The 144,179-nt window shown below is 40.5% G+C and overlaps 2 protein-coding genes and 2 pseudogenes across 2 annotated transcripts; 3 read left to right on the plus strand and 1 right to left on the minus strand.

Moving 5' to 3' along the window:
• Positions 1 to 22,591: 22,591 nt before the first annotated feature.
• Positions 22,592 to 79,174, plus strand: KDM3A (lysine demethylase 3A). Its single transcript, XM_004612035.2, has 26 exons — positions 22,592 to 22,718; positions 23,205 to 23,420; positions 31,526 to 31,681; positions 33,452 to 33,562; positions 34,179 to 34,281; positions 35,511 to 35,635; positions 35,847 to 35,919; positions 36,054 to 36,142; positions 44,330 to 44,493; positions 49,337 to 49,851; positions 51,788 to 51,992; positions 55,143 to 55,357; positions 58,504 to 58,656; positions 58,794 to 58,889; positions 59,245 to 59,372; positions 61,015 to 61,210; positions 62,128 to 62,297; positions 62,664 to 62,900; positions 64,531 to 64,702; positions 68,191 to 68,278; positions 70,334 to 70,464; positions 72,784 to 72,903; positions 72,982 to 73,121; positions 74,690 to 74,866; positions 74,944 to 75,078; positions 76,692 to 79,174. Exons 2-26 carry the CDS (start codon positions 23,235 to 23,237, stop codon positions 76,770 to 76,772), a joined length of 3,966 nt encoding a protein of 1,321 aa, XP_004612092.2. The 5' UTR covers positions 22,592 to 22,718; positions 23,205 to 23,234; the 3' UTR covers positions 76,773 to 79,174.
• On the plus strand, positions 34,490 to 34,629 carry LOC129400169 (small nucleolar RNA SNORA48; annotated as a pseudogene).
• A 1,565-nt stretch (positions 79,175 to 80,739) lies between the features above and the next one.
• CHMP3 (charged multivesicular body protein 3) lies at positions 80,740 to 119,142 on the minus strand. Its single transcript, XM_055122756.1, has 6 exons — positions 118,961 to 119,142; positions 107,780 to 107,840; positions 101,055 to 101,234; positions 87,847 to 87,968; positions 84,249 to 84,363; positions 80,740 to 81,241 (listed from the first exon to the last, which is right to left on the minus strand). Exons 1-6 carry the CDS (start codon positions 119,003 to 119,005, stop codon positions 81,099 to 81,101), a joined length of 666 nt encoding a protein of 221 aa, XP_054978731.1. The 5' UTR covers positions 119,006 to 119,142; the 3' UTR covers positions 80,740 to 81,098.
• A 5,294-nt stretch (positions 119,143 to 124,436) lies between these two features.
• Positions 124,437 to 127,535, plus strand: LOC105943132 (lithostathine-like; annotated as a pseudogene).
• Positions 127,536 to 144,179: the final 16,644 nt, after the last annotated feature.

Genomic DNA, 144,179 nt, shown 5'->3' on the forward strand with positions numbered 1-144,179 from the left:
AGCATCCAGTGATAAATGGAACTTCCTGCAGAAGAAGTTATAGAGTAGACCCCATGGAGTATAGGTACTCCATGGCAAAAGAGGACACTGTACTTGAGTCTACTACTCTGTTTTCCATCTGCCAGGAAGTCATGGGGAAGCTACAACAGCAAGAAGAGCCCATTGTAAAGAGGAGGAAAAACTCAACCAACTTCCCACAATTTCTTGACTTCATTTACTGCGCTCTCGCACTCTCTCTCCTCTCTCTCTCTCTCTCTCTCTCTCTCTCTCTCTCTCTCTCTCTCTCTCTCTCTCTGTGTGTGTGTGTGTGTGTGTGTGTGTGTTAAAATTCACATCATGGGCCAGATAGATAGCGCAGGTCTTAAAGTTCTTGCCTTGCATGAGGCTGACCCTAATTTTATCCCCAGCACCACATATGGTTCTTGATCACTGTCAGGCATGATCACTGAGCACAGAGCCAGGAGGAAGGCCTGTAAACTTCCAGGTGGGGCACCCAAACCAAGACAAACAAATTTGCATCCGCAAAAGCATCACCACTGGCTCTGAATAAATGAGCATCTTCGTGATCACAAATAGAAGCCCTGGACCCATGAAGCAGTCACTCCTAGTTTCTACTTCTGTCATTTCTGGCCACCCAGAGACATCCTGTGTCTCTAAGGAACATCATGAATTGATCATGGATTGGAGAGATGGTACAGAGGTTAAGGTGGCCAATTCTGATTCGAATCTCTGCATATGGTTCCCCAGTGATTACCACTGGGAGTAATCCCTGAGCACAGAGCCAGGATGAAGCCCTGAGCACACTGGGTGTGGCTTTCAAACAAAAATAAGAAAGAAGGCAATAATGTGATATATATTCTAGAGATTTCATGTGAAGGACAAATCTAGCTTAACTATCTATACAGAGTTTTAAAACTTTACTTAAATTAATGAACAGTAAATAAAATTTAAGAATTTACCCTTTTTACATTAATATCATTGTAATTTTATCTAGTCTTGGCCTCATAGATGGCCTTCAATTTTCAATTTCCTGTAGATTTATCTTTACACTTGTTTTCATACTGAGCTTAGACTTTGCTTACCCACAGATTTGCTAGCAGGTTTTCATCTCTATGTTCATAGAGCATTCTATCCTATTGCAAAAAGCATTTTATTCATGTGTAAAATTATCCTCTTTGCATCACTAAGTAACTAGGAATACAACCCTCCCTCTAATAGGAATAAATAAAAAATATAGCGAATCATCTTTTGGCATCCAGAAAGATAATTTAAAATATATTTCAAATTCCTACTAGGTTGTTGATCTTTAAAATTTACTTTTTATTATAAAGAAGGACTGGAACAATAACACAGCAGGTAGGGCATTTCCTTGCATGCAACTGACCTGGGTTTCATTCCTCTGTTCCTCTCAAAGAGCCCGGCAAGCTACCAAGAGTATCCTGCCTGCATAGCCGAGCCTGGCAAGCTACCCGTGGCGTATTTGATATGCCAAAAAGAAAAAACAACCAGTAACAACAAGTCTCACAATAGAGATGTTACTGGTGCCTGCTCGAGAAAATCAATGAACAACGGTATGACAGTGACAGTGATTATAAAGAGGGAACACCTTCTTTATAATAAAAAGTAAGATAAGCACTCATTTCCCAACTGAACATCGGAACAAAGGCTATGAATAAATGATTTTTAGGAAATATGTAAGAGAGGTTGAAAGAAAATCAGATATTTTAACAACCTGATTTAAATTTTGTCATGTAATTGCCCCCTCCCAAAATATAAATCTTGGGGCTGGAGCGATAGCACAGTGGGTAGGGTGTTTGCCTTCCATGTGGCCGACCCGGGTTCAATTCCCAGCATCCTATATGGTCCCCTGAGCACCGCCAGGGGTAATTCCTGAGTGCAGAGCCAGGAGTAACCCCTGTGCATTGCTGGGTGTGACCCAAAAAGCAAATATATACATATATATATGTCTTAATAGTTTCGAGGTAAAATAAATGTTGCTTATTTTTTGTTGTTATTTGTTTTTGGGTCATACCTGCAGCTGATCAGGGCTTCCTCCTGGATCTCTAGAGGCTCAGGGATAACCCTTGGCCATGTTCAGGGGAATATCTGAGGCATTTGGGATCAAACTGTGGTAGGTCAAGTGCAGGGTCAGAGCTATACCCTTGGACTGTCTCTTTTACCTCAAATTTTTAAAAAAGCATTTTGATAATATGTAACAAGACTTATACAAGTGTTTATATATGTGCATGTATGTACATATATATGACAGCCTCTTATAGTCTAGTCCACTTTCAGTGGGCTGCCTTAAGCAGCACACGTGTTTTATTTTAACATACTTGCTTGTATTATCTGGTACACATTCTCTATCCCTCTTGGACAGCCTGGCAAGCTGCCGAGAGTATCCTGCCCACACAGGAAGAGCCTGGCAGACTCACTGTGGTATATTTGATATGCCAAATATAGTAACAATAACAGGTCTCATTCCCCAGACCCTGAAAGAGTCTCCAATCATTGGGAAATACTAGTAAGGAGAGGCTGCTAAAATCTCAGGCCAGGACTAATGGAGACGTTACTGGTGCCTGCTCAAGCAAATAGATGAACAATGGAATGACAGCTACAGTGATAGTGATATATGACAGAGAATATGACTCCGTGATTTTATGCCATGCTCTAGGTTTGATCCTGTAACTTCCAAAAAAATGTCAATGTTGCACAATTGAGCATTTAGCAAGTGTTAGACCCAGTTTGGGAAGAATTTTCACCAGGTTTTCTGAAGTTAACAGAACACATACAAGTTTTCTCTCAGATGTATGTAGAAGATAGTGGAGATGGATAATAAACAGGCAAACAGGTGTATAAATCAACAGAATGATTTCAGTTGATAAGTGCCAGGATGAAAGTAAGTGTAATATTGCAGCACTGTTCACAATAGCCAAAATCTGGAGACAACTCAAGTGCCCTAAAACAGATGACTGGTTCAAGAAACTTTGGTATATCTACACAATGGAATACTATGCAGCTGATAGGAGAGGTGAAGTTATAAATGGGTAGACATGGAGAGTATCATGCTAATTGAAATGAGTCAGAAAGAGAGGGACAGACATAGAAGGACTGCACTCATTTGTGGAGTATAGAATAACATCACATGAGGCTGACACCCAAGAACAGTAGAGACAAGGGCCCGGAGGATTGCCCCATAGCTAGAAACCTGCTTCATGAGCGGAGGGGAGAAGGCAGATGGAATAGAGAATGGATTACTAAGAAAATGATGGCTGGAGGAATCAGTCAGGATGGGAGATGTGTGCCGAAAGTAGATAATGGACCAAACACAATGACCTCTCAGTGTCTGTGTTGCAAGCCATAATGCCCAAAAGTAGAGAGAGAGTATGGGGAATATTGTCCGCTATGGAGGCAGGGGGAGGGTGGGAAAGGGGGGTTTTACCAGGGATATTGGTGGTGGGAAATGTGCACTGGTGGAGGGATGGGTGTTTGATCATTGTGTGACTGTAACCCAAGCATGAAAGCTTGTAACTATCTCAAGGTGATTCAATAAAATTTAAAAAAAGAAGAAAGTAAGTGTAATAGTTGAGATAGGGATGTGGAGAGGAGCAGAAAGGGGCTTGATAGGAAAAATCCCTTTAAAGAAATAAAATATGAGTTGAGATTTGCATGAGTACAAGAAGCCAATCTTGGGAAGATATGGGAGAAGAAAGTTCCAGACTTAGCTTCAAAGTATAGTCCTAGTGGGAACCAGCCAGTGAGCAGGGACTGTGGGAGGAGAGAAGAGCAGAGGTGGGTGGGGCCAGTGCAGGAAGATAAGTGTGCCAATGTGAGGCTTGAGCTATAATTCTAAATGCAATATGCAAATCACAGAAGTCTACCACAGGGAGTGAGTGACGAAACTAAATCTTTATGAACCTAAATGTCTAGTCATCCATCTTCTAGATGATGATGATAAAGACTTTTCATGCATCCTCATCATCGTCTTGCCTTATCAATCCACCCTGCCCTGGAATTTATAAGACTATCAGTATGGATTCTTGAAACAGAAATGAGGTTGAATCAGTGAAAGTATTTTAGACCTTGTATAACTGAGTTGCCGTGTGCTGCACCCTTGTGTTTCTGGAGACCCTGTTCCATGGCATGGCAGTCAGACAACCTGCCTATTAGTGGTATGTCCTGTCAGCATCCAGATCAGGATGGGTAGATTATGCAATGATAATGAATGACCACACACACACACCACCCCCAATCTCAATAGTGTACGACAGCAAAGATCACTTCTCCCTCATGCGAACATATATATTGAAGAGTAATCTGGGGGCGGGGGCTGGAGCAATAATACAATGGATAGGGAGTTTATCTTGCACATGGTGTACACAGGTTCGATTCTCCTGCATCCTGTAAGGTTCCTTGAGCACCGCCAGGATAATTCCTCAGTATGGAGCCAGAAATAATCCCTGAACACCACCATGTGTGACCCGAGTCTCCCAAAATAAAAATAAATGAGTAAGTTGTATGTCTTTGGCATTCTATTATCACTTCAGGACACATACGGTGGAGCAGCCTTACTCTTGCTGAGGAGTGGGTGAAGTAAGATGAGAGCAGATGGAGAGCTTGGTGTTTAGCTCAGCCTGAAAGGTGGTACTAGAGCTGTGTTTTAAAGGTGAGCAGCAAGTAGACAAATTTTAGGGAAGGGTTAGGTAATCTGTGTTCTTAGGACAATCTGAACAAAATCATAACATTAAGAAACATTAGAGAAGGTGTGGAGAATGAAAAGTGTATTTACATTTACTACAATTAATATGTGCAAGAGGGCTGCAAGTTGGGGGAATCCTAGAAGCCATAATAAGAGCATTTGGCACCTTTTTTACCCCCCAGACACTGCATATTTTGTGCTACAGGAGCACTACTCTGGTGGTGGTATGCAAAAGACTTTTATATAAAAGATTTTCTTTTAACCAGACAGATAGTACAGAGGAACCAAAGATATACTGTAGGGGTTAAGGTACTTGTCTTGCACATGGCTGACCCCACATCTATCTCTGGTACCAAATGTTATCCCCCAGGTCTGCTAGGGTTAAGCTCAAGCACAAAGCCAGGAATAGCCCTTGAGCTCTGCCAGGCATAGTCCAATTTTTAAATTCAGTTTTAGGTTCACAGAAAAAAATGAGATAATGGTGCAAAGATTTTCTATCTAACCCCCATATACATATAAACTCTCCCACTATCAATCTGTCACATTAGAATGGTGGATTCTTTACAATTGCCTGAATGACACTAACACATCACAATTACCCTGAGTTCATGTGTACATTAAGGTTTATTCATGGTGTTGGAGAGTCTATGTACAAGGTATGTAACATGTGGACATCATTATTGCATTGATAATATCTTTAAGGCCTAAAGAAGTCTTCTGTGCTCTGCCTATTTATCCTTTTTGCCTCCTGTAAACCCCTGCTACTGCTGACCTTTTTCTTTTTTTTTCCTTTTTTTTTTTTTGGCTTTTTGGGTCACACATGGCTATGCACAGGGGTTACTCCTGGCTCTGCACTCAGGAATTACCCCTGGCCGTGCTCAGGGGACCATATGGGATGCTGGGATTTGAACCCGGGTCGGCCGCATGCAAGGAAACGCCCTACCCGCTGTGTTATCTCTCCAGCCCCTACTGCTGGCCTTTTTACAATCTCTGTGATCTTGCCTTTTCCATCATATCAGGGGCTCTGTCAGTGTGCTCATCTATTGTTATACTGACTTCTTAAAGTGTACTGACAATGAAGATATTGCTGAGTCTAATATCTGGAACCCCAGAAAGGAGGGATATTGATAGAGCCACAATCATGACTTTGAAACTAGACAAGGACATTGTGTAAAGGAAACTACAGACCTGGGCGGAGTAATAGTATAGTAGATAGAACATTTGCTTTGCATATGGCCAACCTGGGTTCAATCCCCAAAACTGCATATAGTCCTTGGAACCTTCCAAGAGTGACCCCTGAGAGTAGAGCCAGGAAAAAGCCCTGAGCACTGCCTGGGTGTGACCCAAGGACCCCCGCACAAAAACAAAAGAAAACTACAGATCAATATCTCTGATGAAATATATGCAAAAACTCACAACAAGATACTAGCAACTGAATTCACTAACATTTAAAAATATTCCTATACCATATTCAAGGTGGGCTGGAGCGATATAGCACAGTGGGTAGGGCATTTGCCTTGCACGCAGCAGACCCCAGTTCAATTCCTCCGCCCCTCTCAGAGAGCCCGGCAAGCTACCGAGAGTATCCCACCAGCATGGCAGAGCCTGGCAAGCTACCTGTGGTGTATTTGATATGTCAAAAACAGTAACAATAATTCTCACAATGGAGACATTACTGGTGCCTGCTTGAGGATGACAGTGACAGTGACAGTGACCATATTCAAGTAAAATTTATACCAGGGATGTAAGGATGGTTCAACATATACAGATGATATACCACATCAATATAGAGAAGAAACAATACATGATCATCTTTTCCAAATTTTTGAATTTTTAAATTTTATTTTCATAAAGCTGTTCACAATAATTGTTTACATGTGACATTTTAGCACCAATCCCACTACCATTCCACCTTCCCGCCACCATTATTTCGAATTTTCCCACCGCCACCCAAGCCTGCCCCTTAGGCAGATACTAAATAATTTATTTTGTATTGCTTGTTTTGAAAGCAGCCACGCACTCCTGGAATTCTAAAATATTTTAAATATTTGGGATCTGGAGCCATCTCTGCAGCGTGCTGCTCTCTTCTGAGACTCATTTGTGAATCTCCATACCATAGCCATTAATGCACTTAAACGGCACCCAGAGGCAGTTTGTGGGCGTGACAGCCACAAAACCAGAGGGGTTGCTAGATGGGGAGAGGTCACTCATCCCCAACTCCGCGAAGCTTGGAGTTTTCAGTCACTAGTTCCACATACCTGGGTTTTTCAGTGGATTCATTCTCATGTGTAGAGGGCTCGGGATGAGCCTGTGGTCATCTGTGAGAGTGGTGGGGTTCATTTGGGGCAAACAGAGTGACACACTTGCCCCCTTCCAAGGTGCCCTGATGAAATCACCCTGGCATGAGGGACTTGAGGGGAAATATCTCTGTGGCGTGTTGGTCTCTTCCAAGATTCATTTGTGAGCCTCTGAATCATGTCGGTTAATGTGCTTAAATGGGCTTATTTTGATCTCTTTCGAGATTTATTTATGGGTCTCTGGAGTAAGGCTGATAAATGAGCTCATATAGCTGAACTGGAGGTGGTTTGTGGGCATGACTCCCACATACCTAACTTTTGGCCATTTAATTTCTCAGGAAACTTGGTCACAAGTTGTTGAGTCTAGCCAGAGGCACAGCAACAATTTTGGGGTACCAGGAAGACTGAAGGCATCATCAGGCTGCTGATGCAGTCACATCAGCAGGTTGACCTGCTGGGCAGCACCATACCCCCAACACGATCATCTTAACAGATACAGAAAATGCATTTGACAAGACTTAATATCCTTTCATATAAAAACTCTTTATACACAGAAAAATAAAATGGTCATAGAAAAATGTATCTCAATATAATAAAGACAACATATGAAAAATTCAGTCAATAACATATTCAACAGCAGAAACTGAAAGCTCCCTCCCTTAAGATCAGGAATAAGACAAAGATGTCCACACTCATAGTAACTTTTCAATATAGGGCTGGAAGTCTTAGCAAGTAATTAGATAGAACAGGAAAATTTTAATTTTAGGATTCATACTGAAGGAAGGGGTACACCTTTTACTATTTGCTGACCACATGATAATAGCCATTAAAAATCCCAAAACTAATTATAAATCTATTAAAATAATAAACACATACAGTAAAGAGAAGACCACAAATTAATATATGAAATATGCTTCAAATGATGAAATGGCAGAAAGAAAAATCAGAAGAATAACTCTACTGACAATTCCATCAAAATCTTGACGTAGTCTCAAATAATAAAGACTGTCTGTAATATACTGAATCTAATGAACAAAAATTAAAACCCACTTCCTGATCAATGAGACAATTAGATGGTCCCATTTCTCTACTTTCCCTCTCCCACAGAAACAGTTTGACAGAAAAGAAATTCTCCTTTTTGAGCATGAATATAACTTAAATCAGTTTTGATTTACACATTAAAATGTAAGGTAGGAGATATAGTAAGGTATTTGTCTTGCATGTGGATGCAGGCCTCAACCCTGGTGCAAATCAACAGTCCTACATATGGTCCCCTGAACACCACCAAGGTCATTAGTGAGCACAGAGCCAGGAATAACCCCCGAGATCCCAAAACAAAACAAATACCCACCCACTCCCAATCCTTAGTACATCACTTAATAAAAATTTAAAAGTTAAGTATATAAATATATATGTATGTATATTTACACACATATGTGCTATCCTTATAGATCTTGGTCTGAAATAGACCGGCAGTGTATGAGAGCCACATAGTGGTTGGGATTGAATTCTGGGCTGTTAACAGACCACTGGAACTCTCCCACTTAAGCTATGTCCTGGGCTCAAGACAGATTTTATTTTCAAAAGCAAGAAAGCTAATATGGTAAAATAAATAAAGACAAGAGAATGAAATTCACTGTCGAAAGAGAAAATAGGGCCAGGTAGCTCAATTGGCAGAGCACATGCCTAGACACATCCCAGTGGCACAAAGTATGTCTCTGGTTTCTCACACCCCACTCCTGGCAGAGAACCAAATATGTGGACCATATACACAGGGCTAAGTACTAAAGGGAGTGGCCCTAGTCTACTGAGCACACAGGATGGGGAGGGGTGGGAGGAGAAGAAAAAGAGAATAGAGTGAGACAGAGCACATTGGCATAATCAGACTTCATATTGCTTTGTTTTTGCTTTTTGGGGGGTCACACCCGGCGATGCACAGGGGTTACTCCTGGCTCTGCACTCAGGAATCACCCCTGGCGGTGCTCAGAGGACCATATGGGATGCTTGGAGTTGAACCCGGGTCGGCTGCATGCAAGGCAAAAACCCTACCCGCTCTGCTATTGCTCCAGCCCCGACTTCATATTGTTTTAATGACAGTTAAATACATAAAAGATTTAGTAGACAACTTAAATATAAAAATATATTAACAGTGAAATTCTCTTTATAGGATATATACATGAGATAATACTAATATATATTAACAGATAGAGAAATTCCCTGGAGAGAGGAAATCTTTTTATTTTAATTTTGTTACTTTGGGGGACTACAGTCAATGGAACTCAGGGTTTACTCCTGGCTCTGAGCTCAGAAATCACTCCTGCCAGGATTGGGGACCATCTGGCATGCCAGAGACCAGACCAAGGCAAGTGGTTAGCCTGCTGTACTATCTCTAACCTGAGAGAAAAAACTTTAAACAGGGCACAGGATAAAACATAAAGGAAAAAAATAATACCTTCTCAAGCTAGTGTCTAAGATACAGCAAAAATATCTTTCAAAGATTTTTTTCAGACACCCTTGCATGGATGAGATATCTGAGGCACCCTGGAGTGGGGATGGCTGGCTCGCCAAACAGAGCCCTAGCAGCAGCTTGCTCCCACCCTTGACAACCATCACCACGTTCCTGGTCAGACTCCACTATCTCGGGACTGAGCCTCCCCCAGACATTAATCTGCTGAAAAATTTAGGTACAAGGGTCTTGTGATTGAAATCTCTGGACTTTTGTGGAGTCAGGAATGGGCTACCTCCCCCATCTCCCTGTACTTCCAGAAGCTCTTGCAGTCATACACATACCCCAAAGCTGCCACCCAGTTAAAAATTTAACTATAGCTCTGGCTCCTGATCAAGTCACTTAACAGCCATGATCCCAGAGGGACTGATGTTGGAATGTTAAATGCCTGCAACAAATCATCATGAACAACTTTTTTTTCTGTTTTTTGTTTTGTTTTGTTTTTAAATTTGATTTAAAAAATAAAATAAAATTTTATTTTAGGGGCTGGAGCGATTGTACAGTGGGTACTATCTGTTTACCTTGCACACGGCCAACCTGGGTTTGATCCCCAGCTTCCCATATGGTCCCCTGGGCACATCTAGAAGTAATTCCTGAGTGCTGAGCCAGGAGTAACCCCTGAATATCACCAGGTATGACCCCAAAAGCCCAAACAAATATTTTATTTTATTTTTATAATGTTGTTTACAATAATTACATTCAGTAATCCAGCACCAATCCCACCAGCATTATATTTTCCCACCACCGTTATTTTGAATTCTCCCCCAAACCTGCCTCCAAAGCAGGTCCTAAATAATTTAGTTTTTATTGCTTCTTATGAATAATCTGCTAAAAATGATCCAAATAAGTTTCCTTAGAGAAAAGTGTGTGAAGATAGTTGTATCTCACCCTGGAGCCTATAAGCTCTGGTATAAGAGGTTACTAACATATTGTTACAGGTTGAGCCTTGTGCCTAATTTTTTTATCGAGATAGGTTGCCTTCTACTTTACACCCCATCAAATATTCTGTGCTACTCCTGGTACATCAGTGACATAGAATATGAGATATTATGCAGCTGCATTCATTCCAGGAATTCTAAAATTCTTTTAAATAGGGTGATACAGCTAGAGTTAAATTTTTAACTGGATGATGACTTTGGGGACCAGAGGCATCTCTGCAGCTTATTGCTCTCTTCCAAGATTTATTTGGATCATGACCATTAATGAGCTTATATGGTACTAGAAGCAGTTCGTGGGTGTGACTGCCAGGCTCCCAGAAGAACAGGGAGATGTGTGGAGGCTGCCCACTCCTGACTGTGAAAGCCTGGAGATTTTGATCACAAAACCCACATACCAGAGTTTTTCAGCAGATTCACTCTCATGAATAAGGTTCATCCTGAGCCTGTGGAGATCAACTGTGAGCATGGCAGCAATTCAGTTTTGGAGGTTTTCGGCTGCTGGGGTTCTGTTGGCGTGGGTGGTGGGATTCACCCAGCCCACTTTGGGTTGCCCCAGATGAAACAGTCTGGCATGGGGTCTGGAGATATCTCTACAGCTTGTTGCTCTCTTCTGAGATTTATTTGGGAGTCATCATGAACAATTTAGCAAACTACAGTGTTTATATGAAGTATTGGGGGAAAATTTACATATGTTGACCTTACCTATTCCATGTAAAAGCCAAAATATATTAACACAGAATTGCTTTAAAACTTTTATATTTTTGTTATATTTTTATTACACCCTTCCCTTCACCGTGCCCATATTCCACCACCAACCCCAGTATACCTCCTGCCCCCTCCCGCCCCCCAGCCCCCGCCCACATAAGTGATAAATTTCACTTCGTTTTCTCTTTACTTTTGTTACATTCCATGTTTCAACACATAACTCACTATTGTTGTTGGAGTTTCCCCCCCCAAAAAAAGACAGTCCTACTGCCAAGGAAGCATTTGATAATTAGTTTTCCATTGCTGAGAATGTAGAGATATTAAGTCCCGCTGTTCCAGGTACATAACTTTTCTTTTCTTTTTCCCCCTCCTTCCCGTGCCACTGATTTCATGCCTGTTTAGTAATCCTCATAATATGATTGACGCCACGCTGCCCGACAAAGGGAAAAAAACCGAGAAAGAGGGTTATTTCCCGTCGTCAGCCGGCGTGGGGCTATGGCTTAGTTGATAGTCTAGCAGCATATCTGCAAGCAGTTTCTGGAACCAAAAGTAGTGCACTGGTATCGCCCTGGCTCGAGACTCCACCAGCGTCCCGCTGTTCCAAGTACATAATAATTTTTTTCCCCCTTATATCCCGTTCCCGCGACACCAAGATCATGTCTGCTTAATGGACATCATAATATGGCTGACGCCACGCAGCATTTCTTCCCGAGAAAGAAGGATATTTCTTCTCCTCAGCCGGCGTGGGGTTATAGCTTAGTTCAGTCTAGAGAGATGGCTGCTACTTTGATTGCCTTCAATATTTCAACAAAAGACTTACTATTCTTGTTAGGATTTTCCCCCCAAAGTCTGACCCGTTAAAACGGAACCATTTCATATTGCTGATGATTAGATGACATTAGGTTTTGGATTTCTGTATAAAGTCCAGGGAAAATTCTGCCAGAAATTACATCACTGCAAGCTTTCACCCTTTTGTGGTGCTCATAAGATGGAAAAATCTAGAGAGAGACCCTTCCCCGCTGGCGCAGCCTGGCGTAAACTCTCAGTTCACATTCTGGAAGTATTTCAGTGGGCTGCTGATGTCCGAAGTAGCTCATTTGGGCTCCTTGGTCCTGCTCGAGCGGCAGCCGCGGCGGAAAGCTTTAAAACTTTTATTAATGACAGGTGAGACATGATTATTACCATGACAGTATCCAAGTATAAAATAAAATTTGATGTAATATACTTTAGATTCCAGAGTTGAAAATGTATATATGTAAATAAGAATAGCTTTTTTATTATACCATACTAAATGATATTAATTTTATTTATATAAGTCAAAATCATATAGAAATCACAAGTTGGCTCTTACTGATTAATTTTCTGATCATTCTATTTGCCATTTCTTAACATTTTGTTGGAATAAGCAATATAAAGTAAATCTGTCATGTTTTACAGACATTGGTGGAGGGAAAGTCACATGGGTGGTGTTGGAACACTAAAGACTTGAAACAATTGTATAATAAAAAACTTTGTAAATAACAGTGTTTTTAATAAAAATTAATTTTAAAATATCTTTCAAAAATGAAATTGAAAGTATTGTGAAAAAAAGTTAAAAGTTGAGATAATATAGAGGTTAAGGTGTTTTACTTGCCTACAGCTAAACCCAGCACTGCATATGGGCCCCACCAGAGTAAATCCTGAACATGAGCCAAGAGCAATCCCTGAACACTACCTGATATTTTTCAAACCTCCTCAGTTCCCCCTCAAAATGCTGAACTAGCTAATGCCCAGCAAGTGTATACTGCAAGATCCTGAAGAAGCTCATTAGTATAAATTGTAGTCTCCTTGAAAACTACAAAAATGCAATACATTTATAATAAATTTTTCTGTAAGAGGAAAAATTAAGATCAGTTGAATAAAGAATACAGAAAGACTTCACCTTTCAAGCTTGCAAATTAGTTTCTAATTTATTCCTTCCAATATGATTTTAAACTGGAGATAGTAGAGCAGGAATGGTATTTGCCTTGCATGTAGCTGACCCTGATTTAATCCACAGCATCGAAGATGATTGGCCCAAACACTGCAGGAGTGCTTTCTGAGCACAAAGCCAGAAGTATGCCCTCAACTCAGCTAGGTGTGGCCTCCAAACAAGCAAAACAAAACAAAAAAGATTTCAAGTATATTGGCTTGGCCTAGTTAAAGCCACAGAATTAAGATCAGGAGTTAAGGGTAAATACTTTATGTCCAAGAACAGATGACTAAATAAAGAAACTATGGTACATATACTCAAAAAAAAGGGTAAATACTTTGCATGTGTAAGGTCCTAAGTTCCATTTATGGCACTGCATACTCCTCCACCTCCCAACATCATTGTGTTTGGTCCTGGTGACCCCCAGCATACCACAGTACACCCCTAGTATATGGCATCACCAGGCCTTAGCAACAAACTATCTGATCTGGTTGGTTGGGTATCACTGGAATGTCCACCACATCTCCTGAGCTTGAGAGGATCCCTCCCACAAAAGTATCACTGACATTTTTCTCATAATGAATCCTCTCAGTACAATGTATAGTCTGTGTAAGTACGAAAGAAGAATAATATACATCTACATTACTCTAATTACAATTCTTCCTATTTTAATGTTTCATTAAGCAAAATACAAAATGGATCGTTCCTAATTGTGTGTTCACAAAAGAGGCAGGGCATCAGGGCTCTATCTCTCCCGCTGCCCGGTAGTCTCACGCCCCTTCCCCCACCTCAGGGAAGCTGATGGAGATGAGCAGGCAAAGGAAGGAACGAGTACCAGGCTGGTCGGTATCAGTTGCAGTTTATTCCAATCTTCATTCCCCTTCTGCTTCTCCCCCCACCCCCCAGATCTTATAGTCTTAGTTTATATAGCAATTACATAGGGCAGTAACATAAATGTGGGTCAGAACATTAACAAATCAACAAAGAGCGTAAGACCACTCCTCAAGGACAAAAATCTCATCTAAGGAGATTACTAGGAGGTCTGCTCAAGGGTGGGATCCAAACAAGGGTGTGTTGCTTCTTATTTCCTCACCTAGTAATCCACTTACATAGTTATAGTAAATATACTTCAAATATTTCTAGCAATGTCTTCTGTATGAGCACAGTAAGAGATGTATCAAACTTAGAGTTTGGTTCTTTCTGAGGACATCTCACTATATTTTCTAGACCATAGTCCTCAGGTCAGGTTAGTCTTCCCAACCCCAGCAGGATCCTAGTCTCGTAGTTACTTTTGGATCATGACAGCATTTGTCTATGACCATGCTCTCAACTTATAGTTGAGTATTGTGGCACTTTGGCCTGGCCCATTTTGATGCCAGGGTAGCTCATAGATTGACCTGGATCCATTCCATCCCTTGTCAGGACCCTGCTTTTGGGGTGCTAGGAACTAAGGGCAACTGAGTCGAGAAAGCAGATGCCCAGGAGTAAATATTATTGGAGTCAATCAACTCCCAAGTCACAGAGCATAATATTAACTGTCTTCCTTTGTCCATTCGTAAAGGACATTGCTTTAAGGTAAACTATACAAAAGACACTAACTTAAAAGTTCAGAGTCCTTAGAAGGATCTGATCTTACAAGATAACAGAATCTGATTAGGGAAAAGGTGATTAACTAGTTGGGAAGGAGGGTGCAGAGAAGAGTTTACAGATAAAGGAATGGGAGTGTCTCGGGAGCACTTTGATGGGTGTAACCCGATAAACCTAAGTTCCCCGCAGCAAGGCTGAAAGGACAAACCCAATGTTCTCCTACATCTAATATTTAAAAATAGTTTATATATCATTTTTATATGTAAATATTTTTCCTAAAATTATATGTGTATTGTGTATATACGTCAAATTTAAATTAGTGGCTTTGGTTCATATTCTAAAGCAATGTTTCCCAAAGGGGGCAGTTCTACCCTCTGGGGGCACTAGAACACTAGGTGGATCGTGGTAGTAGCCTCCAGTACAACTTGATGGAAATTTCTCTTTGTTCACTTAAAGAAGGTAGATTTTTCCAGGTGGGCATTGGTGATTTTTTTTTTCCTGAAAAGGGATGGTAGGCAAAAAATGCTTTGGAGTCTTCATTCTAAAGCAAAGTAAGCAACACAAAATGAATACTATATTAATTTATAAACTTGGGAAGAGTTCTGATATTAGTAATGGATGTCACTTTGTACTTTTTCCCTTACATAAATAATAAGGTAATTATTTACTTAGTCCCCAAATCATTGAGTTGTTCTTAAAAGCAAACAGAAGTCAAAGAGATGGCCCAATGGTCTGAGTACATGCTTTGCATGTGAGAGGCCTGGGTTCAAGCCTAAGCACTGCACGGCCTTGAGCAATAAACTGGGAGTAACCCTTGAGTAAAGTTGGGAGGCCTCCAAACCAACACCAAACAAACAAAAAAACAGCCTGGTACCAAATCCATGTTCTTTTTTTCTTGATTAAGTTTTATCAGTAGAAACATGCAATACAATTGGATATATTAAATTCTAGACCTACTTATATCATAAGATGTATTTGCACAGTGAGCAGTAATCAGATTGTTCCTTTCATTGGTCCTTATGTCAACATAATTATGAATAAGTTACTAATTCATTTTTAAAATTTACTAATCTGGGGGCTGGAGTGATAGCACAGAGGTAGGGTGTTTGCCTTGCATGCAGCCGACCCGGGTTCGATTCTCAGCATCTCATATGGTCCCCCGAGCATGGCCAGGAGTAATTCCTGAGTGCATGAGCCAGGAGTAACCCCTGAGCATCTTGGAGCAATAGCACAGTGAGTAGGGTTTTTGCTTTGCATGAGGCCAACCTGGGTTCAGTTGCTCTGTCCCTCTTGAAGAGTCCAGCAAGCTACCAAGAGTATCCCGCCTGCATGACAGAGCCTGGCAAGCTACCCGTGGCATATTCTATATGTCAAAAACAGTAACAAAAAGTCTCACATGGAGACATTTCTGGTGCCTGCTCAAGCAAATCAATGAGCAACAGGATGACAGTGCTACAGTGCAGTTCTACTATTCTGAAGGGAAATTATATTGGGCAGAAACATGGTTTTGCACCAAAGAGTAAAGAATACAGAAAGTTAAATAACTGAAAGATATATAAGCAGAACATTGAGACCTGAGCCATAGTACAGCGGGGAGGGCATTTATGTTGCACGTGGTCCACCCAGGTTCGATCCCCAGCATCCCATATGGTCCCCTGAGCACTGCCAGGAGTAATTCCTGAGTGCAGAGCTAGAAGTAACCCCTGTGTATTGACAGGTGTGACCCCCCCCCAAAAAATGAAATCTTTTTTGAATTTCTGATTTTATCTCTCTAGAACCTGATGTCTTCTTATTTATTTTTAAATTTAATGTAGAAAAATGGCAACTGTTGATACAATATAAGCTCATTAATTGGCCATGATCAGAGACTCATAAATAAATCTTAATAGAGAGCAGCAAGCTGCAGAGATGCTTCCAGACTCCAAAGTCACATCCAGTTAAACATTTAACTCCAGGGGCCGGAGCGATAGCACAGCGGGTAGGGTGTTTGCCTTGCACGCGGCCGACCCGGGTTCGATCCCCGGCATCCCATATGGTCCCCCAAGCACCGCCAGGAGTAATTCCTGAGTGAAAAGCCAGGAGGAACCCTTGTGCATCGCTGGGTGTGACCCAAAAAGCAAAAAAAAAAAAAAACATTTAACTCCAGTTGTATCACTCCATCAAAATTTTAGAATTCCTGGAGTGCATAGCCACATCATCTCATACTCTTTACCACTGATATACCAGAAGTAACACACCACATTGGATGGGGTGTAGAAGGCAACCAATCTTGATTAAGAAAATAGTAAGGCTCAACCTGTAATAACATGTTAGTAATCTCTTATACTCAATGGCTCAGTGGCACCAGGGTAAGATACAACAATCTTCACACACTTTCTTCTAAGGAAGTCTTTTTTTTTCCTTGCTTTTTTGGGTCACCCCTGGCAATGCACAGAGGTTATTCCGGGCTCATGCACTCAGGAATTACTCCTGGCCATGCTCAGGGGACCATATGGGATGCTGGGAATCGGACCCAGTTTGGCCATGTGCAAGGCAAATGTCCTATCCGCTGTGCTATCGCTCCAGCCCCAGGAAATCTTTTTTGATCATTTTTAGTGAATTTATCATAACAATCAATACAAAATAAATAATTTAGGGACTGCTATTGGGGCAGGCTTGGGTTGTGATGGGAAAATGGGAAATAATGGTGGTAGGAAGGTATAATGGTGGTAGGATTGGTGTTGGAATATTGAATGTAATAAATCATCATGGAAAACTTTATTAAAACATATTTAGACAAAACATACAACAGAAATCAAATGCTAACAAGTAAATTCAAACAAAAAACTTACTAGTAACATAAATTAGTCATAATAACAAAGAACTGAAAATTGTTCAAGTATCAATTGATAGAGAATGTACAAAGCATGGCATATATAAATAATGACATTCAGACAATGATCTAGTAATCAAAGGGTTCAGTCATCTTATAGATGTAATCGCATGGATGAATCACAAAAACATGCCAAAAAAAAGACACAAAAGAGCATTTCATTTAAGCAAAATTCAAGAAAAGCAAAGCTGATTTATGGTGACAGAAACCCAAAAGGTTATCTGTGGGCAGAGATATTGACTAGGAAAATAAAAAACAATTAAGAACAGTGAGGAATGATGGAATGCTCTTTTTCAAATATTGGCAAACATTTTTTGTAAGGAAAGAATAGTAAATATTTTAAGCCTCGGTAGAATCTGTGTCACAGCTATTCAATTTTTCCATAAAATTCACATAAAACATAAACAAGTAGATGTGGGTATATCCTTAATTTAAAACACTGAAAATCAAATTTTATGTAATTTAAGTCACAAAATTTTATTATTTTTTTAAACATTAAAAAATGTAAAAGTCATTTATTTATTTTATTTTATTTATTTATTTACAGACCATATAAAATTAAACTGTGGGGCATCTATCAGTTCTTCATCTTGATGGCATGTGGGTTGTATGGATACATGCATTTGGAAACTGATGAGACTGCCAACCTCAAACTGCATTTATTTGGATGTAAAATTTTTTCCTCAACATAACATGCTTTAAAAGAGGCAAGGGGGGCTGGAGAGATAGCGCAGCGGGTAGGGCGTCTGCCTTGCATGCGGCCAACCCGGGTTCGAATCCCAGCATCCCATATGGTCCCCTGAGCACCACCAAGGGAAATTCCTGAGCGTAGAGCGCATTGCCGGGTGTGACCCAAAAAGCAAAAAAAAAAAAAAAAAAAAAAGAGGCAAGGAACATGTATGTGCTGCTTCTCATAAGTATATTGAATTGACAGAAATACCACAAGGCAATTAATTTTCAGGTGAACATTTTTGTGCCATTTAAGGGAAATATATTTAGACAAAAATACTCTGTTCTAAAACTCTAATTATTTTTCAGTTGAGGAATCAATGTCCAAACAGTTTCCATATTTATGGTTGCTAATTTCCTTTAAGGCTTTAGAAAATCGTTGTTGTCCCTCAGGCAACATTTGGGTTGCAGGTAGAAAGTATATACTAGATCTTGGATGAGGAAGAGAAAGAGAAAAATAAAGAAGATCAGACATTTTATGTCTAGCTAGATTTTTCATATTAAATGTTAAATTATTTTATACATCTGAAACTTATTTTTGTGAAAGTTGATGTGATCTGCAATAATTTTTTTGCCCAATGAATAACCAATTGAGCTCAAAACCTGTTAGTCACACTTTGAAATTATTAATAAAAACTATTTTTCACATAGACATGGGTATTCTCATAATCCCTTAATTATATATTTCTATTTTTATTTTTCAAGGAAAATTTAAAGGAAATTTTCAAGGAATATGAAAGAAAATGACACTTGTTAAGTCACAGAAATAAAAGATTTTGGAATTTTATGCAAGTTGCTAAAGTCTTACATTTACTTCATATGGGTATTCAGGAACTCTATTTAACATTTTGCACTTTCTTAGGTATTTTACAGTTTTCACGATCATAAGTAATTCTTTTGAATATAATTTGTATATTTTTTTGAATATTCCTTCGTATATTCTAGCTGATGACTGTTAAGGAATAAACTTCTCAGGTATTTTGTTGATCTTACATTGCATCCTTCTTTAATCTTGTACTGATTATAATTTATAATTAATGCTTTATTAATGTAGCCAATTCCGTCTATAAAATTTAAAAATTAACTTTAACTTTCAAAAGTGATATTTATGTATACAATCACCTTATGAAAATGAATCCAAATGCTAGATGATTTTTGACCAATAATTTAAGTGTGAACCCCTAATACAGTAACCATCGTTGTGAGATTTAGTTTTGGTTTTGGAGCATATCCAATGATGCTTAGGGCTTATTCCTGGATCTGTTTGTATCAAGGGATCCATATGTGGTGCTGGGGATAGAACTGGAGTTGGCCACCTGAATGACATGAGCTATAACTGCCTTACTGTTTCTTTGGCCCCAGTGTTTTAACAGATACTTTATGGGACATGCATTTTGTGTTGTTTTGTAGGTGCTTTAAAATATCACTACAGGGCTGGAGTGATAGCACAGTGGGTAGGGCGTTTGCCTTGCACACGACCGACCTGGGTTCGAATTCCAGCATCCCATATGGTCCCCTGAGCACTCCAGGGGTGATTCTTGAGTGCAGAGCCAGGAGTGACCCCTGTGCATCAACGGACGTGATCCAAAAACCAAAAAAAAAAGTCACTACAAATCTTTAAAAAAATTTTTTTTACTGAACAATACAAAATATAATTATTTCGGTTTTGCTTTGGGGCAGGGATTGGGGTTTGGGATGTTAACATCTGGAATATGGTGGTGGGAATGTGTAAAGATGGTGGAGTTGGTTTTTGAATATTATATTCAATCAAATATTACGAACTACTTTAAAAATAAAAAAATTTAAAATTATTTTACTAATATGTATTAGTATATCAAGATAGTTTTGCAAACACTTCGACATTTTCCATTAGATATACTACATTATTTCATTTGTTCATTCCCAAAATGAAATAGTTTATGACTTTTACAACCACTCACAATATTGAACAACTCTGTTGATATTTTCTAGTACATATGTATGGGTATAGTCTATAGTAAAATTTTAGTAATTTGTTTCTAATTTTAAAATTATTTTTTAAATTCATGACTAGGTATTTGATATATGTGCTCTTGATGCATTAATTTTGTAAGTGTTCAGTGTATGCTCTTTATAGCTTCTATTAAAATGAACACGTAATTTTCTTATCACTAAATCAATGTTATTCCACCTTTGTGTCATATTCTTAGATTTTTCACCGATGTTGCATGAGGGGGAAAACCCTCCATAATCAAGTAAAGAACTTGGATTCTTGGTGGCCATTTTAGATTGATATTGAATTATACTAATTTTCTAGTCTTGCTGTATCCTTGTATTTAAATATAATCAATCATTTAAATAATAAAATTCGGCTTAACTTGCCGGTAATAAGGATTTCCCATCTTTAAATGTGATTGAACTATAATTTTTCTTTCTTGTACAGTGCTTCAGATTTGGTAATAGGTTTTGCAATTCTTATAAAATAGATAATATTTACTTCCATGGACTTATTTCTTTAAGTCATGGACCCATGAATATAAAAAGAATTATGCATTTCCAAGCTTGGGACAAGTTCTACCAAATTTCAAATTTCAATTTGTTTATTTCTGGAACAAATGTGTTTACATATTCTGATTAGAAGCTCTACACTGTTTTTAATACTTCTAATACTCCATAGTCTTAGCTGAGGTTGGGCATATATTTCCAGTACCGTAATAATTGGAGTGTATGTTGCTGTTTTGGAACATACCTTGTATTGACATAAAATCCGTTTTGCTTTCAATTAATATTGCTTTTTTTTTTTAACTTCAGTTGCCATTTGATTAATAAATCGTTTCACCTGATATTTTTCAGACTTCCTCTGTTGCATTTTGCTGGTGTTCATTTATGAGTACATTTTATTGATCTTTTCTAAAATTATAAGTAAAATTAACCCAGTCACATTTATTGTAAATACTGATATTTGACTTTTTTGTGTGTGCCGTAATTACGTGGTTTCCTTTCATTTTTTTGTTTCATTTCTGAAATTTGTTGGACTGGATAGGGATTTTTTCCTTTCTTTTCTCCATACTCCCACTTTCCCATCGAATTTCCCACACAAATAAGTATAATTTGTCTCTATTTTTTGAGACAAATTGTACTTATTCGTGTATAATTCTGAATTTATTTCTAATAAAATATTCATTTAATGTCACCTATGCAAAGCATATGTGCTTAAAAATAAAAAATTTGCCATTCATCTGAATCCTTTGAACAGTTGATTTTCACACTTAGAAAATTAAGAGTTGGGTTCAGTCTCACTACATGCGATGTCATTCCAAGCACCAGCCTTTACAAATTAGGTCTTCAATCTCTTCATTCCATTTCTTTTTCACCAGCCAACCAAGAAACTTTAGGGCCCCAACACAATCACCTCTTCTTCCTTTGTCCTTCAAAGTAACCTCCTATTTCATAGCTCTTGCATCACTTTGAGTTTCATCTTGTCTTCAATTTCCTTGTTTCAACGATCTTCTCACCCCTTTTCCGCATGAAAAAATTCCATTCAACGTCGTAGTGAATAGACTTTTTGGCTCCCGATTTAATGACCCTCGTTTCCCAGAGCCTCCACGCCTTTCTTCATGTTTCCTCCAAAATGGCGGCCTTCAAGCCTTTCATGATCTGCACCACGTGCGCCTGCGCCTCCCGCGGCCATTTCACCCAGCAGCCCCAGCTGCAGCCCCCCGCCCCCCCGCTCCGACAGGCGCCTGCGCACAAACCGTCAGAGCACTGTGGCTCCTCCCTCTGGCTGAGTACGCCTGAAACCGCACGTTCCCGTCCCTTCCCTCCCCCGCCGGCTCTGGCACCGCCCTCACCCCTTTCCTGTGAGATTCTTCCGCCAAGTAAAAGGCCCATCTTCGGTCGACAGCCTACGCGCTCGAGGCGCAAGCCAATAAGCATTAACCGCCCTGAGGTTCGCTGTCAGTCTAGACTGTGCACCGCTGCGATTTCCCTCTAGGTTCTAAAGTTGATAACTGATTTCGCGGGACTTTTTTGCTTATCGTGGGGCAACAAATGGGAAGAATGGCCCGTGGCGGAGGGATCTCTCCCTTACGTTCTGTGTACTTTAACCTAATGGGGGTCGTCCGGGAGTCGGAAGGGGGAGGGGAGAGGGAGGAGGCAGCCCAGAATTGTTTTTTTTCTCTTGCCCCGCCCCCGAGGTTCCAGCCAATGGCGACGAGCCGTTTCCCCGGGAGCCTCGCCCAGCTCCTTAGCCTCAGCCAATGAGCGGCGGAAGCGGCTCCGAGGGGGCGGACCCGGGAGGCTGTGCGTGTCTTGTGAGAGCTCTTGAACCAAGTCAGAGCTCGAGTCGGCTGGGCGGCTGGAAACGGTGGCTGCCGCCGGTGACTCAGGGAGGCGGGAGGCGGGAGGCGGAGTAAGAGCGCCGCGGCCTCAGCTGCCGGGGGAAGAGGAAGAAAGGTGAAGACGCCGAGCCCGCCGCCCCCGCGCCGCAGCGCCGCCGGGACGCGGGGCGCGACAGGGCCGTCGGCCGGGAAGCGGGGTGTCGGGGCGGGGCGGCGGGACAAGTGCGGAGCCGCGGGCTCGCCCCTCCCTCGGGGCCGCCCGGGACGGGCCCTCTGCGTCGGGGCCTTTTCTTTTCCGGGGAGAGGGGCGAACACTTTCAGACCGCCCCCATCCCCCCGGACTCCGCCGGAGCCGCAAAGAATTTTCTCCTTACTCCTTCAGCGGCCAGGCTGAAGGTTTCGGAAAAGCGAAACTTGGGAGTGCGAGGGTCACGCGGCGCCGGGGCCGGTGGTGGCGGCGGGGGAGGCACCGGGGGGCGGCGGGGAGCGCGAGGAGCGCGCGCGCGTGCGGGGTCCGCTGGGGCGCGCGGGGTCCCGACGCCCCTTCCGCCCCGGCGCCCGGCCCGCCGCCCCGCCGCATTTTGTTTTTGTGTTCTTGCAGGGAGGAGTCCTTCCTGCAGGCGTGGAAACCATGGTGCTCACGCTCGGGGAAAGTTGGCCAGTATTGGTGGGGAAGCGATTCCTCAGTCTGTCCGTGGCCGACGGCAGCGACGACGGGCCCGGCAGCTGGGACGTGGAGCGCGTCGCCGAGTGGCCCTGGCTCTCGGGGACCATTCGAGCCGTCTCCCACACCGACGTGACCAAGAAAGATCTGAAGGTAAAAAAAAAAAAAAAAAAAACCCAAGAAAAAAAAAAACCGACGCTCGGGCCACAGCGGTCGGACGTTTCCTAGTTACCTTGGTAACGAGATCGCCAGTACCACCCCACCCCCCTTTGGCCCCCGACGCGCACCCCGAAAACGGCGGCCAGAAAGTTGGCACGGGGTGTGAAGGGACCGACAAGCTGGGAAACGTTTGAAATGGGTGTGTGGAGCTGCTCGGGTGGAAGGACGGGCTGGGGGCCGGCGCCGGGGGCGGCGGCGTTGGACGCACGCCCTTGTTGCCGGCGCCGTACCGTACCGAGCGTGGCTGCACGGTGATTTCTTCCCAGGGCGTGTATTGTTCATGGTAAAGTGGGCCGGCGATGACGTTCCGAATCAGTGCGGATCGAGGGCGAATGCTTGGTGGAAGTGCGTCCAGTCCTTTCATCTTTCTTTCCCCCCAGTAGCGACCCAACTTCGTAAACTTTCAGACTGGGTAGGAATGAAAGGGAGTCGTAGAGGGAGGAGTTTAGTTTTGTTTGGCATGTGAGAATGGGTGTTTGTCTGTATATGGTGGGTCGGGGCTGGAGTGGGTTCCTGGTTCTCTGTGATGAGTCTGTGGGTGGTTGTAAGATGTGACCATATATGGAGGGGCGGGGGTGGGGCCGCCCCTTATATGGTGTGTTGGAGGATTGGCTTGGAAACCTGCCACTTGGGTGTTGGGGGGGCGGGGCGGGCGGTGAGAAATGGGAACAAGTGTGGTCAGTGATTTTTTAATCAGAGTGACACTCGGAGTCCTCTTTAACTTGGAGCTTTTCAAAAAGACAAATTCCGATTGTGCGCCCTAATTGAGGAATTGGTATGAGAGGATTGTCTGGGAACAAATAGGAAGCCATTGTATCACAAAGAATTCCTTTGTGCAAAACATAACTGAAAAATGTTCCTAAGCACAGTCGGAAGTGGTGATAACTTGAAGGAAACCTGGTTAATATGTTTCAGTATTTTCTCGGTCATTTTATCATTGCTTTCTCTTGAAAACTACTCAAAGAAGGAAAGCAAGTTTTAGCATTGACACCTGAATACGTTTGATTTTTGAGACACTGTTTATTTGAACACTCACACGGTGTTAATACATGCCCAAACCAATATTGCTCTGAAAAGAGTGGTGTGAAAAGCATGTGTTGTGTGTTTTTAAAGTTTCCACAGTGTTCCTTATCTTCATATTAAAAATGAGTGACCTTTGAACACTTAACCACAACATCTCAGCCATTCTTTTATTCCATACATATATTTTAAGACAAAACTAACAAACCTGAAACTGGAGGAGATGGAGTACATGACCCTTGCCAAGGGTCATGAACCTGGAACCTGGAAGATAACCATAGCTGAGTTGTGAAGTTTTGAATTCTGAGCCCACCTCCTAGCCATCTTGCTCTCTGATTTAGGGTTGTGACATAAAAGGACTTCTATCAAACACTGAGATTTCATCTTTTCTGTTTCACTCTTCCTTAGGAAACCTGGTTTTGCCATTTATCAGAACTGTGGTATAGGGGTTGTTGATTTTAGGCTGATGTCTTCTTAAGCTGAGGAAATAGGCTTTGTGAACTTCATTTCATTAATAGTTGTGGTTGCACATGCCAAGTAAACATTTATCTAGTGCATTTGTTGTTATATAATTTGAGTGAAAACAGTATTTGATTTAAGATTAACTTAAGATTGATTTTTTAAAGAGAATTTTTGTTGCCTTTTTTTGGGCTCTGAACTGTGTGTGTTTGCAGGAACCATATGTAGTGCCCAGGATCTAACCCAGAGTCCCTAACACCTTTACTACTTCTGGTTTTTTAGACTCCTAAAGGGAAACTTTGTAACATCTAACAAAGTGAATTCAGATAAACTTCTAGTAGTTGATTACAAAGTATAGTGAAGACATAATAACAATTCAATGCTTACTATGTAGCAAGTTGTTTAATCCTTAGAGACATTGTAGATGGTACAAACCACAAATGGTAACAGTCTTTAATGTTACTAATTGAGCTTCAGAAAAGGTTAAATAAGTTGCCATAGTTTTTCACTAGGCTATAGTCAAAAAAGCTTTAGTATTTAAATAGCAGGTAGTATTCAGGTAGGTTGTGACATTATCACTTTTTATTTTGCTGGCCTCATTAGTCCCAGCACCTAGAACTCTGCTTGATATGTAGTCTTTACTAAAATACTTGAATGAATAAATGAAGGAATTTCCTCTACAACATAAAGCAGTTTAGTAATGCTATACTAATGACACAGTAGCATTCTCTTTAACTGTAATAAAACACATTTTGAGTGTGAGGTATATTGCTTCCTAAATGACTTTATTGTGCATGGAGGGAAATACCCTTTTCACCATCTTGGTTGTCTAGGACTTTCCCTTCCTTTCAACCCACCTTTCTCCTCAACTCTTGTCTGCTTACTAACATCTTGATAGATCAGTTGTACTTGCCTTTCATAAGTACCATTTCCTGCTATTAAAGCCCTTTTTGGGCAGTTGACAGCCTTGGCTAATGCCTAGTCTTTCATCCTGGTACACAATTTCAACTTAAGTGTTAGGGGTTCTGCTTGAAGTCAAACCCTGTAATATGAGACTCTAGCACAGTGTAACAAAAACCTGACTCCCTATAATTTCTATAATTTAATGCCAGAATGTTGGGTTTTAGATAAGCTTTTTTTTTTAAGGAAAAATAAAAGCATAAATTAACTTCTTGATTTATGGAGTAATAAGTAGTATTCTATTTATAGTGCTGAGCATCAAGTAAATACTTATTGACTAAAATGTCATTCTGTAAGTGTGGAAACATTTTATTGGTTTTTGTAATTAATGTTCAGGTACAATTAGTAAATATTGAGTGAGAGGTTTTGAGAGTAGCTTAAATATAACATTAACTCATACATCACTATTTTGGGGGGAAAATGAGCTCAAAATAATTTCTAATATCCGACGCCAGATAAATACGTTTGGTAGACTCTAATGCAGTGGTCTTCAACCTCTGCTCCATGGGTATAGAAAGATCTAAAGGGGCTGTAGTGATAGCACAGTGGGTAGGGCATTTGCCTTACATGCGGCCGACCCGGGTTCGATTCCCAACATCCCATGTGGCTCCCTGAGCACTGCTAGGAGTAATCCCTGTGCATTGCTGGGTGTGACCCAAAAAGCAGGAAAAAAAAAGATCTGAAAAATGCTGTGCTAATGTCTGTATCTACATAGTACCATATTGAAAGAATAATAAACTTAGAGATTCTAGATTCTAGTGAATTACGATTAACAAGTCTTTTTTTTTTTTTTTAAAGAATGTGAAATTAATGGTTTTACTCTACTCCCGGTGCTTTCATCCACCAAAGGGCATCATAATCACTGGAGTATCATAAAAATATCAATATGTAGGTTACAGTCCTTCACGTTAATTTTTAAATTTTTTTAATTTTAATTTTTAAAAAATATTTTTAAATGAGTCACCATGAGATACAGTTACAAACTTACAAACTTTCATTATTATGTTTTAGTCATACAATGATCGAATACCCATCCCTCCACCAGTGCCCATTCTCCACCATCAGTGTTCCCAGTATCCCTCCCGCCACTCCCAGCCCATTCCCCCCTCCTCCCCACCCACCTCTGTGGCAGGCACACTCCCTCTTACTCTTCTTTTGGGTGTTATGGTTTGCAGTGCAGGTAGTAAATGGCCATCATGTTTGGTCTATAGTGTACTTTCAACATGCATTTCCCATCCCGCTCAAGCCCTACAAGCATCATTAATTTAGTGGTCCCTTCTCTATCCCATCTCCCTTTTCCCCCAGCATGTGGAACTGGCTTCCAAGCCATGGAGCCATCCTCCTGGCCCTTATCTCTATTATCCTTGGGTGTTAGTCTCCCATTCTGTTACTTTATATTCCACAAATGAGTGTAGTAATTCTATGTCCCTCTCTCTCTGACTCATTTTACTCTATGTTGAATCCACTTATATGCAAATTTCATATTTTCTAACAGCTGCGTAGTATTCCATTGTGTATTTGTACCAATGTTTCTTTAGCCAGTCATCTGTTCTTGGGCACTCAGGTTTTTTCCAGATTCTGGCTATTGTAAATAGTGCTGCAATAAACATACAAGTGCAGATGTCATTTTTATTGGTTTTTTTTTTTTTTGCATCTCTGGGATATATTCCCAGAAGTGGTATTGCTGGGTCAAATGGGAGCTCAATTTCTAGATTTTTGAGAAATGTTCATATTGTTTTACAAAAAGGCTGAACCAGTTGGCATTCCCACCAGCCGTCAAGGAGAGTCCCCTTCTCCTTACATCCGCACCAACACTGGTTGCTTTTGTTCTTTTGCATCTGTGCCTGTCTCTGTGGTGTGAGATGATATCTCATTAACAACTCTGTTTTTGATTTTTGGAGTCAGTATACATATTTGTGGACTTTTGCCCCCCTGTGACTCCCTCCACCCAAGAGAGTATTGGAAGGTAGAGATAGTAGGGGGAGATAGTAGGGGGAGAATACAATTTAGACTATATTAATCAGCTGCAGGAGCTTGGTTAAATCATGTTTAACTCTACTCTTTGCCTTTTTATGTGAATATCTGCAGAGATGGATATGTGTGTGTGTGTAGAAAGATGTCATTATATATAGAACCTTATATATCAGAGCACAAATTAAAGACATTAAATTTAATAAAAATTTTGAAAGAACGTTAAAGAAAATTCAAAGTTTTTACATTTTTTTAAAAAGGTCATTAAAAAGTAGAAATTGTTGACTAGTGCAGTGTAATTTTTTCCAAAGTAAAACTTTTTTTTGAAGAACCTAAACTTCATTTTAAAATAAAATTTTTAAATACAGCATAAAATATTGAATATGAAGAGAAGCTCATTATTTTGATTGAGAATTGAATAAGCTGCATAGATTGTGGTCTGGTAAGAACTGTGATATTGCTTAAATTTGGGAAACCACTTAAAATTTTAATCCTTGAGCTTTTTCTTTGCTGAATAGATGTTAGATAACCTTTTTAAAGATTCTCTCTCCCCTTATTTCCAGTGAATGATAATCATTACTTCTGACATGATAATCTTGATAAATTAAGATTTGAATTAGCATGGAGTTTTTAACAAAACCTTGTCTTTTTGGCCCTATACTTATCAGATGTCTTTCAAAATCTTCTTAACAATTCAGTGAGGTATGGAGCTGTGTAAACAAAATTCAGAGAGCTTTGGTGCAATGTTCTTAATGTTGTGTGCAGTTAAACTGGTTTTCTTTGTTAACTCTGTGTGTTTTATGAGTGTAAAATCATTTTAAGAAAGCTTTAACTCACTGTTCACAGTAGCCAGAATCTGGAAACAACCCGAGTGCCTGAGAACGGACAACTGGTTAAAGAAACTTTGGTACATCTACACAGTGGAATACTATGCAGTTGTTAGGAGAGATGAAGTCATGAAATTTGCTTATAAGTGGATGGACATGGAGAGTACCATGCTAAGTGAAATGAGTCAGAAAGAGAGGGATAAATGTAGAAGGACTGCACTCATTAGTGGAATATAAAATAACATAATACGAGACTGACACACAAGGACATTAGACACAAGGGCCAGGAAGATTGCTCCGTAGTTGGAAACCTGTCTTATGAGCTGGGGGAGAAGACAGCTGGAATAGAAAAGGGATCACTAAGAGAATGATGGTTGGAGAAATCATTCAGGATGGGAGATGTGTGCTGAAAGTAGATAAAGGACCAAACGTGATAACCTCTCAGTATCTGTATTTCAAATCATAATGCCCAAAAGGAGAGAGAGTATGTGGGAAATTGTCTGCCATGGAGGCAGGGGGGAAGGTTAAAAAGGGGGGTATACTGGGGACATTGGTTGTGGAGAATGTGCACTGGTAGAGGGATGGGTGATTGATCATTGTATGACTGAAACTCAAACATGAAAGCTTGTATCTATATCTCATGGTGATTCAATAAAAATAAAAAATTTAAAAATTTTTAAAAAAGAAAGCTTTAACCAAGATGTCTCTGGTTCTGACAAAGATTTCACAAGCTAATTTTTGTTTATTGCATTAATTGGAAAACTTATAATCATAAAGCTTGGTAGAATTTAAGGTTGATGTCATGTAGGGCTGGAAAACAAACCAATTTAGGGTATGTAAGAGGATCTGAATTTTGTGGCTCATAAAGGATAATAGCCAATCTCTGAACACCTGTGTGAAAAGGGTCATTTGATGGGTTATAATGATAGTACCAAGGAGAAGAGTACAGGAGGGGTAGGAGGCCTTAGGAGTCAGATGTAACTGTTTACATATTTGTATTTATTCTGAGATTGTTTCTTATACAAAGCCAAGTATATACAGCTTATTGGGAAGTTGCTTGGAAAGTTAGGGATGCATATTTTATTGCTGCAGAGGAAGGATAGGGTGGTCTTAAAGTTAATTTTGAAGATTGATACTTTAGAGCCATAATGCTGGAGAAGGTTAAGGATCAGAGAGAGAGAGAGAGAGAGAGAGAGAGAAAACAGGTGTTTAGACTTTGCATATCACCCCCTGAATACTGCCAGGAATGACCCTTCAGCACAGAGCCTATGTCTCCCCAGAGCATCACAGGGTGTGCCAAAAATAAAAAAATCTGAGGAATGATTAAGGTTGGAGCTAATGAAATTGGAAAGAAGCAGAGAACTTTGTCTTTTAAATAATGAAAGAAACAGCAGGAAAGTAAGGGCCTTATAGGAATGTATTCATTCAACAAGTATTTGAGTACTGACTGGGGACTAGATACAAGTGGAATACAATGGTAAGTAAAAGCAGACAGATTTTGATCGGTTAGAATTTATAATATGCCAATCAGTTAACCACAAATAAATAATTCAAGATGTGGTAAGTGCTCAGAAAGAAAAAGTATAGGGCTTTAAGTACAATTAAGAAGGAAGCCTTTCTTAGGACTGAAGGGGCTCTTATTGATAAGGGAAGGTTTCTTTGAGGAAAGCATTTTTTAAAGAACTCTGACAATTGAATGAGAGCTAATTAAACTTCAAAAATTGAATTAATAATGGAAAAGGCAATATGGTAGTCTGAAATATGAACAGCATTGATTTATTAACTTTTTCTTTGAAAAAAATTAGAGACCTTTCAATGGAATTTATGAAATCAAAGACAGTGATTTTTCTACATGACTTAGAGGTAGTATATTGTATTATTTTTAAGATACCGAAAACATACCAAAGGAATAGGATAAATTAAGAGGTAGCATGTTTGTGACACCTGTGTCACTGTTCAAGAACCCATTATAGGACTGAATTTTTTTTGTCTTAAAATATATATACAAATTGTGTTTTTTCACAAAACAAATACCTGTTTTAAAAATACTTTGAGGGGTCAGAGTGATAGCACAGTGATAGTACATTTGCCCCTCTCACGGCCTGTTCATGTTTGATCTCTTGTATCCCATACTATTCTCTGAGCACTGTCAGGGGTAATTCCTGAGTGCAGCACCAGGAGTAACCCCTGAGCATTACCAGGGGTGACCCAGAAAGCAAAAACAAACAAAACAAAACAAAAAGTGTATTTTGAAGGTCTGAAAAAGAAAGTTTTGCAATTGTAAAGTGATAATTCAGAGATATATAAGCTAGGTAGCTTTAGACTGAGGTTATTTTTTCAAGTTTATTAAGCTGAAAGGAATATTTGAAGAGGTACCATTATTGGGCTTTCTATAGCAGTGGAATTAAAAGATAAGTGGTAGATTGTGGTGATTGGGTGTTAAGTTCACAGAGTGTCATGCAGTAGCTACTTTTTGTATTTCAAGTTTCTGTCTGTTCTTCAGATTCTGGTGTCTGTAAAAACCTTCAACATAAGGGTTCTTTGCCTTATGAAACTCTCAGAGATTACTTTGTGGGCTGAGACTAGTTCTTTTGAGCCCTTTACCTTTAGAAAGTGGTTTAGGAATCAAGTTGATTCATGGCTGATAGTTTATTATGTCTGTGAAGAGAAGGAAAAGAGCGAGAGAAAGGGGCACAGCATATTCAGATAAAATTGCTGTGGAATTATAAAGATTTAATTTTGCAGGGGCATTTTTCATGCTAATTTATTTAATCAAATTTATTTTTTAAATTGTATCTCTAGGTGTGTGTGGAGTTTGATGGGGAATCTTGGAGGAAGAGAAGATGGATAGAAGTCTACAGCCACCTAAGGAGAGCATTTTTAGTGGAGCATAACTTGGTTTTGGCTGAGCGAAATTCTCCTGAAATTTGTGAAAGACTAGTTCAGTGGCCTGCCATAGTGAGTAAAACTTTGATTTATGAATGAAATTTATTTAATTTTAATAGTTTCACTAAATTCATGAGAAGAGATTTCATGCATTATGAAACAATGAGGAATGTATATATAGTGTTTACATTTAATTCTCTGGGAAATAACTCTACACTATGATAATATAGAGGAGTAGAAGACCACCCAGAATCTTTGGTTCGCTCTCTTCTGGAGCTCTTCAGCTCAAAGACCTTGACATTTTTATGCTCTAGTTTCTTCATATGAAATATGGTAGTGGATGTAATTTGGGTTAGGTCTAGGTTAGAGATCAGAAAATTTATAGAGAGAGACACACATAGATCTATTTTCTATGATCCCAGAGTATAAGAAAGTTTGAATTTGTTTATTTTTTAAAATGGGAAGGTGGCTGGAGAGATAGTACAGTGAGTAGGGTGCTAGCCTTATATGCACCCAACCCAGGTCCTATCCAGGGCATCTTGTATGGTTCCTTGAACACCACCAGAATTGATTCCTGAATGCAAAGCCAGGAGTAACACCTAAGCATTGCTGGGTTAAAAAAAAAAAATCTAAAAAAAAAAAAGTGAAAAGAGTACCTAGATTTCCAGTTTTTCTTGAAAAAAAGTGGCAAGAAGGGGCAACACCAAACCCTTGGTATCTGTTCTTTATTTTATTTTTTTGCTTTTTGGGTCACACCAGTGATGCTCAGGAGTTACTCATGGCGCTACACTCAGGAATTACTCCTGGCGGTACCTGGGGGACCTTATGGGGTGCCGGGGATCAAACCCGGGTCGGCCGTGTGCAAGGCAAATGCCCTACCCACTGTACTATCAACTCTGATCTGGTATCTGTTCTTTATTGTGACATTAGGATGGAACTGGATAGTAGCTGTTGCTTGGCTCATGTAAGGGTTTCTTGTTTTGGTCTAAGGGTCCCTATCACTCAGAATGTTACTTGACTCAAAGATAGTAGCAGTATATGGAGTATGCCATCATCACATTTTTTAAGTCTAGTACATTTAGAGGGAAGAGTGACACTGTGTCTGAAATGACACATCTATGTTCAGGCTTTATAAAAATGTGCTGGGGCTTAAAAGGAATAAGGCCTAGATTGGGGTCATTGGAAAAGTAATGAAGATGACTGAACATCGGACATATAGCTAGAGGGCCTTAGATGCTGTTCTGGTGAAGTTAGCATTTTACCTGTGGGTCATAGAGCTGCTGGAGGTTTTGACTGATAAAGGGTCTTGCTTAGAGTTCTATTTTGCTTTTTGTATTTTCCTTCCTTTAAGAATACTGTTAACAGAATTAAGAATTTTCTAAAGAGGAGCCAGAGAAATAATCCAGCAGGTAGGGCCTTTGCCTTGCATGTGGCTGACACAAGTTTGATTCCTGGCAGCTCATATTGTCCCCTGACCCCCTCCAGGAGTGATTCATGAGTGCGGAGCTAGGAGTAAGCCTGAGCACAGCTGGATGTGCCTCCAAACAAAACCAAAACAAAAAAAAAGCAATTTGCCAAAGAAAAACAAGACTCTTTCTTCAAAAATGTACACACAACTTTGCATTGTGCACACAAATCTATATGTTAATTAGTTAACCCAGGGTCATAAATGTATATTTGATCTAAATTATTGATTTTGGATCTTGTTATGGTCCCAAAATTTTATACTTGTGGAAACTATAAAATGGGTTTTCATCTTTTTGTGTATTTGAAAAGTTGTCCCACTTTGAGATTTATCCTGAGAGCTAGAATGCCAAAACGTTTTTTTAATTTATTTTTTAGATGTACAAACCTCTGTTGGACACAGCTGGCTTGGGATCCATAACTTCTATTCGTTTTTTAGGAGATCAGCAAAAAATATTTCTTTCTAAAGACCTTTTGAAGCCTATACAGGTAAAACAAAAACAATATAACATAAAAATAGAAATGCAGAATTATTTAATATGAGAACTAAGAATGTTGTTTATTTAGATAGCTAACAGAGAAGAATCTTTCACATTTTCCTCAGTGTTAGACATTGAATTAATGATACACATTTGAGGTTGAAAAGACAAAGTTACTATAGTTGATGATATATGTATACATGGAAACAACTAGGGGATATGAAAATAATTTTTAGAAGGTTAGACCGTATACATGTAGGCATATATACTCATAGATAATCCTTATGCAAGGGTTCTGTATTGTGAATAAACCTATTTACTGAAATTTGCAATAATTTGCTGTTTTTATCATTATCTGCAGATGTGTACAGAGAGAAAAAAATTGAGTTGATGGATAAATGTTTTTTCAGTGTCAGATTTTTATTATTTTTGCTGATGATTGTACTTTAAAATGGACCCTCAGAATAGTACTGAAGTGTTCAAGAGTTTAAAATGCAAATAGGCTGTGATGTATCTTTGTGAGAAAATACAAAAATTAGATACAAAATTTGTTAGGCTTTGAGCTATTATGCTTTTGAACATGAGTTCAAAGTTCCTTTAAAATGTAATGATGTTTCACTTTTCAGGATGTAAACAATCTTCGACTTTCCCTTATGGATAATCAGAATGTCAGTAAAGAATTTCAAGCTTTGATTATGAAACATTTGGATGAAAGCCATCTTTTACAAGGCATGTAGAGTACTGCATTGTTTGACTGATGAAACTGTGTTTCCATCATTCTTGTTCACTTATTGAAATTTTTTAATTTTTAGAAATTCCTTTTCTGCCTTCTCCAGGGAGTTTGATGATATATATAATAGTTTTAAGATTTCTGAAATTGGGAAAATCTGGGGATTATGTGAAAAGTATAATAGCAGATATTTAAAAAGCTTATCTGTATCCCTGGCAGTGGACAATGAGACACCTTGTCAGTGGTATTGCTCTTACATCAGTTAGGGGCAAAACAAATGGTCCCTCATTCTCTTAGCTTGATGCCTGGATTGTTGGCCAGAGTTGGTTCAGGTTTGGAGCATATTAAAAAATAAATATGTGTGTGTATGTATTTTTTTAGACATGGAATTCGATACATTTAGAATTTTAGTCTGACACTGATAAGACACTAATTTGATAATCCTTATCTCTCCCTGTTTAGAGTTCGTCAGTTTCTTGGCCAGTTAGTTTCTCAGTTACCAGTATTTCATTAAGTTTAACATTTTTCTGGGACTCCTGAATTAGAATTGTCTGAAATTGCATAGGACCATGAATTAGATATAAATTAGCTATCTGACTACTTTGTCGGATCCCAATACTAGAATAAATACATTATCACTCTAAAATAAAGCAGTAGTAAAGTGGAATTTTAAAATATAGGGAAATGGCTCAAATGGTAACATGCTTTGGATATTCAAAGCCTTGAGTTTGATACCTGGCCTGCTTGTTCCTCCTTTGCTCTCCCTCTTGTATTTACTATGTTTTGACCCTACCCAGCACTGGTGGGTTTGGCCTAAACATACTCACACACAATACACACACACACATATTTTCTCCTAGCTTTGCTAAGAGGTCCATCATCTTATAATACTACTTTTCGATGTTTAGTGGTGTTGTCAACACACACACACACACACACACACACACACACACACACACACACACACAAACACTCTCTCTTTCTCCTAGCTTTGCTAAGAGGTCCATCATCTTATAATACTACTTTTTGATGTTTAGTGGTGTTGTCAATACACACACACACACACACACACACATTTTCTCTTAGCTTTGCTAAGAGGTCCATCATCTTACAATACTACTTTTTGATGTTTAGTGGTGTTGTCTATAGCATTTAAAAATATTATCCGGGATAATCTTTTGTTGCTCTTGAGAAATAATGCAAGTCACTGTAAGATTTTTTTTTTTAGGTGACAAAAACTTGGTTGGTTCTGAAGTAAAAATTTATAGCTTGGACCCTTCTACTCAGTGGTTTTCTGCAACCATTGTAAATGGCAACCCCACATCAAAAACTCTGCAAGTCAACTGTGAGGAGGTAAAGATGGGGACCATTGCATAAGATAATTTGATAGGGGAATGTAATTAAAAAAGCGATAACGTACCTTATAAAAGTTAGTTTTTTGTTGTTCATTGAAATATAAGAATGAAGGAAATATCATTAAAGAAATTCTCTGTATAAAACTCTTTTTTTTGCTGATTTTTGGCATGTTCCTGAGCATTTTTTAATCTTTAGTAATTCTTTTAAGATTCCAGCTCTGAAAATTGTTGATCCATCACTAATCCATGTTGAAGTTGTCCATGATAATTTCATGACATGTGGTAAGATTTGTTGTTTGATTAAAATCTCCCTCCCTACCTCCCTGCCCTCTTGCCTTCCCTCCCTCCTTTTTCTCCTTTATTCTCATGTTTAAAAGAAACTCGGAAGTCAGCTTATCTCGTTTTAAATACTTTAGGTAATTCTACAAGAATTGGAACTGTAAAACGCAAATCTTCTGAGAATAATGGAAATTTGGTTTCGAAACAAGCAAAACCTTGCTCAGAGGTAAACTTAATTTATTTTTGTCTCTTATATAAAACTTTGCTTAACCCTTATTTAACTTTTTAACAGTGTGTGACCAGTTTATTTTGTGGTTATAAATCTGTCTGCTCTACTCGTCTGTACTGTGTGATCTGTTCCTCTTTTTTAGTTCATATCTTGGCCATAATTTGTACTCTCAAACAAGTGGAGATAATATAAGTTTCTATCTCAATATTTTTGTATAAAAATGTTTTATTTTTTGATGTTTACTGAAACTTGTAAATAGACTTGATAATTTCACCAGAGGCAGGTATTTTTGAAGGTAAATTTTGGGTCAAAATGGAAGAATGCCTGGCTTAAAAAGAGGGAAGGAACCGTAGAGTTCTCAGAAGATTTGGTGTTCAAAGAGAACTGCTATCAGTTCAATAATATAGATTTGATCAATTGTCCATGATTGGGAAACATGCTAAGTTTTTAAAGAAAGTGGTTAGTCTGTCATAATTCTTTTCCATCTGGCTTTCTATCAATGATACTTTTAGTTCCAAGGGTTATTTTTAATTATGAAATGGTTAGGATTTAGACTGAAGACTTGTTTCTCTTTCGCTGAATTTCTCTCTGAACTAGTACAGGGTATATCTTGGCAAATCTTATTTGGAGGGAGCACACCCTGCAGTGCTCTAGGGTTACTCCTGACTCTGCACTCAGGAATTACTCAGGGGACCTATGGGGTGCTAGGAATCAAATTCGGGTTGACCATGTGCAAGGCAAGCTCCTTACCCTTTGTAAGTTGTCAGTTAATCAGGACCTGTTATAGTATAAATAACTCACAGTTTTTAAGTATCCAAATGTACTTTTATTGCATCTTTACTATCCTGTTTTATAATTATCAGAAATACCTTATGATATTTTGCTCCAGGGTGGAATGTTTTTATTGGTTAAGTTGATATTTTTCAGATTGTGGACAGCACTTTAGAAGGAATGTTGTTCTGAGTGCTCAAGGCAAAGCTTGGAAATAGACCAGGGTCAATTTATGAATCTAGGTTTCTCAAACAGGTCAGACTAGACTACAGTACTAGCTAGAGCCTAAGCAAGAGGTGTGTAACACAGATACTTAAGAATTTGGCCACCTTTGCTTTTTGGTTATCTTTGATCTTTAGCTTATATATAGGCAGCAGGAACTTTGATACTTTATAAACCAAGGTATCTGTACTGGGTCTTCCTTGGAGGGGTGTGTAGGCTTGATCTCAAATTGTTTAGGAAAAAATAAGTTAATTATGGAACTTAGCATTACTACTTTTCATGTTTTGCCTTTGAATTTACAAAGGAAAATAATATACTAAGGACTACTGAAGATGTCTGGAAAGTGATTGCTGTATTTTGTAGCTAAACTCATAGAAGATATTATTAGACAATCCACTGTATTAGAAGGTAGAGAGAAGCAGAACAGAATGATAACCTGTCAGGTTTTGGCATTGCATGCATTGTTAGTAATTTAGGGGGAAAGATATAGTAAAGTCCATATTGGACATGTTGATTGGTGATTATGTTAATGAAATGGTCTGATTAGAAGGAGCAGCCATGTGATCTTTTGTTGGAGAAAGGGACAGAGGATAGGAAATCGCATTGATAGAATCAACCTGGTTCTATTAGGGTCAGTGGAGACGTCTGGGGGAAGATTCCTCTTCTTTCAAATGCCAAATTTTCCAGTGAGGTTATAGGTGTTGAGCACATAAATTTCTAACCTTCAAGGAGGTGCTTGTAAAGTATAGTATATACATATGATTATCTCTACCTGACTCACCTGACTCACCAATTGAAGGGCAGGGAGCATGTCTTTTTGTCTGTCAGCATACCCAGCTAGTAGGTTTGTGTTACTGAGCTGATTGTTGGACACAATAGAAGCTGTTGAAATAATAGGTAATGGTAAATCTCTGAACTTTGGCTGTGGGATAAGGGCCTTAATTTTTTTAAGCCATAATTCCTGTATTGAAAATGAGAATCTATAATATCTTAAGTATGTTTGTTTCGGTTAAGTCCTGTTATAGTTAACTAGTTATCTTCTCATTCTAGAGGAAGTTGGAGATGGTAGATTTATTTTTCACTTGAGTATTTTTAGAGTTGGTATTTTTTATATGGTTTTGTTTTTCTAAAATGGTTAGTTAACCTGAAATACATTGAAGAAAGGAAGTGTTACTTACAATCATATATCTCAGATTTTCTTGCTATTTTGGAATAGCTTCTCCTGCCTTAAAAAAAAATTGTATTTCTATGGATGGAAATGTTTTCTTTCATTATTTTTTAAAAACAAAACATACTTCTATATCCTGATTCTTTGCAGTATCTTGTGATTCTTTGTTTTTTAAATTTAATTTTTATAAAATTGTTCACAGTGATTTATTACATTCAATATTCCAACACCAATCCCACCACCATTATACCTCCCACCATAATTATTTCCTATTTTCCTAACTACCACCCAAACACCACCCAAGCCTACCCCAAAAGCAGGCCCAAAATGATTTAGTTTGTATTGTTTGTTATGGTTAATACACTAAAAATGATCAAAAAAGATTTTCTTAGAAATTGTGTGAAAATTTTTGTATCTTACCCTGGAGTCATTAAGTTCTTGGGCTGGAGCAATAGCACAGAGGGTAGGGCATTTGCCTTGCACGCAGCTGACCTGGGTTCAATTCCTCTGTCTCTCTACAAGAGCCTGGCAAGCTACTGAGAGTATCCCTCCCGCACAGCAGAGCTTGGCAAGCTACCCATAGCATATTCAGTATGCCCTAAAAAGTAACAATAACAAGTCTCACAATGGAGACTTTACTGGTGCCCACTTGAGCAAATTGATGAACAGTGGGATGACAGTGCTACAGTGCTATGAGATTACTAATCTGTTGATACAGGTTAATCCTTGTGTTTTCACATTTTCTTAATTGAGATTGGGTGCCTTGTACTGTACATCCTATCCAATGTGGTGTGCTATTCCTGGTATATCAGAGGTGTAGAGTTTGATATTTTGCTCCAGGAATTCTAAAATTTTGATGGGGGTGATACAGCTGGAATTAAATTTTTAACTGCATAGTGACTTTGGAGTCTAGAAGCATCACTGCAGCTTGCTGATCTCTTCTGAGATTTTTTTAAATTTTATTTTTATAAAGTTGTTCATGATAATTTATTACATTTAATATTTAAATGCCAATCCCACCACCATTGCACCTTCCCATCACCATATTTTGAGTGTTTCCACCCCAAATCCCAATTTGTTCCCCCCCAAAGCTTGGCACATCAGTGGTGTAGATAGAGTACAAGAGTTCTAGGAATTCTAAAATTTAATGATTATACAGCAGATTCACTCACAGGTGAGGCCTGTTTTGCTCTCTTTGAGGAGTTTTATATCTGAGTCTTTGGATTATGGCTGTTGATGAGGCTATATGGTGCTAGGGGACATATTTGTGGGTGTAGCTGCCAAGCTACTGGCAAACTTGGGGGGTGGGGGGAGTAGGCCCATTACTACTCCACGCAAGCTTGGAGATTTCAGTCCATGGTCTCTTCCAATATGCGTCTCTGCATCATGGCTGGTTAACGAGTTTATTTGATGCTAGAGGCAGTTCATGGGCATGACTGCCAGACTCCTGGAAGAACAGGGTGATGGGGGGAGTTCACCGATCCTCAACTCCATGGGTATCTGTGATTTTTTTTCTATGCTGTTGCACTGTCACTGTAGCACTGTCATCCCATTGTTCATCGATTTGCTTGAGTGGGCATCAGTAATGTCTCCATTATGAGACTTGTCGTTACTCTTTTTGGCATATTGAATATGACATGGGTAGCTTGCCAGGCTCTATATTTTTCTATAATCAATAAATTCTTCGCTCTTCTGGATTACGCTTAGATAAATTTTTAAAACATAAGCCTAGTCTAGATTTTAAGATAGTTGTAGAAGTAAAGGGAGAGCAGGGAAAGAGATTTCCTTTAAATATGAGTGAAAGGTGAGTACAGCAGCACAATGCACACACCTGAATGTATTTGTACTACCCAGATGTGTTGCACACGGTGTTTACTTTTATAGTCTTTGTTGGATGACAGGGTTTTGTGATTAGGTAGATGAGACTCTTGATTGCCTTGGCATACTTTCGGATAAGGTAAGCCTTTTTTCTTTTCAGTAACATGGCTTCTTGAAGGTCTTCTCTGCCTAGCAGACCATTCATCAGTTAGGACGTTGCTGTGCTCAGGAATGTGAGCGAGCAGTGTCTTTAGAAAAACCATCATACGCTCAATTATATTATCTTCGTCTGCTGGCAGGGAGGAACTATTGCCATGACTGGTATAGAAGACCTTCAGGGAAAACTGTTCAGGTAAGAAGAAACTTTGACCTCTGTCAAGTCAGAGATTAGTGCAGTAGTTGGTGTGTGAAGATGAGTTTTGGAATTGAAGCCCTATCTTTTTTGAAGTTTCTTTGAAAGTTGTGGTCATTTATTTCAGTTTCTTATGTGCTGACATACTTCATTTTCCTTAAGAAAAGCACCTTAGATGAAGCTAATTATAACATGGTGACTAAGTTGAAAAATTTTTCACTTTCGAGACAGCTGATTTTTGGGCCAGGCCCTGTGGTAAAAGTACACATATAAAATATGCTTCACCATTTAGAAACCAGGAAAATGAAACTTAGAGAGGTAGAATAGTGTTCTAGGGAAGTGTGAAAGAGTGAGTTTAAAACCAAGATCCAACACCAAACCCAATTTCTTAACTACAGAAATAGTTTTGCTGCTGCTGTTCAATATTTTCCTTGGTATGGTGTGCGTCAGTTTTCATTGTAAAAATAGAAGATTCCCCCTCCTTTTCTTCCATCATCCTTTCTTCCAGTATATATTTATTGAATAGTATGTGCTAGGTATGGGTGAACATTACTATCTCACCTGAGATAGCTCATAATATTTATAGTTATTTTTAAATATTAAGAACTAATAGTTTTCATTCATGTATCCCACAGTCTTCTGTATTGAATATTTGCTGTGTGTCTGGTTCTAGATTGTCTAATGGTAGACACAAGAGGTGTTCTCTGCCTATAAGTACACATATTATTGTGAGGAAATTGATAATAATTGATTTAGAGAAAGGCATTTTTACACTATGATAATGCAGTGAAAGATATATACATGACTGTATCATAGAGTAAGTTGGTGGCTGGTGGTCACTGCATTGGAAAGGGAGCAGAAATTCTAAGGTGGTGATTGAGGATGAAAAGATGGAAACAGCAAGCCATGTGGAAACTATCCTGACAGAGATTATCGTGTACATAGACACAAGAAAGAATATAGGATATTTTAATGACCAGAAAGGAAATTGGAGCACTGAGCAAGTGGAGTGAATTGAGATGAATAGAGAGTGTTTGCAGAGACCAGACCACAAAGATTTCCTGTAGACAGTGAAGTGTCATGATTTGGTTGATTAACATTTTTAAAACATTTGCTTTGTTGTAGAATAAATTCTGGGCAGAGAGTAGTAGGTTCAGGTTAAATTGGAAAGAAGTCAGGCCAGTTAAGAAACAGTAGTCTAGGGGAAAGATAGTGGTAGTGGAAAGATATTAATAGAATCAAGAAATATAGGCAGAATTTACTGGTTCACTAATTGGACAGAGGTTTTTCTTTTTATTGTGAATGATTTTGGTCTTTGTATGTTGGAAATTGTAACCAGGACCTCATTCAAGTGAAGCCTGTGTTCTACTATTGACTTACATTTGGGATCCAGGATGGAGGGATTTTTTTAAAAGCAGTTTGTTATATGAATGGAGTAAAAACTTAAAGCCTTTTGTAATCCCAATTTCTTCACTTACCTCATTCTAACAACGCAATTTAAGGAATGGTATTAGAGAGTATCAACTCTTAATACATGAGATACGGAAGGTGGTATGAAGGAAGGTTCTTGATAACACTATTCCTTGAATATAGCACTGTTGTCCCGTGGTTCATCGATTTGCTTGAGTGGGCACCAGTAACATCTCCATTGTGAGACTTATTGTTACTGTTTTTGGCATATTGAATATGCCATGGGTAGCTTGCCAGACTCTGCCATGTGGGCAGGATACTCTCGGTAGCTTGCTGGGCTCTCCGAGAGGGACGGAGGAATTGAACCTGGGTTGGCTGCATGCAAGGCAAACACCCTACCTGCTGTGCTATCACTCCAGTCCATGTTTTGAATAAGCAATTTTAAATGAACTGATGCAGGCTGTAGCAATAGCGCAGTGGGTAGGGCGTTTGCCTTGCATGCGGCCAACCTGGGTTCGATTCCCAGCATCCTATATGGTCCCCTGATTACTGAGCACCGCCAGGGGTAATTCCTGAGTGTAGAGCCAGGAGTAACCCCTGTGCATCGCCTGGTGTGACCCAAAAAGTTAAAAAAAAAACAAAACTGATAATAGATAATTACAAGAAAGTTAAAAAAAAAAAACTTTAGAAACAAACTTCTAATTTTCTTATTTCAAGGATTAGAAAACTAAGTGCCAGAGATACAAAGTCTCAAAGTTATTCTTAGACTAGCCAAAACCTTCTCCCTTCTGGGGAATACTCAGCTATTATTTAGTCAAAGTTGACTGGAGGAGTATGGTCAGGTTGCTTGGGTATTAAGAGTTTGAAGTTTTACCAAAGCTTTGATAATGAGTATGTTATTTGTCAGATATTTCTGTTTAGCATATAGTTGGGAATCTTCTCAAGACTGCCAGAATAAATGTCTGAGGTAAAGATTTATGAATAGGCTACATATATTTTCAGGATGGTGAAGTTTTGAAATTGGAAATACAAAAAAATTTTTTAGAGCTTTAGATGTTAATAACTTGCAAATAAGGGAACTGAGGAATCTTTAAGTTTGGATTAGTGGTATGATGTATGTATAGTTCATAGTGAGGTGAAAGGGAAAGGCTGGGAAAGATAGGAGAAAGACCTAAAGTTTAAGTCACATATGAAGAGGCTTATGAAGATAGGGAATTGTTTCAGCTGTCATGTCAAAGTCTAGTTATCTGGAGATGAGATATATCTTTTCATTTTTTTCCCATGGTGAGAATTTCCATGGTGAGGTTTTTTTCATTGATAGGAAATAGTGGGCTCATTGTTCTTTTTTTTTTTTTTTTCATTTTGGTGGTGGTGGTCCCAAGCTCTGCTCAGAAGTCATGGAGGGACCAGAGGTCCCTCCTGGAAATACTCAGTCAACCAGGCTAGCAATTTCACGTGAAGACTTGAAGATGCAGTGCTGCATAGGCCCTGTGATGCCAGGAATGTACTGGGCCACCCTACCAGTATTACACAGTGTTATACTCAGCAGTGCTCACAGGGACTCTGTAGGGCTACACCATTGATGCTCGGGGGGAGCCCTAGTGCCAGATACTGAGCTAGGGTCAACTGCTACGAGGCATACATCTTAACCCCTGTACTGTCTCTCTAGACCCCATTATTTGTACTTTTCTAAAGATGAAACTGTATGAGATAGAAGGAGATAGTTTTCCCAGTTTATCACAGGTCTGTTGTGATCTATTATTTGGAGGTGGGGAGGATTTGGGGCTGCTTCTGGCTCTGGACTGAGGGGAACCATGAAGTGCCAGGGATTGAAGTAGGATTGGCCACATTCAAGGCCAAGTGCCTTAAACCCTGTGTTAACCAGTTCAACCCCAATTTGATATTTTTTGCAGCTTGAGATAACCATGTGACTCTCTGAGTTACAGAAGAACAAGAACTGTGTCAACCATTATTGCATTGTAAAGGTTTATCTTAGTACCCAGTAGGCTCCACTGCCTATTTGATTTATGTGATCTGGTCCAGTCTTTGCAGTAAGTGTGTGGTGGGTGTTCAGTAATATTAAGCTGAATGTGTAAAGCTGCCACCATTTGAAAACTCAATTTAAAAAGCTCATTTCTGTGCATTGTATTATTAAAATGATTGCCATGTGACTGCACTTTTTTGGTGCTATAATTTGAAATACATAAAAGGTGTGTATTTAAAGTCCTTATGGGGGGACCAAGAAAATAGACTGATTTATCAACCTCCAAATGTCTTTAATCTTGTAATTTTTATCACTTGTTATAATGCTTTTTTATTTGGTGGTGGTCTTCTGTTTCTGTTGTAATGAACCATGCAATTAAATTTGGATCTTGCTAGTAGTTCATTGTTCCCCAATTCTAGGGACTTTACTTTTAATATTTGTTGATTTGGTATTTTTTAGGCATCTCCCAGTGTGTGCCCTGTGCAGTCAGTTCCCACAACAGTGTTTAAGGAGATCCTTCTTGGCTGTACTGCAGCAACTCCACCTAGTAAGGACCTAAGACAGCAGAATACTCCCCAAGCTGCCAACTCTCCACCTAACCTTGGAGCAAGAATTCCTCAAGGGTAAGTCCTTATTTATTTAAGATGTTAGTTGTTACAATAAGGTCATTTTAGCCAAGGCTTATTCTTTCTGAGCTTACATTGGCAAGTGGCAGGACTTCTTTACATTCAGTGTTTGAGAAAGTCACATGGAGATGCTAAATTTCACCTGGTACTCATAGTATCTCAGGTTGTCCAGGAAGGTTTTTCATTACATTCTTCAGTCAGGCTCCTTCAAAGATACAAAGTGTCATAGGAACCCAAGTTAACATAGAAAAAGTGACAAGTGAAAAGATTTGAGAAAAGAACAGGGATTTTTTTTTTTTTTTTTGACTTGATAGCGTGAGAGAGGACAGTTGGAATATAATTATATAATTAAAGAACCTGCTTTCAAAAAAAGGGTCAGATTAGTAATATGTAAGACTCTGGTTAGTAGAAATGTGGAGAGAGGGAGAGAAGGTTACAGTGAAAGAGTCTTATCGGTCCTAGATTCCCAATACAGGTGAAAAAATGTGTGGTACAAAAAATGGAAATGAGGAAGCTATGAGATATAGCTTAACTATATGAGATGTAGTTAAGATAGTAATTTTAAGATGAAGGAAAGGAATAAGAAATATAAAGTTTAACTAGAGATTGAAAGTGGGTATAAGATTTACAGAGTAGTTCTAAGGGAAAGAGAACTTTAGAAAGGTTTGTGACCTGTGTAGGCACTTTGGTAAAATCTTAAAATGTGGATCACAGAGAGAAGTAGGTTTGGTGTAGAAAAGTAGGTTTGGAAGATTACCTCAAAAGGTGAGAATGGTTGAGCTTATTGTTAAGTTGGAAAAAATTAGACTGCCTAGGATAGATCTTGGAGTATGGCTACATAGAAAATTTCAGGTCATACTGGAAGTACTTGCCCTAGCAGTTAGGGAACAAAAAGATATGAAGGTTATCAGGATAGGAAAGGAAGAAATCAGGCACTCACTGCTTGCAGATGACACAGTACTATACTTAGAGAACCCTGAAACCTCTACCAAGAAGCTCCTAGAAACATTAGACTTATGGTAAAGTCGAAGGCTATAAAATCAATACTTTATTGTATTGATGTCCATGGCTTTCCTATATGCAAATAATGAGAGACAAGAAAATAATATTAAAAAAAAAAAAAAATCCCGTTCACAATCATGCCTCAGAAAATCAAGTACCTCAGAATCAGCTTAACTAAGGAGGTAAGGGACCTGTACAGAGAAAACTATACAAAGCTACTTAAATAAATAAAAGAGGACATGAGAAAATGGAAACACATTCCCTGCTTAATGGATTGGGAGAATTAACATTGTCAAAATGGCAATACTCCCCAAAGCATTATACACATTCAAGGTGATCCCTATAAGCAGTTCTGCGGGGGGTGGGAAGATGGGAGGCATCACCTTCTCCAAATTCAAACTGTACTACAAAATAATAACTAAAACAGCATGGTATTGGAACAAAGACAGATCCGCAGGCCAAGGAGTAGGGTTGAATATCTTTAAACACACCCTCAAATATATGATAATTTAATCTTTGGTAAGGGAACAAGAAATATGAAATGGAGCAAGGAAAGCCTCTTTAACAAGTGGCACTGGCAAAACTGGACAGCACAGGCAAAAAATGGGCTCAGACCTCTACCTAACACCATGCACAAAAGTCAGATCAAAATGGATTAAAGACCTCAACATCAGACCAGAATCCATAAAGTACTTGGAAGAAAAGATTGAAAAAAAACTCCACAATGTTGAAGCTAAAGACATCTTCAAAAATGAAACACCATTGACAAAGCAAGTGGAAGCAAAGACAAATAAATGGGACTATGTTAAACTAAGAAGCTTTTGTGCTTCAAAATAGGCAGTCACTGGGATACAAAGATAGCCTACAGAATGAGAAAGGATATTCACCCAGTACCATTCTGATAAGGGGTTAATGTCAAAGATATACAAGACACTGATTGAACTCTACAAGGAAAAAACATTCAATCACATCAGAAAATGGGGTGATGTAATAAACTTTCTCAAAGAAGAAATTCGAATGGCCAAAAGGAACATGAAAAAATGCTCTTCATCACTAATCATCAGGGAGATGCAGATCAAAACAATGAGATATCATCTCACACCACAAAGACTGGCACACATCCAAAAGAACAAAAGCAACCGGTGATGGTGTGGATGTGGGGAGAAAGGAACTTTCCTTAATTGTTGATGGAAATACCAAATGGTCCAGTCTTTTGGAAAACAATATGGTCATTTCTTTAAAAAAAAAAAAAATTGAGCTCCCATTTGAACCAGTAGTACCACACCACTCCTGGGAATATACCCTGGAGGCCCAAAAATGCACAGCAGGAACACCATCTGCACTCCTATGCATCTGCACTCTTATGTTCATTGCACTATTCACCATAACCAGAATCTGGAAACAACCTGAGTGCCCAAGAACAGATGAATGGATAAAGAAACTATGGCACATCTACACAATGGAATACTGTGCAGCTGTTAGAAAAAATGAAGTCATGAAATTTGCCTCTTAAGTGTATGGACACGGAGAGTATCATGCTGAGTAAAATGGGTCAGAAGGAGAGAGATATAGAAAGACTGCATTCATTTGCGGTATATTAAAAAAACATACAGTAGAAGAATATCATCTATGGCCAGGGAAAATAACCACAAATATGTGTGCATCTGAGGGTAGGTAAGGGGTAGGTAAGCTAGAGAAGAGACCGGATGTGACAATAATAGCTGGGAATGATCATGCTGGACAGGAACTGAGTGTTAAAAGTAGGGAAAGGGATATTATTGATAACCTTTCAGTGTCAATATGGCAAACCACAATGCCCAAAAAGGGTAAGGGTAAGGGTGGGAGTGTGTGTGTGGGAGAGAGAGAGAGAGAGAGAGAGAGAGAGAGAGAGAAAGTGTCTGTCATAGAGGCAGTTATGGGGTGAGGGGATGAGAAATGTGCACTGGTGGAGGGATGTGTGTTGGAACACTGTATGATTGAAATCCAATCATGAACAGCTTTTTAAGGGTCTGTCTCACAGTGATTTAATAAAAAAAAAGTTAAAAAAAAAAGAAAATTGCAGGTCAGGAGCTAGAGTAGTAGAACAGCAGATAGGGCACACTTGTCTTGAACATGGCCAACCCAAATTTGATCCCCAGTACCCCATACGGTTTCCTAAGCCCACCAGGAGTAATTTCCTTAGCACTGTTGCATGAGGCCAGAAAACAAAAGTCATCACAGGAGGAAGGACAGTCTTAAGTATAGAAAGGAGAGGAACAATAAGCAGTAAGAAGTCAACTGGTATCCAAGCAAAGATGTTTTCTTTTGGGAGGCAGGGGATGTGGCATTCTAAGCAGTGCTCAGGAGACTGGCGGCCCCACCAGGCCTGGAATTTCATTGTGAGGTCCCTAGTGGTGTTAAGTCCCTAAACAATTTCTCTAGCACCTAAACAAAGAAATTTTTTTCCTTAATTTTCAAATTTTTTTTCATAGATTTTATTTATTTATTTATAATGTATTTTACACTATTAATAACGGTTATTGTGCACATAGTTCCAGCCTCACCGCCACTCATTAGGACCCTAATGCCCGTTCCTCTTTAACCCTTTCACTCCTCCCCCCCAACTGAATTGTGTGGATCAGTTTTCCTATTATGTTGCTTTTGGACCTTTATTACTATTTCTTTTTCTTTTTTTTGCTGTTTTTGGGTCACACCCAGCAATGCTCAGGGGTTACTCCTGGCTCTGCACTCAGGAATTACCCCTGGTGGTGCTCAGGGTACCATTTGGGATGCAGGGAATCGAACCCGGGTCGGCCGCGTACAAGGCAAATGCCCTACCCTCTGTGCCCCCTGTATTACTATTTCTAAGAAAGCATTTTTAATGAGAAATTCTTTTCAAGGATGAAATTCTTTGTAGAATTGGAGGGAAACTTTGACAGGAAAAAAAAAGCAAAACACAACAACAATGTGTTCTGCAGCAGAAAACTTTAGGGTGAATTCCAAAGGAACAAAAATTAACTTGAAGTGTATCTTTATCAGGATGGGTTGGAAGAATTCAGATTGTTCCATGAATAATCAAGTAATAAATGATCCTTCCTTTGCTTTGCGTCCTGATCACTTACCAAACAGTAATGGAATATTTGATATTCAAGTTGGTTATCTGATGTTAATAATAGGACAGGGCTCTTTGTTTTTGTAGTATTGGTGGTTTGGGTTCCCTTTGATATTCGAGGGAAAGATAAGGTTAACTATTCTGTAAAAAGTAGAAAATAACTTGAATGGTCTTGGGTAACATGTTTTTTTTTTTTTCTTAGTATTTTAGATATTTTTGGAGTCATTGACTGATTGACTTCAGGTCACAGAAATTTATCCTAAATTCTCTAAGATGAGCAAATTTTTCCTTTCTGAAGTACTTGTTGCCTTAGGGCAGGACTACTTAAGTTTTTCCACTTATAACTCCAGCACTGGGCATATAAAATGACAAATATATAGAGATAAAAAACACTGACAATTATAAATATATTTTAAAACATTTTTTTTTTAAGTTCTGCAATCCCACATGGGGTTGTAAATCATAGTTTAAGAAACTAGGCTGTAGGAAACTATTTGAAAGGTAGAGGTGAAACACAAGAAAGATTAGAGGTTTCTAAACTTATTTTGGGTAATGTCCTCTTTTCATATTAAAAAAATCATCCCTCTTGCCCCCCAGAAATCTACCTTCTCTGCCCCCCCTTTCCCACCCCCAATCTGTTGTAATCAAGGCTATTGTCAATTCCACCTCACCCCCTTGGCAAGGTGGTATTACCTGCTCTTGGAAGCACTGGTCTCAGATGTTAGTTTTTTATTTCATCTTTTTCAGGTGTCAGAAGCAAAGTCTACCAGGAGAACTTTCTTCCTGTCTAATTATAAATCCTGAAATACAAAGAACAAAACCAGAAACTATTTGTAAAGTAGGATTGCTCTCTTCAAAGTCTTCTCAGATTGGAAATGGAGACTTGAAAGCCATGAATGAACCCCAAAGTAGCTGTACCCAGCTGAAGGCAACCACTGATCAGGAAAATAGTTTGGAACCTATTCCTCAGCCATCTACTGGTCTTCCTGTGGAGTACTTACCTACAAAGTCTTCTCTGGGAGAATTAGAAATCACTAGTACTCCTGAACTTCAGAAGCACTTAGAACATGCACCTTCCACAGCTGATGTTCATTCAATTAAGGCAGAAGAGAAAACAGGTCATGCTGATAAACCTAATATTTGTGTGGAAAAAAAGGTAGAACCTTCAACTTTAAGTTGCCAGTCACAGAATTTAAAGGAATCTTCAGTAAAAGTAGATAGTGAAAGCTGTTGTACAAGAAGCAACAATAAAATCCAGAATGGTGAGTATTTTTTATGTATTATTATTGGAAGAACATACAAGATGGCGAGATGGTAGTGGAGATACACACACTCACCCATAACACCTGGCACTCCTACATGCAGCGCATGTGCTTCAGCCCTTCGAGCTATCTCCTCAGCTCAGTCTTCAGTAGTTTATAGTATGTTCTAGTCCTGCCTTAAAAGAGAGGTATGGGGGCTGGAGCGATAGCGTAGCGGGTAGGGTGTTTGCCTTGCACGCGGCCGACCCAGGTTTGACTCCTGGCATCCCATATGGTCCCCCGAGCACCGCCAGGAGTAATTCCTGAGTGCAGAGCCAGGAATAACTCCTGTGCATCGCCAAGTATGACCCAAAAAGTCTTAAAAAAAAAAAAGAGAGAGAGAGAGAGAGAGGTATGATTTAATCACCTCTAAAATGATGCTTTAAGTTAAAAATGGTTATTTTCACCAAAAAAGAGAGTGAGCAAATGGGAATGCCCTGCCACAGAAGCAGGGTGGGGTGAAGGGGACAGGATGGGGGTGATGGGAGGGATGCTGGGACCATTGGTGGTGGAAAATGGGCACTGGTGGAGGGATGGGCAGTCGATCATTGTATGACTAAAACGTAAGCATGAAAACCTGTAAGTCTGTAACTTTGTCTCACAGTGATTCACTAATTAAAAAAATGGTTATTTTACCACTGCTTATAATTTTTTATGAAACACCTGTATTACATGAAATTGAGACTCACAGGTTACATCTCAGGAAGCATTTAGAATGCATTTTATCTTATACCCTAAAGGGTCTGTGCAGGAAAACCATTTGATTTTCATTATATTTGGAGTGGTTAGATGTTTTTGATGGACCCAAGAGACCTACCAAGCAGTGCTCAGGGAGGCCCAGCGGCCAGTTCTAGCATTTCTTGGCCAAATAGGTCAGTGATTGAATGCTAGGTTCCAAGGATGTGGTGCTGCTTGCTCATGCCAGACACCCTTGATGGTTGCTCAGGAGGCCATGTGGTGCAGGAGATTAAACTTGGGTTTAGGGCATGCAAGGCATGTACCTCATTCCTGTAGTATCTCTCTAGTCCAGTTGGTTGGCTTTTTTGTGTGTGTCCGTTTTTTGTTTTGGGGCCACACCCGCTGTGCTCAGGGGTCACTCCTGGTGGTGTTTGGGAGACCATATGTGGTGCCGGAATTGAACCAGGGTTGGCAGCATGCAAGGCAATACCTTAACCCTATTTCTGGCCCTGGCTAGCTTTTTTAAGTAGGGGCTATACCCAGAAGTGCTGGGAACCTGGGGAACATCCCATTGGTACAAGCTAGGCCCTTTGGTGCAAGCCTGATACCTGGTGTAGTGCTCAGACCCTGACCACGGTGCTAAGGTCTACTGGGCTACTCACTTGGTGCTTGGGAAGTGAGTATGCTGCTGGGGGTCAAACTTAGAACCTTGCACGTACAGGATTGTGTTCCACCTCTTTTAACCATATCCCCTGCCCCTAGGTGATTACTCTTGCAGAAAGTTTTAGAAAACATAGTGTAAGCCAACCTTTTTTGAGTATGGAAAGTACAGAATTGACTTTCACACAGTCCTTCTTGAGGTAAACCTATTTGCTCAGTTAATGTCAAAGTGCCTTTGAATTAAGTATCTGATTTAAAAGTCTTCTTAAAATATTCATCTTAGGATTGTGAATAGAAGTATAAATTTAAATTTTGAGTCTGATTGTTGAACGTGGGACTTAAAATTGCTAAAAAGATTCACCAAAGGAGAGATTTTGTAAGAGTAAAATTTTAAAAGTGTTCCTTTAAGTTGTCTTTGTTAACAATTTTTAGGACTCTTAAATGGAACAAATAATTGAAAAGAAATCTCCTTTGGGAAATTTGAATAGAATTTAGTCAAGTTTTGATATAATCTTTTAAAACTTGGTATCCCATTTTTTTCAACCTTTTGTTTCCCTAGTCCCAGCTCGGAAGTCAGTTTTGACAGATCCAGCCAAACTCAAGAAGCTTCAGCAGAGCGGTGAGGCCTTTGTACAGGATGATTCCTGTATAAACATTGTTGCACAACTGCCCAAGTGCCGAGAGTGTCGTTTGGACAGCCTCCGAAAGGATAAAGAACAACCCAAAGATTCACCTGTGTTTTGTCGCTTCTTTCACTTTAGGAGGTGAGACATTCTGGGGTAACCTGGGCCTCCCTCACTTGTATTTTTTTCCTCTCCTAAAGTGTCATCAGTAAATCTATAACTGAAAAAAGTAGAAGCTGTAACTTTAATCTGTGGGTTTAGGAAATCGGTATTATATATCATTTCCTTCTCATTTGCCCTTTTAATTTTTTTTTTAATTGAAGGATCTTAGAGTACAAACTTCTATTTTGAAAAGTAACACAGAACTGCAGAAAAATGCTGAAGGTTCTGAAAAAGTACCACAAATAACTATTAATTTTTTTTTAAGGAGAGTATGTTCTTGTCAAAAATAAAACTTTTGGGGGCTAGAGTGATAATAGGGCGGATATGGTGTTTGTCATGCATGCAGCTGACGTAGGTTTGATCCCCAGCATCTCATATGGTTCCCCAAGTACCCCTAGGAGTAGTTCCTGAGTACAGAGCCAGGAATAACCCCTGAGCATTGCCAGGTATGACCCCCCCCCAAATCAGTTATATGAGCAAAATCCTTCATCTTTATGTTGTTTTTTAAAAACCAAATTACTTTGGTTTTTTCTACACTGAGTCAAGAAAAACTCAATAAGTATATGTGTAGATACAACTTTTTTTTCTATGTATTGTGTTATTCTGGTTATAGATGAATTTCAGATATGATATCTATTTTTTGTTTTGTTTTTTTGTTTTTTGAGCAACACTGACAATACTCAGGGTTTACTCCTGTGCTCAGGACTCACGTTTCACTCCAGATGGAATTCAGGGAACCATATGTAGTACTGAGGATCGAATCTGGGTTACCCATTGTACTAGCTCTCCTGCCTCTGAACTTGAGATTTTCAAATAGTAGTTTTACTTTGAGTAATTTGTAAGAGCACCATGAGAAAATGTTATTCAGAGCCAGGATAACTGCTAATATTTTAACATAAATGTGTATTGATATATATGCTGGATAATACGATACAAAATATATTCTTAGTAAAGTTTAATTTAGTTTGTGCTTTCCCTCTGAGATTTTTTCCCTCCTACACAGGTAAGTTGTTAAGATGAAAATGCATTTGTGGGGACAGAACAGAGTATAGCAAGTAAGATACTTGCCTTGCATGTGCCTGACCCAGGCTCAATCCCTGACACTCCCCGTATGGTCCCACTAGCCCACCAGGAAGTGATCCCTGAGTGCAGAGCCAGGAGTAAATCCTCAGCACAGCCAGGTGTGGCCTCAAAACAAGCAATCAAAAAATGTTTGTGTGTTGGGGCTGGAATGATAGCCAGCGGGTAGGACATTTGCCTTGCATGCAGTCGACCTGGGTTTGAATCCCAGCATCCCATATGGTCTCCTGAGCACCACCAGGAGTAATTCCTGAGTGCAGAGCCAGGAGTAACTCCTGTGCATGGCTGGGTGTGACCCAAAAAGCAAAAAAAAAAAAAAAAGGTTGTGTATACTTGCATCTATTTTGAAGACAGTACAAAATGTTTATTCAAAAGAAAGGGGAAGTAAAACTCACTATTTTGTAACCAGTTAGAAATTAGATTCTTTGCGACTTAGCTATTTTCCATTTAAAAAAATCTTTTTGAAGAAGAAAAGTGACTTTGCTTGATGTTTTGTAGAAGTAAGGTTGGTAGAAACTAGAACAGACTCGCATTTTTATAAAAAATAATTTGAAAATTAGAGCCCTTCTTTCTGATGTATGTGGTGAAGTTATCTGTAGCTTCGTTATCTAGTTTCTTTTTTATTTTCTCTTGCATATGAGATAGAAGGTGGGTAGGCTCAGTGCTACAATTTGATTCTATTTGTTATTCCCTGCTCCTTTGAAATAGCTTTTAAATGAATTTTAATTATTATGACTATCTGACTTGAACTATCAATTATAAACTTGAATTCTCTTTTTGAATGTTTGATTAAGTTTCTATTGTTTTTTGGAACATCCAATAGCCTTCCAGTTTATTTTACACCCTGGGAGAAATTTTTCTCTAAAATACAACTTTGTGGCCAATGAATTAAGATAGTTTTGGTGGCTGCCAAGTTCTTAGAGAAGGAATCAGTAACCCTAATTTTTTTTCTTGCTTTCTGTGTTTTCCTGGGCATACCTTCCAGTCTCTTATATCTATCTTTTCTTACAAAGCCAGGTTTAATTACTATCTCTATCGTGAAGTCTTTATGTTAGCCCACAAAGCTCATAATCAACACTCTCTCAGTTCTTGTAACATTTAGGATTGTTAGTATATTGTGTCCTGCTTCACTTTGTTTTATGTCTTTGTGTCTCCATCCAATTGACCTATAATCTGTACTTCAAAAAATTCAAAATATACATAGTTTAGAAAAAGTGCAGTATCAGAGATAGAGAAAGAACATACAGAGAAAGTATTGTACCTTTACCTTTTTAGGCACTGAAGCTAAGTTAATACTGCCTATCATTCTTAAATTTGCATAGTAATTGTAGTTAGAATTCATTTCACATGGGTGCTGAATGCCTCATGGATTATTGTGGCTTAGAGTTCACCTCCCCTTACTGAGCATTAAAGTAATAGTTGTAATCAAATATAATTGATTGTCTTCTCTTTATTTTCTGGCTTACTTTGTGATAGGGCTGGAATGATAGCACAGCGGGTAGGGCGTTTGCCTTGCAGGCAGCCGACCTGGGTTCGATTCCTCCGCCCCTCTCGGAGAGCCTGGCAAGCTACCGAAAGTATCTTGCCCGCATGGCAGAGCCTGGCAAGTTCCCTGTGGCGTATTCAATATGCCAAAAATAGTAACAAGTCTTACCATGGAGATGTTGCTGGTGCCCACTCAAGCAAATCGATGAACAATGGAATGACAGTGCTACAGTGCTATTGTGTGATGACTTGTGATTTTACCCTTGCTGTTAAATCCTAAATCTGGCAGGTTCAGCAATTGGAGGTAGTATGATTAAATCTTGGCTCAAGTGTGTCCGCTCATCTCCTTTACCCTTCTTGCCCTCTCCATGTCTATTTCTTTGTGACTTTATGTGGCTTATTGTTTGTAGGAAGATTTGAATTTTTCCCCTTCTGATTTTGCCAAATAGCAATTTGCTGTAATTAGCCTATGGAGATTATAAAAAACTGGGAAGCAGTTTATTTAAATAATAAGTGTGAGATAAAAATCAGTTCTGTGTATAACACTTTCCCCACTTTCTCTAGGTTACAGTTCAACAAACATGGTGTGTTACGGGTAGAAGGCTTCTTAACACCAAACAAGTATGACAGTGAAGCAATTGGCTTGTGGCTACCTTTAACCAAAAACGTTGTGGGGACTGATCTGGATACAGCTAAATACATCCTGGCTAACATTGGAGACCACTTCTGTCAAATGGTGATTTCTGAAAAGGAAGCTATGTCAACTATTGAGCCACACAGTAAGAGCATCTCTTAGGGAATAGGTTTTTTTTTTTTTTTTTTTTTTTTTGTCCAACATGGTTTTCATTCTTAAATGATACCAAAGTCCTAATTGCATGGGTTCTTTTCCACCTATCGGTTGGGGATCTTTGGGGGGACAGTTACTAACAGATCGGGACTCTTTTCCTTAAGATAAAAAGGGTAAAGGTGAAGTGATGGTGGAATTTGCACAAATCACCGGCTAGCTCACAGAAAAAGGGCTTGATTCCCAGGCTGGTTTATTTTAAGGCAAAGATTCTTAATTGGGAATGTATTTCAAGGAAAATAAGAATGGACTCGCTCTATCCCCGCTCTGTCCCAGACATTGTGAATCAGAATACGTCAGGGTTGACAAGACAAGTCCCAGACAAAAGAATGGAATAAGTTTAGATTAAAATGACTCTGTTTTAAGGGAATAATTGGCTCATCCAACTGGTATGGGTATCTTTCTCTAGGAGCAACTAAGTAATCATATGAAGAGTCTGACCTCTTCCTTGACATCTGAAAATAATGCTGTCAGGGAGAGCAACAGATGACTTTCTCTCCATATGCCTCTCTAGAAGTGATTACCCATGGCCAAAAGAAGGGTGGGAGGGGGAAGGGGCGGGGGAGGGAAGTGGGAAAGAAAAAAAAAATTCCTGCCTCTAGGTGTGGCAGGAGGGAAATTAGGGATATTGGTGGTTGGAAATGTACACTGGTGGGGTGGAACATTATATGACTGAAACCCAATCATGAAATCATGAACAACTTTGTAGCTGTAACTGTATATCTCACTGGGATTCAATTAAAAAAAAAAAAGTGATTACCTGCCTAGTTAGAAGCACCATCTGTCTTTTAAGTCTCCCCCCTCCTTTTTTAATCCTTATTTTACATTTAACAAATTGTTGAAAATTAAAAGTTGAAGTCTTCCCATACCTCTGCTGGATATCTTTTCAGATTTTGCTTAACCAACACTAGTTTCATTATAAAGATATATCTATGTATGTATATTAATCTTAAGAAATTTGGTTGTAGCTACTAGAAGCCGAGACTAGCATATTTACAAGAATATTTTTCTTGGGTTGTATAGATAGTATTATGTCACAGGGGAACTGGGATTCCCGTGAGCAAAAATTCAGAGCTAAGGGGATGAGATCATGAGTTCCAGGGGCAAATTCCTGCTGAAGGACCAACTTTAGAACCACTTATTTCTTTGGGTATAGTAGATATTTCATAGGTTAAAAAAATTTTGCTAACCTGCCCCCCTCCAATGCATTTAGGATAAGTGATACTGGTTTTCTGTTTATTGTTCCTTATGCACATAATTTCCTTATGTACATTTAAGTAAAAGTGTAGTCGATTTCAAGAACAAGTTTATCTAGAGGTAATATTTAAATGATTGAAATAATAACTTCACTCCTGGATCAGCAGAACTATTTTAAGCAACTTGTACTTTTTCATACAAAAAAAAATAATGAAAGAAAAGGCATATATGGTTGTCTTCTAAGAACAAAACTGAGAGAAATTTTCCTTTGAGTATTTATATTTGATTAACCTTAACTTCTTTCCTATTTTGATCATGTTCTCCTCACAGTCTGACAGTTGGAGAGTGGTAAACGCTGTTAATGGTACTGAAAAATGCTTTTACCACAGTGAAGGGTGACTTTAACCTTGAGATTAGGAAGATGGTCTCAACCTTTATACCTTGTGTCTTTTCACTGACAAATAATAATTTATTATTGTTTTAGAAGATATCCTCTAAATAGTCTGTTTCACATGGTAAAGGTGAAGTCCATTTTGTCTTGTTACAATGAAATTACTCAGTTCGGTCAGTAATTTTGTATTTATTTGGTGCAAACTGACGTTGGTCATTTGCATTGTGGTCAGTCTGAACAAAACCACAGATTGAATTTGGAAAAGATGTTCTCCATAAAGAAAAATGTGTTTGGTCCAGTGTTGTTCAGAAGAAAGGAAAGTCTTCTGATTAGATACTGAGCTTTTTGTTCATACTCTGAAACTTTCTAGCACTTGACTTGGTCATTTGATTTGGCATTCCTCCTGCTTGAAGAAAGGGTATGTATAGTGTCCTGCTCAGCCCTGGAAGGTTCCTCACTTCAATTATTAGGACATGAATTAAAAATAATACTTGTAAAACTGAATTTTTTGGCTAGTTAGTGTGAGTCAGTCCTGGGTGTCTGCATCGCTCCTGGCACCCACAAAATCAAGTTATTTTTCTGATGTATGTGAAGAAACTGGTGTTTGGGCTATTGTATTCCTTCCAAATTAATGTGCACCCTGCAGGTTTTCTGAATGCACCAAGGTGGCTCATGGCTAATCTTAGGAAACTCAGTATCTGTTAGCCTGAAAATCTACTGAATGTTGAATTTAGGTACCATGCTTCCCCCCCCCCCCATATACACACACACACACACACACCCTTGGAGAAAGTTAAATTCTGCTGAATGTTGAATTTAGGTACAATTTCTTCCCTGCAAGGAACTCAGGCCTCAGACTCATGACGAACCAGTGCTATGTGATACCCCTATCTGAACTCCAGCTTGTGTAGTAATTACTGCTTTCCCCGTTGATTAGCAGTGTTCACTGGGGACACTGTACACCGGGGACATGGAGAGCTCCAGCGGGGCCTGGAACCAGTGGAGTGGGGAATCCTGCCTTTATGGAGTTCACAATCTTGGAGCAGGTTCTTCAGCTTTCCTCTAAGAGCCCCTTTTTGTCCAAGAAATTTTTTTGTGACCCTGGGAATATAAAATAGGTACACAGATTTACTGATAAGATGTCATAAATATATTTTGAAATTTTTTGTGTGTGTGACATCCCCTTCTTTAGTTACATGACCTACAGTTTAAGAAGCTAGGTCGTAGAGTGAAATGAAACAGCACTTGGCCATATTCATTATAAAAAGGTTTGAATTTGCAAAATGAAGGTTTATTGGAGTTCTGTGGTAATCAGGCACACTGGGCATGCAAAGTTGGGGGTGAGGCCAGAGGAGGGGTGGGTTGTAGAGGGTTTTGAGCATGGAAACTCCGGATGGGACAGGGAATGACATCACTCCATCTTTCCGCACCCCTTCACATTTTATTTCAAAAGGCCCTCCCTTAGAATTAAGTGATATGTTGATTTTTTGTAGGGCAGGTTGCTTGGAAGCGAGCTGTCAAAGGTGTTCGAGAAATGTGTGATGTGTGTGATACCACCATCTTCAATCTGCACTGGGTGTGTCCTCGATGTGGATTTGGAGTGTGTGTGGATTGCTACCGAATGAAGAGAATAAATTGTCAGCAGGGTAAGAACTGACCTGATTTTCTTATAGGCATCATACATCATTAAACTATCTTTTTGTTGGTTTGTGGTTGATGAAATACTGAAGAATTTGGAGCCAGATTCCATGAAATATAGTTACTATAGATTAATTATTTGCAGGTGCCACCTACAAGACTTTCTCCTGGCTAAAATGTGTGAAGAGTCAGATTCATGAACCAGAGAACCTAATGCCTACACAGATCATTCCTGGAAAAGGTATTTTGTGTGGTACAGAGGTTTTCTTGTTGTTTAGGTTTGCTAATAGGGGTTGGGAATTTGGTTTTACTTTGAGTAATCTAATTATTGCTAACCTAATTTTAGTATGTACCATAAATTCTTCTAATGCCCAAAGCTTTTTGAGGAAAAGACGTAAATAGTTGGGTAGAAAGAAAGAAAATGGTATGTTTTGAGGAATGTTTTGGATGAAAGGTAGGAGTGTTAAGCATAATGCTGCTAATAAAAAGTAGTCTTGTTGAAAATATCAGCTATTTCTTTGTGATGTTGAGGTTGAATGTACCTGTGTCCTAGTTCAGATGTTTGCCTCAGCCCACCCCACTTTTTTTTTTTTTAGCCCTGTATGATGTTGGAGACATTGTTCATTCTGTAAGAGCAAAATGGGGAATAAAGGCAAATTGTCCCTGTTCAAACAGGCAATTCAAAATCTTTTCAAAACCAACCTTAAAGGAAGACATAAAACAGGTATATTGCTGTTTATGTAAGATTTACTTACTATCCTTGGGATAATTGTTTGTCTGTTGCGAATAGGATTATTTAAAGGACTTCTATAGTGTATTTGGAACGAAGCTTGAACAGCTGTCAGTGGAAAGATGTAATTCATGTGTTTAATGGGACACAACAGTCCCAAACATCAGTTTCTCCAGTTGAATGACCCATCCTCACTTTTCATAATACTTTTGTGAACCTCATCTTTATGTGTCCCTCTTATTAGTAAGTTTTTAATTTTTATTCCTTGGAAAAAGAAAAAAACTTTTGTAGTCAAATTAAAAAAAACTTACGTGAGTGGGTTTAAAAAAAACTCACGTTTTACAGTTTATTCAGACAAGCTTTACATTAAAAGAAGAATAAAACATATTTTACTTCTATCTGGAAGGTTGAAGGAAATACTGAAATAATTCTTTGCCCATTTCCCATTAAAAACCATACTTTTACTTGGTACTCATCTTCCCTTCATCTCCTCTGTAACATGTACTGTCCACTTTTCCCCATCCTTCAGCCCTATAAGAGATCACTCCACATTCTTTTTAATAATCAGAAATTTCCTTACACGTCCATAAAGCTGTGGTAATGAGGCAGCCTTGGTAGAAGTGTTGTGATCTTTGGTGTCAGAACTGAATTTGAGTTGCTTTTTTCCCACCATTTTTTAGTTACTTCACTTTGAATCCGATGAACTGAATCCTATGTGTTCAGCTTCCTTATTTAGTTACAGAGAAAATATAAACAAGACTGATAGTTGGGAATCAGAATTACATCAGGCTGGAGTGATAGCACAGCAGTAGGGCATTCCCCTTTCACACGGCCGACCCATATTCGATTCCCCCACCCCTCTCGGAGAGCCCGGCAAGCTACCGAGAGTATCATGCCCGCTTGGCAGAGCCTGGCAAGCTATCCTTAGCGTATTGGATATGCCAAAAATAGTAACAATAAGTCTCACACTGACAAACCGCTCGAACAAATCGATGAGCAACGGGATAACAGTGACAGTGACAGAATTACATTACACGTTAAAGAGAGGGTCAGGACCACAGCAGGAACCCAGTTATCTTTGTCCTATATGTATAAACTCCCATCAGTGTAGTCATGAAGGCAGTTTTTTTAATAATTGAAAAATAAGTGGTGTGTTCTTTCCAGTTTTGAGTTATTTTAGTAACAGGCTTAAAGCTTACTACATTATGTTGATGGAAAATAGTGCTTTCCCCCTTCCAATTATTTTTAAAGTCACAACTGAACCTTTCCTATCCTGCCTCATATTTTCGTATTCATAGCTAACAGCCATAATTGGGGTTGTTATTAAGGAACTGGGGTGAGTTCACATGAAAGATAGGCACAGGCCGTTTATTTTTTGAAGTATCATGATAGGGAGCATGATATGAACATTTATCTCGTGTTTTCACTACTAATAAGTAGAAGCTAAAAGATTAAAATTTCTCCTACCTTATTGTATTTTGGTAGTACAAGATTATTACAATTTTAGTGGTATCTGGGGCTATTTAAGTTTTATGTGAACATTTTGTTCACATAACAAAAACAAACTTTTTGAGTTTTTGAGGATGAAGATAAGAAAAGGGAAATATCAATTTATGTAAAACTATTTTCAACACAGACTTCCTTATCTGGAGAAAAATCCACTCTCAGTGCCAGTCTCCAGCAGAATCCCTCAGCTCTGCCGCCAGTGGCTGTGGGTGGGGAAGTGGCTTCTAAACCAGCCAGTAGCCTGAAACCTGCCTGCTCCGCCAGCTCCTCTCCTTTAAACTGGCTGGCAGACCTGACCAGTGGGAACGTCAACAAGGAAAACAAGGGTGAGTGTTTCCCGAACCTTCCTCTGGGTTTCTGAAAACCTCAATCCGTTCACAGAGGGATGTGGCAACTTTGGTTGCTGTGAGAATAGTGTGATTAATGGTGGTGTGGAATGAGAAGGGATTGCTTACAGTCAGAGAGACCTGACACACATATGTTCTCAAAATGCGGCATCAGAGAGTTTTGCATATGATCAAACTCTTAAGTGAGGTTAAAATTCTTTTTGGTAAGAGTGGAGGATCACTAAGATTTTTATTATTATTACCAGTTAATAACTGATACTATAATATATGGACTGAAGTGATAGCACAGCAGGTAGAGCGTTTGCCTTGCACGTGGCTGACCTGAGTTCGATTCCTCCGTCCCTCTCGGAGAGCCTGGCAAGCTACCGAGAGTATCCCTCCTGGTGGGAGAGCCTGGCAAGCTACCCGTGGCATATTCGATATGCCAGAAACAGTAACAACAGGTCTCACAATGAGACGTTACTGGTGCCTGCTCGAGGAAATCTGATGAACAACGGGACTACCATGCTATAGGAACAAACAAAAAATGGAGATATGAAAAATGTCATTTTATGCAGCTGGGGCACAGTGGAAACGGTACTTGCCTTGCATACAGCTGACCTAGGCTCAATCCCTCATGCCCTTGAGCATAAAGCCAAGAGTAAGCTCCTGAGTACCAGCACTGGGTGTGACCCCAAGCCTTAAAAAAACAAATTAATTTTTTTAAAAATGGAAAACAAATTACTGTAGTATTTTGCCTTTGCAACTGAGCATTTGTTATTTTACTATCCATTAGAAATTCTTGCCTAAATCAGTATGTCATTTATCCTCTTAAAGAAAAATAAAAACCAAATTCCAAAACAATTTTGTTAATAGATGACATAGAAGACTAGTAATGTTTTGGTTTTATTTTTTAGAAAAACAACCAACAATGCCAATTTTAAAGAGCGAAATAAAATGCCTCCCACCCCTGCCCCCTCTGAGCAAAACCAACACAGTCCTCCACACCTTTAACAGCACAATTTTGACTCCTGTGAGCAACAATTCTGGTTTTCTCCGAAATCTGCTTAATTCTTCTACTGGAAAGGTATGATTTTTTTTTTTTTTAGTGTTTCTATTTTACTTTGTAAAGGAAGAGGCAAAAAAGGAAAATAGAGACCTCAAGAACAAGTCAAAAGGATATCAATCCCTTCCCTGCCTTTGTGGGTCCAGAGGCTATGTCAGATGTAGGTACTCTTAACGAGACTATGGTATTGGGCAGAGCCATTTCCCACTCATCCACAGCGCACTTCTGTGATTTGTGGTGTCAAGTAGGAGAAGGGAGCTTGGTCTTTGTCTAGGTTCCTGGCCCCAATTCCCTGGATATGTAATGGGCACTCATCCTACCATGATGAGAACGGGCTTTTGATGGTAAGGAATGACATATTTGACTTGTGTTCTTTCTCAAATTCAGACAGAAAATGGACTAAAGAATACACCAAAAATCCTTGATGATATTTTTGCCTCTCTGGTGCAAAATAAGACTTCTTCTGATTTGTCCAAGAGACCTCAAGGACTGACGATCAAGCCTAGTATTTTGGGCTTTGACACTCCTCATTATTGGCTGTGTGATAATCGTTTGCTCTGCCTGCAAGACCCCAACAATAAGAGCAATTGGAATGTATTTAGGGAGTGCTGGAAACAAGGACAGGTAATTATAGGAGCCCTGCTCCCAAATGCAATTCAGATCCCCTTACTTGGTTCGTTTGGCAAACTTCTGAAACCACCCCCAGTTATGAGCTTCATGTCTTATCTGTTTTGTACTTTATTGTATTTATTGTTAAGAGAGAATATAAATAGAGCACCATGTAGCTGTCTATTTTTTTTATAGTGCACATTTGTGAGCTGTCTTTTCCAGTAAAGTTTTGATTGCTTCCAGTCATCATTGGATTTTTGATTCTGGGCTCAGTGATTCTTGAATGATAAACCTCGGGGCGAGAGCGATAGCACAGCGGGTAGGGTGTTTGCCTTGCACGTGGCCGACCTGGGTTCGATTCCCAGCATCCCATATGGTCCCCCAGCACCACCAGAAGTAATTTCTGAGTGCAGAGCCAGGAGTAACCCCTGTGTATCACTGGGTGTGACCTGAAAAGCAAAAAAAAAAAAAAAAAAAAAAAAATTGAACGATAAACCTCAAGACAGAAGAGAACTCTGAGTAAGAGACTGAGGATCAGACAGAATAAGAGAACAATCATGTTTCCCTCATCCATCGATTAAACTCCTGGGCTGAAGGCAATATTGAAGTGCTAGAACAAGGTGATATCATTTTAGAATTGGTACATGAACTCCCAAGGGCATGTTTTATTTTTATTTGGTTTGGGCCACACTTGTCTGTGCTCAGGACTTAATTCTGGCTTTATACTAGGGGATCACTCCTTATGGTCTTGGGATGTCCTATGGAGTTCTGAGGATGGAACCTGGGTCAGTCACATGCAAAACGGGTGCCTTACTTACTGTATTACCTCTCCCCATGGGCCTGCTTTAAAGGGGTATATTGTTTCGTCATAGTTTGCTTGATTAGTTCAGTAGATGAGTGAGGTTTGTAGATCTGCTCCTACTTTATTTATGTTTTCCTGATCTTTGACTTCTTTCTGGTGCAAATGGAGTTATGCTAAAGGAACAAAGTCTTGTAGAGGCCAACCTGGGAAAATTACCAAATAGTAGAATGTATTTAACCATCAAAAAAAAAATTCTTTTCTCTCTCTATCCCAGCCTGTATACTGATAACATTTGCTCATTTATCATCAAATAATACTAGGTACAAAATTACAGACTTGAATAGCCCACCAGTTTGCTTTCTTTAATTTTTTTTTAAACTGAACTCTACCAGCATTTGACTCACATTAAATCAACATTTGTGGCTTATTTTGTATAACCTCAGGCATATTCCATCCTGGAAACAGATGGGAGACCAGTTGCTATGCCCTCTTTGGGAAGGACATAGCTATCAACTTTATCTCTTCTTCACATCCCCTGCCTTGCCCCAACTTTGCTTTGATATTTTATGAGTAAAGGGATCTCAATCAGAAGGTGCAGTGGGTGATGTGATCCTTGCTCCTGAAAGTTTACAATGTAGTTTGAGTGCAGGATATGTATATATACATATATATGATAAGTAATGAAGACAAAAATGCTGTGGTAATTAAGAGAATGAAGCAGTACTTCAAGATCTGAGACTGAGTGCCAGCTGTACAGGAACAAACCAACTGTTTGAAGAAGCACTGCTGCAGAGGGGGCAGAGCTGCGAGAGTCAAACTAAAGACGGCATTCTCTTCTTTTAGCCAGTGATGGTGTCGGGAGTGCATCATAAATTGAACACTGAGCTTTGGAAACCTGAATCCTTCAGGAAAGAATTTGGAAGCCAGGAAGTTGACCTAGTTAATTGTCGAACCAATGAAATCATCACAGGAGCTACTGTAGGAGACTTCTGGGATGGATTTGAAGATATTCCAAGTATGTATGCAAGGTCTTTTAAGGGTATGAGAATGTAAAAGGAAGGCCCCATAGTAGCAACAGGATTCCAGACCCTCTAGTGGCATCAGTGGCATTCACAGGCTTGGGAGTTTAATGTCTTATCTTCTCTCTTTTATAAAGTTTATGCTTTTGAACGGAGGTGAATTCACATTGTAATTCCTTAGAGAGGTTTTAGTCATCTGTCCTTCATTTGATTCTTTGTGCATCCTGTAATAAGAGTTGTAGAGATGTACTTCTATCATCTCTGCCCGGTATGTGCAGGTGTGTGTGTGGGGGGGAGGGGTTGTCCAAAACCAGGTTTGTAAAGACTCCATGCTGGGGATACTTTGTTCCTCACTGTCATATGTCCTTTTAAAATTGTTTAATTATTGCTTAAACACACCCTCTCCCTCTCTCCCTTACCCTTTTCCCCTTTTCCCCTTTTTCCCCCCTTTCCCCCCTTTGTCTTTTCAGTATTGGTGTATGTTTATAAGCCTCAACACAAAAGTTCATTTCCATTATCAGAGTGCCCGTCTTTGATCCTTTCTTCCCATCTCCTACTTTCCTCTCTTTAGAAGTCTTCCAATTTTTCAGGGTCTAAGAGTTGTTTTTGTTGTGATTTGTTAAGTTTTTTGGTTTGGTTATTTATAGTCCACATAAAAAAAAAACCAATTTGGTATCTTTAACTTTCTGACTTATTTTGTTGTATATCATAATCACCTTGATTTTCATCAGTGTTATGACATGCAAGAGTTCAGCTTTGAATAGTTGACTAGCACATCACCCACAATTTTTTTTTTTTTACAGATTCACACATTTTTTATTCTTGTTTTTCCCTCATGCAATGTTTAAGAGCCCATCTCTCCACCAGTGTCCATTCTCCACCAATGAACCCAGTATCCCTCCCACCTCCCCAAGTCCCATCCCACCCACCCAACCCCACCTCTGTGGCGGGGCATTCCAATTTGATATCTCTCTTTCCTCTTTCACCCACAATTTCTTTATCCACTTATCCCTGTATAGACCTAGGGTGGTTTTATGTCTTGGCTATTGTAAATAATTTACAGACAGCAGAGGTACATGTATGAATCTTTTTAAATTAGTGTTTTCAGATCCTTAGGAGAAATACCTAGGTAAGGCAGCAGTACTAGATGACCTGTGCTAAATTAATATTTTTAGTTTAAGGAATTTCCATACTGTTATCCATAGAAGCTGCCTTCATTTACATTGTCATTAACAGTGCATAAGATTTTGATTTTTTTGCTACTGTGCCCTCGCCAACACTTGTTTTCAGTCTTTTTTGGTATTGGCCATTCTCATAGATGTGATGTATCTTCTTGCAGTTTTGAATTAATTTCTCTAAATTTAAGTCATCCCCCCACCTTAAATTTTTTGGCTATCTGTCATGTCTTCCTCAAAGAAATACCTGTTCAAATCTGCCCATTTTTGTTTTTAGCCTCTTCCAGCAGTGCTGGGGCCAGTGGGGCTATGTCTAGTGGTGTCAGGAGGCCGTATGGTGCTGAGGCTTGAACCTGCCAGGCATGTACTTCTACCCTTTGAGCTGTCTCCCTTATTCCTTGCCCATATTTTGATTGGATTTTTATATTTTTTCACTTATATGAGTTCTTTATGAGTTTTATCTGTGTCTGATGTGCAAATATCTCTGTCAGTAGCTTGCCTTTTTGTTTTACCACTATTTTAAAGCCTGTTTTCACTTTCTAATGTTTCCACATTCTTTTATCCAAATTTACAGGCTATAGTATGTACTTGGAACAAGCTAGCAAAGTTACAGTTAACTCCTTTGTTGTATAGTGTGGTACAGGTTTCCAGACTCTTTCAGATATTAAATGTCTACCCAGGGATAAACATCTGTGAAATGAAATCCTGAATGAAGAGGGAGGGAGGAAGCAGGATTGGATAGGAAATGGAGCTAGCTGTAGTTCAGATTTGACAAAGTTTCCCATAAATCTGGCCAAGGAGCTCAAGAGCAAGTATTGTCCTACCTTGTGTCATGTGGACAATGTCCAGGTCTTTAATCCCCTATGGATGTCTGTCGCAAGACAACAGAAAGGCATGATCTGGCAAGCCAGCTCTCTTCAGAGGAGGCAAACTCTAAAGCTGTGTCTTGGAAGCTAATCTTGGCAGTCTGGTGGTACAGTTACCACACTGTGCTTTCTAGTTAACCTGAGTATAGATTCTGACTCTCCTTCCCAGCCCCCTAAAGAATAGGGGGTGCTCCCAACCAGTACTCAGGCACAGGAGTCACTCTTGCTGGTATTTGGCTTTACAGTTCAGTGCTTGGGTCTCATTATGGTTCTTAAGTGACTACCAGATTAATATACGGGGGAATTTGGCAGCTATGTGGTTCTGGAAATCAAACCTAGGGCTACTTTGCACATCCAGTCACTTTCTTCAGCCATTTGAGCTTTCTAGCCCTCAGATCCTGGGAATCCAGAATACTCTGGATTAGTACTTCCTGTGTGTGTGAGCTCCATAATTTAACTTTTCTTGGGTTCAAACTTCTCATGTCCATAGATGATTATGAGGTGATTATGATAGCATAGAGTCAAGTATAGCTTACCTTTTTTCATATTAATGGTTCTGCAAACACCTCCAGCATGTCACTTACTTCTGTGCTGTTGGTGTTCTGTCTTTTATTCTCTCATCTTTGTTGCCTCTAGGTTATGGTAAGGAGCATATACAGATGTTCTCAAGGGCATATGCCTTGAAATCATAGGTTTTTTGAACCTAGACTCTAGTTCACATCTGTCACTGAAAAGCTGGACAACTTTGGGCTTCTATTAATTTACTCATCAAGAAAGAGGAATATTGAATAGTGTATAATCTCACTAGGATATTTGGCTTAGTTACAAGTATTAAGTAATTAAAACACAGCAAGAAAATAAAATAATCCTGAGTAAATCTCATATGGCATTCAGAAATTAGGGATAAGGGTATACTGACCCTAATTATCCTTGAGAAAGAATATCAGTTAGTTTAAGTCTGAGCAAAACAAGTAATTTCTGTTTCATTCTGGCCTCAGAATACTGAGTTTATGGGACATCTGTGACTTCATTATTAAACTAATTTTCTGTTGATTAGTTGGGGAGTTACTTCTTCCAGAACTGGATGTCAAGGGGGCAGCTGATTGTATCTTTGTTCCGGGGAGTGCTTCATACCTCAAGGATGAAGAGCAGTTTAATAACAGAACCATCATACAAATAAGTTGATGATCATTATTTTGTTACTTGGCACCTCCTGGAAAGATGGAATTTTTGGTATTGTAGAAATAAAAAGTTAACAGTGAGAGGGAACTATTAAAGAAAAATATTTGTATGCTTATGTATACTTATCAAAGATTTTGATATCTTTAATAGTTTAACTTTGATTAGATATGTAAATTTTATATAGATAAATTTATTGGCTAATTTACCATTTTGATCTATTTCTGAGTAGTGGGTAATTCATTCATTCTGATTACCTTTTAGATCGCTTGAAAAATGACAAAGAGCCAATGGTGTTGAAACTTAAGGATTGGCCACCAGGAGAAGATTTTAGAGATATGATGCCTTCCAGGTATTATGATTATGAAATGGCAGAGATGATTCTGCCTTAAACTTGATATAGGATAAACTCTACTTGGAGTTTTCATGGAATTATTAAAATTAGCTTTGTTTCGGGGCTGGAGAGATAGCACAGCGGGTAGGGCGTTTGCCTTGCACGCGGCCAACCCGGGTTCGATTCCCAGCATCCCATATGGTCACCCAAGCACCGCCAGGAGTAATTCCTGAGTGCATGAGCCAGGAGTAACCCCTGTGCATCGCTGAGTGTGACCCAAAAAGCAAAAAAAAAAAATTAGCTTTGTTTGAGGTGCTCTCTCCCCTTACTCTCAGAATTTCTAAATAAAACCTGTTTTTACTTTCAAAAAATTACCTTTGTTTTACTGGTGCTGATATTTCATTTCTAGTCTATACTCTTCAGAGACAAGTTTTATTTTACTATTTTTTAACTTTCAGATTTATTTGTTTAAACACCATGGGTTACAGAGTTGTTCACAATACAGTCGTTTTGGGCATTCTTTTTTCCAGCACTGATCCCACCACTAGTGTGCCCTTCCCGCCACCTTGCCTCCAGTTCCCATCTGGGAACTCTGGCAGGCACACTATTATTTTATACTGCTTCTTACAACAAAACAGTAGATGAAATTATCTAAAAACAGTCTAGTAAAAGGAAGTTTGTGAAAATTTTATCTACAGCGGAGTTATCAAAACTCTTGTCTGAGACTTTACTGAGCTATTTATTACTAGGTGAACCTTTTGTGTTGTTTTTGCTTTCTGAGCTTAGTGGATTCTGATTTGCTGTGCCTCCTACGGGGCTGTCAGCATTGTGGAATGAGAGGTATCCTGCGGCCAGGTATGCAGCCACATGCTCCAGGAGCTCCAGCATCTGTAGAACTGGGATGACTCTCAGCCTACCTCCCTCCAAAGGGGCCCTCAGAGTTTTCAGCCTGAAGACCGATGTGCCCGTGAATTGCATCAGCTTGGCCGTCCCTTCTGAGATTACTCATGATGCTGGTTGTTTAGATGGTGGTGGCTATGGAATCTGTATTATTTTTTTTTACTTGGGGGCCACATCTGAAGGTGCTCAGTGCTTACTCCTGGCTTTTTTCTCAGCTCTCCTGGCAAGGCTTGGGGGACCTTATGGAATACCAGGGATCAGAGGTACTCTAGTTTCTTAGGTGTTTATATTGTTTTCATCACAGTGAATTAGTTTGAATCTCTAGAAGCTCTTGTTATTTCTTTTTTTTTTAATAAAAATTTTATTTTATTGAATCACCATGTGGAAAATTACAATGCTTTTAGGTTTAAGTCTGTTATACAATGCTGAAACAACCATCCCTTCACCAGTGCCCATATTCCACCACCAAAAAAAAAAACCCAGTACACCTCCCATCCCATCCCTCTCCTCTCCCCCTCCCCCCCGTAACTGATAAATTTCACTTTACTTTCTCTTTCTTTGGTTTCTTGTTTATTTCTTATCATGAGGAATTTATTGCTCAAATCTTATAACTGGAATTGTTCTAGATTATTTCAAAACATGTATGTGGTGTAGAATTCTTATTCATCAGTACTACAATGCTGATTAAAAAGAATAGCAATTACAGCGGGTAGGGCGTTTGCCTTGCACGCGGCCAACCCGGGTTCGAATCCCAGCATCCCATATGGTCCCCTGAGCACCGCCAGGGGTAATTCCTGAGTGCATGAGCCAGGAATGACCCCTGTGCATTGCCGGGTGTGACCCAAAAAGCAAAAAAATAAAAATAAAAATAAAAAAAAAAATAAAAAGAATAGCAATGATCGCTATCTTCATCTTTAGAAACTACAAAATTTATTTGGCCTGTTACCCTTTTGTAAAAGAAAAATTACTCAGTACCTCCCAATTGTACCTGAAGCTGCTACACTTTACCCCAGTTATTCCAGCATTGCCCCAGAGGCAATATTGCCCACTTTGGGAAATTCTGTTTATCTTGATGAACACGGGTATATTTGTATTTCTGATGTAGAAGAAACAACAAATCCAAAAAAATGAGGATGACAGACTTATTCTTATAAATTCTGGCTTCTCTTCTAGGTTTGATGACCTGATGGCCAACATTCCGCTACCTGAGTACACAAGGAGAGATGGTAAACTGAACTTGGCCTCTCGGCTGCCAAACTACTTTGTTAGACCAGACCTTGGTCCCAAGATGTACAATGCTTATGGTAATGATGAAAGGTTAACATTGGGGAAAATGTAATGGAAATGAACAAGTCAAACATGAGAAAAATAGTTTGGGGGGAGGGAATGATAGAACACATCCATCATCCTCATACTTAAACAGCAACGAGTTTCATTCCTGTTTCTTTCTCTTCTTTCCATGGCCATGTGCAGGTATAGATTTTTTCATAATGCAAATAGAGGGCTTATGTAATTTTCAGTTTTCATATGCCTATGATCAGCTTCCCCCATTTAAAATTTTTTATTTAAAATATTATGGGACATCAGGAGTCTTGTAGGGCCTTTATTAGAGCCTCAATTTAAATGGGATGTTTTGAAATTTAGTGTTCAGTGGTTTCACTTGTTCACTTGTTCAGTGAATTTGATTTTAGTTTTTTAAATAATTTTTAATGCCCACTTTCCCAGTTTTTCAGATTATTTCTTTGATTACATTCCTTGCTCTCTTAATTACTTCTTACTCTGGCCAGTCTCATAGATTTGAGGGTGGTAGCCCCGCTGAAGAAAGAAAGGAATCATTTGGCATCTTTCCTTATTGTGCAGACAACTGGGGAAGGAGGAGCTTGGGTCTCAGACACAGTTCTTAGGGTAAAATGCGCCCAGAGAATTTCCAGAAGTGGTGTTGGGGAAGAGTGTGAGGGAAGTTTCAATTGAAAAGGTCACACAATAGATGCCAAGATAGTTATCTCAAGGCAGGGTGAACACTGACCTGTGAAGCATGGGCAGGCAGATTTCCCCTTGCCCATTCTCTTTACCTCTCAGGACTCGATTTAGAGAAATTTGTTGTAGGTCTGCCAAATATTCTGTAATTGGAGACCCTTCAGAGGAGCCTTTCAAAGTAGCTGTGTGTAGACAAGACCTAAGGTTATACTTTTGTTTACAATAAAACTTAGGCATTTGGAGACTGGAGATACAGTACAGTGGGTAGGGTATTTGCCTTACACGCAGCCAACCCGGGTTCGATTCCCAGCATCCCATATGGTCCCCCGAGCACTACCAGAAGTAATTCCTGAGTACAGAGCCAGGAGTAACCCCTGTGCATCACCGGGTGTGACCCAATAAACAAACCAAAAAAAAACACCAGGCATTTTCCACTAAACAGGATAATAAAATACTATGCAATTATCTGTGCTTTAACGAAATCTTGTTTGTCTTTTTTGGGTGGAGAGGAATGAGGGGTTCTCCCAAGTGGAGCGCAGGGGACCCTGTGATACTTGATTAACAGGACCTGAGGATGCAGTGCTGCTTGTGCCCTGTGCAAGAGAATGCCGGGTAGCCAGCATCACCCTGGAGGTGCATGGGGCACACCTGGTAATGTTTGGGTGTCTGCATCGCTGCATCTTGGGATGCTTAGGATGTGGTGCTGGGCATCACGCCTGGGTTGGGCACAGATCTAACATGTGTCCTAACATGTACTGTATCCCAGCCCCTATTGGGCATAGAAGTGGTTATCTGAGAAGTTTTCAAAATGTTTGGTTTAAATAGCTCGGCAGGGGCCAGAACCATGAACTTAGAAGAAATGGGGTAAGAGATTGTCTCAAGTGTTACCTGTCAGCAATAGCGGGCATCTCACAGCTTGGTTCAGCAACCGAGAAGGGTGCTGACTGATGCATTTGAAGTCCCATCTTTATTCCTAAGTGAGAGAGACTGGGTATACTCCCCATCTTTTTGTTCTTAAACAAAAAAGGAATAAGGCAGTGCTCAGGCCTTACTCCTCTTTGCTTAAGCATCACTCCTCTGGAGGGGCCCAGGGGACCATATATGGTGTCAGGGTCAGCTATATGCAAGGCAGGCACCTTTCCTACAGTACTGTTGCTGTGGTCCCGTACACTCCCCATCGTGAGTGGATCCTGAGCTTCATATCTTGCCCCTAGACAATCAAAGCTGGCATTACTGCTTTAGTTGAGCATCCTTTTGGCAGTACTCAAGTATTGCTTCTAGATTTTCTAGGTCTCTAGATTATCTTGCCAGTACAGATCTCTGGATCATCTTGTCAGAGCTTTGGTTGTTAACAAGAGTTTTTCTCAACAGTTCATCCAGGAAGTTTAGAGGTTTCCAACAGGTGAGTCTGTCACAGAGCTGCTGTGCATGTCATTAGAAACACAAGTCCTAATACTTGAGTTGTTTCCTTAAAAAGTGAAATATTTAATAATAGATTTTCTCCAAAATTAAAAGGATAAAATATTTACTGTTATCCTCATTTATATGAGTGGAGAGCAGCTTTAAAATTTTGACTAGTATCTCCCAAGGAGCAAGAAAGAGTATGGCAGCCTTAGTCCACCTCAGTAAACATAATTCTATTTCAGGATTAATTACCCCAGAAGATCGGAAATATGGAACAACAAATCTTCACTTAGATGTGTCTGATGCAGCTAATGTCATGGTCTACGTGGGAATCCCCAAAGGACAGTGTGACCAAGAAGAGGGTAGGTGCTGAGTATAATAAGTGGCGCTTCCTCCCTGAACAAGCACTTTGGTCTAATGTCTACTTTCTCTTGCTCTAGAAGTCCTTAAAACCATCCAAGATGGTGATTCAGATGAACTCACAATAAAACGATTTATTGATGGAAAAGAGAAACCAGGAGCTCTCTGGCACATATATGCTGCTAAAGACACAGAAAAAATTCGAGAATTCCTTAAAAAGGTATGCTGCTTATCCCATGATATGTGGAGAGAGATTTGGAGAATAGCAATGTCATAAGTTAGTACATGTCAAAGAACTGACTGGGTATTGGGTGAATTATTATAACCTCAGGAATTAAATCTGTGCATGTTGGATTGGGTGGGCTGTTGACACTGGCAGCTAAGGAACAGGATTTCTAAATTAGGTTTACACCTCTAAGGAGAATCATTTTTCTTTTTTTGTGTTTTGTATCATAATGTATTTGGTAATTTTTATGCTCAACTTTCACTTTAGTTCTGATCATTTCAGAAAAGCATGTTTGCTTTTATTGCCTTGAAAATCTTAGTACTGCAGAGCTTTATGATATACCATCCCCTAATCCTTGATGACTGTGCTCTTAATGAATTACTATGGTCCTGTTGGTTTTATCCAACCTTCTACTTCACTTAGGTCAGGAGGGCCTGAGGCCCAACTTGTGGCTATTAGATTGTAAAGGGTCATTGGTGAGGAATGCAGTTTTCTAGATTCCAAATTTACAGATTGTTTTCAGTACTCTATGTGGAAGATCTAGGAAACCATAAAGATGAGAGTACTTGTTTTGACTGTTGTCCACTGAGAGTGCAGTTTTCATTTCTGGTATCTATGGCAAATATTCCATTTTTTCATGAGAAGTAGTAATGAACACTCCTATAATACAGAGTATGCCTTATCCAGCATTTGTTTGAATAGAAATGTTTCTGGTTAAGGACTGATGCTTACAGAAAGCTTGCTGATTACCATATTGTTTTCAATGTGTGCTGCCAGATACGACATCTAATAAACAAGCTTCAGCTACAACTACTTGGGACTGTTTGGTGGGAGGTGGGGAGGTGGACCCTCGAGTGTCTTTTGGGCCACACCAGCAGTGTTTGGGGCGTATTCCTGCTCCGTGTGCAGGTCTCACTCCTGGCAGGGCTCAGGGATCACATGAGATGCTGGGGGTGGAACTGAGGTTGGGCCACACGCATGGCAAGCAGCTTACTCACTTTGCTGTCTCACTATCCCCTCACAACTAATTCTAAGAATTTTTTTTTTGAAAGTGAACAAATAGATTTTATTTGGAGGATTTTTAAGGTGTTGGGAGGGCAGAGAGTAATGCACTCAAGAGAGAACATGGGCTTCCCCAGGGGCGGAGAGAGCCCTACACATCCCAGCAGTAGACAGGAAAGCATGAAAGTACACCTCTCGAGAAGAGTGACACGTGTGCTCAGGCTGCCACAGGTGCTTGGCCACATGGGCTCTGGCAGCATATGCACCTAATTCTAAGAATTTGAGTCTACTTACAGTAAAAAGTCCAGACCCAAATACTGACCAAATACAGTATTTGCAAAAATATGCCCAGCGTGGTTTTATAGGAAATGACCTTCTCTTTTTAAAATCTATTTTTTAACTTCCCTTTTTTTGAGCCTTTTTTTGTTTCACTCATTTAAGTCTTTCTATACTATATTTCTATCAACAGGGGCACTTACTTTGAAGAAAGCTGACTGCTGTTCAGTGAGTGTTGGTGCCCTCATTAGGTCGCAGCATCATAATATTTTTATGTATTCTAGGTATCAGAAGAACAAGGCCAAGAAAACCCAGCAGACCATGATCCTATTCATGATCAGAGTTGGTATTTAGACCGATCGCTAAGAAAGCGTCTTCATCAAGAATATGGAGTTCAAGGCTGGGCTATTGTACAGTTTCTTGGGGATGTGGTATTTATCCCAGCAGGAGCTCCACACCAGGCAAGCACCGTTATTCTCTATTCCTTAAGTTATGAATTTCTGTACATGTTTTATTAACGTGGCTTGGTGTTTTCCAGGTTCATAACTTATATAGCTGTATTAAAGTGGCTGAAGATTTTGTTTCTCCAGAGCATGTTAAACATTGCTTTTGGCTTACTCAGGAATTCCGTTATCTGTCACAGACTCACACCAATCATGAAGATAAATTGCAGGTAAAAGTTGCACTTTCTAACTCTAGTTTCACAGTATATCATTGACGTCATAAAGATTCAGTGAAGTTGGCCATACCACATATCACAGTGAATTGATAAATTTGCTTGCTTGACCAAACATCTCTAGTACCACTGTCTACTAGGCAGAAGAGGAGTAGACTAAAGGAACTCAACCTGGTTTGGTGCTGTTTGATACTGTTGGAGCTCTAAGAACTGTCCCTGAAGAGAAAGGCTTTAGATGGGGAAATTAATAAATCTGATTTCTGATCCCAGCTCAGCTGCTGTAACAAGGTTTTTTTTTTGGTTTTGGTTTTTGGTTCACACCTGGCGATGCCTAGGGGTTACTCCTGGTTCCATGCACTCAGGAATTACTCCTAGTCGTGCTCAGGGGACCATATGGGGTGCTGGGAATCGAACCCAGGTTGGATGCGTGCAAGGCTATGCTATCATTCCAGCCTCCATAACAGGATTTTTGTTTAAACAAAGACCTTTGGAGCTGCAGTGTTCTTAGAAACCTTGAGGAGGGCATATCAGAATCTTTGGGCTTCATAGAGGGCCTGGGAGGAGAATGAATTTTAAGTTCATCTGAGGCATAGGTTTTAAAAATGCCTTGGAACTGAAGGCAGTCCTGGCAGCCATGCCTACCTCCCAGAGCCACTGCCATGTTGACTCAGTGATCTTGACCACAGATCCTGGATTCTGGACTGTGTGGCTGCGGCTAACTCCTAATTCTTCGATACTGAATTTCCAATAGGAGCACACCAAATTAGATGGGAAAGTAATGGAGTAACCTTGAAGCTGGCTAAATTCAACAAACAAAAACAGTAATACAGATGACTATACTAGCAAGAAACAGCTTGATAAATTCTTAGACAAGGACTTAAGAACCCCACAATCAGACATAACAATTTTCACATAAATTGATATTTTTATACTTACTTTAATATTGGAGTTTAAGAAAGCTCTAACCAATTTTAACTCTGTGGCTTTTTTGTACATTAAATTTTTGCTTTAAAAAAATTTTTTTTTTAATAAAATACCTTTGAAACACTGGCCCAAAAGAGCTCAGTGGACTCTCCACTGTAGTCATAAGCCTCCTTCGTTATGCTTCTTGCTTCTTAACACCGGCAGAAAGATTACAGTTCATTGAAGGCTCAGATAATGGTTTTTTTTTTTTTCCAGCAGTAAAGTATTTTTAAAGTAAGTACAGATAGTGCCGTCACGCACTATTTATATTTTAAACAAATTTTATATTGTACTGAGAAACCAAAAATTTTGTGATTCATTTTATTGTACATAGTCAGTTTACTATAGTGGGAAGCAAACCTGTAGTTCTTTCTAAGGTGTACCAGTTTTTGGTTTTGTGTTTTTGGGCGAAACCTGGAGATTCTCAGGGCTAATTTCTGACTCTCAGCTCAGAAGTTACTCCTGGCAGGGAATATGGGGTACTGGGGCTCAAACCCGGATCAGCTGCATGCAAAGCAAGTGCCTTACCTGTTACACTATTGCTCCAGCCCATACTGAACACTTCTTAATTATAGGAGAAATTTCAGTTTATTCTTAGTGACAGATTTTAGGCTTAACAGTAAACTATGTTTTCATCCACATTTTAGGTAAAGAATGTTATCTACCATGCAGTGAAAGATGCTGTTGCTATGCTGAAAGCCAGTGAATCTAGTTTTGGCCGGCCCTAAAGGTCCAAGTGACGCCTTAACACCCCTGCACATTGGAAGTGAATTACTGGCAGCTGTTCAAATTCTTCAGGCAGGATTCCTGTGGACTTTGAGATTCATGTTACCTCATCTTCTTTTTTAAACTGTACCCAGCTGGTGAGGGTACTTGTCTAATGTATATTTCTAGTGTTTACAGACACTAATGTGTATATGTAGTAACTATTTACGGAATATGCATCCTTAAACTGTGACTTCTCACCTAGTGCAGAACTTCTCCCAAGCTGTAAAAAACAAAAAATTCTCTTATCAGCTCTGGAACAATGCCTGTGGTTATTCCCCAGCTGTTTCACTGAACAGCTTAGTCAAAATGGTTTATGACTATTAGGAATTACTGCGCAGTTTTGTTTGGTTGTATTTTGTTTTATGTCTGTCTGAGTATTCTCTCCCCAGTTCCTTAGGTTTCAGAAGAGCAGTGGAAGAAATGACAGCTAATGATGCAGTTCTTAATAGAGACTGCATTAGGGCTGGCATTATAATAGCAGAAATCAACTACTGTACAATTCTTGGGGTTAACCATCTTTTTTAGTTAAGTGGAATTTTAATTTAAATGAAGCTTTGCTAATTTTAAGTGTTACGCATTTTGCATTAAAGTATTCATATACTATTTGGACTCAGTTTATTGGCATTTTCCCAAAGGATTTTCAGCACATCCTTTATTAAATGTTATAAATGTTGCAGCTATAATGACTTCAGAAACAACTCTCGGACTGGAGAGAGAGCTGAAAGGGATAAAAGAGTGCATACTTTGTATGCATGAGTCCCAGGTTCATACTTGGATTCGTAGATCACGACTGGGTGTTACCTCTACCTCCCCCCCAAAAAAAACTTTAAAAGGGCATAGCAATTTATGAATGATTATTACAAAGTCAATCTGGAAATGTTTTTCACCATCCATGTGGAACTTGTCACATTACACCATAAATTTCAAAGTAGGAATTAACAACAACAACAAAATTAGAGAATATTAAATTATTCTAAAAATAGTAAGAGGGCTGAAGGATAGTACAGTAGGTAAGGCATTTGCCTCGCACAGTCAACTTGGGTTTCTATAAGGTCCCCTGGAGTCCCACCAGGAGTGATCCCTGAGCACTTTGGGTACAGCTCAAACCCACCCCCAAAAAGGAAACTAATAAAAATTTTAGAAACGTATCTAAAACAACTTCATGAAATAAACATTTTAGAGAAACCACTTTTTAACAACTGATTTCTATGGCTCTATTGAAATCAAGCAGTACAGAGTATAGAGCATAAGTTTTTGCTAATAGGCTTTTTTGATTTTTTTTGAGGCGGTCACATCCAGCAGTGCTCAGGGCTTACTTTGGGCTCTGCACTCAGGACTTACTCCTGGTGGTGCTCGAGGAACCAAGGATGGGATGCCAAGGATTGAACCCACATTGGCCACATGCAAGGCAAACGCCCTACCCACTATACATACTATCACTCTGGCCCCTAATGCGCTCTTAAAATTGTGCTTAATGTTAGTCTCCTTCAAACTAATACCATTAACAGATGAATTTTTAAAAATAAAATTTCTGAAAATAGAAATATCTGCCTATGTCAGTGGGAAAGTGTCTTCCTACCCCTAAGTCTACCAGAGATGCTATACTCCTTTTGGCAGATTTGCAAGGAGAATCAGCAGTGTTGCTTAGAAGTCTCCCTAAGCTAGGGGATACTCTGTGACTCAGCAGTTGTGCACTACCTTCGTATGTGAGATCCTGGGTTCACTTCCCAGCACCACCGAAACAAATCTCCCTAAGCCGAAAGAATAGGAATACTTGAATTCTCTTGGATGGCAGTAGTTCCAAGGGCTACTAACAATCAAACCATTTCAACACTAAAAACAAAAGCCACCACCAGTGAGAGTCAGCACAAACCTTCAGCTGCCATAACATGTTAACACAGTGCATATCACCAGTGGCTCATACTTGAATGTGGTTTAATACAAATTTAAACACAGCATCAATGTGTTAAAAGTTTACAGATTCTGGATAAATCAATGTTTTTGTTTTAATATTTTCTCCTGTGGCTCAGACAAGGATTTCAGAAACTGCTCACAGAATCAATATTATTTTTGACATTATTGAAGAAATCTGCCTTGATAAACAAACCTGGGACATGAAAGACTTTGAAAGCTGTTTTCCTTTATTTTAAGCAAAAATTACTGTCCATCTTCCTGATTAAAGTTTGATTACCTACATAACAAAATGCATGGGATTATAAGAAACCCTTAAATTCATTGTCATTTCACAATAAGCTTGCTAGATAAAGGCAATATAAAACTATTTTGTTCTTCCCAACTTGGTTCAGAACTAGAAAGCAACCACAGTAAAAAATGTAAACAAGCAAATGAATTAAAAAGATAATATGGAGAGTCAACAGACTCAAAACAATAGCCAACACAATATTTAAGAACAATAAAGTTGTATTACAGCAGGTAAGGTGCTTGCCTTGTAGGCGGCCACACTGGGTTCAATCCCCAGCATCCTATATAACCCCACAAGCATTGATTGCCAGGAGTGATTCCTGAGAGCACAGTGAGGAGTAACCCCTGAGCATCACCAGGTGTGGCCCCAAAACATAAAAAAAAGGACAACAAAGTTACAGGACCCACAGCAACAATTTCCAGATTTACTATAAAGCTACAGTAATTCAAGACTGGAAATGGTGAAAGAATAAACTCTGTATTAATGGAACAGAATAGAGCCCCAAAACAAACCAGTACAATCAACTGATCCTTGACAGGAAAGCAGGACAGTACAATTGAACAAAGTTTACTTATAGCAAATGGTGCTCGAGTGACTGGACATTCATATTTTTAAAAAAAATTCCAGATGCAGACCTTTCCCTTTTTAACAGGAATTAACTGGAAAATGCATAAAACATAAAACTCCCAAAAGAGAATATAGGAAAATGTAGGTGACCTAGGGTTATGGTGATAACATTTTTTAGAGTCAACACCAAAAGCATGGTCATGGAAGAAATTACTGGCAAGCATAAACATCATTCAAATTGAAAACTACTACTCTGCAAAAAAAAAAAAAAAAAGGCAAGCCACAGACTGGGAGAAATATTTGCAAAAGACATCTGATATAGGACTTAAGGCAACAAACACACCTAACCCTTTAGAATAAGTAACTTGGGGCTGGAGAGAAGTTCAGTGGGTAGGGTGCTTGCTTGCCTTGCATGTGGCCGATCTAGGTTCAATCTCCCAAGCACCACCAGGAGTAATTCTTATGTGCAGAGCCACGGAGTAACCCCTGAGCACTGCCGGGTATGAGCCAAAAGCTATATAAAAACTGAACCAAAGACTGACAGACTGATCAAGGAAAGAAATTAAATGGCCAAAACATACAAAAAGATATCCTATGCATAGTAGAACATTACAGATTCAAAACAACTGAGGGGCTGGGGAGATAGCTGAAGCACATGCCAGCATGCATGAGACCTCAAATTGAATCCCTGAAACCACAAGGCACATACAAGCGCCACTGGGTAAAGCCAAGGTGGCCCCAACACAGCTAGGCCTACCTCAAAGGAAATTGCTCTTGGCACCCAACACTGCTAGGGAGACTCTTCCCTACCCACCCCCACCCCCCCAAAAAAAATTGAAATGGTCACTATGTACCTATTAGAATAGTCAAAAACCTGAATACTGATAAGACCAGCGCTGGTGAGGATGCGAATAAGAACTCTCATGCACTGCTGGTGAAAATGCAAAAAAGTACAGTGCTATTTGGAAGCAGTGTGACAGCCTCTTATTAAGCATACTCTTACCAAAGGATTTGGTAATTATACATCTTAATATTTATCCATGTCCCATATGCCTGGCTATAAGCACCTCTTCTTTTTCAAAGCCCAAATATGAAGTATTTAGGAAGTATTCAGCTACACCTTGAATGTTCACTGCACATGACAATCTACAATGAAACCAAGTGTTAAAGCAGAAATTTATTAAAATCCTTTATGTAGTGTTTTACAGACAGAAAAAAATGTACTGTCCTCAACATTCAAGCAACCAACTCTTACGTGCAGAAGTGTAAGAAGACAGATGCCTTTGCCACCATCTCCCACTTGCCCCCAAGAGATGTTTCAACTCTTAAAAATGCTGCATTTATTTATTACTCCACATCTCAAAAGCTCTCCAGAGAGTGAAGACACATGAGCAGAGAACCTTCTCCAGAAGGCACTGCTTCAATCAGGTCTAGTCAAGAGACAGAGAAGAGCGCAGCTTGCAGGAGGGCACAGGCTGGGGAGGGTCAGGAGATGAGCCTGGGACCCACCTCAGCCCTAGCTGCGGAGTGTGGCCAGCCGGGACTGCATGGCTTCCAGGGCCTCTTCCTCCTCCTCATCTTCTGAGGCAGCCATAGCTCCTGGAGGTTCAGGGTCTGGAAGGGCGTCGGTGACTTTGCTAGGTGCTTTCCCCAAGGCCCCTGAGAAGAAATCACAGATTCACAAATTGATCTTAAGAAAGTGTTCCCTCATGGTCTTCTGTCTTTGGTCCTGGTTTAGTCTTCAAGAAACAGAAATGTGGCAATATACACAAGCTGGTTTTTTTTTTTTCTTTTTGGGTCACACCTGGCAATGCACAGGGGTACTCCTGGCTCTGCACTCAGGAATCACCCCTGACAGTGCTCAGAGGACCATATGGGATGCTGGTAATCGAACCCGGGTCGGCCGCGTGCAAGGCAAACGCCCTACCTGCTGTACTATTGCTCCAGCCCCCACACAAATTGTTTTGATGCATTTTCACTGTGACAAATATACCACCTTGTAATGATCCCCCCCAAAAAAAAAGGTGTGACATAACTAAGATTTCATTGTCTTTTACAATAGGGGTCACATTTGCTGGTGCTAAGGGAGCCCAGAGGTGCTGAGCCCTGCTATGCATGCCAGACCTCCCACACAGCTCTGCCACTTGAGTCGTCCCTGGCCCTTTTCAAGACTAAGAATTTTGAGTCAGAGCTTTAGACGGAAGGGGCCAGACACACAGAATGGGTGTACCCTTACCACCTTTCATGCGCTGACCCAGGTTCAACCCCCAGTACCGTATATGGTCCCCCAAGCACTGCCAGGAGTGATCCTAGGGCACTGATCCAGGAGTAAGCCCTGGGCACCACCGGATTTTAAATCTCTACTTAAATTCCTAAATATCACTGTATAACTGTCATCCCATTGTTCATCGATTTACTCAAGCAGGTGCCTGTAACGTCTCCATTCATCCCAGCCCTGAGATTTTAGCAGCCTCGCCTTACTTGTCTTTCCCAACAATTGGAGGCTCTTTCAGGGTCAGGGGAATGAGACCTGTTATTGTAAATTCCTAAGTATTAATACTTAATTTTCAAGATTCATGAAGCTAATCTTCTAAGTAGAAATAAATTCATTCTTAATCTTTACAAAAATTTTTTTGGTATGTTTATTTTTGGTTATTTTTAAAGTGCCAGTGAGGGATATTTTAGATTATACCCAGCAGTGCTCAGAATCCTGGCAGTGCTTGGGGGACCACAAAGTACTGGGAGTCAAACCAAGTGTAAAGCAAATACGTAATTCCTGAACTGTCTTTCCAGCCCTTATTTTTAAATTTTCATTGTAGTTTAAATCACATAGTTACAAGAGTGTTAACATTTATGGTTTTTATATAGAAAATTATTGCATCTTCACCACTCCCAAAGAACCCAAGATCCTGCACCACTGCTCTATGTCACGTCTGATCTGACTCTTCCTTCCTCCCTCCACTGCCTGGAAATCTATTTTGTAATCAAAGGCCAAGGATTTGTCATCATTCAGTACTGTCTTTTGTTTTGTTTTGTTTCTCTATAGACCAGAGAAGAGTGAGGTGATTTGTTACTTGTCTCCCTCTGGCTCACTCTGTTGTACCTGGTGTACTCTAGTTCTAGCCAAGTTGCAGTGATAAGTTTCATCATAAAGCTACATCATCATAAAGCTACATCATATTTCATTAGTGTACATACCCACAAACTCTTCATTTGTTGTTGGGTATTTCACTTATTTTCACATCCCAGTTCTTATATACCAAGTGCTACAATGAACCTAAGTATGTATCTTTTTGAATTAATGTTTTTGTGTTCTTAGGGATACAAGAAGTGGAATCACTGGGTCTTATGGAAGTGAATAAGTGACCCCATTTATTTTTCCAGAAATCTCCACACTATTTTCCATAAAGGCTGAACCAAATAACATTCTCACCAAAGTGAAAAGGGATCCTTTCCCTCAAATATCCAACAGTGTTTCTAGTCTTTCTGATATAATGGTATGTCGCTGTCATTTTAATTTGCATTTCCCTGATAAAGGATAATATTATTTCATATGCCTACTGGCTCTTAATATGTCCTTTTGGGGAAAATACCTGTTCATTTTCTTTCCCCATTTTTGGACAGGGTTACTATTTGTGGCTGAATTTTTCAAGCATACTACATATCTTAAATATATGCCCTTTATCTGATGAATCGTGTGCAAGTATTTTCTCCCATTTATAGGATATCTTAATTTTAGCCCATCTTTCTTTTGCTATGCAAAACTTTAACTTTGACATAGTCCCATTTGTTTTCTTTGACAATAGAACCAAATCATAAACACTCTGAGGTCCTCTTCCTGGAGCGTCTGGCCTATGCTCTTCCCAATGGATTACGGTCTAATAGAGCAATGGCAGCATATTAATATTGGGAGACTCTGAACACCCTAGTCTTTTACTGGAGGTTGCAGACATAGTTGTGGTTCCAGAGATTATCACACACCACAACACAGGGTACATGGGAACTGAACTATAGGCCTTTGCTACTACAGGTACCATGCAAGCAGGTACCCCACTTCTAAGCCACACCCCTGAAGGACTTTGATGGCTCTTATCAAACTGTTTCAAGAAATTCTATGACAGTGCGAGCTCCCAATAGCAGTGTGAGAAGCATACTTCCATTTCCCATTTTCTTGGAATTTAAAAACACCTTTTATCTTTGGGTTTTAATCAAGATGGTAATGGATTTACTCACTTACAAATTATAGGGGCTACTCCCTAAGGTGCTGGAGTGTTGTATGTAGTACTGGTAAGTAAACCCAGGGCCTTGCACATGCAAAGCATGTGCCCTACCAATGAGCCATATCCCTGGCCCACACTTTTTCTGTGGTGGGTGCGGGGCGGGGGTCACACACAGCACTTTTTAGTGCTTGGGATCAGTCCTGGTGGTGCCTGGGGACCCATGCAGTACTGGGGACAGAACTGCATGGGTCCCAAGTGTAAAGATGTTTTGCATGTGCTCAGTCTGTTGAGCTATCTCTGGTGTCCATACTATTTAAGAGATAACTTGGATACGTCTAAAATGATAAGGAAGTTAAAGCCCCCCCCAAAAAAGCTAGATAATTTAGCTGAGTACAGGAAAAATATCACAAAAACAGAAACAGAGAGGATGAGTCTCTAGGTCATACCTGCTGTAATTTCAAACAGAATTTTGTCGATTTCCATTTCTGCTGCTTCTTCCATTTCTTCCTGATCATCCATGCTTTCAAAAGTGTCCTCTAACATCTCTTCTATGATCCCAGCCTAAATACAGAATAAATCATGTCACTATTGTGCCCAACAGACACTTTTCTATAGGTCCAGTACCAACTGAGCACCAATGAGCCAAGTACAGCCCAGCCATTAGCAAGGCTGACCAACAAGACTGCAGGTCACAGGAACACACTGAATGTTGCCTTCTGAGCAGAAAGGCAAAAGGTCAAAGGGAAACTGCTCTCTACGTTAGTACCAAGACTGAAGACAGGGGCCTCTACACATTAAGGGCGGAGCTTCACAAAGTAAAACAAACCAGAATGGCTGGACTTGGGGAATAATTTGTTGATAGATGAGCATGTGTGTCCTGAATTGTCCTGGAAAGTATCTGCTCTATCACTGCAAAGCAGAATCTGAATACGAGAGCTGAAACATCAACACCGAAGTCAAAACTGACACTATGATCAAGAGCAGGGTGGAATCCACCCTTCCTTCCATGTTGGAAGCCCGACAAGACTGAAAAGTACTTCGCATGTCTGAGTTGTGGCTTGTGTCATCAACCCAGTGGATCTGACAAGGATCAGTTAATTCACCATAGCCTGATCATTTATTTCCCAGAGAATTGATACAATGTTTCTGAACTCAACAAAGTAATTCCCAGATGCTGCTACAAGTCCTGAGCTGCTGAATGCTGGCCCAGTAAGCTGGCCCAACAGTTGTCCTCACTGAGCAGAAAGCAGCTTCCAGATGGGGTCTCACTGATAGTTCTTTGTTTTCCATCCTTCAAGTATTGGAAGGGAAGGGGGGGAGGCAGGGGGAGGTGCAGACATCCCTGAGCAGAACAAGTAGGAAATGAGTGGCTATAGGATGGGGTAAAGTTGCCAGGAATATCCTGACCGCTCTGCAACCTGCCACTGTGTCCCTTGCTTTGTACCATAATGTACCAGTAACTCAAAGAGTCAATAGGTGACCCAGCTCCGCTCTGACTCCCCTGCACTTAGTAAGGACACGTGTCTCTGACCATGCCAGTGGAACTGGACCTAAAGCAAACCTTCTCCTGCCTTCTGCTCTACTCCCAAACCAAGCATGTAACAGTCCAAGCATGTAACAGGACTCTAACTTGCACCATATTCTGCCCATTATCAGGCCCTTTCCCCAACCAAAATGAACAAATTCCATCCAAGGTCATAGGGTGGAACTCTGGCCTGGGTGAATGGATGTGCTACTTACATGTGTGAAAAACATTCAGTGGATACTCACTATTTAGGAGTTCAGTCAAGTCTTTACTGTAACAGCCCTTCACAAACCGAATTAAGTCATTCTTCATTCACAGTTTAAATGCCCCCCTCTGTGTTGGATTACAATGGTTTGTCCTTTCTTCCCCCGCCCCCCTCCCCCTCCAGGGAGCATAGATTTATTGAGTTACACCCATCACAGTGCTCCTGAGGCACACCCAATTCCATCAGGCATTCCTAATCCTCTGTGTTTATCATGAACCTCTTTTGTTGCTCTTCTTCCCGTTAATCACAAATATCCCCAAATCAGACCCTGTAACCTATAGGTGAAATCTTCTGAGGACTCAGGATTTTGTAATTGTAAGTGAAATAATACTTTACTCTTTTTTTTTTTTTTTTTTTGGTTTTTGGGTCACACCCGGCGATGCACAGGGGTTACTCCTGGCTCTTCACTCAGGAATTACCCCTGGCGTTGCTCAGGGGACCATATGGGATGCTGGGATTAGAACCCGGGTCGGCCGCGTGCAAGGCAAACGCCCTACCCGCTGTGCTATCGCTCCAGCCCCCTACTCTTTCTTTTATGTCCTTTTCATAGCTTACTCTAGAGCAATGTCTTTTTTTTTTTTTTTTTTTTGCTTTTTGGGTCACACCTGGCGATGCTCAGGGGTTACTCCTGGCTCTGCACTCAGGAATTACTCATGGCAGTGCTCAGGGGACCATATGGGATGCTGGGAATCGAACCCGGGTCGGCCACGTGCAAGGCAAACGCCCTACCAGCTGTGCTATTGCTCCAGCCCCAGCAATGTCCTTTTTGTACATTAAGACACTGTAAGACTGTTAATGCTTTTGTAACATGGGAGTTAACTGACTCCAAATAATATTTACTACTGGGCATCAGTCATATTTACCTGACTTAAGCCTCAGTTGCCCTTAGTTCCTAACTGTCCAAAAGAAAGGTCTCATTGAGGGACCTGGATGGACAGAGCAAGCCATAAGCTACCTTGGTGCGAATTAAGAAGTATAATAAGAGCACGGTCATGGAACAAACTCTGTGACGACCCAAAAAGAAGTAACTGAATGACTAACCTGGCCTGAAGACTGTAGTGTGGGATACATAGCAAGATTTCTCCAGGAAGAACCACCCTTTAAGTTTAATATATCTCTGTGTTCATACAAAATGACTAGAAATACTATAAAAAGCAAATTTAATATGATTGTTTAAATGGATTACTAGTTAAGGAAAGGAAAAAGCAATATGCCCTTAGGTAGAATCCCGCCCTTGGGCAGATCTCCTAGTAATCTAGAGTGCTGAGTCCTAAAATGAGATTTTTTTCCTTGAGTAAATCCCCTAGAAGCACTTCCCCTACAGGAAGTTCATTGTTATGATAATGCTCAACCACACTTATGTGTAACTGCTACCTCCAATCCTTCACAATTTCTATACAACTAACAATTTCTAGGTTACTAATGCTGTTAAGAAACAGCCACTGATTATCAATCACCCTGGTGACGCCCATTCCTTCATCCATCACCACCAGCTGGCTGGGAGGACAGAGATTTGGCCTTGAATGCACCAAGCAAATGTTCAGGTCACTGCAGGATGGTGATTCCCCATGATAGTGACACCTCTGTGCCACACAAAAAGACCCTGGTGATACTAGACTTGGCACTGCAGAGTCCTGACCCATCAGTACTCAGGCACCAAACAAGGCCATATCTGGAGGCCCTCCCTGGGGCAGGGAGCAGCAACATGATTTGGGTGACTGAACTTTGTGCCTTAAGTATGCAAGACATGTGTTCAAGTCCTTCAAGCCACCTCCCCAATCCTATAAGCAACAGTCAAGCTCATATGTTTACATATGACCTATTGTTGCTTTACACTACAAAGCAGATTAGTTACAAGAATCATGAGCTACAAGCATAAAACATATTTTCTAACTTTTTACACAAAAAAGGTTTGCCAGTCAAAGGCCTTCCTTACCAGCTTCATGATGCCTCCAGAACAGAGAAAGAAACTAGGCTATTTTTTTGTGTTAGGACTCATCAACCTTAGCTCTCTCACCCCTAACCAGTTGTTCCCCACTGGATCCCCACTGAGCCCCTATTGCTCTGAGTACACTTGAACTTCTAAGGAACATACTGGAAACTGCAGTCAGCCTCTGCCATGCTCAGGTCTGGTTTTAACGTAAAACTAGTGCTCTGTTCTTAAAATCATCCACCGGCCAAGAATGCTCTGTCCCTTCCCGCCAACCCCAAGTCCGAGCCAGGCCCTGCCTCTCACAGGCTACCTTCTGACTACCTTCATCATTTCTTTGGACAGTTCCCGCATGGTAGCCTGGATTTCTGGGATCTTCACAAGACTCTGCATGGCCTTCATCACTTCTGTGCTCTTTTGCAGGGAGCCAGCCACTCGCAAAACAGCTGAAAGAGAAAGGAGACAGTTATTCATGGCAGAGGAGGGGAAAAACGAAAGAAAATCAAATTACCAGCCACCATCACTCACTGACCACCACAAAAAAAAAAAAAAAGAAGCTGCAGGATTTGTGAATCACTGAAATATATTTGGAAAATAGTTTTAGGTAAAAAAAAAAAAAAAAAAAAGAATGGAACAAATACATTTCTGTGCTGGCTAACCAAGAGAACAACTTGTCTACATCATGGCTATTGGCTAGCTCTAAGACAAACCCTCAACTGACCAACTCTGCTAGGTGTCAAAGACCAGCCTTGGACCGACCCTTGGGGAAGGACTAGCTAAGGACAGCTGTGACTCCCAGAAACAATTCACCAGGGAGGAGCCACTGGTGGTCTTGCCGGGTCCATACAGGGAAACAGAAGGCTACGGGGACCAAGGCTGCAAGCCTGGAACATGCCTACAAACTGGGGCTGCTCTGGGAGAAATTGCTTGCTGGTCTGCAGGAAACTGAGAAATCCAATGAATTAACCAGTGTGGCAGCGTAAGGTGGTTAGAGTTCCTCACCAGAGAAATTTTTCTGTAGTCTGAGTTTATGTACACATTCTATATTCGTTATAAGTAGTACAAATGATCACCTTATTCCCCAAAACTTCTTTAGCATGTCAAAAAAAAAAGATGGTATCCTCCAAAATCTGCTCTAGAATTTCATCTCTCTCTCCTCTCTCTGTCTCTCTATCTCTCTCTCTATATAAGTTTCTTCAGAAGTTTGTCTCATGAAATATGTATAAATATGTATAAATACATATATGTATATGTACTTACACACACACACACACACACCGCCCCCAAGCTGTTCACCAGAACTGGCACAGTCTCCCCAGCACTGACAGCTAAAGCAGGAGTCACCAGTTACCTTCATCTCAATCCAGCCTCTAGAAAGCTTTTATATCAAGGGAAAACAAGAGACAAGGAAATAAGGGTAGACAAGGAAATGCCTGCCTGACACACATATAGCGTTTTGTAAACTTCGTAAAGGAATCAGAAATTTGCTATCGGCAGAAATTCAGTCTGTTATTAGCATTGGGATGGGAAAACAGAAAATAAAATATCTTTAGTAGAATTAGAGATGTACCCAGAATTTATATGCTTGAAATAAGCAATAAATTATATATGCCAATATGAAATAAAGTTATGAATTTTAAAAGGTTAAAGTTACTATTGTTATATAGAGGTAATGGACAGAAAGAAGTGAAAATGGGCAAAAACTATAGCAAATTCTATGTAGTTCTCTTTGAATTATAAAGGGTTTGATGTATACCCAGGTCCATGTTTCATCGTAATTTACATCCTGAATCCGTACACCAGAGAGACAGCACCTAAACATACTCGCTATCCTGGAGCTGAATTAGTAAAAGTAAATAAAATAGAGGAGAGACAGAAAAAAAGTGGTATAATATGTGCTAAGACAATTACTGAAATACGGGTATTTTAAAAAGGGTATAACTTTCTGATACCTAAACAAGAAAAATTCAGTATCATGGGGTAAGAATACAAAAGCAAATCCAGAGACTAATTCCAAAAAGATTAAATTTGACAGTCAATCAAAAATAATTGGGAAGCAGATTCTTTAAAGGTCAAAGTAAGTACATATTGTGCACAGAAAACTTAAAATTAAGAAGATATGTAGAGAAAAATAAGAGTGAACCAAAATGCGTTTTAAATTACACCAGGAAAAAAACAGGTGTGGCAGATAAAAAGTGTTTTATAACAAAGTCACACCTTCAAAGAATAAGAAAACAAGTTATAAATTGGGATGAATCACTCTTAGGATAAAAATATTAGCAAAAGACATTATATAAAACATTGTCATAAAAAGTACGCCAAGAACTCTTAGAATTCAACGATAGAGTTTTAAAAATGAGTAAAGGGCTGGAGTGAGAGCTCAATGGGTTGAATGTAAAGCTTTGCATGCCCGAGTCCCAAGTTACACTCCCACTGTCACATGGTCCCCTATGGACCACTGGGAGCTATTCCCAGGCACAGGGCCTGGGGCAACCCCCAAGTGAACCAGGTGTGGTCCCAAATCCAAACAAAGAAACAAAAAAGGCAAAAAACTTAAAAAGACAGACCTAAGATAGACACAACCATACAAAAAGACATTTAACAAATACCATAAGGGGTTTGAATAGCAAAATAACAAAATGCAGCTACAAGACAGGTCATCATTCAAAACAATGACACCACATGCTGCTGACGGTGTGGAGAGCAAGAATGTGAATTCACTGATGAAGGAGTACAGAACAGTCCAGCTACACTGACTATTTCTTATATAGCAGACATACTTCTACACGATCTAGTAATTACTCTATTCACCATTCAGCAGGTGAACGAACAAATAACAAAGTCTGGTTTAAAAGACAAAATGCCTATTACTAGACAAGAGCAAACTAGGGAAGCAGTAAAGACTGGTGGTTGCCAGGGGTTAGGGGGAGAGTTGAATACACAGGAACCAAGTTTTTAGCTATACAATCCACAAAAAGAAAAGAATCTCGGGCTAAGAGATAGCACAGCAGGTAAAAAGCTTGCCAGCTGTGGCCCAAATAAAAATAGTACAGCAGATAGGGTGTTTGCTTCGCACAAAGACAATCTGGGTTCTATCCTCAGCACCCCATACGGTCCCCTGAGCACTGCCAGGAGCAATCCCTGAGTAGAGTCAGGAAAAAGCCCTAAAATAATGCTGGATGTGGTCCTAAAACAAAAACACACGCAAACTTGCCTATATTTAGAATTAGAAAGATCCAAGTTACAAGATGGGCATTATGAAACAAATGAGCATCTCATTTGCTCTTCTGGCTAAGCTCACTCACAGCACCTCTTCCAGGCCTTTCTTTAAGGCTCCCACACTTCATGCCAGGGTCATGCTACACGTTCCTCCTCAGTGTGCAGCAACTCTAAAACAGTAGACTTGAATTGTTTTGAGTGTATTATTCACAAATGTGTACTGTACCATCCTTGTGCCAGGGGCCATGTTCCTAGATACAGTTCCAAATCGAGTGTATGTGTGCCCTAGAAATCACTAGACTTCTTTTCTTGTACTCAGGATTTTATTCCCAGTGACTTATATTATGTGTGATAGAACGAAGAGTCAAGTAATTGTTGAATAAAACAATAAATTAATTTATAATGCCGGGAAAATTACCATTGTTAAACTGAGTTTTAAAAAAGAAAAGAAAATAGCTTAAACAAGGGTCAAAGACATAATAAGGGGTTAAGGCACATGCTTGCGTGCAGTCTACAATGGCTCGATCTCTGGTATGACACAGTACCCCCAGGCATTGTAGGTGCAACCCAGGAGGTTCTAGAGTACTTCAGGATGGCCCAAAAGTGATCCCCAGCACCACACAGTCTGAGAATCAGGTCTCAGACCCTCGCACTGAACTGCCAACATGGTTGCACAATATCACCAGGAGGGGACTCTGGACTCCCCGAGAACTACATGGAAGCTTTTTCCAATCCCCACTCCCTAAAAAGGCTAACATATTAGCATCTTAACAGCAAACAACAGAAAGTTTTATAAAGATTTCAAGTGCTTCTGCATTGGATGATATGTCTATTTTTTTCGGTCAAAACTGCTTCTTGCTGGGGAACCAAAGGGGTAGGTCAGTGGCGCACAGTGCTTGCACAGCAAGCATGAGGCCTTAAATCAGATTCCAAGTGCTGCCGCGTGTGCCTAGCAAAGGATTCCTTCACCTTATCCCTGACATAGCAAGTTCCAACCACCAGCAGTGGGTGTGTTGGAGTTGAGTAGCTGAAGGGCCTGACCCACTGTAAATACATGTGAGCACCACAGCAACCCCCATCAAGCACTACAACCTGAAAGTGAGAGTAATACAGCGGAAGTGCAATCTTCAGCAAGTGTGAGTGCACAAAGCATGGCCACAAAGTTGTGTGAGCCCTGGTGAGCACCAGAACTTAGGAAAGGTCATACAAGCACCACAGCCAGGCATGCGTATGATCCTTGGTCATCAAAACAACCACGAAAGAGGGAGGAAAAAAATGCCTATTCTTTTCTTGTATTAACCATAAAAATTTCAGAATATTTCCTTATAGAAATAAGACAGTAACCAATCTGTTATAACAATGGAGGGTGATGAAGCTCAACAAGTAAAATCTAGGTCTTCTTCAATTAATTGTAGACAATAATAGCATCCTGGTGACCCAGACAGATAACAAATCTAGAAAAATAAATCAAAAAGAAACATATGAAATGATTAATTACTAAGCATTTCATTGTAAAGAATGTCTCTCTCTCTCTCTCTCTCTCTCTCTCTCTCTCTCTCTCTCTCATACACGTAGAGAAGCATTTTACCAAAGGAGATATAGACACCAAATAAGTAAATGAAAAAAAATTTCTTAATCATTAGCCATTAGGGAAATTCAAATTAAGACTCACTAGATAGCTCTATTTGACAGTTCTACACACCTCCCCACTCCCATCAGAATGTCTAAAAAAGTGACCTACCAAATGTTGAAGAGGGTGCCAAACAAAACAAAACTGTATCTCTCACACACTAGCAGATGGGAACTTAAAATTACACAGCCATTCTAACAGTTTCAGAGTTCCTTATATGCAACCTAAAACCCAGGAATTTATCCTAGAGAATGAAGACTAAAGTTTACGCAAAAGACTTATGTCCTGCGTACGTTTGAGCACTTGCATTATTTCCATATCTTGGCTACTGCAAATAGTGCTGCAATGAACATAGGTATACATACAACTTTTCAGATGAATGTTTTTGTGTTCTTGGGGTACAGAAGTGGAATTGCTGAATTACATGGAAGTTCCAGGAATAATTTTTCGAGACTTTTCCAAAGAGGCTGCACCATGCAACAGTGAATTAAGAGTTTCATTTCTACCACATGCCCCCAGTACTGATTATTTCTGTTCTTTTTCACATGGACCATTTTTGCTGGTGTGAAGTAAAAAGAATTCTTTACTATACTTACATATATTTAATTGACAATAATTGCATAGAAATGAATATATGAAGAACATTCATATATTCTTCATATGACCTTCCTATCCATTAAAGGCACAAAGGTCAAGACTAACTCAATGGTAAAGCATAACTTGTAATTAAGAGGAAATGAGTTTGATCCCCAGAACCAACTGTCTAGAAAGGTGAATTTGTTCCCCAGAACTGAATGAGACTTGTATAATCCTAGGGAACACTGCTGTTTGGGACCCCCAGAACCACTAGTGTGCAATTACCAGTACACTTTAAGCAAGCTCAACCAAACACTGTGGCAAGCTCCACAACTAAAGTGTACGAAAGTAGCACAATGTGTGAGAGAACCACAACTGTGTAAAAGTCCCTGCTCACTGTAACATCAATAACAAAAACAAAATGAAGGGTGGCAGAAGAAAGAAATACTATGAAAACAGAACTTAAGGAATTTCTAAGGGGAACAAAGCTAAGAAGAGTATACTGCTACAGGGATAGGACAACTATTTTTTGTTATTCTTAAATACCCATTTTTTTTACAATCTATAAGACAGTATTCATCTGAGTAACTAAGAGAAATATGACACAAATGGAAACAATTTGTTAGAGACATTTTTCACATATGTTGATATTGTACTCTGTTTTTGATAGAAAAGACTATATCATTTGAAAAAGACAATGGTGCTCTTTTAGAATGTGAATTTGAATTTGTGAAGCATTTAGAACCATTAATAAACATAATGAACAAGTAACACATCCATACCCATACACACAATACATATATTAGGAGATTATGATTGCGTAGCACATATTTTAAAAACTGAATTTTAATCCTGAATATACGATCACTATTAAAAATTGTATTTCAGGGATTGAAGGAATAGTATAGGGGTTAAGGCTCTTGCCTTACACATATTCGAGTCTAGTTTTATTGCAAACATCACATTTGGTTCCCAAGCCCCACCAGAAGTGATTCCTGAGCTACAGTCAGTAATAAGCCCTGAGCACAAGTGGGTGTGGCACCAAAACTGAAAAACAAAATCCCCAAAGACAAAAATATTAAATGCCAAGACAGGCATGCAGCTCACTTCTAGAGTACTTGCCTTGAATGTGTAAAGCCTTGAGTCTGATCCCTGGGCCCAAACCGCAAAATTAATTAATGCCAAAAGCCAAGGATGTGACTCAATGATAAAGTTCATTCTAGGCATGCATGGAGCCTGAATTCAATCCCAAGCACCGCACACATACACACAGAATTAAATGCCAAATAAATGGAAAAGTCTACCCTATTTGCTACATTTTAGGCATTGAAATATAGACCTGGATGATTAATATATGTATATTTATTACATATATTTATATTATATATAAAAATATCCATTGCTAGACTACTAAAAGCAAACTACAGCACATTTACTTGTACTTTAATAGTAGCAACTGAGAGATATGAGATCCAAGGTCAAGACACCTTAAATATTTTGGTAAGTTATTTTTCCTGTAGTAAACCCTATATTTTTAAATATACTAAAAATTATGATAAATGGTTTGATTCACTGAGTCCATTTAAATTTCACAGTATTACTGTTTCACCTCAAAGATCCATACACTGAGGGCCAGAGCGACAGTACAGCAAGTAGAGCATTTGCCTTGCATGCAGCCAACCCGAGTTCAATCTCCAGCATTCCGTATTGTGCCCTGAGCACTGCCAGGAGTATTCCTCAGTGCAGAATCAGGAGTAGCCAAGGAACATCGCTGGGTATGACCAAAAAAGCCAAAAGAAAAAGAAAATCCAAAAGATCCATACTTTGGGGGGGCTGTAATGATAGTACAGTGGTAAGGTACTGCCTTGCACACAGCCCACCTGGGTTTGATATCTGGCAACCCACATGGTACCCCCAGTACCACCAAGAGTAATTCCTGATTGTAGAGCCAGGAGTAAGCCCTGAGCATCACCAGGTATGTCCCCAACCCCCCAAAAAGTTTTATAGTTTCATACTTTTTTTTTTTTCTTTTTGGGTCACACCTGGCAACACACAGGGATTACTCCTGGCTCTGCACTCAGGAATCACCCCTGGCGGTACTCAGTGGACCATATGGGATGCTGGGAATCGAACCCGGGTCAGCCGCATGCAAGGCAAATGCCCTACCCGCTGTACTACTGCTCCAGCCCCATACTTTGAAAACCTACTTTCAAGTGTTCCAATCCAAGCACAGAAGGAAAGTCCCCAGCAGCCATCGAGGAGCAGCACTGCCTGGTCAGGCCTGCCCTCTTCACTGTCTGCACCTAGATGCAGGCTAAACACCTCTCTAGACGCTGTCCCACTACCCCCAGGACTTAAGAGTTCTCATTTTCTCTGCCACAAAGACCATTACTATGGCTTAGCAACCAGGCCTGCCTGCTTCACCGTTGTTGTTTTTTTTATGGCAAAATTTGCATAACCAATTGTTGTGTAACTATCACCAACCATTCATCCCCACCCCAGCTGAAGTTCTCTGCCTATTAAACTTTTAGCTTCCTATTTCCAGGTCCCTGACAGTGACCACTCTATAAATCTATTTTATCCACCTCATAGAAGATGAATCATACAGTATATGCACTTCTCTGATGGACGTATTCCATTTAGCATCAAGATTTATTCATGCTATAATGCGCAACAATTTCATATCCTATCATGTATGAAGACTGCCTTTCATTTATCCATTCAAGCTTCAACAGACACCTGCTATTACCTTTTCTTATTGTAAATAAGGCTATAAACATGCAAGTATCTATATGTTCCTGACTTCAAGTCTTGTGTGTGTACCCAGAAGTGAAATCAATGAACCACATGGTAATTCTACTTCCTGCTCCACCTTTCAACTTCTTTCCTTTCTCCCTCAATCAAAACAAATTCTTCATCTGTCTAATTCTGCAAGAAGCTGCTATCAAAAGCTGTCATTTGCTAATCATCATGATATATTAATAGCTGACAGGCTTAACTCATTACCTCTTGGTACTCTTGCCAAACTGAATCACATGCTGTTTGCTGAGCACAGCCAGAAACATTTCACCTGTGCCTTAGTGCACCTTAGCCCTTCTACTCAGGTGCCTCCCTGGCGCTCCCTAAATAACTCCCTAAATGACTTTCATCCCAACTCCCACAGCACTTCATTTGCACCTCAAGAGCACCTCAATGTAACTTATCGCTAGGAATCCTTGATCTCCCATTGGCTGTAAAACTATTTTCTTCACCTCCCCACTCATCTTCCCCCATGCTCTCAGGCACCCCGACCTCTCACACATCTGTGTTTTGAGTGCACAGTTCTTTTCAGCCCCAGGTCCTGCACACACACTAGTATCTGGGTAGAAAACAAACCCACCCTCCACAAACAAAACTCACCCTTCTATAGTTATCAATGGTGTCTGAGGAAAGCCATTAAATGCATTATTTTTTTCTTTTTGGGTCATAAAAGTAACACAGGGGTTGCACAGGGGTCACTCCTGGCTCATGCACTCAGAAATTACTCCTGGCGGTGCTCGGGGGACCATATGGGATGCTGGGAACTGAACCCGGGTAGGCCGCATGCAAGACAAACGCCCTACCCGCTGTGCTAAAATGCTCCAGTCCCAACTGCATTTTCTCTATCACGCTTATCAGACGTTGAAAACTGGAAAAATCCATTTACTTTTTACGTTATTTTATTACACCATTTTAAATTTTTATCAGATCTGTTTTTTTTTTTTTGGGTTTTGGAGCCTGGGGGAGTTGATTTTATGGGACCACACCCATCAGTGCTCATGGTTTACTCCTGGCTCTGTGCTCACAGATCATTTCTGGCGGGCTCAGGGGACCTGAATGCAAAGTCAACACCCTACACACAGTGTTATTGCACCAGTCCTAAGTGTATGTTTATTCGCTTTTTACGCCATATCTAGAAAGCACCTGTAAGATTTACCATCTCATCCTGAGTGCCCCTCAATATCTGGTACACAACAGAAGCTAAAAGAAATACATTTGTTAAATTAGTTAACATTCTGCTATTTGTACCTCAGTCTATCTGCCTGAGAAGATTGGGAATGGTCTCACGAAACTTCCATAGCCTTCCCCAATCGACCCTCATCGCTCTTTTTCCCTCCTTCTCTCCCAATAAAGAAGGGAGGGAGGGGTGGTGTGCAGGGGACAGTAGGAGGAGTTCTGAGAAACTGCAAGGGGCCTGGAGGGAGCACTCAGTGGGCTGGAGCACGAGCTGCACATGGGAAGCCCAGGCTCAATCCACTGCATGACATGGTCCTTCAGCCACGACCAGGAATGTCTCCCCAGCACTGAGAGCAGTCCCTGAATGCTGGTGGAGGTGGTCTTAGAACAAAACAGAAGAAAAACAGAAGAACACAAGAATCACAAGAATATTTCAAAAAAGAGACAAGGGGAAAAAAGATTTGATAAAAAATGATATTGCATTCCTAAAATAAGAACAGCATGATATCTCTATATGGGGCTTGAGGTTTTTGGGTTTCGGTTTTTTGGTTGGTTTTCGTTTTAATTTTTTTTTTTTTGGGGGGGGCTTCTGGGTCATACCCAGTGATGTGATGCTGGCTCTACACTCAGGAATGACTCCTGGCGGTGCTCAGGGGACCATATGGGATGCTGGGAATGGAACCCAGGTCAGCTGCGTGCAAGGCAAATGCCCTACCCACTGTACTATCACTCTGGTCCCTACGTAGGTTTTTTTAAATTAAAAAAAAAAAAAACTATTGGAAACAATTCTTGTACATTGAGATGGCCAAAATAAAGAGTTCAACAGAAAAGGGAAATAAAGTTGAGGAAATTTCTCAGTAAACAACAGAGATAAAAATGATGATGGTTAAAAAAAAATGATGTAATAATAATATTCAGAACCTACATTTCTAACAACTACAATGCTAACAACCACAGAAACATTGAATGAAGCCTCACAACCACCCTAGGAAAAAAGTGCTATTGCTATTTTCAAAATACAGCAAAAGAAAAGAAACTAAAGGATACATATAAAAAATGTAAAAACTAAAATATTTTCTTCTTCCTTTTTTAGAATATAAACTAGAGTGGAAAGGAAAGGAACACATGGACAAAAACAAAACAAAACAAAACAAAAACCCAAAACAGTGATCCCTGAGCACGGCCAACTGTGGCCAAAATACCAATATGTATCCTAGATGGCCCCAAACCTGGGAAGTTAATGAGGACAGAAAGACCAACCAAAAGTTTTGTATAGACATACTGTAGCCATTAAGATAAGAGTGGAGAAAATACCCATACTCTTACATCATAAATTCAGATCTAAAGATAAAAACTTAGGAATTAACAATATTAAAAGAGAAATAGGTGTGGCTGGGATTGGAGGTGAAGCTGCTCCTTTGCACACAGTCGACTCTGGTTCAATTCAAGGCACTGAATAGGTTCCCTGAGTAAAGAGCCAGGTGTAAGCTCTGAATACACCCCAAAGCCTGAATAAATAAAGGAAAGGATTGGATGAGATCATCTGAGGCAAAATGTGAAGACAGAAGAGAAACAATCTATAACAAAGACCTAGAGGACTTCAACATTTAAAAATCTGAGTAGATCTTTTACAATTCAGTTGTGATCCAATCACACTGTCACATATGTTTGAAACAACATGTTATACATATAAGAATAATAGCCTTTTACTTATATGCAATTCAGAAAATGCTTCTGTTATATTTACTACAAAAAGGACATACTGTCATTGCCATCCCATTGCTCATTGATTTGCTCGAGCGGGCACCAGTAATGTCTCCACTGTGAGACCTGTTGTTACTGTGTTTGGCATATCGAATACGCCATGGGTAGCTTGCCAGGCACCGCCATGCGGACGAGATACTCTGGGTACCTTGCCGGGCTCTCCAAGAGGAGCAGAGGAATCAAACCTGGTTTGGCCGAGTGTAAGGCAAATGCCCTACTCACTGTGCTATCGCTCCAGCCCACAAAAAGGACATACAGTGGAAGAAAATTTTTTTTTCACATAGATAAGTCTGACAAAAGTACTGGTATAAAACAGTAAAAAATAATTCTCGAGGCTGGAGCAATAGTACAGCAGGTAGGACGTTTACCTTGCATGTAGCCAGCCCAGGTTCAATCCCCGGCATCTCATATGGTTCCCTGAATATCACCAGAGGTAATTCCTGAGTGCAGAGCCAGGAGTAATCCCTGAGCATCGCCAGGTGGACCCAAAAAGCCAAAAAAAAAAAACAAACCACTCATCTATCATCAAGGGAACTATAAGGTAGTAAAGCCTTTTTGGAGAACAATTTTCAAATTCTGGGAAAACATAACCCAAGCTTCTTTTTTCCCCTCCTGGCTCTTGAGCCACACCCAGCTGTGCTTAGATCTTACTCCTGCTCTGTGCTCAGGGGTCACTCCTGGCAGGCTCAGGGGAAGCTACATGGTGCCAGGAATCAAACCCAAGTCAGCCACATGCAAGGCAAGAACCTTACCTGCTATACTATCATTCCAGCCCAATCCAAGCTATTTTTAACCTAACATTTCTACGTTTAGAATATATGTGTCCTAAACCAGAAATGGGGAATTTTTTTCCTGCCAAGGCTATTTGGATATTTATCAGCATCATTTGTGGGGCATACAATATAAGTAAACAGGCCACAGGCAGCTAACAAAAAACATGTATCTGTCCTGTGATGTCCCAGAGCAAGCCCACAGGGTTTCGAGGACAGATGTTCCCCAGCCCTGTCTGAGAGAAACCTGGCTAGGGATGAAGCCAGTACAGTGTGCCTTGCATGTTATCACAGCAACACACAAACACACAGACACACAGACACACAGACACACAGACACACAGACACACACACACACACACACACACACACACCCTACACACCCCTTTATGTGTCTGCCATTTTTTTATACAAAAAAAATTCCTAGCAACACTATTAGTAACAGAAAAAGCTCCAACAGTCTAAATGTCCTTTAATGAGGGAAAAGAAAAATAAAATCTGATACTCTCATTCAGTAGCTAAAAATATACCAAGGGTATCTTTTAAAAACAACAATTGTAAGTGGGGGAAAAAAGTATATATAGTATAGTACCATTTATGCAAATTGGGCGGTCCTCATCCGTTGGTTCCCAGGGGCCCTTCTTTGAGGTACTCAGGGGACTGCATGTACCTCAGTGCCAGGAATTTGAATCAGTTTACAGTCACATACAAGCCAAGTGCTTGAACATTCTGTACTATCTCTCCAGCCCCATTTATGCAAATTTTAAGATTCATTATAGTAACCTCTGGAGTGGCTGAAGGAAAAGGAAAAGGAAATGGCTTCAGCTTTGGTAATATGGCTCCATTTCTTTTATAATATGAAAACTAATGCAAATATAACAAAATGTCAGATGTCTCTGATTTCAGATTACAGCTTCCTAAGTAGATACATCTCTATTACTCTGTGCAATTTTATCTCTGCAACTAAAGAAAAGAGATTGTGAATACAGTGCTTTATTCATAGAGGGGAAAGGGCCAAATAAGCAATATGTTTTCTGATGCTGATTCAGTAAACAAAGTACTAAAAAAGAATTTTAATAACTTTCTCATGGTCAACTGAACATGCATATTTTCAACATGCTGCAGGAAAAAAACAAAATAAATATGAAACATTAATGCTGGCTACAAAAGGCAAGAGTATTTACCTGAGCTTTCAAAGTAACAGAAAAGATTAAGTTATTTCTTCAAGGTACTGTTCATATGCTTCTTCAAAAGACATCTATTTAAGCAATATACTTAATATTTAGAGAGTCGCAGTAATTTTACCACTTTAGGCTCAAATAATAGTTTTTAAAATTTAAGAAGATGGGTTAGAGTAACAGTACAATGGTTAAGGTACTTGCCTTGCATGAGCCCAACCTGAGTTCTCTCCCCAGCACCTCATATGGTCAGTCCCCTGAGCCTGCCAGAAGTGATACCTGAGTGCAGAGCCAGGAGTAAGCTCTGAGCACCACTGGGCATGGTCCCCAAAATCCAAAAAAGTAAAAAAGTACAGAAGATGGAATACAAGCAACAGTCATAGCCTGCAGTCTGTGAGCTTCAAGGTGATGGCATCTTACCTAGCTGGTTCTTCATTCCCATGAGCACGGAGTTCATGTGCGCTCTGGAGGCATAGAGTTTGCTCACTGCTTTTCTTGACCTGATCATCTCCTTAGCCAGAACCACACAAACATCCTTCTGACCCTTCTTGGCAGCATCTTTCACAGATCGTTTTACTTTTTCTTCTTCTCTTTGGATATCTGAATTTACCACAAAACAGCAAAAATTAGGGTACTATTTTAATTGGTATTTACATAGTCTGTTAAATGAAAAACAGAGGAAAGAATATGTACACAATAAAAATTACTAATGCAGTGGGTAGTGATTATTTCCAGAAAACATTAAAATAATATAAAAGTTAAAAAAAAAAAAAGTCCTGGGCCATAGCAATAGTACAGAGGGTAGGGTCTTTGCTTTACAAGTGGCAGGTTTAGGTTTGATCCCTGGTATCCCATATGGTTCCCTGAGCCCACCAGAGTGATCCCTGAGCACAAAGCCAGTAGTAATCCCTGAGTATTGCCGGGTGTGTCTCAAACACACCCCCAAAAATTCGGGGCTGAAGCTATAGTACAGCGGGTAGGGCGTTTGCATTGCACATGGCCGACCCAGGTTCGATTCCCAGCATCCCATATGGCCCCCCGAGCACCACCAGAAGTGATTCCTGAGTGCAGAGCCAGGAGTCAGCCCTGAGCATCGCCGGGTGTGGCCCAAAAAGCAAAAAAAAAAAAGTCTTAATTCATTCCAGCATCAACCCTAATGTCAAAGCCCTAAATCTCATCTTAGTCTTACCTAAATGAGATCTGGTTAACACTTGTGGTATAACTCATCCTGCAGAGACCTCTGCGGTCATAAACCCTATGAAATTAAGCAAGTTACGCACTGCCACAGTTTAGGGAGGGCAGGCCCAGGACAGTCATTCCCATTCCAATAGGGAGAAATGGGGAAAAATAAAAACAGAAAAGAGTAAGACCCAAAGCATCTAAAACCTAGCAAGCACACTCTGAAATCTTCGAATAATCTCTGACCACCAACTGCTGGTGTCTGTGGGCCCCACCCGGTCTGAACATCGGCTGCTGGGTAAGTCACATTGCTCCTCCAAACTCATGTAACAGAGCACTCGGTACAATAGCTAAGATCTGGAATCAATCTAAGTGTCCAATAATAGATGAATTAGATTATGAAGATGTGGTATATACACACAATGGAATATACTATGCAACTGCAAGGAAAAATGAAATGATGCAATTTGCTGCAAAACAGCTGAAACTGGAAGTACCATGGTGTGTAAAAGTAAGCCAGAAGGAGGAAGACAAACACAAGACATTCTCACTTATCTGTGAAATACAGAATACTGTATGAGGAAATGTCTTGTAGTAAAAGGGGGATGCTTAGATTATCCTTGACCCCAGTGTTTAGAAAGGAGACAGAGAAGGAAAGAAATCAAGGGGAGATGAAGAGAACAAGATTCAGTTATACCAGGGATATGAGTGAGGGATATAGCCATACACCCAACATAACAGATTCAACAGAACAGTAAACATGAGATCTACGCAGCAGCCACTGAAACTCTGTAATGTGCCTGTCAAGTAGACAGGCAGTGGCGGAGTGGGAGTTGGGATAGGGAGCTTCCCTCCACCTGGAAACAAGGTGGAGGGAAGCTGACACTGGTATAGGGATCGTGTTGAACTATTGTATGCCTAAAATACAGTATCAGTAACATTGTAAATTATGGCTCTTTAAAATAAAAATTTACACATCCCAAAAAACAAAAGCAACCGCTGTTGGCGTGGATGTGGGGAGAAAGGGACTCTCCTTCACTGCTGGTGGGAATGCCGACTGGTTCAGCCCTTTTGGAAAACAATATGGATGATCCTCAAAAAGTTAGAAATTGAGCTTCCATTTGACCCAGCAATACCACTCCTGGGAATATATCCTGGAGAGGCAAAAACGTATAGTAAAGATGACATCTGCATTTCTATGTTCATTGCAGCACTGTTTACAACAGCCACAATCTGGAAAAAAACAGAGTGCCCAAAAACAGATGACTGGTTAAAGAAACTCTGGTACATCTACACAATGGAATACTATGTAGCTGCCAGAAAACATGAAGTCATGAAATTTGCATATAAGTGGATCAAAATAGAAAATATGTTGAGTGAAATGAGTCAGAAAGAAAGAGACAGACATAGAAAGATTGCACTCATATGTGGAATATAAAGTAGTTGAGAGGTACAAGCTTGCAATGATGCAATTTCTCGCAGATATTTCTCTGGACTTAGTTACTAAAATACTAAAATACAGAAACCCAAAATCGTGCAGCCGCTAGTGCGGCTGCTCAACCTCATATCTCTTCATTCTCAGCAATAGAAAACAAATGATTAAATGCTTCCTTTTCAGCAGGTCCGACTTTAGGGGGGGAGTTTTTTGTTGAAATATTGAATGTAATCAAAGTAAAGTGAAAGTAAAGTGAAATTTATCAGTTACACATGCGGGGTGGGGGGCTGGGGTGGTGGGGGATGGGGGGAGGTATACTGTGATTCTTGGTGGTGGAATATGTGCACCGGTGAAAAGATGGGTGTTCAAGCATTATATAACTGAGACTTAAACCTTAAAGCTTTGTAACTTTCCACATGGTGATTCAATAAAAGAATAAATAAAAATAAATAAATAAAATAAAAATTTAAAAACTACATAAAAGGTTATCTCTATTTAATTTAGTTCATCTGTCTATACCACATAAGTGAAATCATAAGGTGCTCTGATCTTTACCATCTGGCATATTCACTAAATATGATACCTCTAGGACCATCAATGTTGTGAATGTTATTCTGTTGTTTGTATTACTTATTTCCTATTTATCTTCTGAGATAAATATATCCACCCATGAGAATGACTTATTAAAATTTGTTATTATAAGACTATTTGCTCCTTTAATTTTATCAAATTTTGTTTCATATATGGTGACTGGACTCCCAATAATTTTTTTTTTTTGGCTTTTGGGTCACACCCTGCAATGCACAGGGGTTACTCCTGGTTCATGCACTCAGGAATTACTCCTGGCAGTGCTTGGGGGACCATACGGGATGGTGGGAATCAAACCCAGGTTGGCCGCGTGCAAGGCAAACGCCCTATCCACTGTGCTATCTCTCCAGCCGCCCAACAATTTTTTTTAAAGAGTAAAAACATTACTTATATTTACTTACGTGTTTATCAGTTCCAGAATTCATTCTTTTGGGTAGGTCTAAGTTTGTATTGAGCACAATTTTCAGTGGGTTTTTAACTTTAACTAAGTTTCCTATACTGCAGCTCTACTGACAACAAAATTTCTTGGCTTTTTTATAAAACTAGTTTGCTTTCATATGGTATTTTCACTGGCTAACATGGGATTCTTTTTCTTTCACCACATTAAAGATGCTCTGGTTTATGTTTTACTGGTAAGAAAATGTTAAATTACTATTATTTTATTATTTTCTGGAGGGTTTCCCAAGTATTGCTCAAGGACAGAGGGGACACTCCCACAGATACTCAGTTAATCACTTTAGGCCAGTGGTTCGATGATGTGGTACTATTTGGATTCTGCAGTGCCAGGGACCACCTAGGCCACTCCAGGAGTACTCAAGGCACCTAAGGTCACTCCTGGCAATGCTCGGGGACCACCAGGGCCTATCAGTGCTGAGGAGGATATGTTATGTGGGGGTCAGGGCTTACTCCTGGCTATGCTCTCACAGGTCACTCCTGGTGGTGATGGAGGACTCTATGGGATGCCAGGGATCAAATCCAGGTCGTCCACATGCAATCCAAGCATGGTACCCCTGTACTATCTCTCCTGTCCCATGGTAGGACCCCTCTGCGATCTCTCATGAACGCCCAATTGTTCAACAAAGTTTCTTTTTGTTTTTGTTTTGTTTTGTTTTGCTTTGGGGGTCATACTCGGCGATGCACAGGGGTTCCTCCTGGCTCTGCACTCAGGAATTACTCCTGGCAGTGCTCGGGGGGACCATATGGGATGCTGGGAATCGAACCAGTGTCGGCCACGTGCAAGGCAAACTCCCTACCTGCTGTGCTATTGCTCCAACCCCCAAAGTTTCTTTACTGTGCCTGATTAATTAAAACTTTCTCAACTTTATGGAGGCTCCAAGAACTCTTTGGCTTATAGTTTCCAGGTACTTGTTCCAAAGTAATTACTGTTTATCAAGGAAGCTGACACTAATAATGGGACTGGTATTGGAACACCGTATGCCTGAAACTAAACTATGAATAACTGTAAATCAAGCTGCCTTAATTTTAGAAACTTTAAAAGAAAGCTTTTTAAGGATGGGAGATCAGGACAAAAACAGCACTCTACTTTTATTTCTCTTATCCCAGTGATCACAATCCCACATTGCCAAATGTCCAATGTCTAAAAATAAATGTTTCTGTGTTTTTCTCTAGTTTTTGCTTCTTGATGAGAGTTAAAGTGCCAGTTAAAAATCATACTTTCTCAGGGCTGGAGCAATAGCACAGCGGGTAGGGTCTTTGCCTTGCATGCAGCCGACTCGTGTTCAGTTCCCAGCATCCCATATGGTCCCCTGAGCACTGCCAGGGGTAATTCCCGAGTGCAGAGCCAGGAGTAACCCCTTTGCATAGCCAGGGTGCAGAGCCAGAAGCATACCCTGTGCATACCCAAAAAGAAAAAAAAAATCATACTTTCTCACATTCTTCATAGCGGAGAATTGGAACTCCCTCTTTAATTCATTTTTAAGAGATAATATTGTAAAACAAGGTATTAATTTTTCTCCAATCGTGAAACTGCTGAAAAACAAGTTTCAAAATTTATCATCTTTACAAGATGCAAGTTACCTTCATTTTAGATATCCTATTTTGGGGACGGGGCTTGACCTATATCTGGGGGCTACTTCTGGCTCTGGAGATTTAACCACAACTGCCTAGTCAAGTGCAAGGAAAGTGCCTTACCTCCTGAACCATCTCTCCAGTCCCAAGTGGAATTTTTAAGTGGAATTCAACAATAATAAAACTGATTTAGTGTAGGATAACATTGGGTTTGTCCTTTCAGCCTTGCCGCAGGGTACTTAGTTTACCTTAAAGCAATGTCCTTTCTGTATGGACACAGGAAGACAGTTAATATTGTAACTTGGGAACTGATTGACTCCAATAATATTTACTCCTGGGTATCTGCTTTCTCAATTCAGTTGCCCTTAGTTCCTAGCACCCCAAAAGTAGGGTCCCAACAAGGGATGGAATGGACCCAGGGCAAGCTGTGACCTACCTTGGCATCAAAGTGGGCCAGGCCAAAGCGCCACAATACTCAACTGTAAGTTGAGAGCATGGTCATAGACAAACGTTGTCATGATCCAAAAGTAAGGACGAGACTAGGACCCTGCTATGGTTAGGAAGACTAACCTGGCCTGAGGACTGTGGTCTAGAAAATGTAGTGAGATGTCCTCAGGAAGATCCAAACACTGATATATCTCTTACTGTGCTCACAGAGAATGACATTGCTAGAAATATTAGAAGTAAATTTACTATAACTATTTGAGTGGATTACTAGCTGAGGAAAGAAGAAAGTGACACACCCTTGTTTGGATCCCACCCTTGAGCAGATCTTCTAGTAATTTGGAGAAATCTCCTTAGATGAGACTTTGTTAATCTCCTGGAAGGAATAGTCTTACCCCTCTTTGTTGATTTGTTAATGTTCAACCCACCTTTGTGTCACCACCCTATGTGATTGCTATATAAACTAAGACTGTAGGAGAAGAGAGAAAACACAGAAGAAGAGAGAAGACACAGAAGCAGAAGAGAAGACACTAAAAGCAGAGCACAGGAGGAAGAGAATCAGGGAGCCATTGAAGCCAAAGCAGGGGAAAGAAAGAGCACAAAGCAAGTGAGAGTCAGAAGTGAAAGCAAATGGGGCTCCAGAGACGGAAGCAGAAGGGCTCCAGAGAGAGAGATCAGAAGAAGAGAGATCGGAAGAGACTAGAGGAGAGAGGACAGAGACAGAGAGAGGTCAGAAGAGAACAGAGGAGAGACTACAGGTGCCATTCTGTGGTTTGAGAGCACCAAACGCAAGTGGGGAGAGGGAGAGAGGGAGGGGGGGAGAGGGGGATAGGGGAAGGGGGGAAGAGAGAGAGAAAGAGAGAGAGAGAGAGAGAGAGAGAGAGAGAGAGAGAGAGAGAGCGCACCACCCTGAAAGCCTGCAAACACAACACATTATATCACCCCCTTCCGCACACGAAGTGCTTGTATTTTTTACAATTTAGGAATGCATTTTCCTCAATTTTATGCCCATGCTAAGATAAACAAACAATGAAAATAAAATTACATCCCTTATTTACACACAATGCATTAAATACTGGGGACATCACTAGTCCCCAGTAAATTGACACTGATAATAGGATTGGTGTTGGAACATTGTATGCCTGAAACTCAACTATGAGTAACTTTGTAAATCATCTGCCTTGATTTTTAAAATTTTTAGAAAGATTAAAAACCACTAATATATATAATATATATGAATATTTAATACTAATTCAATAAAATTACTCTTTTATATAAGTATAATTTTCTTTAGTTCTGATTAATATGCAAAAGTTCTTTGAATTATCTTTTTCTTGACAATGATCATATAGCAAAAATAATTAACGTTGTAATAAGATATGCTATATGTCAATATGTACATAAGGGTTTTTTTTATGAACATAAAATATAGCAAGAAGGTGAGAAACACAAATAAAAAATAGTAATTTACCTCTTATTTGCCTCTCAACGACTCTCATTTCCTTTCTGATCTTCAATGACCATTCATTGACCTGGGAAATTTTTTAGACAAAGAATTATAGATGAGAATCCAACATTCCTTTATCAGTGATTTTACAGGATTTTATATTATGCAATTATTCCAGGTACAATATAATGCCATTTTCATTTTTATTTTGGGGCCACACCTGGCAATGCTCAGGGGTTACTTCTGGCTCTGCACTTAGCAATTACTCCCAGAGGGCCTCGGGGGACCACACTGAATGCTGAGGGTTGAACCCAGGCTGACCGTTCGCAAGGCAAACTCCCTAACTGCTCACTGTAATAATGTAATTTTCAAATTAAGAATTTTAGAACCAAATTCTTTATTCTCTTTTTATTCATAATAAGAGAATTCCCAAGTTATAAATATTCTTATCTGAAAGCAGGCAGCAAGTACCTTTACACAAGTCCTCCAAGAGAATTCAAGGGCACAAATTTTAAGTACATCACAAGATTTTCAGCTTTACACACTTCAAAAACAGTTCAGCATGACATGAGAATTTACCATTTCCATCTCCCTTTTAATAATAATGCTTTTCATTTTATAAAATATATATTTTAATAGATATATATAACGACCCTGTAACCTAAGTCTCTATTACTATGACAGATTTTCCCAAGAGCAAAAAATTCTCTCCTTCAACTTGCCAGAAAAGCTTGAAGATCTTAGGAAACCTATTTACTCAATAGACCATCAATGAACCCAAATCATATTACATAGGGATGGTCAGTTCAGAGAGGTCTTTCATCAAAATTACCTACATTAGCAGCAAAAAATATTTTCATCACTTTTTATCACTATATTTTACCAATATTTAGGAAATTCCCAGGCTTCTGGGAACCTGTGGTCAAGGAAATACAAAGGCAACATACATCTGAAAAAATAAAAAAACATACTTTGGTCACCCACCTCAGAGACCAAATATATTTTTTTTGCATGTCACAATAAACTCTATACCTTCTCTCTTTTGCAAATTTCATTATTCTTATAGACTACATACTCTACAAGGTCTTTACTTATTCATTATGTCTTTGAACAAGGCCTGGTAAACAATGGGTGCTAAATTTAAGTGATATCATTGGGAAGAAATAATCACAAATGATTACATTTTTAAATTTTTTTTATTTTATAAAGTAGTTCAGAATATTTATATTACTTTTAATATTCAAAAACCAATCCACCACCATTACACCTTCCCACCACTGAATTTCGGATGTTTCCATCCCAAACCATAATCCCTGCCCCAAAGCAGAACTGAAATAATGTATTTGAATTGTTTGTTATGAAAAAACCGCTGAAAATGCTACAAAAAGTATCCCTAGAAGAAAGAGTGTGGAGATTGTTGTATTTCACCTAAGGGCCATTAAGCCCTTCTATAAGAGATCACTAACATGTTGTTAAAGGTTGTACCTTGTATGCTTTAAATATATGTATTTGTGTATATATATATGTATATATTTGTAAAAAAAAATGTGCATTTCCCTCTAAGATTGGTTGCCTCCTACTTTGAACTCTATCGAGTGTGGTGCAATAATCTTGGGAGTAGGGTAGGGTGTGTGGTTTGAAGTATCCAGGAACAGATTTACTTATGGGTGAGGTTCGGCTAGAACATGTGGAGAGCGGCCGTGAGTATGGCAGCGGCTAAGTTCTGGAGGATTTTGGCTGTCGGGGCTGGGTCCCTTGGGGCCGGGAGGGCTCTCACTTGCCCCCCTCCAAGGCAATTTTACCCCGGGTAAAATAGCCTGGAGTGGGGTCTGGTGGCATGGTTATAGCGAGTGTCATGTTATGCTCCCTTCCGGGGAAAAAAGGACATGCGATCTCCAAATGATTGCACTGTGTAAGTGAACTTCCTTCTCTGCATTCTCATTGCCTTGGTAGCTTTTATCGATTACAATTTTTACATTCTGTCTAGATCTTACATTATTTTCAGCAGGAGAACTGGTTTAAAATAACTTCACCTCTAATCATTTTTGGATTTTTGAAAAAAATCTATTGGGGCTGGAGATATAGCATAGCAGGTAGGGCGTTTGCCTTGTACGCGGCTGACCCAGGTTCGATTCCCAGCATCCCATATGGTCTCCCGAGCACCACCAGGAGTAATTCCTGACTGCAGAGCCAGGAGTAACCCCTGAGCATCACCGGGTGTGACCCAAAAAGCAAAAATAAATAAATAAAAATAAAAAGAATCTATTTTTGAGGTCCAGTAGAGAGTATAGAGGTTAGTACATCTATCTGCCTGACCCAGGTTCCATCCCCACACCACACGGTCCCTAGATACAGGTAGGTTCAGCCCTAGTGGCCCCCAAGCACCATCGAGGTGGCCTGGGTAATCCCAGCACAGCAGGACCTGAGTAACACGGCACCGTTGGACCCATGCACTGAACAACAAGCCTAGTTGGTCAAGAACAGCTGAATGAGGACTGGAGCAATAGTAAGCAGGGAGGGTGTTTGTCTTGCATGTAGTAGACCTGGATTCAATCCCCGGCATCCCATATGGTCTCCCAAGCACCACCAGGAGTAATTCCTGGGTGCAGACCCAGGAGTAACCCCTAAGCATCTCCAGGTGTGACCCAAAAAGACAAAAATTTTTTAAAAAATTTTTAAAATTAAAAAACCCTGAGTGGAGCCCTGGGACCTCATGTTTGGGAGTACCCTTACTTCAAAGTTCTGGATATTTTTTTAGTTTTTTAGTTCTGTACAATTAAAGGCTTAGAAATAAGAATAATACAGCACGAATAACTACCATGAGCACCTGGTTTTGGTTTCTAGATACCATTCCCACTAAAAGAAAATCCTCAAATCTCCTTTACACTAATTTTAAGTTATTGACAAAGTAACAAAAACAGAGGAATTTAAAAAAATATTTGCATAGGATGATCTATCAGATGGGCATTAAAAAGATGGTTATGCTGTGCTTGAGACAACATTTGCATGTTGTATGTACAACATTTGCATGTTGTATGTATTTCTTGGGGCTGGAACGATAGCACAGCGGTTGTGCTTTCACCTTTCACTCGGCCAACCCGTGTTCGATTCCTCTGGCCCTCTGAGAGCCCGGCAAGCTACTGAGAGTATGGAGCCCACACGGCAGAGCCTGGCAAGCTACCTGTGCGTATTGGATATGCCAAAAACAGTAACAACAAGTCTCTCAATGAGAGACGTTACTGGTACCCGCTCAAAGAAATCGATGAGCAACAGGATGACAGTGATGTATTTCTTGTACCTCTCTCTACTATTCACCAAGTAAATATTTGATGTACACCTTCCTCTTAAGAGTTCAACATGGGGGGCTGGAGCGACAGCACAGCAGGTAGGGCATTTGTCTTGCATGTGGCCGACCCGGGTTCGATTCTCAGCATCCCATATGGTCCCCTGAGCACTGCCAGGGGTAACCCCTGAGCATTGCCGGGTGTGACCCAAAAAGCAATAAATGAATAAATAAATAAAATAGAATTTTTTAAAAAAGAGTTCAACATGGGGCTGGGGCGATAGCACAGCAGGTAGGGCATTTGCCTTGCACACGGCTGGTCTGGGTTCCATTCCCAGCATCCCATATGGTCCCCTGAGCAATGCCAGGAGTAATTCCTGATTACTGTAGAGCCAGGAGTAACTCCTGTGCATTGCCAAATATGACCCAAAAAAGAAAAACAAAAGTGTTCAACATGTTGGTCTACTGAATGATATAGGAAAACAATCCGTGCTCTTAAAGCTACAATTTTGCTGACAAGAAAAACTATAAAAGAAACCACTCTCCCAGAACAGTCCTTTTTTAGTTTCTTTCCTATTCTCCTGGTTTTATCCAAAACTGAACTCTGTGGCTCCTTTCCCTCCACATTACAATCCCATACGAATTTTCTTGATTGCAGCTCCTAATACCACCAACTCAGGGGGATGAAAAGTTTAGTAAGCCTGACTGTGTTACTGGTCTCACTACATATTATTTCTAATACGCATCCAACTCTTTATCCCCCATTTCCACTCTTAGCTAAGATCTTCATCATCTTTCACATGGGCCACTAACTGATCTCATACCTAGTTTTTCCCCTTCAATTCTTGCTCCAAATTACTTTTCTGAATCCCATACCCCATCTTTAGAAGGTATGATGTACAAGTCTTCACTGGTCTGTTTTCTACCTATCTCTCAATTTTTCTCTTCCCACTACCACAACTCCTCCTATATCCCACTCACCTGCACATAATAGTATCTCATCATCTAATACCTCTGATTCTTCCTATCTACACTCTGCACTTCCCCAGGCCATAAATATTTTATTTCACTTGGAATAATTCCCATACCTTCTCAAATCAGGTCACCTTCACCACTCTGCAGAATGTCTTACTCTAAACAATGTGACATTGCAGACTTTGCATATAATGAATCATTGCTCATATACCTTAAAGGTGGACTAATTTCTTGTCAATCTCCCTATGACATTTTAATTCTGTAAAGTTGTCATCCAACATCTTATTTTTGTAAACCTGTAACCAACTCAATGCACACTAAAATATCTCCAGGTTTGTGGCATGAACTAAGTGAATAAAACTTTCTCTTTTTCAATCACCCAATCTCAATTTTTCCCATTTTTCTGGAGGCACTCTGAAACCATGAAAAAAACCTAGTCTAAAATTAAAAGTTCACACTTTATTCAAATGATTTAAGAATTATGACGCTGGTGCCAGAGAGCTATTACAACTACCCTTAAATTCAGACTCCTGCACTGTAAATGTTCCCCCAGCCCAACAAAGAGTGATCCCTGAAGATGCAGATGAAAACAACAATGAGATATCATCTCACACCACAGAGACTGGCCCACATCCAAAAAAACAATAGCAACCAGTGTTGGCATGGATGTGGGGAGAAAGGGACTCTCCTTCACTGCTGGTGGGAATGCCGACTGGTTCAACCCTTTTGGAAAACAATATGGACAACTCTCAAAAAGTTAGAAATTGAGCTTCCATTTGACCCAGCAATACCACTCCTGGGAATATATCCCGGAGAGGCAAAAACATATAGTAGAGATGACATCTGCATTTTTATGTTCATTGCCACACTGTTTACAACATGGAATATGGTAAAAAAAAATATGGAAAAAAACAGAGTGCCCAAAAACAGATGACTGGTTAAAGAAACTCTGGTATATCTATACAGTGGAATACTACACAGCTGTTAGAAAACACGAAGTCATGAAATTTGCATATAAGTGGATCAACATGGAAAGTATCATGCTGAGTGAAATGAGTCAGAAAGAAAGAGACAGACATAGAAAGATTGCACTCATATGTGGAATATAAAGTAGCTGTGAGGTACAAGCTTACAATGATGCAATTTCTGGCAGATATTTCTCTGGACTTAGTTACTAAAATACTAAAATACAGAAATCCAAACCCGTGCAGCTGCTAGTGTGGCCTCTCGACCTCATATCTCTTCATCCTGTGCAATGGAAAACAAACTATCAAATGCTTTCTTTTCAGCAGGTCGACTTTAGAGGGGAGAAACTCCAAATCAATAATAGTGAGTTTTTTTGTTGAAATATTGAATGTAATCAAAGTAAAGTGAAAGTAAAGTAAAATTTACCAGTTACACATGCGGGGTGGGGGGCTGGGGGAGTGGGGAGGTATACTGTGATTCTTGGTGGTGGAATATGTGCACTGGTGAAGGGATGGGTGTTTGAGCATTGTTTAACTGAGACTTAAACCGGAAAGCTTTGTAACTTTCCACATGGTGATTCAATAAAAGAATAAATTTTTTAAAAAAAATTTAAAAATTTAAAAAAAGAGTGATCCCCGAGCGCAGAGCTAGGAGGAAGCCTAAGCACTGTCGGGTGTGGCCCAGAAAAAGATTATGATGCTAGAGAAGGTAACTATTCTACTCAAAGACAAAAAGTCGAGTCTCTAAGTAACACAATTTTCCAGTAGAACATGAAGTCAAAGAGAAGAGTTCTTCCAAGAGAATCTCATGTCTTCTTGATTCCACTCTGAGACTTACAAGTCTCTAAATAAATTAGAGAGCATCTTCATTTAGATTCAGCACGATGAATCTAGATACTTTCAGACAGAACTTGTTTCACCACTAAGACTCTCATTAAAATGTCTGAGATGCCTTGAGGCAAAGGCTTCCATCTGTAAGGCTCCTTCCTTACGTACTGTTTCCTTGGAACATCCCTGAAACACTGCTCATTTTAGAAACACCTGCTTTTAAGATCTTACATCATTTTATTCTAATACTCACTCAATAGTTATTTAGCACCTACTCCATGCTGCATACCATACCAGAGATCTGGGATCACCACCCATGACATATGCTATGTGCTGATCTGACCTGGCACCCTGGCCTAAAGGACAACTGTGGAGGGAGGACATGACTGCACTGGCCCTGCCTATCCTGTGCCACATGCCTCATCTTCCAGCTCCCAGTGAAAGACATCCTAGAAATTTATCTTACACAAAAGGTGTTGAAACATCACTAAGAGGGTGCTGGAACATTGTATGACTGAAATCCAATCAAGCCAATCATGAACAACTCTAACTTTGATACACCGTGTGTATCTCAAGGTGATTCAATTTTAAATAATAAGTAAAATGTGCCCAGCTCAGACATATGGCAGCTCATCTAACACTTCTCTCAGGCAACATTATCTTGTTTTGTTTCTTATAGCGGGTGGGGTGAGGAGTTTGGTTTCTTTCTTCATTTGAAGGTCAGATCAGCAGGGTCAGGGGATCATGTGGGTTAGAAATCAAACTGGGGACTGAAGCACACAAAACTAAACCCTATTGGCTATGACCTCAGCTCCCACTTTGTTTTTCAAAATTTCTTTTACTCATCTTCTTTAATGAAATGAAACATTTCTCCTTCTTTAAAAAAAATAATTACTGATCTTCCCATTCACATGACTCTCAATATGTAATCAATTTGTCAGCAACCCTACAAAGAAAAAGTTATTTCCCATCGCTGTTTTATTAGCACTTTCTAGAACTATAAACCCAATGCTAATTACTGCAGGTGACAAACTCTTCCTTGGTCATAAATAACATAAATAGGGAGTTTGGTAGAAGCTGATCCTAAAGCAAACTATCTCGTAAACTAAAAAATAAAATCAGTATTAAAAGGGTAGACTATAGTACAGTGAACAGGAAGGAATATGAAGAAAGTCATGAGCAGGTATCTCTAGCACTAGATAAAGGAGATGAAAAATCCTACTAGAACCCACATCCCACAGCCTCGGCCATGTAAACAGCCCAGGTTCATAGCCTCACAGAAGAGACATCAAGCTGATGAAACTCACAGTATATATAGGCCTCTGGGCTGACAACTCTAGAGTGTTTTCAGGAAGGGAGCAGGCCGAGTCCCTATCCTGCCAATGCCCTGGCAGCTGTACCCACAGCCCACAGCCAATATCATAAAAACATCCCAGCCTCACCGCTTCATGACTAAATGTCTGCAAAGACTCTAAGCCCAGGTACAATTCCCAGGTACACCAGATTTCGAGCTAAAAATTCTGGGGCCTTCTTGGAGTGGGGCAGTCAGCCTCCCCCACACCCCCATACTGCCAGAAGCTCCAGCAGCCGCACCCAAATCCCACAGCCTCCCCCATGTAAAGAGCGCAGCTTCACAGCCTCACAATTAATCTCGGAAGAGACACCGAGCTGATGAAACTCCCAGGTACATGGTCTTTAGGCTGAAAATTCTGGAGCCTCCTGAGGAAGGTGGCGGGACAAGAATCGACCCAGTTCCACAGATCCTAAAGCTCCTGGACTGCGTGACCACATATGCAGTTGTATATGTCCCACCTTCAAGTTCCACAATACTGACAGCCTAGCAGAAACCCAGCAAATTAAATGAAAATGCAGCAGCGAAGTCCACTAAGTTCAGTAAGTGAAAATATTAACACAGAAGGCTCCACTAGTAACGAACAGCTCTGTAAATCCTCAGACAATGACTTCAGCAACACTATTTTGAGATATAACAATTTTCACAAATTTTCTTTTACTGAACTATTTTTTGATAATTGCACTTACCATTTTGCTCTAAAAGCAATGTAAAATAAATTATTTTTGTCTGTCAAGTGGGCAGCCTTGGGAGATGGGTGAGAAACTGGAGAAACTGGTGGAGGGAAGGTCACACTGGTGGTAGAATTGGTACTGGGAAACTGAACGCCCAAAACAAATATAGTATGAACAACTTTATAAACTACAGTGTTGAAAATCTAAAATAAATACATAAATTTTTGATAAGTAAATTAAAACCCTACTAGTTAAGTTCATAGGCAAGAGGCATAACAACTGCACAATACAGAAAGTCAAATCATTCTGATTATCCCATAGTCTGAGGTTAATCATTCCAACCTCTAAACTCTTCATATGATTGTATTATGTAGTTCTCATTCCAAATTTGTTCCTGAAAAGCTTGCTAATGAGCAACTGCTAGATGTTATGTTCCCTGACTTTTTATTACTTCATCATAATAACCTTCTGACAGGCATATTTTTAAAACTACTCTAATACATTAATCCTGGAATTTCCTAGTTTTAGCTTACGTTTCCAAGAAGTTTACCCAGCAAGAGTATCCTATAAAGTATTTAGAACAATTAACTTATCATTTGAAAAGCAGCTAAGTCAGTGCTTCTCAACTGCTGGTCTATATAGGTCCCTCAGAAATTTCCAGGCAGTCCACAAAAAAGTTATTGCTGTCTAACACATGCACACCTAAATAAAATCATTATACTACTATAAATACTAAGAAATATTCTTTTCTGGAGGGATCAGGAAGTTATACCCAGTGGTACTTAGGATTTACTCATGGCTCAGCACTCAGGGTTAATTTCCTGGTGGTGCATAGGGAACCAATATGAAAATTCCAGGGATCAAAACAGGGACAAGTGCATGCGACAGAGCATCCTAACTCCTCTACTATTTGTCTGGCCCATAGATATATATATATATATATATATATATATATATACATATATATATGGTGTGTATGTATATATACGGTGATACGGTGTGTGTGTATATATGTGTGTGTGTGTGTGTGTGTGTGTGTCCTTTTGGGGGGGGAGGGGGGTGTCAGTGCATGAGCTGGGTCACACACAGCCGTATTGAGAACTGACTCCTGGCTCTGGGCTCAGGGATTACTCCTAGCAGTTCCCAGAGGTCCATATGCAGTATACAGAGGACAGAACAGGAGTCCACTGCATGCAAGGCAAGCCTAAAACCCTGTTAGATCTCTTCAACACCTATTCCTGTCTAGCAGTCTGCAAAATATTTCTATTTCCACTAGTCCACAGGTATAACAGGTTGAAAATTACTTGTCTAAGTTATACGGGTACTATATATATGTGTGTGTATATATGTGTGTGTATATGTCTGTGTATATATACATATATGTATATATATGTGTGTATATATACCAGAGCACACTTAAAATAGTAGTGAGACAGTTTCCCTGAATTTTATTTCATTTCTATTACAGTAATGCTAAAGCCAAACCTTCGAGAAACTCTCAAGGTCTTTACCTAACATCAAATATACATTCTGGGGGGCAAGATATTACACCATGTAGGGGCATTTGCTTGTCTGACTCAGGTTCAATCCCAGAAACCCCATGTAGTCCCCTGAGCACTGCCAGATGTTATCTCTGAGTCCAGCCAGAGCCAGGAGTAAACCCTGAACACTACCAGGTGTGCCTTCCCCACCCTGCAGAAAAAAAATCTTTTCAGTAATAAACAATTACACATACCACAAAATGATTATCAGTATTCATGCTCCGCAATTTGCAAAATAATGTCACACACTTTTACCTTATTTAAGCACCACAATTTTACCAGGGAGTAATACTGAATAAGTTGCCTGAAGGAACTAATATTTACTGAGTACTACTGTTCAAGGGCCTATAATTAACAAAAATAATTAACATTAACACCCATATTATGTGTTGGGAACCTTAGTGGATCGGGTTGGTTTTTTAGCTTTGCATCGTTGAACACATTTAGTAGTGGGGGGGTGTTTGTTTTCCCCACTGGATACATCTGTACTAGATTTTGCAGAGCAATCATTCTCAAACTTTAAAGGGCATAGATGGCCAGCAAGCTACTACTGTGGGGAAGAGACTTGCCCTGCACGACCCTAACCCCAATATGATTCCCCAAAGGACTGCCAGGAGTGATCCCATAGCACGGCCTGGTGTGATCAAAACACGCGAATAACAAACAATAATAATAATAATACAGCGCATACTATTCATTTAAGATCTTATTGTAACTCAAGTTCTGATTCAGCAGATCTTGGCGTTGGCCCAAGACTTCTAACAAGCAGCCAGGTGATGCTGATACCTCTGGCCCGCATCTGGGGGGCAAGACTGTAGATAATCATCTACCCTAACTAGTGCTACTCTTAGCCAAATCTGCGCCTATTTTTACCTGCAATACCTCTGACAGCACTATATCACTCCTACCCGTCCTAAGTCATAGAGCAATTCCCAGCGGGCAAGGCAGTGACAGGGACGCGGGATTCGAACTCGGAACCACCGCAGGCACTCCGGATCGGCTACACCGTATCCCCCTTTTCTCTCTGGTAACGAGAGGCGGATGCGGTGCTCGGAGCCCGCTCTCAAGCCGTCCCCGCCCGCACTCCTCGGAGTCGGGTCCCTGAGCGAATGGACGCTGGACCTCGGGGTGAAGACGCCGTGGGGGCCTGGCTCCCTGCGCCCGGGGCGGCCGGAGCGGCGGCGGCTGGTGGGGGGGTCTGTCGGGGTCCGCCGGGGTCCGCCCGAGACCGCCCGCCGGAAGCAGCGCCGCCGCCAGGTGCGGGTGGGCGGGCCGAAGGCGGGGCCGGCGCCGGGACGAGCCCCCACGCGCGAGCGGCCGCGTTCCCACGGCCCCCAGCGCGGACGCCGCCCCCGCGCCAGGCGGCGGCCCGCCGAGGGGCGTCCGCGTCCGCGGGCCACGGCGGGGCGCGCTGCCGGCCGGGCTCTCCTCCCCCGCGGCGGTCTCCTTCGGGAGTCGCTCCGGGCCCGCGGAGCCAGTGGGAGGCCCCGGAAACGGGGGGCCGGGCCCCACCGGGCAGGCCGCGGTCACCGACTCCCCCGCGCGCCCCTCGGGTGTCCACCCGCTCGTGCGCCGCCGCCGCCCTTACCAGCTCCTTGGGCGGCTTCTCCTGGGTTTTCCCAAACAGCCCCATGGCGAGCCGAACTGGGCTCGCCCCTTCCGGCTTCCCGTTCCCCGCGCCCAGGCCGGTCACGGGCGGCCGCCGGGGCGGGGCCGCCGAGGCCAGAGGGCGACGCCTGCGGTGGGAGCGGCCGCGGGGACGCCCGTGCGCAGGCGCCCGGCGCAGGCGCAGACGCGCCGAAGGGTGGCGTCCGCGACCCACTTGCTGGGCGTGGGTTTGGCCCCGGAGAGGAGCGGACCTGTAGGCTGGGCGGACGTGGCCGTCATTTTTCAGGCCCGGGCCTTGCGACGCCTCTTGGTGGTGACTGACACCTCGGGAACGTGCTGCCGTAGCTGCTCCCGAGGCCGCCCTTGCGTCTGTGTGGGGTCGCGCCCGTCCCGGGTCTGTGCACCCAGGCCGAGGACAGGCGGCAGCTCCGCTCCGTGACGTGTGGGCACTGCGGGGGGCAGCGGGGGCCTCGTCTGCCCCGTCCCCGACCGAACACCCCTCCTTTGTCACCACCATCACCTGGTGACCAAAACGTGGTCATCTCCCCCAGACTTTCCGTCAATAGTGGTAACTTTTCAATACGTCTGAATCCCAACCCATCTCCAACGGCACAGTTTTTCTTCAGCTAATCGGCGTCTCTAATTTCGTGTGTGTATGTGTGTGTGTTTACCTAGATCTTCAAATAAAAGTTTAGTGGGGCAGTCTCAGCCTCTGCGATGAGCTTGATGGTTATCTCAAAAATGTGAAGAAATCTCTTATTAAAATTTTTATTTATTGATTCATTTAATTGAGTCGTGAGATAAACGGTTTCAAGATTGGGTTTCAGTCAAACAGTATAATGTTTCAACACCCATCCCTTCACCAGTGTATATTTCTCACCACCAATGTCCCCAGTTTCCCTCCCAGCCACTGCCATGGCTGTCTCACTCTCTGTCTCTCTGTCTCTCTCTGTTTCTCTGTCGCTGTCTCTGTCTCTCTCTCTCTCTCTCTTTCACTCTCTCTCTCCCCTCCCCATTATAGTGTGCAATACAGATACTGAAAGGTTATCAGTGTATACCAATGTATATCCCTTTACCTAAACTTTCAACTCTCAGTTCACTTCCAACTATTCAAGAGGAGAAAAAGGCTATGTGTGTCCTTACAAAGACTTGAGCACCTGTGTTCACAGACAGCATCTTTCATTTCAATATCCTCACATCACGATTGGCCCCTCAGTTCCTGAACACCCGTGATCCTGGAGGCTAACAACCTACTTTGGGCACCGGGCGGCTTCTTGCAGAAATGCTTCTAAACTGTGAACTAAGCTATGCCACCCCAGGAGGGGAAAGGTTTTCTCTCTCGGCCTTTCCTTTCCCTGGCCGCGGCATGGCGACTGCCATCTTATAAAGCCCCCTAAACAGAGGTATGAGCTTGCAATGATTCGATTTCTGGCAGAAATTTCTCTGAACTTAATTACTAAAATACCAGAAATCTAAAACCGCGCAGCCACTGTTGAGGCCATGAGACCTCATATGCTCTTCATTCTCAGCAATGGAAAACAAATTATCAAATGATGCCTTTTTGGCAGGTATGATTGTTAGGGGGAAATTCCAAATAATAATAGTGAGTTTTCTGTTGAAATATTGAATGTAATCAAGCCAAAGAAAAAGTAAAGTGAAAATCATCAGTCATACAGGCTGGGGGTTGGGGGTTCGGATGGGAGGTATACTGGGATTCTTGGTGGTGGAACATGTGCACTGGTGAAGGGATGGGTGTTTGATCATTGTATGACTGAGACTTAAGCCTGAAAGCTGTGTAACTTTTCACATGGTGATTCAATAAAAATTTTTAAATAAATTAATAAATATTATCACACTGTAAATAATCCAGATATCCAGTAACTAATGAATGGATAAAATAATTGTGATTGATTTTTACACAATAGATCGGGTTTTTATTTTCTCCAAGCGTTGGCGGGGGGGGGGTGTCTCAGGGGTTATTCCTGGCTCTGTACTCAGGAGTGATCCCAGGTGTAGTTGGGGAACCATATGAAGTATAGGGATCTAACCTGAATGAACCTGTTTCCAACCAGGGTGCTGGCTGCGTGCAAGGTAAGTGCCCAACCTTCTGAACTATCTCTGTAGACCCAGAAAGAAAATTTTCTGTTTCTATGTAGCAATAGGAATGAACAAACTACTGAAACATGCAGCAAATTATGAGTCTCAAAATTACTATATCCAGTGAAACAAACCAGGAGGAAAAGGTGCCCACTATATGATTCCATTTATATAGAATCCTATAAAATTGAGCTATACTAACATAATAGATCAGTGCTTGCTTGGTGACAGAGGTGGGATCAAAAAGAGGAATTAAAAGACACAGGAAGCTTTTCATGGTGAGGGTGAATATAATTATGATTGTGGTGATGGTTTCACAGATGAATGAAATCATGATATATGTGAATAGTGTATATTCAGATACTAAATCATAATTCAGTAGTTATTTTTAAACCACTCCAGTCAACTGGAGCGGGTATGGTGTTTGCCTTGCATGCAGTGGACCCGGGTTCAATTCCTCCGTCCGACTTGAAGAGCCCGGCAAGCTACCAAGAGTATCTTGCCCGCATGGCAGAGCCTGGCAAGCTCCCCGTGGTGTATTCTATATGCCAAGAACAGTAACAACAAGTCTCACAATGGAGACATTACTGGTGCCCACTCAAGCAAATCGATGAGCAACGGGATGAAGTGATCAATGATCAGATTTTAAAATAGCAATACATGTTTATAGTACGAAGTAAAACCTCATTCACACTTTTTCAGGGTAACAGTTACCAAAAGGTTTTATGCCATTTAATAGCTGGTATGAATAATAAACATCATTGATGTGAGTGCTTTGATTGACTTTTGCTGGAGAATATATGTTATAGATAGTTTTAACTGGAATGAAGTTATATTACTGTTTTGTGATCTCCTATTTTAAAAGTTTAATAATGTTCTATTTTTAATTTACCATCGTTATTGAGGTACTTTATTTAAAATACTGTTAATTAGAATTTTTTTCCATATTTTTGAAAAATTCTATTGATTATTTGATAGGATTTCATTGCATTCTGTAGATTCTTCTGGATATGATGGCCATTTTCAGATTATTTATGCAACCTTTATTGCAAACCATAACACCCAAAAGGAGAGGAGAATATAAAGAAATGTGCCTGCCACAGAGGCAGGGGTGGGGGGGTGGGGAGGAATACTGGGAACATTGGTGATGGAGAATGGGCACTGGTGGAAGGATGCGTACTCGATCATTGTATGACTGAAACATAAGCACGAAAGTTTGTAAGTCTGTAACTGTACCTCATGATGAGTCATTAAAATTTTTTTAAAAATATGAGAATACAGAAAAAACAGAATACTTATGCAATCTATGAGCATTGACTTCTTCTATTTCTTTTAGAAATGTCTGTTTTATATGCATAAATGATGCATGGAAAATGTCTTTATACTACATAGATCCTTCACCTTTATTAGGTATACTTCTAGGCATTTTGTCTTTTTTATGAAATTTGAATGAGAATAGATTCATTAATTTCTCTTTCCCGCCAGCCACATGGTTCCCACATAGAAATGCAATAGATTTATATGTATTAATTTTGGGGTTTGGGCTGGAGGCGGGGGATGTTGAACCACACCTAGAAGTGCTTAGGGATCACTCCTGCCCCCCACCCCCCGCCACACACACACACACACACACACAAATACACATCCCAGTTGCAAGTACAGCTATTCACATCGGCATCCATCCAGGATTTTTCTGTCTTAAAAAAGGCATAACAGTGGTTGCCTTAGGCCTTGGAGCCCTTGGGGTACCTGGCTTGTGGGGACAGCTCTTCGGTCTGCAGGTCTTCCCCTGACAGAGAAACATACAAAGGAGAGACAGAGTGAAAAGGAAGAATGGGTATTCTGTTGGAAAAGGCACCATGGGGATATGCATGAGGACAGTACTTGGAATAGTGAACCCTGACAATCCTCAGCGTGTCCAACACACTCAGAATGCTTTCAAGTGTCACCAGAAACATCACATGAGGAATCATCTCTTCCACTATTTCACTTGGGTTTTATACAATCCCAAACTGCGCTCCCGGATCTGAGTATCCCATGGCACAGGAACTGGACGTGGGAACACTTACCTTTCACCTGGGCCTGGAGCACCAGGCAGGAGAACACCAGCCAAGCAACAGTGGCCATGGGAGGCAGCATCTTGTCTCACTGGAGGAAGCTGTCAGAGGCAGGGATGGAAGTTGGGTCTGGCAGAAGGCTAGCACAGGAGACACTGCTCCATCTCCCTGTTTTATTTGTCTAATCCAGATGATTGACAGCTCCCAGTATGGTGACAGAACAGATTTGATGTTCTGAATACTCTACCCAGGAGGCCTCTCAGAGTTATCACTGCTGAGTCTGACAACGCGTGTGTCCTCTCAGTAGTGGGAATCTTTTCCTTCTTCCCTCTAGTGTCTTGCAGCAGATCCCACTTACCTTTCTTGCAAGGATCTTTGATAGTCTGTCAGGTTAGGAGGGACCAGCCCTTTAAAAGACTGTGGGAGGGACAATGCCATGAATAATGCAAAGTTGCAACCTTGAGGGGCCTGCTGGGAAAGACTAGGCAGAGATTCCAGAAGGTTCCTGAAATATGGAGGGGTCTTACTAGCAGTGCCTGGGAATTGCCACAGCTGTGCCTCTTTCCAATTCCAGATAGTGTCTTCTCAGAACTACAAACACCTATCCATTCATCTTTTCACTATGACTAAATGGAATAGAGTTTTAGCACTATTTTCCTTGTGATTTCTTTTGTTCTTCTCTTTTCTTGTAGAACATTTTCACAGTATCCTGTTATATATGCTTAGAAAATTTATTTTCAGAAAAATTCATGTCAATCAGAGAGAAAAATACTCTTTATTTATAAGCAATCTACCAGGAATATTATCACTATAATAAATATATACAGATATACTTTTAATTTATAAGTATATGTATAATATCATATAACATGTCAATGGAAAAGTGAACAAAAATGATGATGCCTTTCTCAACTCAAACGCAGGTTTAATAAATAATAAATTTTAATTCCTCCCTATATAACCTTATAGACAATTTTTCAGTGAAATGATTTCAAAGAAACATGAGTCTGTTCTTTGATAGGTGTTTTTAAGTTAAATTATAGTGAAGTAGAAAGGAAATTTGAAAAAGAAAAAATGTGTATATATGTTGCTCTAATATTACAGTAATCTTTAGGAAATTGATATATGGATATATATATATATATATATATATATATCGACACCAGTAAAGCCAGATTTTAAGGATCTTCACTTTCCTTCAAACCACCTTCATGTCGCTTCTTTCATCATTTGATTTTAATTTTCTTTTCTCTGGGGGTATTTCTCCTGGTGATTATTTCATTTAACAATTTTGTCTACAAAATGTGTCTGATCCAGAGCTGTTGGGACTTGGAAACTGCGATATTTCCGGTGATACAATGGAGTTCCAGGGACAATATGGCGACACTTGACAACAGGACTGCACTTCAAGGAGGAGGTCAAGAATGAGGCACCACTCAGGCCCCTCAGTGCTAGGGGTTACTGGAACTATCTTGCAGATAGTTCTTGAAACGGCCTTTCAGGGGACAGTGTGTTAATAGGGTGTCTGCATGAAAAGTGCTGCCTTTTGTCAAAATACTATCATTCTGCCTTTCATATTGCATGTGCATGTGTGTGTGTGTGTGCGTGTGCTGTTTTGAGGGCTACACCAGTAGGTACGTATCTTATATAGTATTGTTTTGTGCTTGTGCAGGTATTGACTGATAAAATACCATTTCACTTTTTAACATATGGTTGTGCAATACAATTAAAAGATTATTTATTAAAAACATGACAAAGTTAGAGCACCTACAACATAAACAATTTGCCGATGACACTGTCACACTGTTCTGTCACATTTACTCTCCCTGTCTTGACTTCTAGAAATTCTTCCTCTTCTACAAGTCACCAAAGAAAGAAAGTGATGATATCTGATTTCATATATTGTAGGCTATGAGAAAAAAAAATTGATATGTGGGGAAAATTACAGCTGGCAGTAGCTCAGAGAAGGCGTTAATCCCGTACCTGAAGGAGGCTACACCTGTGGCAATTCCCAACTGCTTTGAGGAAGATTCCTCCACATTTCAGAAATTTCCTAGAACCCCTGCCTTGCCTTTCCCAGCAGCCACACAAGGTCAGAACTTTGTGTCGTTCATTGCAGCGCCCCTCCCTCAGAGCATCTTTTAAAAGGCTGGTCGTTCTTGATCTGACACACCATCAAACATCCCCGGCAAGTACGGTAAGTGGGAGTTGATAAAAGATGCCCTCCAAGTCAGGGCTTATTCTCAGACTCCATTGGAAGGGTGGAAAAGATTCCTGCTCCTGAGAGGACACAAGCGCTGTCAGACTCAGCAGTGGTGAACCTGAGAGGTCTCGTAGGTAGAATATCGGAATCTCAAATCTGTTCTGTCACCATACTGGGAGACACAAGATAGTCAGGTCAACAAAGGAAACAGGAAGATGTAGCAGTGGCTCCTGTGCTAGCTTTCTGCCAGACCCAACTTCCGTCCCTACCTCTGACAGCTTCCTCCAGTGAGACAAGATGCTGCCTCCCATGGCCACGTTGCTTGGCTGGTGTTCTCCTGCCTGGTGCTCCAGGCCCAGGTGAAAGGTAAGTGTTCCCACGTCCAGTTCCTGTGCCGTGGGATACTCAGATCCGGGAGCGCAGTTTGGGATTGTATAAAACCCAAGTGAAATAGTGGAAGAGATGATTCCTCATGTGATGTTTCTGGTGACACTTGAAAGCATTCTGAGTGTGTTGGACACGCTGAGAATTGTCAGGGTTCACTATTCCAAGTACTGTCCTCATGCATATCCCCATGGTGCCTTTTCCAACAGAATACCCATTCTTCCTTTTCACTCTGTCTCTCCTTTGTATGTTTCTCTGTCAGGGGAAGACCTGCAGACCGAAGAGCTGTCCCCATGAGCCAGGTGCCCCAAGGGCTCCAAGGCCTAAGGCAACCACTGTTATGCCTTTTTTAAGACAGCAAAATCCTGGATGGATGCCGATGTGAGTAGCTGTACTTGCAACTGGGATGTGTATTTTTGTATGTGTGCGGCGGGGGGGTGGGGGGAGGCTTAGGCAATAGAGTTCAGGGGAGCTTCCACTTCATTGGGACATACAAAGTATAATGATAATCACTATTTACAGTCCATCTGCTCCTGCATATCTTCCTCCACTTCTTAAGTCCCAGTGTGAACGCAGACTTCTCAATCTCTTCCTTCCTCTCCTAGTCGGAATGCCAGAAACGGCGCAGTGGACACCTTGTGTCTGTGCTCAGTGAGTCTGAGGGCTACTTTGTGGCCTCCCTCATCAAGAACAGTGGGACAGCATCCTCTGATGTCTGGATTGGACTCCATGACACCACAGAGGTGAGGTTACATCTTTGTACTTGGGCAACTTGACAGCTACATTTGCCATCTTGAGACACCCAGTCTCCTTAGTCTGTCCAATAATCAGACCAGGCAACCCTGAAATTTAGAGCAGTCAGAAGCTCTTCTGGAGAATGAAGCCCTGAGCCCATCTGAAGTTGTGCGTTGTGTGGCGTGGCCTCAACTGTAGCTGACATCAATCCCCTTTTCAAACAATGCATACTAACAACCTCTGAGGTCAGTTATGTGATGTGGCCAGTGATGGTGGCTAAGATATGCTGAGTTGCTGATGAATGAAGGGAGGGTAGAGTGTCCACTATAGAATCTACATGACCTTTGAGGCCCAGAGGTGCATAGCCTGGTTTGCCCTACGTGTTATGCTAAACAACCCTTGCTACTCTGACTGGTATTGCTGATTTTGACTCTTACACACTAGATCAAGGCCTTAGAGAGAATTTTTAGAGTTCCTCTCTAGATCACCTCACAAAGAGCCAAAACAGATTCTCTGCTGCTGAGTGTCACTCAGGGATTCCAGTGAAGATGCTGCCAGAGCATCCCAGGGGCAACTGAGACTCAGGTGTGCATCTATCCTGTCTTCACAGAACAAACCCAGTGCAGGTGGATGGGAGTGGATCAATGGGGATGTGCTGAACTATGAGGCCTGGGAGAGAGATGTCCCTACCAATTCTGGGTACTGTGGGGCCATTCTAGCCACACAGGTAAGTAAAGACAAGATTCTGGTGCAGATTTGTCCCACATCTGCCATATCCCCAGAACCAGTTTCTAAGCCTGACCTTTGGGAAGGGGGTAAATTTCCAAATTCATGACTGTTGGCCCTTTCCTAGCCTCTCTCAGCTCTCTTTTCCTTAAGCCCCTTTTCCTTGGAGCAGGGGAATGACACACAAACAAAGGAGGGAGGGACTTTGACCCCGCCTGTGATGCCTCTCTCTCAGGTTCGAAGCTTTCAACACTCCACTCATTTCTCCTCTTCTTGTCTCTTTAGGCTATGAAAACTGGCAAAATTTTGACTGCAGAAATGTACTGCCCTACATCTGCAAGTTTGAGAGCTAACTCAGGTCAGGAATCTACAGGCTGGATCCACACGCAGCTCCTTGAGGATGTTCTTCCAGTCTTAAGATGGAGCCTGCAAGGAAATCTCCACCCACTCTCATCCCTGCACACCACATCCTCTCTACCTCCTCCCCAGTTAAAGCCTGGTTTGTCAAATAATATAATAAATACTTCTATCCACGTGATGTCTTTTGAGTTGTGTTCTCAGACCATCACTAAGGAATAATTGTGCATGAGAGAAATCTAGTTCTTCCTTTACGTACCTTCATCCAGATCCCTAGGAAAATCCCAATTGTAAATCCCCACTGAGGTGGTCCAGCAGCATACCTTTGCAAAGATGCTTGGCTTAAGTCTTAGATTCTGAAGCACTCAGCTGTGCTGTCTCTGCTTACACTGTCAGCTATGCCTGGATTACTCTAGACTACCCCCCCCCACCAACTCCCCCCCTCCAGTTCCATTCTGTAGCTCATCTAGATTTGCTCCAAGTCCCTTTGCTTCCCACCTCCCAGAAAGAACCAATCTATAGCAGTAGAAACTTCTGCCTAAACAGCCCAGAGACACACATGATTAAATAAAAATATTTTGGGATGTAAAAAAAAGTTACCTGACTAGACCTAGAACATTCAACATAAAAATTTTTATGGATATAAAAAATTGTACATAAATAGGCCTAGACCATTCAATATAAATGAATTGGTAATTCATTGTTGAAGAAGTATAAAGACCCTTAGCTAGCTAAGAATGAACAGACCTTTCTTCATCTACTAGAGGGCATCTAGGGGCTGAGAAGTCTATCTTGTCTTTTAAAGAAACCTCTTTAACATGTCTAATTAAAGCTCAGTTTATTCCTTCTCTCCATTTTTTGATGAGGTTGGAGGTTTTTTTCTTACACAATTCTACAAGTGTCTTGTATATCCTTGATATTAATCCCTTATCAGATGGGTATTGGGTAAATATTCTTTCCCATTCTGTGGGCTCTTTCTGTATTTTGGTCATTGTTTCTTTTGAAGTGCAGAAGCTTCTTAGTTTGATGTAGTCCCATTTGTTTATGTTTGCTTCCACTTGCATGGTCAGTGCTGTTTCATCCTTAAAGATGCTTTTAGCTTCAATGTCATGGAGAGTTCTGCCTATATTTTCTTCTATGAACCTTATAGATTCATGTCTGATATTGAGGTCTTTAATCCACTTTGATCTGACTTTTGTGCCTGGCATTAGACAGAGGTCAGAGTTCATTTTTTTGCAGGTAGCTGTCCAGTTTTCCCAGCATCACTTGTTGAAGAGGGTTTCCTTATTCCACTTTGCATTTCTTGCTCCTTTGTCAAAGATTAAGTGGCCATATATTTGGGGGTCTGTGACAGGATATTCAACTCTGTTCCATTGGTCTGCAGGTCTGTTTTTAATCTCCAAACCATGCTGTTTTACTTACTACTGCTTTACAGTAGAATTTGAATTTGGGGAAGGTGATGCCACCCATCTTCTTTTTTCCAAGGATTGCTTTAGCTATTCGTGGTGGTTTATTGTTCCATATAAATTTCAGGAGTGTTTTGTCTGTTTCTTTGAAAAATGTCATGGGTATCCGTATAGGGACTGCATTAAATTTGCATAGTGCTTTGGGCAGTATTGCCATTTTGATAATGTTAATTCTCCCTATCCATGTGCAGGGCGGCACGTGTCTCCATTGAAGTTTCCTCAAAAAAGAAATACAAATGGGAAAAGGCACATGAAAAAATGCTCCACATTGCTAGTCATCAGGGAGATGCAAGTCAAAATCACAATGAGATATCATCTCACACCACAGAGACTGGCACACATTCAAAAGAACAAAAGCAACCAGTGCTGGTGTGAATGTGGGGAAAAAGGGATGCTCATTCACTGTGAATGAGGTGGGAATGCCTACTGGTCCAGCCTTTCTGGAAAACAATATGGATGGTCCTTCAAAAATTAGGAATTGAGCTTCCATATGACCCTGCAATAACACTTCTGGGAATATATCCTGAGTATGCAAAAAAGCACAGTAGAAATAACATCTGTACCTATATATTCATTGCAGCACTGTTCACAATAGCCAAAATATGGAAACAACCCAAGTGCCCTAAAACAGATGACTGGTTAAAGAAACTTTGGTATATCTACACGATGGAATACTATGCAGCTGTTAGGAGAGATGAAGTTGTGAAATTTGCTTATAAATGGATAAACATGGAGAGTATCATGCTAAGTGAAATGAGTCAGAAAGAGAGGGACAGACAGAGGGACTGCACTCATTTGTGGAGTATAAAATAACATCACATGAGGCTGACACCCAAGGACAGTAGATACAAGGGCCAGGGAGATTGCCCCATAGCTTTCCAGGGTAGATACAAGGGCCAGGGAGATTGCCCCATAGCTTTCCTGCTTCATGAATGGAGGGGAGAAAGCAGATGGAATAGAGAAGGGATCACTAAGAAAATGATGGCTGGAGGAACCAGTTGGGATGGGAGATGCATGCCAAAAGTAGATAATGGACCAAACATGATGACCTCTCAGTGTCTGTGTTGCAAGCTATAATACCCAAAAGTAGAGAGAGAGTATGGAGAATACTGTCTGCCATGGAGGCAGGGGGAGGGTGGGAAAGGGGGGTATACCCGGGCTATCAGTGGTGGGCAATGTGCACTGGTGGAGGGATGGGTATTTGATCATTGTGAGATTATAATACAAACATGAAAGCTTGTAACTATCTCATGGTGACTCAATAAAATTTTTAAAAATTAAAAAAATAATTCAGTTTAAAGTTGGGGCTGAAGTGAGTAGAGAACTTGCCTTGCACATGACCAGCCCAGATTCGATTTCCCTAGATTCAATCCCCAACATCCCATATGGTTCCCCCATGCACCGCCCCAGGATTATCTCCTGAGTGCCTTCGTTCTCTTTAGAGACACTTATGAGTCTCATATTGTTCTTCTTGAATTCATCCCATAGTTCTCTGTGTGCATTTATGTTCAGATGGATTTTTATCTTCTGTTGTTTTCCAGAAGTTTCCTGCATCTTATCTTGGAGTTCACTGATCTTTCACTCTGATGTTATCATTCTACTGCTCAGACCTCTAATCAAAGTTTTTTGGGTCACACCCGACGATGCTCAGGGGTTACTCCTGGCTCTGCACTCAGGAATTACTCCTGACAGTGCTCAGGGGACCATATGAGATGCTGGGAATCGAACCTGGGTCGGCCCATGCAAGGCAAATGCCCTACCCACTGTGCTATCACTCCAGCCCCTTATCAAAGTTTTTTATTTAAAAAGAAGTTACCTACCATACTCTTCATTTCTATCACTTCTGATATAGTTTTCTCATTTCGAATCGCATATTTTCTTATACTTTGCTACCTGTGCCATTGTTACTTTGAGCTCATTAAACATCCTCACCATGGGGTCATTAAAGTCATTCCCTGAGAATTTACAGAGCTGGTTGGTACTAGTAGAGCCTTACAAGCTATTATTTTCACTCATTGAGCTTGGTGGGCTTCTATATAACTCACTCATTATGTCAGCTGTGCTTCTGCTGTCCTCTGCTGTGCTGAGGGTGAATTTTTGCAGACTCTCACTCAGAGAAGATTTAGTCTGGGTTCCTCTCTTTCTTCTCTGCCAGTGTGTGTGCAGTGTGAGGTGTGATGAATAGAGTTGTCACATGGTTGCATATTCCATGTTGTCATGATATGGTTCAGGATACAAGAACTGTTTGAAGCAGAAGATCTGAGTGGTGGAGGTGGACTTGCTGAGATGTCATGGAGGTCAGACGTGGAGGTTTCTCGAACCCAGCTAAAGGGAGAGGAATCTACATTCCATAAAGGCCTGGGAAATGTCAGGTGTAAGTTTAACCTTACCTGGAAGGTTGAAGGAGCAAGAAGAGGGTCTGAAATGTGGAGGTGGGACTTCTCAGATCAACAGTGATGTTTGTGTACATCTTGAACTCAAATATGTGGGTGTTCTTTCAGCTTCCTGAACATCTGTTTAGTTCTTTCCTTAGATTTTGGAAGTTATCAATTATTATTTCTTTAAATTTGTTCTCTGCTTTTCTCTCTTCCTCTCTCTCTCTCTCTCTCTCTCTCTATATATATATATATATATATGTATAGCCCTCTCTCCCCTCACTTCCTTTCCCCTCCTTTTTCCCCTTTCTCTCCCTCCCCTACCCCCATACTTTCTGGCACTCCTATGACTCAGATGGTTAAATTTTCAAATAAAATCTGATATTTCTAAGAGACCTTCACTTTTTTCAAAACCAACTTTCTCAACTTCCACTTATGTCATTGCTGTTATTTTATCTTAAAATTCTGATATTCTTCCCTACATAAGATTGAGTCTACTTGTTGCATTTTTGTATTAGTTTAATTTCCTTCACCCCCAGAATATTTGTATTTTCGGGTTGTTTTTGGATCGCAAATAGCAGTCCTCAGGGATTATTCCTGGATCAGCATTCAGCAATTATTACTGGCAGTGCTTGGGTGAACATATGGTATGCTGGGGATTAAACTTGTCACTTGCAAGGCAAACACCCTACCTGCTGCATTAACACTCTGGCCCCTGAAATTTTTCAATATATTCTGTTTCCTTGGTGAAGCATTCATCGTACTCTTGTAGCTCTATTTTTTTTATACATATATCTTGGACTTGCTTCTCCATGTTCTCTTGACACTGTTTTGTTCTGTTGGCTGTTCCCCATTTCTTGTTACCTCCTCCAAATCTATATCTTTATGTTTGCCTCTGGAGACCTTTTAGTTACTTTGAGGAATTCCATCTTATTTTTACCATAGTCCACAGAATTTTCTATCTACGCATCTGTGTTAGCTTCGTTTTCCTGGAGATGGTGCTATAGCTTTAGTGTTAGAGTTCTTGCACAAGTGGGAATAATATTGCAAAAGATTACAGAAGACAGTGGCAGGGAGGAATTCAAAGAACAGACCCATGCTTCTCTTCTGCCAACAGGATGCCTCTCAGTTTCCCCTTCTGGGCTATAATTGGATACTGCACTATTCTCAGATGGATGGGGAGAGCGATCTGCTTGATCATGCTGCCTTTAGCCTCTAATATAAGGACGTGGTTTTGAGTTTTGTCCCAGATTTGCAGCATGGTGTTCAGTGCCTCTAACCAAAAGTTGGACTGTCATTACTGTAGTACAGTCTTGCCGCTTCTAGGTCATGACTGCGCACAGTAATGGCAGCTGGTATGCACCAAGCCAACTAGGAGCTTTGCATCAACTAATCTTACCACTGCCCCTTCAATTCCATTCTGTGCCACAATCGGGATCTTTCAGATGGATGTCTAGTCTCTCAAGAAGCCAGCCCTTTCTGTTATGTGTAGTTGATTTCTGGCCCTACTTTGGTGGAGATCGTTCTTTTTTTCAAATTGATAATTTATTACATTCAGTATTCCAACAGTAATACCACCACCATAGGATCATCCCAACACCATTATTTCCAATTTTCCCAACCACCCCTCAAGCATGCCCCTATAGCACGTCCTGAATAATTGATTTTATATCGCTTGTTATAATTTGCTAAAAATGATCCAAAATTATTTCCTTAGAAGAAAATATGTGAATATTTTTGTATTTCACCATGGAGCCAATAAGCCCTTGTAGAGGAGATTACAAACATGTTGTTACAGGTTAAGGCTTCTGTGTTTACATTTTCTTAATCCAGATTGATTGTCTTCTACTTTACATTCCATCCAATGCGGTTGGCTATTTCTGGCTTATCAGTAATGTAAATGTGAGATGTCATGAAGCCATGAATGTAGCTGCATGCTCCAGGAATTCAAAATTTTTCAGTAAGATGATATAGCTGAAGTTAAATTTTTAACTGTATGGTGACTTTGGGTGACAGAGCCTAGCATAAGGTTCAGAAGGATCTCTGCAACTTGTTGATCTCTTTCAAAATTTATTCTTGAGGGCCGGAGCGATAGCACAGCGGGTAGGGCATTTGCCTTGCACGCAGCCGACCCAGGTTTGATCCCCAGCATCCCATATGGTCCCCCAAGCACTGCCAGAAGTAATTCCTGAGTGCAAATCCAGGAGTAACCCCTGAGCATCGCTGGGTGTGACCCAAAAAGCAAAAAAAAATTATTCTTGAGTATTTGGATCATAGACAATTAATGAGCTTATTTGGGTTATGAGCTTATTTCGTTGTAGAGGCAGTTCATGGGCATGAGTGTCAGGATTCTGGAAGAATAGGGAGAAGCAGGGAGTCCATCCCTGACTTCGTGAGAGCTTGGAGATTTCAGTCATGAAACCTGCATACCTGAATTTTTCAACAGATCGATTTCTGGATGAGATTCATCTCGAGCAGTAGAGTCCGGCTGTGAGCATGACAGTGATTGTAGATCTTCTTTGCTATTGTTTATTCTACCATTTCACCCCAAATCTCCACATTGCACTATTTTGAACACTCTATTCTCTTAATCCTTATGCACTTTGTAATCAATATTGTACATTTTCCCCCTGAGGATACAAAATACTGTTTTAAGTGTTATTTCCCATGACTATTTATTTGGATGTGCCCCTTTTTGTGTATTTGTTGGCCATTTAGATTTCTTCTGTAAATTACCACTTTATATCCTTCCTTCATTTTCTACTGAATTCCCTCCCTTCTGTTTTTTAGTATGAAGGAATTCTTTTGTTTGTTTTGTTTGTTTCAGGACCATACCAGCAGTGCTCGGGGCTTAGTCCTGTCTCAGCTGTCATTCCTGGCATTGCTCAGGGAACAACATAGGGTGCCTGGGATTGAATCCAATCCGCCACAGTGCAAGTTAAACACCCTATCCTATCCTATCCTATCCTATCCTATCCTATCCTATCCTATCCTATAAATACCCTATATTATCTCTCCAAGCCCCAAAAGGAGTTCTTTGAAAATGAGAGATCTGTGGAAATTTGTCTGTTTTACTATATCCCTATTGACTTTTTCACTTAGGCGGATTATAAACTTTCAATTAATGATGCTTATCAAAACCTCTATATATGTCAAGTATTCTGTATGCTTTAGGGAAACTACAGTGAACAAAATATTTTATTCTCAAACAGACTTCTGGGGGATGTGTGTGTTTGGGCCATATCTGTGCTCAGGACTTACTCCTGGTTCTGTGTTTAGAGATCACCCTGATCTTTCTTGGGGGACCATATCTCATACAGTAGCAAGAGTATAGATACTAAACAGTTGTGGAGAAAAAAAAACAAGTCAAGGGGGCTGGAGTAATAGCACAGCGGGTAGGGCGTTTGCCTTGCACGCGGCCGACCCGGGTTCGATTCCCAGCATCCCATATGGTCCCCTGAACACCATCAGGAGTAATTCCTGAGTGCATGAGCCAGGAGTAACCCCTGTGCATCGCTGGGTGTGACCCAAAAAGCAAAAAAAAAAAAAACACAAGTCAATTATTGCAAATGTGCAAAATTCTAACTGTAAAAAGAACATGGTGCAGGGGGGTTATATATGACTTAAAAGGGTGAAGAAAATACCTACCATGTGTGAGGCCCCAAACTTGATTATTGATGCCATCTGGCCCCTGAGCACTGCCAGGTACATCCCTGCTGGCACCCAGCACTACTGAGTCCTGAGCACCTATAATGCCAGACCAAGTAGTCCAGCATTCCCTTTCTCTAAGCACAAAGAAGGGAAGGGAGGAGCAAGGGGAGGAAAAGAAGAGGAAGGAGATAGGGAGGAAGGAATGAAGGAAGGAAGGAAGGAAGGAAGGAAGGAAGGAAGGAAGGAAGGAAGGAAGGAAGGAAGGAAGGAAGGAAGGAAGGAAGGAAGGAAGGAAGGGCTCCAGAGACAGTATAAAAGTCAAGAAATTTGCCTTGCTTGTCAAGGCAAGTCAAGGAGGTTCATATCTTTGACAACACATATGGTCTGCCAAGTATATGCAGGAGTCACTCCTGACAGAACCAGGAATAGTCCCTGAGCACCTACCTCACCTAACCAACCCCCTCCAAAAAATAATAATAATCACATGGTAATAAATGAATCTTCCCAAAGCAGATCACATATAAACTTAGACCTGAAGGATGAGCTAATAAAAAGATGAAGATTATCTAAAGCAAAAGAAACAGCTTATGTCATAAAGCCTTCCCAATTTTCAGGTGAGTTTTGAGCCACAAGCGTTTCAATTCCTAAAGCTGTACTTGTTCTTAAATTGGTCATCAAGGCAGAGAGACCGAACAGTGGGTAAAGGAAGGTTTGTTTTTGATATGTGGTATGACACTGAAATTAAAGAGCCCACACCCACTAACATAATCCTATAAACAGAGCAATATAGTTATTCCTCAGTAAACGGAAAGGCACAATGCATCTCCCAACATGCTTTAGGTCCCACATTCAGGGCAGCTTAGTTCTCTTTTTCCTTTACTTATACTGCGTTGGCATTAGACATGGCTATAGTTTGTCTGTCCTCTTTGAACCTACAAAGGAATGCACCATTTTCTCCCACTGACTAAGACACATTTGAGGGGGTGCAAAGAACTAAGTAAGCAGACATTCTGGTTCTTTGTTCCTGCCAAACAGAGAGTATTTAACAGGATCACACTTTCCTGCCATATGTTCACATAGGCACTTTTAATACACATTTTAAAATTTTTATTTGCATTTTCCTCCCGATCTCTGAAGAATATTATAAACAGATGAATATCTTTTACTTAAGAATTACTGCAGTACTTGATGCTATATATCTCTCCTTGAATTTAAAACAAAAAATTAAAATTTTCAGTAATATTTCTAATCTTTGGAATCATTTTGGCTCACAACTCTTCCCCATTCCAGTTAGAATGCTAAATAAAATGATGTGAAGTAAACTCAATATCTGGCAGGAATCTTGGTCAATATAACCATGACATATCTAGTTTTATACAACAGATGGACTCTGAAACTGTTACATACAAACTGACCTTTGGAAGATTGACTTTTCCTTCCATACCTTATGTAATTTCAATGGATTTAATTTCTGACTAATCTTCAGGCTTGAGGAGTTCCTACCCACTTTATGACTTGAAATGTCATGAAAATGTCAAAAAGACCTTGAATCATACGTCTACTTCTGGCCTTCCTTACAGTGACCCTTATAGTAGTTTTCTGTGGCTCTGTAACAAAGTATGACACATAAGATGGTTTAAAATAGAGACAAGGATGTAGATCAGTGGTAAAGCTAATGCTTGGCATATATGAAGTTCTGGCTTCAATCCCTGGTGACAGCAAAAACAAATCAAATGAGCAAAAAAAAAAAAACAGATCTTGGGGCTGGAGTGATAGCACAGCAGGTAGGGCATTTGCCATGCACGCAGCCGACCCGGGTTCGATTCCCAGCATCCCATATGGTCCCCTGAGCACCGCCAGGGGTAATTCCTGAGTGCAGAGCCAGGAGTGACCCCTGTGCATTGCCGGGTGTGACCCAAAAAAAAAAAAGCAAAAAAAAAAAAAAGTAAAAAAAACAGATCTTGTTTTTAAGGGATAGCTCAAAGGCTTTTATATGCTGGAAGACTGGGTGTGATTCTGACACCCCAAGATCCCCTGAGTAACAGTATGGGTGACCCCTGAACACAGAGTTGGGAGTAGCCTCTGAGCACCATTGGGTGTGGCACCAAAACAAAAATACACATGTCTTATTCACAGTTCCAGGGCTATAAATTCTAAATCATGTCAGCAGAGCCAGGGGCCCTTTGAGAGTCTAGGTAGATCCTTTCTTGCTTTTTTCCTAGTTTCTGGTGATCAATCTTTTCATTAATCATTATCTTGAAGCCACATTACTCCAGTCTCTACCTATTATTATATGATATTTGTGCTAGTTTGGACTACTGTAATGAAACACCATAGACTGGGTTACTTTCTCAAAAGAAACTGTCTCATAGTTGTGGAGGTTGTAAGTCTGGGCAAAATGCCAAATTTGAGTGAGATTTTTCTTCCTACATGACTTTTTCACTGTGTCCACAGGTGGTGGAGAGAGCTGTGCTCTTATGCCCTTCCTTCCATTAGGGCTCTCTGCTTTCCTGACATCACTGAATCAAGGATAAAGAACATCTAGCCCATAGACCTGTGAAATCATTTGGTTTGGCATTCAGAGCAACCAGAAGCAGGACTCAAATTGGAAAAAAATAGATTATTTTCATAGCAACTTAAATGAATCATAACATAAATTTTGAGGGATAAGCAAGGACCATCCATCATTAAGGTATAGACAAAGCACATAGGGCTACATAACGGGGAAGACACTTTTTGTCAGGTGTATTGCCTGTCTGCCTGTAGCACATTTTCTTAGAGACTAGTTCATGCAAGGCTGGCTGGGAGTGTATTTGTGAAAGTGTCAAAACTCTATGGTGAAGTTACAGTCATCTATAGATGATGAAACAAGATGGGATAAGAGGCTTCCTCACGAGACTAATATCACTGTTGCTGACTTCTTGATAGACACAGATTGTAACTCCAATCCAATGTTTATCCACATGTCTAAAATCAACAGTCAGGCCTCCCTACAACTGATTGCAGCTAAAGATTATAGAAATTATAGGGCATGTGGGGGCTGGAGAGATAGTACAACAGGTAAGGTGCTTGCCTTTCATGTGAAGAAAGAAAGAAAGAAAGAAAGAAAGAAAGAAAGAAAGAAAGAAAGAAAGAAAGAAAGAAAGAAAGAAAGAAAGAAAGAAAGAAAGAAAGAAAGAAAGAAAGAAAGAAAGAAAGAAAGAAAGAAAGAAAGAAAGAAAGAAAGAAGAAAGGAAGGAAGGAAGGAAGGAAGGAAGGAAGGAAGGAAGGAAGGAAGGAAGGAAGGAAGGAAGGAAGGAAGGAAGGAAGGAAGGAAGGAAGGAAGGAAGGAAAATAGTTTTAAGATTGATAGAACGAGTGCTGGGTTAATTACAAATTTGGTTGCAGGACCAGAACAGCAATCAAAGCAAAATATCACATCACTGGAGACACACACTGTGCATAGTTACCAAAACTTCAGTGGTGTGACATCCTACAAACATAAAGAAAAGTTGATGCGGAGTGCCAATCTTTCTGAGAGAAGTGGACAGGTGATTATCTTGTCATTGATGTCAAAGGCAAACCTGTGTGCCCAGTCTGTGGGAGTTTCTTAGTAGTAATGAGAAAATCCCAACTGAATTTTCATTACAGCTCAAAACATGGAAAGCTCAAAACATGAATTGAGAGGTCAAACCTTGGGAAGGTCCATGCTCCTCAGCAGAGTCTGAAGCTGCAAGGCCTGGCTATGACAGAGACAATGTTATTGAGAAGAGTTATATGGCAAGTGAGCTAGTCACAGAGAGGCTGAGGCCTCCTGCAAGGTGAGACTTTGTGAAAGTCAGTATGCTGGTTACTGTTGCAGAGTTGCTGGCACCAGAGGAAGTAAAATTGTTTCAGAGTGTTAGTCTTGGAGAGTAGTCTTAGATTAGATTACTGATTTAGCACATTGAAGAATATTGCGTATTTCCAGTTTTTCTCTTTGGCTCAAGATGAAACAGCAGACATACATAATACCACGGAACTGTCTATTTTAGTTCATGGGATAACTACAGAGTTTGACATGTGAGAGGAACTTCTGTCACTGAAGGTCATACATAGTACTGCAGGAGGTGAGGACTTGCTTGAGAGACCTGATCTATTAAAGAGAAAACTAGTTTTTTATTTTAAAATCTAAGTGGCCTTACTACTGATGGAGCTCCAGCCATAGTTGGCTCACAAAACGGGTAAATTGCATTTATCAAGAAAGAACTGAGTTAGTCTCAGTCTTGGTCCAAGTGATTTCATTATATGCCACTGCATCATGAATCAAGAAAGCCTCTGCCAGTCCTTAGAACTCAACAATGTGCTGTCAACAGAATGCCATGCATAAATTCTGTCAAAAGCAGTGGGACTACCAGCCACCTGTTTAAGAGTTACTAAATGACCTTGACCCTGAGATCAATGGTCTTGTTGAACATTATGAAGTACAGTGGCTGATTCGTGGGAACATACACGTGTGGTTTTACACGATGCAGCTGAAGTCAAGCAGCACATGGGCGTGAGGGGGAAAACCTGTCCATACTTTCCACTGTCAGTATCACAAGGGATAGCAAGTGACTATGTGACTTAATGTTAAGGGCGAGCAGCACCAAGTACCTCTCATATCTGGCCGTCAAGTTGCAGCACACAACCCAGCTCCTCAGCCCCCTGCTTGCTGAGTCATCTGAGGCTGTGAAGTCATGTGAGGCTGAATCAAGGCTGTGGGAAGTGCAACTCAAAAGGAATAACACTGTGTGTATCCCTACTCTGGAACAACAAAAGCCTTCTATGACACAAAGACAAGAAAAGTAAACAAGGTTCTCCGGAAGGGGGCTCTCCGCCTAGATGTGATCCCGGTGGCTGCACATGTGCGGCCTCTCTGCAGCTGCACGAGCATGATTTCAGAGGCCAGCTAAACTACTTTTGGTACTGGCAGCTTCTTGCAGAAATGTCTCTAGACTGTGAACTAAGCCGCGGACCCATGCCTGCCCAGGAGGGGAAAGGTTTTTCTCTCTCACCTTTTCCTTGCGGGGGCGGGGGGGGGGTGGCGGGGCGGGGGGGGAGGGCGTGGCAACCGCCAGCTTATGAGGACCACAAATAAAAGGTAAAAGCTTGCAATGATCCAATTTCTGGCAGAAATTTCCCTGGACTTAGTTACTAAATTACAGAAATACAAAATGCGGTTATCGCGGCAGCGCAACCTCATATCTCTTCATTCTCAGCAATGGAAAACAAATTATCAAATGCTTCCTTTTCAGCAGGTCTGATTCTGGGGGGAAACTCCAAACAATAATAGTGAGTTTTTTGTTGAAATATTGAATGCAACCAAAGTAAAGAGAAAGTAAAGTGAAATTTATCAGTTACACAGGCGGGGGTGGGGGATGGGAGGTATACTGGGGTTTTTTTTTGGTGGTGGAATATGTGCACTGGTGAAGGGATGGTTGTTTGAGCATTGTATAACTGAGACTTAAGCCTGAAAGTTTTGTAATTTCCCACATGGTGATTCAATTAAAAAAAAAAGTAAACAAATGGACTTAAAGAGCTTCGCTACAGTGCTCAGCGTGAAACTTACTGGTGTGCCTGATAATCTCCAACACAAAATTCTTCAGCTGCAAAGCAATGATGAACTAAAAGGTAGGTGCAACAACTTCCCACTGCTTGCATTCTGTAAATGCTCTGTAAGCAGAGGTGAATTTCCCACCTTGAGGAGCCATGCATTGAAATATGCACCTGTGTTTGGAAAAATTACAGCTTCGAGAAGTTCTTTTCAAAACTTATCATCATAGAGTCAGCTGTGCTCTAAACTGAGCCACTGAAACCTGGATAAGCAGTTGTGAGTAGCAACATCATCAATACCAGCTAACATCTCACCAAAAAGAAGTGTTTCTAGCCACACATTGGGAGTGAACTAATGTTTGACCACACAGAGTGGGCTGATTTTTTAAAACCTAAATTTGGTTTTATGTTCACATCTACAGGCACTTAAGGCTTATCCCTGTGTCCAGGGATCATGGAGATTAAGGGGAAAACCTGCCCGGATAGCAAGGGATAGCAAGTGGCTTTGTGATCTAGTGTAAATGGTGAGCAGCGCCAAGTAACTCTCACAACTGAAAGCCAAGTAGCAAGACTCCAACCAACTTCCAGAAGCATCATTGTAACTTCCAGGAGCATCAAGCTCCTGGTTTGATACTCTTGGCAGTGCCAGATATCAAACTGGGGCCAATGTTGGGGAACAGTTTTTCCCCAAGGTACCCGGCAGGTCAGGGCAGATGTGGGGTTAAAGATGACAGGTACATGGAGAAACACCCTCTGGGAGCAGCTAATGGCTGTTCACTTTATTGCCAAATATACAAATATTTTATAGATGGTCTCAGCTTTACAGAAAGGTCCAATTACATAAAATTTAGCATTACTGGCCTATTACCTTTCCTACTCTGCTTTGCCTTGGTCCAATTCTAATCAAGGCTAGATGCTGCGGTTAGGATGATTGCTAAGCGAATGTGACAGTTTCTGTGTTTTGGGCTCATGTGACTAGGAGGTTGAGTGAGACTCAAGGCAGGACACCTGGTGCCTACACCCTGTTCTTGCCAATTTTGCCTAGATATTCCCTTCTGTGGAGCCTTGCTTCAGGACTGCTTTGCAAGGTTGAGTCTTATCTGTTCCAGTGCCTGTAACCATGCTCCAAGGGTGTAGTGCATAAAAAGCAAGAACCTTCAAAATATCTGTAAAATACAAAATATTTGTAAAGTGTTTAGAATATATAAAGACTATGATTCAATAATAAGAAAGACAAAAAGCAACTCATAGGAAAATCTGCAAAAGACTTTAAGAGCTTCAGAAAAGAGGCTATTGGCTGACCTTCACAGGCTCATCCTGAGCCCCCCATGTGTGAGAATGAATCCTCTGAAAAACCCACGTATGTGGGACTTATGTCTGAGATGGAGTCAGGTATGAACTCTTCCTCCCATCTCCCCGCCCTTCCGTTTGCAGGATTGTTTTCCATCCTTTGATTTTGAGTCTGTGTTTGTTCTGACTATTCAGATGTGTTTCTTGTAGGCAGCAGAAAGTTGGGTTTAGTTTCCGAATCCATTTTGCCACTCTGTGCCTCTTGATTGGTGCATTTAGACCATTAACATTAAGAGAAATTATTATCATGGGATTTTGTGTCATTTTTCTGTAGGGTTTGTTGTTCTTGTAGGTTTTTTCCTTGTCTTATAGTAGCCCTTTGAGTCCTTCTTTTAAATTTGGTCTTGAGTCTATGAAGTTTCTGAGCTGTTGCTTGTCCATGAAATAGTGTATGTTTCCTTCAAGTTTAACTGAGAGTTTAGCCGGGTAGAGTATTCTTGGTGAGGCATTCATTTCATTAAGTTTTTTCACTATATTTCACCATTGTCTTCGAGCTTGGAGGGTTTCTTCTGATAGGTCTGCTGTGAATCTAAGGGGTGCTCCTTTGTATATGATCTCCTTCCTTGATCTTGCTGCTTGCAGTATTGTGTCTCTATCCACGGCATCCATCATTCTGACTATGATATGCCTTGGGGATTTTCTATTTGGGTCACTTTTAGCTGGCACCCTCCGGACTCCTTGGATCTGGATGTCCGAATTCTCTAGCTCTGGGAATTTTTTAGCAATGATGTCTTTAATGGTGTTTTTTTCATTGGGATTGGTTCCGTGTGGTTCTGGCACTCCCATGATTCTTATGTTGTTTCTCCTGAGGTCATCCCCAAGGACTCTAATTCGCTCTAGAGCCATTTTGAGGTCTTTTGCCATTATTTGTTGTTCCCTATATGCTTTGTGCAGCTCATATTCAAGCTCACTGATTCTGTCTTTGGCTGTAGTCATTCTACTATTGAGGGCTCTTACCAAGTTTTTTATTTCATCTACTGATTCTTTTAGTTGTGTGACTTCTGTTTGTAGCTTTGAAATTTCTGCTCTCATTTCTTCCTGGATTATCTTGGTGGACCGTTCCAATGCTGCATCCATATCCTTCCTTAATTTATTGGAAGTTCGTTCCATAGTTGCTTTGAGTTCGTGAACCATCCTCACAATTTCCTCTCTGAATTCTTTATCCGAGAGGAGGTTGTATTTCTGGGAAGTCGCTGCTGAGGTTAGTGAGATATTTTCTTGGATCTCTTCTGGTAGTGGGGATTTTCGCTGTTTCTTCATGTTGTTATGGGCTTTACTATCCGGTGCTCTCCTTAGCTTGGGAGGGGCCTCAACTGAAGATGTGGGGCTATGCTCTTTTTACAAAGGACTTTTATGTGCAACTTGGTGTGTTCACTGACAGTTTTCGTGAAATTAGGATAGGCTAGGTTACTTGACTATTAACATATAGTGACTAAGATGACCAGGGAATTCTTCAGAGAAGTGGGTTCTATCAATTGTGGCCAAAGGACAATGCATGGAATGGTAAAAAAACAACTGTGGGTGCGTAAGCCACGCCCACTTTGAGGCCACGCCCCTAAGGTGAGGACACGCCCCTAACCAGCAGAGTGGGGTGTGGTCAGGACCCTATGGTGCTGCGGCCGAAAGGTGCCAGGCGGGGGTGGGGGCGTCAGGGCGAGCCCCAAACTACGGGCAGGGGGCGGGGAGGGGGCTTCTCTGTGCTGGGCAGGGTCTCCAAGGGATTTCCTATTTACCTGCAGAGTGGGGAGTGGTCAGGACCCTATGGTGCGGCAGCCAAAAGGTGCCAGGCGGGGGTGGGGGTGTCAGGGCGAGCCCCAAACCTCGGGCAGGGGTCCCCACCCTTCCGTGTTCCTGACAGTCACGTCCATGAACTGTCTCTGGGCATTTAAGTGCATTGACAGTCATGATCCAGAAACTCAAAAATGAATCTTGGAAGAGAGTAACATGCTGCAGAGAAGCTTCCACATCCCAAAATCGCTGTCCAGTTAAAAAATTTAACCCTAGCTCTAGCATCCTATTTAAAATTTTAGAACTCCATCTTAATGATCTCTTATACAGAGGCTTAATGACTCCAAGATGAGACACAAAAATTTTCATACACTTTCCTCTAAGGAAAACTTTTTTGATCATTTTTTAGCCAATTATTCATTCAAGCAATACAAAATAAATTATTTAGCATCTGCCTATGGGGCAGGCTTTGGTGGTGGTGGTAAAATTTGAAATAATGGTGGTAGGAAGGTGTAAT

Source organism: Sorex araneus, chromosome X (genome assembly GCF_027595985.1).
Source record: "Sorex araneus isolate mSorAra2 chromosome X, mSorAra2.pri, whole genome shotgun sequence".
Lineage (NCBI taxonomy): Eukaryota > Metazoa > Chordata > Mammalia > Eulipotyphla > Soricidae > Sorex > Sorex araneus.

Coding starts and splice junctions, on each gene's coding strand:
- KDM3A (XM_004612035.2), top strand. CDS start 23,235: ATGGTGCTCACGCTCGGGGAAAGTTGGCCAGTATTGGTGGGGAAGCGA. Junction 61,211..62,127: donor CGTCAACAAGGAAAACAAGG/GTGAGTGTTTCC, acceptor TTTATTTTTTAG/AAAAACAACCAACAATGCCA. Junction 73,122..74,689: donor TTCGAGAATTCCTTAAAAAG/GTATGCTGCTTA, acceptor TATGTATTCTAG/GTATCAGAAGAACAAGGCCA.
- CHMP3 (XM_055122756.1), bottom strand. CDS start 119,005: ATGGGGCTGTTTGGGAAAACCCAGGAGAAGCCGCCCAAGGAGCTG. Junction 101,235..107,779: donor CGTTGAGAGGCAAATAAGAG/GTAAATTACTAT, acceptor TGGTAAATTCAG/ATATCCAAAGAGAAGAAGAA. Junction 84,364..87,846: donor TGTCCAAAGAAATGATGAAG/GTAGTCAGAAGG, acceptor TTCTGTATTTAG/GCTGGGATCATAGAAGAGAT.